Raw genomic sequence first — 130055 nt, 5'->3', positions numbered from 1 at the left:
TGTCAAACTCCAGCCCGCAGGCCGGATGTGTCATGAGCTGGCCATGCCCACACCTGGTTTAGTGAGGGGGAGAGAAGTCCTGATATGTCACGTGACCACCTCTGATCTAATTCTTCTCAGATGTTCCTGAACGTTTTAACAAAAACCAGTAAAACCTTCAAATAGCTTATCACAATGTTCCCCAGAGTAGTGTATGAAGTTGTTAAGAAAAATAATAGCTATATTTTCTGCATAAAGTAACTGCAGAAGATTCATATTTGCAATTCTGAGAGGGTGAACATTTGGGCCTGAAAGTTCCTTAGCCAGTGAGTGTATGCATAGATTAAGAGGAATCTTAAAAAGAAGGCATTCCTGACTAACTCCCTTACATATAGGAATTAGCTTTAGTAGTAATCCCTATGGATCACAACATATTCTGATCCAAGAGTTGTTATGCAGGCTCTGGATAAGAAACAATGATTTCCACTCAGTGCTGAGATTCTTATGTTTCATCCATAGGAGAAACCTTGAAATAAAATTAAAAGCTGATTTAATGGCAGCAAAGGCCTTATAAAGGAAGCTCTGGAAGTTTCCCTATACTTTTCCATAAACTACATAAAAATGGACCACATAAAACAGGAGCACGATCCAGAGTAGACCAGGTAGGCCTAAACTCCACTTGTTTGCAAATGAGGATTTTGCCAATCATTTTGGCAATTTTGCCAAATTATTCTTGCAATTTCCATTCTAAATGTCATGAATAAAGCTTGCTGGTGATGCTCAGCAAGTTAACAAGTTGGTAAATGACAGTATTAGCCGTATCTTTTTAAAAAAGATTAGAATGATTAAGTCCACTTACAAGTCTGGAGACAAGAGGTTATAGCCAGAGTCTTTATGAATCTTGAGGATGTAAGTCAGTGGTGGTATTCAATTTTTTTTACTACCGGTTCTGTGGGCATGGCTTGTTGGGTGTGGTGGGTAAGGATACTGTAAAATCTCAGTCAGAGGTGGTATTTGCCGGTTCTCTGAACTACTCAAAATTTCCGCTACTGGTTCTCCAGAATTGGTCAGAACTTCCTGAATACCACCTCTGATGTAAATAAGTTTTATGACATCAGATACTGGAACTGGTAGCCAGTATGAAATGATCTCATTATTTGAGTGTGGAATCAAAGCTTCCTCTAGGAGAGACTGATATAAATTTTTAAATGAACTAGCCAGACCCCTATGCTGATCAGAGTTGACCGATGGTATAAATTATCATTAACACTCTGCCACTGTGCATCAGGATAGAGTGGGATTTTTCTTTGGGGTTCCAGAATGAGAAAACTGCTGTAGGTTGATGATAACCCCATATTTCAGAAATTTCCAAGGAACAGTACTATTTAATTCTTTCACAAAGTAACCCAAACATATACCTTTCCAAATTTTACTTCTGTAAATTTTATTGGTAAAGCAGAAACTGAAATGTTTATGTCAGCTACCATGATTGAACTCCTTTCCCTCATGATCAGTAAATACAGAACTCTTCCTATAGTTTGCATGTGTAGAATATATTGTCAATTTTGCCTGTTTTAAATGTAACCACGTACTTCTTAGTTTGCAATTGTTTTTGTGTTATTGATCCACTGGAGGAATGAAACTCTGGCAGCTCAATTTCCTTTCAATATTCTCCAGTGACATGATTAATTTTGGTTTTCTCTCTCTGTCTTTTCTCTCTCCCTCTGCTGCTTTAATGCCATCAGTACTGCCGGATAATGTATGTTGTTCCACCTGCTTTTCCTTACTCTGTCTTCAGTAATTGGTAGCTTTTATCCATATGCATTTGGCATTTAATGTATCCTCACACTGAGCCTAATTGTCTGTACCAATCACTTTGTATTTTTAACAGAAAGGCCCAGACCCTCTAATTAACAGCCTTGACCATTAAATTGAAAAAAAGCAAAACAAGTTAGCAGTCAATTTAAAACAAGATAAATGATTTGGTGTGGGGCTTTAAAACTTCTAAATATATTAAGACCAATAGGGAAATATTTCCCAGAATCTTATATTATTGTTGTATATGCAATGTAGTGATGGGTAAGTACTTTTCATACCAAAAAGCAAATTTCTTGATTTTTCTTTTCTTCTTGTGAAAGGAAGCTATAATTTTAAAAAATGATTTTCAGATTCAGTTCAAATGCCTATCAAATCAGATTATATAACTGAATTGGAGGCAATATATTTGATTTAGATGTTTTTGCACAGGCACTAATTGCAAATCAATTCAGAAATCCAAAATGGATAAATTTTCTGAAATGGTTCAAACTATTGAACTGGGTGGACTTCCCTGAACTGGTTTGATTTTGCAAAGTGAATTTTGCCAGAATTCTACTGATCTAGGAGTTTGCAAATTTCAGAAAGGTGGGTTAAAACAAAAGTTGATAAATGAGGGCTACAGTTCAAACCAGCTTATGTTTAGCAGTTTATAATCAAAAATAAAACAAAAATAATTGAACATTATAGAACAACAGAATAGGCAGATGCCTTGAAAGAGTATGAATATGAATAGAGTAGAAAAAAAAGTTATTTGTCTTATAAATGACTGCATACTAAAATGAATGGCAGAACAAACTGAATGCTACTGAATGCTACTGTTGAAGTCTTGTCATTAGGTTTCAGGAAGAATAGATGGTTATTCATGGATGTGGATGTGTGTATATCATGCACATATGCACTCGTGTATTAGCATTAATGAGCCAGATGGTACAATATTTTTTATTCACTCAATTATTTATATTTACTTCACCAAGTCGTTTAACCTAAAGCAAAAGTCAAAGAAGAGGGAGTCAGTGCTCAGGCTATCCAGTGGCACTCATGAGTCCTCATATGCACAGGAATGTGGGGGTTGGCATCTCCATTTCCTTCAATAGAATCTGTAAGGCCTCCTTTCAGTCTAGTGTTGGAATTCCCACAATTTGGGAGGGCATTTTTTTTTAATAATCTGCCATCACTTTTTCATCTGGGAACAAGTCCAACCCGTCCCCCCCTTAAGTGACTTTAGAGGAGAAAATGAACATTCATCTGCTTTTGTCTCCCTTTTTATAATACCAAAACTCCAAATATTTCAGGCTACTTGCCTGACAAAGCTAACAAATAAAAATAATGAAAAAATGCAGTTGCTACCCATATTTTCCCGGAAATAAGACCCAGTCTTATTTTCTTTTGGGCTTTAGAATAAGCACTAGGGCTTATTTTCGGGGATGTCTTATTTTTACCCCATGTACGGGAGGCTCACTTTTTCTGCTTGCTCATGGCAAGGCAGGAGGTCACACGGAGTGCTAGTGCTGCCACCATGAGGTGGAGGGATGGAACTGCATCACTGCTCCATACTGGCTTACCTCAGAGCACCCACAGCCAGGCCACCCACACTCCGACACCTGCCTCATCTCATGGTGATTCCAGCAGCCCCATCCAGCAAGACCCTGCCTGGCCACTGGCCAACTTTTATGCTTGCTCGCAGCCACAATGGAGCAGGAGGCCATGCAACACACTGATACTGCAGCATAAGGCAGTTGTCAGGGCATAGAAGTCCTGGCTATAGGGACCCTAAGCCGTTGAGGAGTGCATGGGGCAGTTCCTCTCCCTCATCTTGTATCAGCAGCACTGCGAGCAACCAGACGGAATGGACAGACAGCCGGCTGCGCAGGCACTTAGGTAAAGCTTATTTTGGAGTATGGCTTATATTAAGCACATGCATAAAAACATGCTAGGACTTATTTTTGTGATAGATCTTATTTTGGGGGAAACAGGCTGGTAGAACATAAATTAACAGCTAAGAACTTATTTGGGCATTAAAAGGATTCTTCCTAGGTGCAAGGAGTCTATACAGAGAATAAAATAAGCATTGAAAAGACTGAGAGAACAGTTCAGATTAATCCATAGTATAAATTAACAAAATAATCATAATGATGAAAAATAAAGAATATGACAATATGGACCTCCCTCTTTCCTTTAAAAACTCATCAAAGGGAACCAGAAAAGATCCTGTACAAAATTGTTTGCTTAGACTTTGCATTTCTTAAGCTTTGCTGGACTTTGCACACTAAAGCGAGAGAACTCTTTATGTCTGAATCCATGGGAATACTTTCTCACCACTTTAAATTTATTCAGTCATTTATGTTTATATTTACATCACCAATATCAGGTTCTAGCCCAGAATAAAAGTGATGTGAAAGATTAGAAGAGGGATTGTTACACAAGTTGCCCAATGGATGTACAGGCAGAGTCTTCTGAATTAGGTGGGTTAGCTTCCGATGTGAGGATTTCAGTTTGGAAAGATATCATTGTATTCTAGCCTGTTATCTATGCCTATCTTCATAGTTCAAGCTGCTTTTTTTGTTGCTAGGAGTGAAGCAGGACAACTGATTTCAGGAAACCATCAGTTCATGTAAGGATACTTTATCTGGAAAACATTGTGTTTTGTGCATGAGAAGCCCGATGCAAGGGAAGTCTCAAAAGTCTGGGAAAGAAAACACAGGTGTTGAGCAAATGGACATTCACCATTTAACTCTAAAGTGAAGCATCAGTCCATCTTTTTTGGAAATTGTGCAAGAGAAGGGTATTTTATTTTTTTCTGTGGGTGGGGATGCCTTTGAGTCAGTCTTAATATTAACCTGACACAACCAATTCCTGAAGTTTTCTTGGAAAGATCTCAGAAATTGTGTTTCCATTGTTTCCTTCCTAGGCTGAGAATGACTGATGCAAAATGAACTATTTGATTTCATGCTAAAGACTAGAGCTCATGGTTTTCTTGTCTTATGCCTGAATCACCACCAAACTGACTTTCTGTTACGCTTTAAGATGCTCATTAATAAATGAAGATTGAATATAATTTCCTTTCAAGATTCTCCTGCCTAACTCATTTATCCTAAAATGAAAACCGCTTCATGTAAATGAATGACAGTAGTGGAGTAGTCTGAAGAATGGTATGTTGTAGGTAAAATAACTTATTCCAAAAGCTTTCTTGCATTTCTAAAACTATTCTATTGTCCGCCATTGTTTTACTTATATTGGTGTGTGTGTGTGTGTGTGTGTGTGTGTGTGAGAGAGAGACTTCACTTTTATCATAAACTGGCAGCAGATAAAGAGTTCTTGTTTGACTCTTTTAACCTGTAAAAGCCCCTTTAACTCTGTTGGTAGTTGTCAGGACTATAAACCGGGAATTGTTGCATGTTGCATCTATTCTGCCATTGAACACAAGCTAACTGTGTATTGTGAGATTTTAAAAAAAAGAGCAACTGATATATGATCTTAATATAGGAGAATGAAAATAATCTCATTTACTGTTTCTGTTTCACATACATCTTTATACAATCCCACTATCACTTCATAAACATTACTTTGTGCTCAGTATTTCTTCTCTTCTTGATATTTGCAGACAAGCCTAATTTTCATAAATGTATAACTTATTTTGAACTGCAAATGTATATCTACGTTCCTACTTAAATGCCCATGTGACAAAATGTTTGCTTCTTTTCCAGTTCTTTCCACAAGGGCAGTATTAGTAGAAACCATGTTATTGTACAAGTGTATGTAAGGTCATTTGGAACTTAGTTTTCCTGAAACCATTGGTACAATTTTTGTGTACTCTTCTTTGTTAAGCTGTCCATCTTCCTACTGTTCCTTCTGCCACCCAGCCTCATTGGATATGAAATGGGCAGCAAATAAATTTCATAAATAAATAGATAAATATTTTAATTCTACTCTTTTCAGACATTTTTGTGTGTGTGCATTGATTTTTGATTTTTTTTTGTTCATTCACAATAAGCTGTCATTTTTTTTAATTCAAAGTTTGCAATAGTACTTTTGTTATGCATTTTAAAGACATATCCTGCATTTTGAGCAACTTTTCCCATTAATTTCCCATCAATTTCATTGGGCATAGAAACGTACAGATTAAATCATTGCTCTAAGCTTAGTTAAAACTCTTCTGAACTCAATGACATGCATTCAACTGCAAGTTTCTCATACCTACACTTTATTGATTAAGCCTCCTTATTGCTCAGTATCAAGTTAAGGATAGCTGATCCTCTTGTGCCTTTCCACTCTGAAGGAGAAATTACCATCCTGAGAAGTAAGGATTCGTCTTCCAGCAGATGTCAGCGTAATTAAAGTCACTCATCACTGCTACTTCATGCATCCCTGAGTAATTTGCAGTTTCCTTTGGAACATATCACCCACACCTTTTCTTTGGTTGACTGAATGATAGCAGACACCATCAAGAGAATTGCTTTTATTCATTACTATACATAGTTTAATCCACATGCCCTCTATAGCACTGTCGGATTTGTTCAATTTCTTCTCCCTTAACATCGCTTTGGTTCCTTTTAAGGAAACATTAGTGGTTACATTCCACTAATGGAAGTAATTTCATCAGTTTTCTGTAACATCTTTAAATTACATTTGTTTTCCTATACTAAAAGTCCAAGATAATTTTATTTCCATATTAAACATTGGTACATATACATCAAATAACAATGCATTTATGAGCCAATAATCCTCATAGCTGAAGTGTAATATTACTATTATATATAATATCAGTATCACATCTTTCCACTTTTTCTGGAGTCTGTTGCACTTTCTGTCTCCAGTCCCCAAAAGATTCAGTTTTAATGCCATTCTGATTAAGTTGGCATGAAAAACCTGCTGTTCACCTACAAATATCTTGGCCTTCTAGAAACATTGCTTTTGATTCTTATAAATGGGATTCTGCTCTCCTTACAAGAGATCCATGACATGGATTTTTTTCCTGGATTTATGGCAGAAGATTTCTGCTTGAAGTTAAAGAAGACTGTCAAGTTTTAATTGGTGTGAGAATTAAGGCCCTACCAGGAAGAAGGCTTGGTAACAGTAGCCATGCCCTTATCAACAGGAATGTGCTGTGTTGAGCCCTTTGAATATGACTAAGATACAACTAGTCAGGGATACAGTGGGTAGACTGCTGATGAATAGAACTTCTTACTGTAGTATAACTAGTAGTTGGTACTTTGGCAGCAGCAATTTAGATGTCTGGGTATCACCCATAAAACACCACTCAGAGACACAGGTACATATTAGTGACTGCCTTTTTCGCAATGAATGTTCTCTGAGATTGTCTAGAGAGGGGACTACATAAGTTCTTGTCCTCAAGAGATGAAAATGGACCAGGAGACAATCTGCACCAACAGGCTGAAGAACAGTTTCTACCCGTGGGACATTGTTTTCATTGGACCTCCTGGCTTCCCCTCACTTCTGGACTTCTGAAAGACTTAGATTTAAAATAACAGAGTTGAAAGGGACCTTGTAAGTCATCTAGTCCAACCATCTGCTCAAGCAGGAGACCCTGTATCATTTCTGACAAGTGGTTTTCCAGTCTCTTCTTCAAAGCCTTTACTGATGAAGCATCACCACCTCTGAAGGCAAACTATTCCATTGGTTGATTGTTCTTACTGCCAGAAAATTTCTCATTTCTAGATTAAATCTCTCCTTAATCAGTTTTCATCCATTGTTCCTTGTATGGCCATCAGATTCTTTGGAAAATAGTTTTCAATATGCTTCTTTTTCGTGGCCATTAGATTGGGACTGGCTGATGGTTTGGGATTTGACTATATTTTATTTGAAAGATTTGAATTTTGATTTATGAAGAACCCTATTTTTTATTATGGTCAGCCAAATGTTCAGACTTGATTTGGCATTTTTATCTATCAAGCCCTTCCAAAGACCTGGGATACAGTGGGATAGGCAGATGTTATTGTTTGATAGATGAAAGCTGTTCCAAGTAAAGCTACCCTTTGCAATTGACTGATTTTGTCAATGCCAGAGGTGTTCAAATAGTGCTCCAAATGTTTTGGGATTATAGCCAAGGTGCCTATTAGTATTGGTAGTATCTTTGTTTTCTTTTGCCTCAGAAATTCTACTTCTATTTGCAAATTTTTGCATTGTTATTTTTTCCTGTTCTTTTCGATTCTGCAAACTCCAGGAGCTACTGTTTCCACTATCTAGATATTTTTTGTCTTTTTTAAAAAAGTTATATTTGGGGTGTTATTTAGTAGACACTTTTCTGTTTGAATTCTAAGGTTCTAGAGCACTTTAGCTACTTGATTTTCTATTACATTATCTCTTTGATGGTCCCATCAGTTCTTGCTTGCAAGCAAATAGTATTTCTTGCAGATATTCCAACTCACCATTTTTACTAATTTGTTATACCAGTTTTGTGATCAGTCTGTACACTCTTCTTGTAGCAGCTAACTAGGTGTTTCACTGTTTCTTCAGTTCTTTGCAGTGACAGCATTTTCTGTTTGTTGCTGCATTATCAGTTATGGTTTTACAGTATATTATTGATTATTGAACACGCTCTACATAGGGCTGCCCTTGAAGAGCATCTGGAAGCTCCAGCTGGTACAAAATGCAGTGGCCCACATGGTTTTGTGCTGACCCCAGTGTGCATGTTTCTCCTCTCCTGCGGGAGCTGCATTTGTTGTCAATTTGCTTCCAGGTTTAATTCAAGGTGCTGGTTGTCACCTTTAAAACCCTTCATGGCTTGGCACCAGGTTATCTGAGGGACCATCTCTTGCCAGTCACATCTACCTGACCCATCAGAGCAGGGAGGCAGGCAATGTTGCGGGTCCCATCCCTGAGGGAGATACACCAGGTGGAACCCAGAAGAAGGGCTTCCTCCATGGTGGCTCCCTCTCTCTGGAACATCATTCCCTCAGGATTAAATGCTCTCCTCTCTAATATTCTTCCGGAAGGCACTGAAGACCTGGTTCTGCCAGCGGGCCTGGGGAACCCAGAGTGAGATTGGCTCATGTGATCTGCTATTGTTGGAGTGCAGGGTGGGAATTGGGAGGTGATTTTTTTTTCAGATTTTGTTCTATTGTACTATTTGATTCTTTTTCTTAGTTTTTAATTTTTTTTATTTTAAATATGGTTTTACATTCTGTAAGCCGCCTCGAGTCACCATGGGCAAATAGGCAGCAATATAAATTCAATCAATCAATCACTAAATAAATAAATAAAAAATAAAGATGCATTTGTTCTTAAGGTTTGGTCTTAATCAGCCAGATTTAGCTCCTCTGTTCTTTTGTTCCACTTTCCTTATGTTATTATCTATGGCCTATGGAAAAATTAGTCATCAGACTAATATCTTTCAGCACAAATGTTCTATGTTTATAATTATTTAATCCACTGACTAGTTTCTACATGTTTAGATGTGTATATTTGACCTATTAAGACTTCTTAGCAGCTATGACAGCTATCATTCTGTCAGATTTTCAAAACAATCTTTCCTGTCCGATTATTTTTTTCCTAATTGATCTGGAACCAATCCAGTAAAATATAATCTCCCCCAAAATACTGGTAAAATCAATCAGATTTAAGGGCAAGGTTTATGACTGGTGGGTCACTCCAGTGACAGGGGATTTATTCAATTTTTCTCTAGAAAAATGTAGAGAAGATATCCTTCTCTTTGCTATCCTCTCCCTTGTCTGCACTTTCCAAATGGAAAAGGTAGTATATTAAAATCCCCTAGACAGGGAAAAGTGTTAAGTACTGAATTGTCTAAAATCACACCGGTAGGTTGGTTAATAAAGGTTATTTATTTTCGATTGCTTGCATTAGTAAAGTTTCTATACTTGCCTGTCTTGCAATCACCGCCACACAAATGTTTAAAAAACTATGAGCAAATAAGAAAAATGTTCTGTTAAACTTTAAAATTGAAAGTTACAAGATTTGTTTTTTTGAAGTACTTAAATAGATTTAAGCTTTCCTAGATTAAGAATATTCAACATTTTCTCTTTCAGCAGAATTATGTTTTGCCAAACCTCATACTTATTCATAATTTTGAAAATAATGAAAGTATTCCTGTAAAACAATTGATATTTCTTGCTAATTTAATGGGAAAAAGAAAGAAAATGACAAGACTAGAGGGGAATTAGAATATTAGAATGTTGAATGTAAATTCAGAAACAAAATTCTGGCTTAAATTTGGAATTCCTATCCTGTTGTTTTTAATTATTATTGGCCAAAAATGCAACTTATATGGAACCAATTTTACTGGACTTTGAATTTAAAGAATGGTCTAAAATGAATATTTTTTTCTGACGGTGAAATATTAAATTAACAAGCAATTTAAATAAAATGTTGTTTCCTTGTAACATTGAAATAATAAGCATGCAGAAATGGTTGAGCCATGTTCATAGTCCGGAAAGTTAATTTTATCTTAATATATTGGAGAATACGGTTTTGAATAAAGATGTGGGATAAAAAAATAACAATAAAACTTGGAACTCAAGTTCTACCTGTGATGTTCTTCAGGCTTAATAATGAAAGAACAGAATAAAAACAAAACAAAAAAAATAAAACAAGTATCTCACAATTAACTGTTAAATTCTGCCTTTAAATATTTTAATTTCATAAATTATATAAGAGACAGGTATAAATTAAGACAAATAAAATGCATGAAGGTGTTTCATTTGGCACACATCAAAATATCTGAAAAAAAAGCTGAAGATTCATGCCACCATAATATCTGAAAAATTATTTTATACACAAATAATATATTTGAACTGAAATGTCACACGGGAATGGGAAAACATACTTCACTTTTATTGTCTTTCAGGCATTAACGGCAACAATTAATTTGTACTGTAGATTTCTGTAACAAATTCTGAATTCTGAACAGTAGAGCAGGCACCCCCCCCCCCCAAATAACAGTGATAAGTAGAATTTAGAAATGTGAGAGTTTTAGTCCTTTCTCATGGTGACACTGGATGCAGAATGTAAGTAAGCTCTTCCACTTTTTTCTCTTGCAGTTTCATTACAAGCATGGTCAAGCAGTTGTGTGAATAATTTTATTTATTAATAGAGCAAAGAATACCTCCTTTCCTAAATGGAAATACTTTTTGTATTTATTTTTATATTTCATATTATCCAAGGCCAAGATATAGCACTTTAAATCTCCCTCCCTCTTTCTTATCTTCATAATAGTTGAATTTTCTCTTATAGGTAGTGATTACTTCACATCAGAACAAATTATATATAATCTTTTTTGCATGTGTTCACATTTTATTTTGGAAAACAGGTGCTTAAAAATTTTAGAATCATTGTAAACAAATTCTAAAAAAAGAAAAGGAGAAAAAAAATCACAGTATTTACATAGATTTCATAAATGGCTTAGCCATATAGAACACAAGACTTTGGTTTTATCCCCTTTTAACTTTGGTTTAACATTTATCAAGATTTGTTGTTGTTACATTGCCCAATAAAGCCTTAACCAGTGCAGAGAGGACTTTTTACATGATCTTCTATAATATTTGTATACACAATTGAATTTCTAGAACATTTCATGTATTTAATCCATGCCAATACATTATAGAAAGGTTTTATTTAAGATATTAGACACTACTGCCCAAACATTTAACATTTTACAAATTCACAACAGTTTTTCCCTCTCCTATGTGGCAAAATGCATTTCCTAATTTCCACCTCCATTTCTTTTCTAAGCAACTTTCCAATAAGCTAGAGACTCATCCTTTTCCTAGATTCATAACCATATGCTTATTCTAATTCTACCTTCCTGCTGATAAAAAAAAAGTCATTATGTACTCCCAAATGCTAGTCTTCTGCTAAAAGAGGAAACATTTCTAAACACTATTTGTCCTGATCTATCCAAATGTTTCTTTTTATGCTAATTTTCTAAAAAAATTCTCAAGCATAAAACAGGTCTACAAAGTTACAGTCTTGGGTGTAACTAAAGATACATAGATTTCATTTTATTGTTACAATTTCTGTACTTTTGATAAATTATGTACCAGTTAAAAACACTAAAATCATCTCAAGGTGCAATATTTGTAGTGTTAACAAAAACACACACATACACACAAAAATATATATATTCTATTTTGTGGAAAAATGCAGCTTAAGTATGACTACTTAAAAAAAGAAAGGAAAAAAAATCCTCCAATTATTTTTTTTCCTTTTTGAAATTTAAAAAACAAAGGTAATTTTAAGGCAGTGGATAACAAAAAAATTCTGAGCTAATCCTTAATTCCAGTCATTCATACTATATATCATGTAATTGAAAAAACAATTGTTTTTCAGAATGCTATCAATAAAAAGATTTTACTGTCTAAAAAAGACTTCATAATTGACATTGGTATACACAATAACATGAATCTTGAATAATACCTGATTACCCTTTGACAATTATGTACATGTTATTAATAGTTTAGCAGGTTTTTATTATATTATAAAGTGGTTAGTTTAATTTTTTTCTATTTTTCCCTTAGATTTTTTAAAATATTTTTTCTTACAGTGATTTTTGAAAAACAGAAAGAAATGTTTCCTTTTTCCATAAGGCAGTTTCATAAATTAAATACTCACTGTGCAAAGTAGGAGATTTACTGATAGCAGTCAGAATTAGAAATGTACCTCTTTAAACGGTGCAAAAAACGATGAAAATAAAAACACTATACATCAGATTACCAGCAACTCCCAGAAGAAAGCCTTACAGTGTATAAAAATAGCTACGTAAAAAATTTACATAAAGGCAAACCAAAAGTAATCTTCAGTGCAGACATTTACAAAAAAATAATATATATATTCAAACTGAACACAATTTTTGACCTATTATTACGGCTGTTGCCAAAATTAGTTTTGCTGAAATTTTGTAAGCTTGAGAAAACTGGATATATATTTTTTTGAAAAATTGAAACAATTATCTGTATAATACTTGAACCATGAAAAGCCGTCACATCTTCTTATATATCTTAAACATAATCCATGTTCATGCTTCAGTTGATCTATGTTTATTTTCTAAAAACAGAACAAAGGCAGTAAATAAAGAAGATCCAGTACAAAGATGGCATAAATGGCACAGAAGGATATGATTGAAATTTTATTTTTTAATGTAACCAGCAATTAGTAAAGAAAGTTGCTCCATAACTGCTCATAATACTAGAAAGTTCTTGCTGATATATTATTTAAATTGAAAACTATAAGAGAAAGTAGGCAGCAAACATGAATAACTGAATAATGATAGTAGTGTGGAAATTAACAGCAAAAGCAAGATACTACATATCATATCTTGTTAGGATAACAATAGCTTCCAGAAATAGTTGGCCATGTAGTGTTTACCACTGTTTTTAAGAGTTTTTGAGAAACTAGTTGAGAACATCCATACTGAACTCTCTTTAACTTATATATTGCTTTGTGCTTATAAAGCAGATAACTAATGAAAATTCTTCTGAGGTTTAGTGAGGGAAACAAGACTGTGAGGAAAATTAATAGCCGTCTTCCAGTATTTGAAGTTTTGCCTTGAAGAAGATGAAGCAGAACAGTTAAGAACTTCCAGAAGTCAGGACAAGAAAATACAGATTTACATTACAAGGAAACAGGTTGTGATGTGACATCAAGAAAAAAAATCCTATTGGTAAGAATTGTATAAGAATAGAATAGACCATTTTGTGAAGTCATGTTTGTGATTGGTTGTAGTATCTGCAATCACACGAACACAATTTTTTGTTGATTTTTGACAAAAAACACCCATTGGGAAAGCTGGATTCAGTTAACAACCACATGATTTGCTCAACAACAATGCGATTGAGATTCACTTAATGACTGCTATAAAACTTGTCATAGAGTTGGGTCTGGCTCAACTTATAATTAGGGAAATTCCTGTCCCAATTGTTGTTTTAAGTCAAGGATCACCCATATATACAGTCAATTTGGTGTCAGTTTTCAATAAAAACAGATTTTTCTCTAAGAGGATCTGTTTCCAACCTACTTCTTCAGGAACTCTAATTGATAGCATGATATAAATCCTGATTAACAGGTAAGTTTCCAGGCCATTTGGACTCATTCTATATGTATAAAGACTATTTACGCATAAAGACTGGCCAAGAAATTGTGCATCTCTAAAACAGGGAGGCATCTTCTCTTCCATAATAGGACCATTTTAATTAATATTTTAATAGCTATTACTTCTGCCTAAAAATTATAAGCCATGTTACACAATAGTCACAATGTGAAATGACAGAAAATGTAACTAACTGGCATCCACACTGTAATGTAAGAGAATTATCCATAAAATCAATAAAACTTTCACAGTGAACCTTGAAGTTTCTGTGATCAAATGTATTATTTCAGAAATGAACCTTTTCTATGAAATGGCACAAAATTAGCGCATTGGAATGAACCAAATTGTTGATCTAGTCTTCCTCACTGCCAACATAGATAATTAATATTTCCTCCTGGTGGTATATTTGAAACTTGGAATGAGTTGAATCAACCACTTGCAAGGCGTTCTTAGTTCATTCAGTGGGTATAAATCAGAAGTACTTTTATTGTGACAGCTACAGTAACAAAATGTTGTAGTCTGAATGTGCTTTCACTCTCTCTTTTTATTTATATGTGAACTAGAGAGAGGCTTGTCTGAGACATTTTCTCAAATTAGTTTCTTAGCCTGGATGAAACCCTGCTTAATTAACTGTTGACAGGATAGTAACTTTTCCTCCTTTTTTTCAAGGGTACTCCTTATGCCTTCTAAAGGATTGTCTAAGACAGAAATGGTTGAATTGGCTAGAAAGTGTAACTTATAGTACATTTTAGAGCATCTAAATGGGGGAAAATGAGAGCAAACTATTGCTATGGAAGGCACTTTAAATTTTGAATGGCTAGACTTGGATTTCTCTTGATATAAATACATATAAGAAATTCCTCATCCTATAATTTCATTAGTGTAAGGATTAAATTATATCAAGAGGAGATAATACATTATAAAATTGTTAAAACATACCTGGAATGGCCAAATAGTTTGGTGTTTCAAGCTTCCAATTTATGATTGTTTTCTTCTAACTTTTTATTTTCTTCTATATTTCCAAGATCTTTAGCTACATGTTTTGAAGCTGATCTGAAACAGAAATAAAAATACTAATGTTTCATCTTGCTGTTATTATTATATCCAATTACTGGATAGATGCACATTATTTTGACTTCTGCAACATAAAATTGTTCTTACTACCAACACAGGAATCTGATTTTATTGGCAAATGAAAGACTCTAAAATAGTGAATCCTGGAATAATGTACACATAGTGATAACTTTCAAATTCCATTTTGCTCTCATTTATAGATATATACATTAACTTTTTTTAGCTGGAGAAACTATTAGCAGGATTTAATTTATGTTTCCTTCAAATAATATGCATATTAAGACTGAAATATTATAAACACATTTTATCATTAAAATACTCCATTTATATTGATTGTGATACCTGCTTTGCTGAAATCTAACCTGAAGGATAATTAAAATCTAAAAAACATATCTTTCTAACTGCCTTTTTTTGTGAAAAATTGATTTAGCAGGATTTCAATTAATTATGAGCAAGTTCTATAAAATAAAAATAAAATTATTGCTTATCTCACTCATAGCATCCCATAATTCTGATACTATTTTTCCCCTCAAACATGTAAGTTTTATTTCATTCTAATGCTTATATTTTAGAATAAAAATGCAAATTTATTTACTAAGAATTTACTTATGCTATCTTTAGAAAATGTATTTTGTAATGTAACACAGGCTGCACAACCCCGTAGATGTTTAAGAGAGGTAAAGCAAAAGTGAAGAATGACTAATACATTTTTATTTATAAATTCATGTTTTAATTGACTGGGGCTTGAATAATTTAATCCACTTTAAAGCTTTTATTACATAGAGAAAACTTTCACAGTTAAAAGGTGAGAGGCATCTATAGCAATGTGATAACATTTTAAACAGATTGAGGTATATGGCCAAACACACATAGGTGCTACAAATGAATTCTCTTTGGGGATCCTATGGCTACCACCTCTTCTAAAAAAAATATTAGTGAGCTCATGTCTATGCTCAATATGGATTTTGAGCAAAAGATATCAAGGAAGTTCAAGTGCAGAGTGAAGGGAAACAAGGGTGTAGAAATCCTGCAAAGACATATTATTGGAGGAGCCATATCAAACTTGATGGTTTATTGGGTTAGAAACTGCTGCAGATGTTTTGGAAAAAGAAATTTAATTCATAAATAATATGAAGGCATGTAACAGAGAAACCATGTTATAGCTATAAATAACACGTAATATAGAAAAATTAGGTCACAGCTATAGGTAAAACTTGGTAAGTCTCGGATACCATATCAGTACTCTGGTATAGCTAAGCCTCTAATTAGATCCCAGTTATTTTTGTGAATTTTTTTTGTTCTTAGTGGAAAATGTATGACATTTTGATGAATAACTACAAATCTAAAATCACCTTTTACAATGCCAGTCTTGTCAAAGGGGTGGCAGGGATTATATTAAAACACACAGACCAAAAACACAGAGATATAATTTTCATAGAGGTGATGTGAATAACTGATCAGAAATGCCTGAGAAGGATGACTGATAAGAATACTAAAATTAATGAGTGGATTGTGCATTAGAGAAGATTTTAAAAATAGAAAGTACTTCCACCTCCTGGGCAGCTGTTTTTATTGAATCTTATTTTGCTAAATATGTTGTCACTGTTTTCATCAAAGCAGCAACAATTATTTTACTATGGCACACATGCACGCTCAAAATAGATTACCTGTAATAATCTTTCAAGTGATTAGGTTTATTCTAAAATGATAGGTATGGTAATTATCTATAATTTAGCAACATTCAGTTCCATCATAATCTCTGTTAATTCCATTATTGGCTTTAAATAAACTGATAATAAGCCAATTGGCCCTCTTCATAAATTAATGTGAACTACTGACAACACATTTATATTATTATTGCAGGTAATAAAACAAGTTCAGCACTAGTTTTGCAAATCCAGCAAAGAAATAATAAAGGACGATTTGCTGATTGATCATTTTGATACATTTAAAGAAATAAATGTGAAAAAGGAAAAAGGAAATAAACTGTATGGATGGCAATAGAAGTAATAGCTAAATAAGAGCAGTGTATGGATAGTGTCATGACATAAAAACATAAAATTAATCCTAGGCTTCTGTATGTAATAAAAGTGCCAGACCAAATTTTTAAGCAAGACTGAAAGCATTTGAAACCTAAGTGCTAACTGATAGTGAGATGTGGCATAATAATTTCTATACAATATACCATTAAAATATGTTTGATATTTCTTAGTATTACTTTTTCATTTTTTTAAGATAACAGCCAATGAAAGTGAATGGAAATGAAATTGTGATGTAATGTGACATTTTTATTTGTTTATGTGTAGAATTATACACTATTACAGTATTAGAACAAATGCAATATATTATATTTTAAGTTATAATATTAGTTAATTAAATTTCAAAGGTATTTCAAACTATGTAAAATAAATACATATAGTTAGTTTTGCCTGAATTGGTAACTTTATACCTTGTTTTAGATGGCCTACCTGATTGCTACTGATAGAATAGGCAGAAGAAATCAGGAAGAAATTTTAAGGAAAAAAAAAGGCCACAATGCAAGGCTACTTATTTAGTTTAGCTTTGGGAAGTAACTTCACTCATTGTAATTAAACTACCGTATTTATCGGCGTATAACACGCACAGGCGTATAACACGCATCTTCATTTTAAGAGGGAAATTTCAGGAAAGCGCCCGTTTCACCCCCACTCCCACCCCGCGCGCTTCAATCCACAGTGTCCCATTCTGCCTGCCTGCCTGCCTGCCTTAGTTTCTGGTTGTTGGGAGCAGCTTCGGCTGAGAATAATAACTATTCGCCTCTTTTACTCAGCCGAAGCTGTTCCGATTCAACCATTAACGAAGGCAGGCAGGCAGGCAGAACAGAGCACTGCGGGCGGGCGGGCGGGCGGGCGGGCGGGGTGGGGGTGGGGAGAAACGGGCGCTTCAGGAAGCCCCCGCTTCTTTGAAGCAGTTTCTTCCTGTGCTGGTGGAGGAGCGAGAGAGCGACTGACAGAGCTGACCCAGAGAGAAGGACAGGCTTCGGTTGCTTCCTCCCTCCCTTCTTTCATTTGCGTCCTTGATCCCCGATCCCAGCAGCATTCACCGAAGGCTTCTTAACATTATATCGGCGTATAACACGCATACATCATTTGCCCCCTATTTTCAGGGGTAAAAAAGTGCGTGTTATACGCCGATAAATACGGTAATTCAGGCCTTGTGCAGAAGTAGAACTGAACCCAGAAATGAATAGCTGGTCTTCTCTATAAAGATGTGCTGTGATTTCAGGCAGCCAATATTCCATGGGACTAGCATGTTATCACATAGCCCAAGGCTTTCTACACAGCAGACAACTTTCATGTATGCAAATGACCTGAAATACAAATGACCTGAAACTTTGCAGTATTGGATTTATATCAGTAGCCCTTTTATGGCTGTTGGTTTCCCGATCTACTGTAGTTATAAGAATCACTATGAGTGGATAGAAATAAAGTCAAAAACTACCAGGCATATGTTTTTCCTACCTTCTGACCTGATATACAGTAAGTAAGCATATCAACTCCCACATTTAAAGGAGTCCCAGTTTACTTCAACTCATAGGGAATAACTGTGGAAAATAACTTGCAGGTTAATGAGTTCTTCGAAGCAAAAAAACAAAACAAAAACTTTTTCGACAAAAACTTGATAAGAGATATCCAAAGCCAAGGGCAAAATAAAGTATAGGAAAGAGTAATTTTTATTTCATCTTCTTATAATGAAAAATCAAATCTTGTTTATTTCAAACATGCTCAAACATTCATATCCCTTAATAGAACAGTTATGGATATTTTAAACATTAATTGAAAACAAATTTGTAGTAAAGAAGGCTACTTTTCAAATATCAACACTGAACTGGCAAAGATCTTACTTTACAAATAAGCAAATAGATGGACTATATTTTGAATTTTTAGAGTATCATGACACATCAGATAGTTAAGAAATCATGATGCGGATGTCAAACTTCAGTTGTATAAAACACTATTTTATATATAAAGTAGTTTTTTCAAACAAAGGAAAAATGCATAAACCACACCACAGGTGGTTTTTTTTCATATTTTAAACTTTTTAGCATGTCATAAAAGAATGACTTCGTAGGCTACACATGGAACTTTGTGCTTCAGTTAACATGTATTAAGGCATCCCAAGAATTATACACATAGCAGTTAACTTCAGGCCATAGAGAATATTTACTGATAACTACTACTTTGACAATATGATTCCCTATTTTATCTTATTAAAGGTCCAAGTGAACTAATTACAGTTACAGCATATCCACTTCTAGGAAGAGACTATAATTAACATGAGTGAAAAGTAATGGCTATGGTTATTTTTTTCTATCTAACAACTGCTTCTTGAGACAACATAGTATTTGCTTATTTTTAAACAATTTTGTTGATTGGTTACAACATTCAAATTTATAATCCTATTAGGTAACCATTTAATAAGTGGCTAGGGAAAGGACTAGTCTTATAATGATGTACTTCTATTTTTAGTTGATGTACTTTTCTCATTATAAATATAAAAATTGCAATTTTGTCTATTAAGAAAAATGCAGCTTTGGAAAAAATGCTCCAGTTTTTGAACTATTTACATAAAATTTTATGTGCTTTCAAACAGTGAAGTGCTTCCCTGCTAAATGATCTCAGTCTAATTTCTATAATTTTAATATTTTTCTGGTAACTGTGGCTAGTGTCTTCAGAGGCAAAGTGATCTGCTCCATAGCGCATAGAAGTCCTTAACTTACAAGTGGTGGCTTTATGTTCTTTCAAAATTATGATGGCTTTAGAATGAGTATTGTAAAATATTCTCTCAACCCCTGTGGTCATGTGACTGTACTTTGGTTGCTTGGCAACTGAGTCACATTTATGACTGGTTGTAGAAACCCATAAACATGTGGCCACAATCTGCAACTGATTTCTGTCAATTCAAAAGAATGGGTTCGCTTAACAACTGTGCTGTTCACTTAATGACAACATGATTTGCTTATTCACTACTATGAAAAATGTCAGAAAAAATGGGTTCAGTCACATGGATACCTCAACTAATCACAATGACTTATGAGTGGATATTAGGTTAGGAGTATTTCTCAGCAACTCTGAACAGGCACTGACTGGGCTCTTGTGTTTGTGATTAAGTAATCTAGTTTCTGACTGTCTAAAATGCAGGGGGTGTGGAAGATCACTGTTGACGAAAGAGGATTTCTGTCATCCATAAGTGATTGAATAATTATTTGGATTTACCTAATTGATTTGTACATTGTTTTTTAGGCAGTATTTCTATAATAATTTTGTTATTATTCAGTTCAATCTGTACTTTCCCCCCCGGGGATGTTTTAACTATATCTGTCTATCTCCATTTCTATCTGTCTTTTGTTGAATTGAAAATCACTGCCTCTGCAGATGCCAGCCACAGTTTCCAATGAAATGTCAGGATATCAGAGATTTGGCCCATAGCCATTTAGCCTAGATGCTCATCACCTTTTAATTGACACCAGCTGTGAAAGTAGACTTTTTGTGCTATCTCATTATTTCTTTTTGTGCTTGATACATTCATACATTTTTAAAAACCTGCAAACTGCCATGGAATTATTTTGATAAAAGGAGAAGAAAAATGTTAGATAAATAAACACAAAAACATATTTTGCCTGTTTTTACAAAATACTATAGAAAGCAGATTTGGTGAGATAACATTTTATTTCTATAAAATACTAAGAATGTCAGTGAAGACTTACTTTGATTTCTTCATGTATAACCAATAAGCAACACCTGCAACCGTTGCTGCTAGAAGAAGACCAACCACGATTCCCACTATTAATTTTGCCTGATCATTAATATTTTCCCTATTATCATCTAAAACAAAAGGAAAAAAGGGATGATGGAGTGTCTTGAAAAAATAAAATATGGAACACTCACTATAGGTTATAATATTCAGAAGTATTTTTAAATTCAAAAGCTTATGTAAAACCAGTAGCAAGAATAAGCTATCATTATGAGAGCATACACATTTACAGTACAAAGATATATTGGCTGGAATCCTTAAACCATTTGCATTACAAACATTTTGATGTTGTCCATATTTCACAAGGATGGTACAGATATTCTGAGATTGTACAAATGAGATTTTTGCAGTCTGAGAACTGTCTGAAAAATCTACCTTTGATTCATTAGAAGTAGGCAGAGCAATCCTATGCCCAATCAAGTTTTGCTAAACAAGATAAGAAATTTATCTCCAACTGTCAGCAGTGGAAGGAAGGAATACATTTAGTTTAGCTATTTTCCTATTGTTTGAAGTCTGGGAGGGGGGTTCTTTTTTTAGTTTAATCCTTCTTGACTCATTCCTAGCAGACCTTCACAAATTTCCTTTAAAAGCCTTTTGAGCTTGATATTTTCTAGTTCTGGGTGGAAAAGAGAAGGAAAAACAGAACAATCACACAAACCGCCAAATATGTTCTACTTCACATTAAATCTCAATGCAGATTTGGCATCATTGCCTCTCATCAAGGCTTCTTTTATGCACACACTTTCAATGAGTATAAATGCTGTTGGATCCTGCTTAAAAGCTGTGTTTTTGGTTATCTAGTCAGTTTGATCAGTTGTCACAACTGCACTTATCTGGGTCCTTCAATTTTTGACAGTGCCAAAACACTTGAGCCTTTATTCTGGGTGAGAAACTAAGATAAATGGTTTCAGCTTCTTATTCCTGTACAATAAAATTTCTATCTGCACTTTTTCCTACAAAATTAAAAAAAGGTTCTTAGTTAAGTCTATATAATAAAATATACAAAAATCATAAATAAATAGATAGCTAGATAGTTTCCCCCAAAATAAGACCTGGTCTTATTTTCTTTTCAGGCTCCAAATAAGCACCACGTCTTATTTTCGGGGGATGCCTTACCCATTTATGTTAGGACCACCCAGCCACGCTTCCCACACCCTAATACCTGTCGCATTGCTGTCCAAGTTATGTGGCTGCTCATGGCTGTGAGTGGCCAGATACCATGTGGTTTGTTGTGTCGGTGCTGCCACTTTAAGTTTGTCATGCCGATGCCACTGCTCACAGGAGGAGGCTGTGTGGCATGTTGTATTGTTGCACGCATGAGTAGTGGCACCAGTGCAATGTGCCATGTGGCGTCCAGCTGCGAGAGGCTGCAGAAGTCAGGCAGCAGCACAAAAAAGGTGTTGGAGTGTGGGAGGCCTGGCTGCAGCAGTCATAAGGTAAGTGGGTACGGGGATAACTTGATTTTTACACCTGCACCTCACCCCAATTTTACACCTGCACCTCACCCTAACCAGATGGTGGGTGGGGTTTAACTAAGGCTTATTTTTTGGGAAGGGCTTATATTATGCACAGGCATGAAAATTGGACTAGGGCTTGTTTTTCGGGTAGGTCATATTTTATGGGAAAGAAAATAGATAAGGTACTACAGAATTAGGAGTTATGTATTGGAGTAAATGATCTAAGGATTACAGCCTTCTTTATTAAATACTATATATTAAATCATATTAAGAAATATTAAATACAGTGGTACCTCGGTACTCATTGTTAATTGGTTCCGGGAGCCATGATAAGTACTAAAAATGAGTACCAAACATTTCCCATATAGAATAATGTAGTGAGTCACAAGGCAGTCAAAATCAACAAGTTCTAGTTTTTACATTGAGTACCAAACAAACAATGAGTACTGGGACCATATTTTCATGTCAAAATGTGTTAAGCATTAAAATTGATGAGTTTCAAAGGAGTACCAGGATACCACGGTATCAAATACTCATTTTAGTTCCATGTGAGCAGCAATTTGTCAAAAATAGTTTTTTTCCCCTCAAAAGTACAACTCTTACTATCCTTGTGTGCATAGGTAAGATTTAGATTTAGGCAAATGTTGACTTTTCTGAAATCAGTTAAGACTTGGGACATTATTACTGTTTCCAATGAAAATAGCATGATGATGTTTGAATTAAACTTTTATTTTACATAGTTATATATTAGTATCAGTACTATTTTGATTGCATAGCAGTAAAACCTAGCATTTAAAATTACTTCTATTTATTTTCCTTTTTAGAACTCTACCTTTAATCCAAAAAAATAAGTATAACAGTTTTGAATTAATAGTATTAAATGTGGAATATTTTTATGTTCTTACCACTTTTTTCTTCTGGTTCATCAGATTCTGGAATACTTACTGAAACAAAGGAACAACAACAACAAAATAAAGCTGCTGATATCTAAGTCACCTTCAAAATTTCCACCTTTAAAGATATTTAATAATCTATATTTCAGCTGAGCCCAAATATACTTAATGCAGCATCAGCTACAAAACAAAATGATTAATCTTATTTTTAAGGCAGCAATCTTTACTTTGTATCTATAATGCATCATGTGAAAATGGTTTATTCTAAAAAATGACAAGTTTAATCTTACAAATGCCTAGTCAGAAGAAGTATTTATGTGTTGTTCTGTCCTGCATTTTGACTTTTTGTCACTTTATTACTGTAGACAGAGAGTTGATTAAACTTTAGCACCCTTGAATGAATTTAGAAGTCAACCTTTGATTAACTCTTCTAGAGACCCTGCACAGAATGAGAAGAGCCATCAAACATTCATGGGAATTGTCCTGGATAGCTCACTGAAAATTCCATAATATAGACTGCATAACTGAGAATAATATTAATTTATACATTTCAGGAATTTAAAAATGGTACAGAAGTGTTCTCTATATAGAAGTAAATTTTTACAATAGGATTACTTTGAATAGTTAATAATTTGTCTACCTATATAATTGTTTATTGTGCAAAAACAATGCACTTATTTGTTATGCTAAGTCTTCACATGTTCTTGTATATTTCTGGAGACAGCACATTAATCATAATTCAAAATTGGAACATAAGAAATAGATAATTTAACAGCATTAATTACTGTTATAATTTCTTCATATGGGTACATAATTGTGTGTTAAAGACAATTACTGAATAATTTGCATAATTAGTGACAATGGTTATAATTTCTCATCATGACCACACTGAGTTCATATATAATGCACATTCATCCATTAGTTTCCACAAAGTTTGTTTTCCATACTTATGGCAAGAAATTGTGCACCGTTGGTCCTTAAGGAAAAGGACTGGTTTAGGATAGGGCTGTCAAACTTGCGGCCCATGGGCAGGATGCATCAGTCGCTGACCACACCCACTCCCGGTTTAACAAAGAGAAAAAAAAGTCGTGATACGTCACATGATGACGATGTGACAACGTGAGTTCGTTACCTCTGGTTTAGGAGCATGATTCAAAGTGTATTGATAATATAAAATTTTCAATGGAATGCCATTAAAACTACTGCTAAATTGTATATTCAGTAATAGCCGATTTCCCATTAGTGCTATGCTGATTAGAAGAATGAGAAACTCAAAAACTACATGCACTGAACAACTCTGTTGACTATCATTAATGGCTCTCAACTCTGACAACATCCTAAACAGTATTTAAAAATGAAAACAGAAGTTTCTCAATGTAATTGTCATAACCATTAATTATGAAGACATTATATAGTCCAGGTAGCATTGTTTAATTTAAAACTGGTAACCTGTTGTCACCTTAACAATAGTCTACCATAGCATACCATCTCAATAAATTCAGTGGACTGTATCTCTTGGTTAATTAATAATTAGCCATTAATAAACTAACCTATTTATTGAACAATCAAGGGGAAGAATATGTCCGTATAGATGGAAAGAAAAACTTTTACCCTGTTCACCCTGCCATTTCTTTACCCTGTTACTATGATGCAAACAAGGTCTGGATTAAGTGGTTCTTCTGCCTTTAGGTATTAACCCACCTATAGGATTGCTCTTTTAAAAAGAAAACAGGTAGTTCTCAGATTACAAGAATTTTTTCAAAACAATGACAACAACGAAACAATGAAATATATAAAAACCAAGAGATGATGAACACTTATTATGGGATTTGATAGTGTGGAGACTTATCAGCTAGCAGCGTATAAGTACAATCAAATTCATTTGCATTTCTGCAGATATTCTAGAAAAACAACAAATAACAGAAATTAGCATGGTGACACAAATCTAAGAAATAAGATGCTAATATACATGTCTTTTGTTAATGGGAGGACAATGAAGTAACTCATAACAAAATTCTAACCTGGAGTCACCTCCATGTGAGCAAGAATACTAAGAACAGTTTATGTAAAGGTAAATGAATAAGGAAATATGATCACCTTTCGTCATTTCCTCATCTTTCTTCTTTAATATATTAAAAATAAATAAACATACTTACTAGCAGATACATTCAAAGAGGTGACAGCTCTTTCTAGTAGATTTTCAGCAATGCAGGTTAATGTAATATTCTCTTCAGGAGCAATTTTGATTTTACTAATAAATTTTCCATTGATATATTTAGTCTCTTCTGTCTGGAAATAAGTTTTCAAAACAGTTATGTCAAAGTTGAAAGAATCCGTAGGGGTAGGTTTGTATGTGTGTGTGCCTGTCCACTCTCTTTGGCTAACTATTTATACTGATGACACACATGCATGAACCTGAGTACATAGTGCCCTGACTTATCCTGCAAATTTATTTTCATCTGTTTGTTTGTTTGTTTGTTAGTTTATTTCATTTATTTGCCACCCACCTCTCTGAAAAGGCAACTCTTTAATAAGTATATATGTCACTTATATCTACTGCTGTAGCCTCTATTTTCTATACTACTAAGATGGAATACTAAGAAGATCACCTGAATCGTGCTCCTGGTTCCTGTAGTCTGCAATTTTTCTTCCGGCAATCCATTCCAACTCCCATACCATTCAAAGGGTGTTCATCCCAAATTGTAGGAATGGATATCTAGAGGAAAAATTGCAGACTACAGGAACCAGGAGCATGACTCAGGTGACCTTGAGGACACAGATAAACCTCCAAGTTCTTCAGTGACCCTATAAAAGGATGCAAATTACCAGCTGTCTGCAAGGAATATAAATCCTTCCATTCCCCATTATCTTGTTAGAGCTGAAGAAGCTTCTTGGATGAGAAGCAAAATGTCTTCAAAAGAAAAAAACAAGAAAATCCAATTGTCTCCTGAAAAAGCATGTTTGGGACAACCATGACCTGGATGACTGAGAATCTCTACAGACTTTTAGCTATATAATTTGGGATGAACACCCTTTGAATTGTATGGGAATATGAATATATTTCCAGAGGAAAAATTGTAGACTACAGGAACCAGGGCCACTACACAGGTGACCTTGACGACAGAGATAAGCCTCCAAGTGCTTCAGCTACTCTCTAAAAGGATGCAAATTACCAGCTGTCTGCAAGTCCAGTTGCCCCCTGAAAAAGGATGTTTGGTACATGGACTGGTCCATACATTTTTTTCTTAGCAATACTTTGGAAGTAATTTGCCATTGCCATCTTCCTAAGATGAGAAGGAATTATTGACCCAAAGTCAACTCAACTGATTTCATGCCAAAGACAAGACTAGAACTCAGCTCTCTAATTTCTAGTCTGATATCTTAAGTCACTGTCTCTCTTATTATTGGTTATTCATATATATTTAATTTGCAAAATTTATTATCCAGTTAATTGCATGCTATGCAATTAACATGCAATTATGTGTGTAAATAAAGTAAATTTACCTTGTAAGAAAACCAGTGCAGTTCTGGGATTTGATTTTATATTGGTGTAACAATATTATATACACTAGGAACTGTTGAAAACCGGTTCCCTACACTTGACTGTGAGTATGATTGTACTTTATTACATTATTTTTATATTATTGTTTAATTCAGTTTTTGTTTGTTTTTATTTTTTATGTATACCACACAAATTATGATGGACTGTTTTTTAAATTCTTTAAATAAATACATAATTAACTATTATTTGAAATTGTACTTGAAACAGAGGTACCATATCTTCATTTTGTTTTGTATATTAATGTATATTATGTATTATACATTATCAATATACAATTTACTCAATGGTAAATTGCTTCAGTAAATTGCATGTTGATAATGTACAGATCACAATGCATACAAAATTCCAAAGAATACTGGACAGCAAAAAAACCCTTCATTCCAGTAAACAGCAACCCAGTACAGAAACTAGACAACCTGATCAAGTGAACCATGAAAGTCCTAATAAGAATGGTGAAATCACAAAAGAAAAACAATGGATAATAAAAAAAAACCAATGGTGGATAAAAAGCGGTATACCTGTTCTCCTATACCTACCTTCTGTGCCTCCAAATACACAACCCCGACATATCTCTTTGTGCAATTGTATCATGTACAATTGCAATGTCCTGTACCAGGATTTCAACATACAACATAGCTAAAGGATTTACAAAAAAGCTTCACAAAGGAGAAAAAATATTCTATTTTTTATTCCTGCCTTCATCTGTGAGAAAATATTCTATCTATTCTCCACTAAACTGGCTCCAGAAAAACAAAGATCTAATAATACGATAAGAGGTTATGATTTCAGTTGGTATCACAATAATTTACACCCAGGGGCCAGGACTAGCAAAATAATCAATGGCAGGTGTGCAACACAATACACCCAACCAAACCAAATATGTTAAGATCCAAATCATGGAATTCATCAATCTCTCCTTAACTACCTGCTTTCAGTTTGATGGACAGATATACCAACAAATCAGAGAAACACCCATGAGATCACCACTCTCAGAAAGCAGATACTTTAATGCAGCATGTAGAAACTATAGCACTCCCAACATACAACGAAAAGTATGGATCTGATATGTAGATGACATCTTTGTCATAATAAAGGAACAACTAGAGAAAACACATGAAATAATCAACAGCATCTTCAAGGAATAAAATTCACAAGGAAATAAGAAAATAACACACTATCCTTCCTATACATCCTCATCAGCAGAAGAAATGTAGCAAATTAGAAGCAGAAGCCCATTGAAAAACCACTCACATTTACTAAAGCTCCATTATCAAAGTAATAACCCAACCTGCCACAAGAGCTCCTGTGTAACAACATTATTCAGATGAACACAAACTCACCTCAGCAGCGCAGAACACCAGAAAAAAGGAAGCAGACCATTTTTTGGAATTTAGTCTGATAATGAGATAACCAAATTCAGAGAGCAGCAAGAAGTTCACAATACTGTATTTACTGTAGTTGAAATAAACATGCAAACATAATGAGAAAATTACTTGCTTTATTTATGACACCTCCACTGCTAGTCCACTGTACTGCAGGTTTGGGAAATCCTTCTACGTGACAGGCTATAGTTTTATAAGATCCATCTGTGCTGGTTCTCTTTGACATTTTGATCTGAGGCTTTCCTTAAAATGCAAAAGAATTTTTTAAATTGTTTATTTATTTATCGCTATATTCATAGTACTGAATCACTATGGGATTCAAGACCAATTAAAATATCACTATTAAACAGTGCAAATTTGAAACCAATTAATCTAGATTTTGATGCACACACACATACACACAGACAAAGCTGAATCATGTAAATACTTTTATTTCTAAAAATCTAGCCAAGCACTTTTAATGTTATTTCTACTACAGTGTTAGAATTAGGTATTTTATGGCTGGTGAGCATTTCATAATTATATTGCAACATACAAACTAAACACAACACTATTGAATTTAAGAATCTACATTACCTTGTACTATCAGTGTCAGAATTTGACTTTTCTTTAAGCCTTCAACTTCTTGTAAAATTGTTTCACAGACGTAATTTCCTGCATCTTGGTACTGCAAACTTGAAAAAGAAGGACTTGACCTCATTCTGTTATTATCCTATTAAAAAAAAAAAGCCCGTATGCTTAGGAACCTATTTTACCTTCAAGGAAAAAAAGTAACAAAGTTCTTCAACACAAGTAGTTTGAACTAACCACTTTGGATAGGACTACTAAACAATTTTTATTGATTCTCCAATTAAACTGTATTTAATACTAAATAAAAAAAATCTACTTACATTGTTATCTGCCCTATAAAATCTGATTTTTATGTTTTAATAAACAAATATCTTGACCCTTATTATTGTATTGATCAATAAGAATATTTATATCTACTTCTCAGTTTGTCATGGGAACATTCAACAAGTTATGCACTGGAATTTCCTCTTCTAAAATAAACCAGAGCTGGTAATTGCTTTCAATAAATTTAAAGCCAACAGATGGCTATTAGTCTCTGCTTGAAGTGTCCAGGAAAGACCAGCTATTGTAGGAATTAGTAATTACTTTTGGCCTTTTGTAGTAATTAGTTTTGGCCTGAATAAAATGACTTAAATTTACTTCAATGAAGAAGCACACAATACAGAAACAACCTGATTTTTCTACTCAAACTGAAGAAGCAATTGCAAATGCTTCATCTGGCATTTAAAAAAATATTTCAAATGACTCTTGTATGGACTTTGGATTTTACAGAAATTTCTGAGAGGACTACTCAGCATTCTTCAGAATTTACCAAAGCCAGAAGAGGTCTCTGTGCAGATGTTATGCTAAGGAGTAGCTACACAAACAGAAACAAAATACTTGTTTTGTTTCACTGCTTAAAGTGAAAAAGACATATTGCTTCATGAAGTAATTTTATGGAAGATTCTCACTCAAATCTTCAGAAAAATAAAAGACCTGTTTGAGGATTTAAGTTTTAACTGGTTCTGGGTCAAGCAGCTTTAATAGTTAGATAGCTTTTTCCAAGTTTAAATTAAAGTTAACAATACATTAAATGCAGATATTATTTTGCCCATGTTTGATAATTTCCTCCTTCTGAATATTAAACATTACACTCTAAGAAACAATTTTGGAAGAATTCTAATATCTGTGCATAATACTTTAGAGGGCTGCATTGGGTCTTAGAATATGCACCCCATACCATATAGGTTCTTATGAACTTTAAAGTATCGCCATTCCAGATACAGTAATGGATTAAGAACAGCCAAGTTAAAAATATGTACCTTCAGCCAGAACACAGTAGCATTTCTACTAGAAGAAATTGTACAAGATACAGGCAATGCTTCTCCAATCTGTTTAATAACTTCTCCACTGGGAGTAAGTGACAAATCCAAATCTATGTTGAAGAAATTCAGGATTGTTATTCATATTCACAAACATCGCTTACTTAGGAAGTTTAAATAAAGCAAAACAAAAACAACGAATTATTTGGTAATTTCAGTTACAGCTGCAATTTCTCAAAGTCTCAGTCAATTACTTTTCACAAAAGGACTGAAAATAAACTTCAGAAGAAGATAGCAGAAATATTTGCATGTACCATGTGTGTGTATGTACTGCATGTGTGTGTGTATGAGAGAGAATGAACACACACACACACACAAACGTACATATATGTGTAATCAGTAGATAGCATAAAATGAAACACTTCAATTTTTTCTTTAAGGAATTTTGGGCTAAAGAAAAATATGTGACATGAGAAAATGGTAAGAAATACTTTTATTTGTATATATATGGCTTATATATATACTATATATCTTTCAAGAAACGATGTTTAGAAGAGTAAGAGGCATTTCCATACAACTACTTTTTCTTTCAGCCTTGCTTCTATGATAAATAATTTAACACAGTGAAGTTCACAATACAAACACTCAACCAAGGTATTCTTAGCATGTACCTAAGATACAGAGATAAATAAAATGTAATGTATTCATAATTTGATTAGAAATTGAAACTGAATCCTTTTCTAAGAAAAAAACTAAAACGTTAAACAGTAACATCAAAATACAGTAAGATTAAAATTAGCTACATTTTCCTATGTTTGTTTTTTTAGTTACTTTTGAATGCATTACACAATTTTATTTATCTTTTATCTTCATCTTCTTAATCATACATAACAACTTGAGATTTTCATTTATTTTCCTATGATAAATCTACTTCCAAATTAATATTAACTTCATGTAAAATAGAGCTGCAGTTTTGAATTAAGTGGCACCACAATAAGCAGAAATCTATGTTGGTGTCTGTGTCAGGCATATAGATGGGGCCCAAGGACTGCACGTAGCCCCTGAAAGCCTTTAGAGCAGGGGTCCTCAACCGCTCCGCGGACCGATACCGGTCCGCGAACAAGTCTTACCGGGCCGCTGGAGTTGGCGCCGCCATCTTTTAAAAGTGCTTCCGGTGAGCTTTTCCGGTAGAAAGCTCACCGAAGCACTTTTCATCAAAGATGATGCGGCGCTCAGCGCTCGTGAGCTTTTCCGGGTAGAAAGCCATTTCACCCGAAAAGCTCACTGGAAGCGCTGGCGCCGCTTATCTTTTTTTTGACAAAAAGTGCTTCCAGTGAGGTCACCGGAAGCACTTTTTCGTCAAAAAAGATGGTGGCGCCCAGTTGATGCCGGTACCGGGTCGCGGCGCCCAGCTGATACCGGTACCGGGCCGCGGCATCAAAAAGGTTGGGGATCCCTGCTTTAGAGAACTCTCAAAATACAAAATAATGACTTTTGATAGGACAGAAGAAGAAAATTATTAAATTTATGACCAAACATTAAACATTTTATATTTATTGTTCCATTAAGGTTGTCCTGCTCCACCCATTATTTTTGGGGTGTGACCAAAAGCCATTTGTAAATCCTGGCCAGGAAAACATACAAAATACATGTGATAAGTGTAAAGAAGCACAACTCCTTACAGAGATATTATTTATTTTATATTTTGAAACCTCTATTAAGAATGTGCCTAAATTGAAACAAGGATGTACATACTAAAATAGGATTTCCCTCCTTTCTGAAGCACGCTTTTATTGTTGAGCATACTGACAGATTTATTAATAAATCAACAAATCCTATGATTAAGCAACTACGATGTCTATCTGAGATAAAACCTAGGGGTATATCAGCACAAACAGAAATAAATCTTTGCCACATTCTGATTTGACTCTAGATGAGGTGAAGAAGTGAGAGTTTTTATGTGCATTATTTTTTGTAAACCCAAAGCCCTCATGACAATTTTTGATAGTGTATTTTATTAAGTTGGCCCTGGATTTTTTTTCTGTAACCAGACATTCCTTCTATTCATCTATTTATCCAATGATAAAGGAATGTAAATAGAAAAAATGGAATTATATTCATAAGTAACTGCATCTATATCAATATTTTCTGACATGCAGAAACATTAAAATGCAGAAAAATAATAACTGAAGGAAGCCCCTCTCAATGGACTATCCTAGCCATATATTTTATGTGACAGACAATTTCAGTCTCTATACCTTAATTTTGAGATCACTCTCTCTTCTCACTCCCTCCTCTCCAATAACAAGATCAACACTTCATAACTGTGGAATAATGCAATGTTCTATTTTTTTAATGCTTTTAACAGGTCCAAATGTTAAAGATAAGAAAATATATTCCACATGAAATTTGAGTATCAATTAAAAACAAAACCAGAACTTTAGAGGCAAAAGAAAGAAAAAGATGAATGAAAAAAAAATCTCTGAACTTTTAAAATAAGCCTCAGACATGAATTTTTTTAAAAAAAAATTTTTGGGCCTAACTCTGACAAAAACATCCATGCGTAATTTAATCAAAACACAAAACATGTGGCAAAAGCCTTGGCATATATTACAAAATGATATATGACTATAAGAAGGAATAAAAAAATAATACTTACAATGTACTGTAACTGTTGTGGAATCTATCAAACTTTCATCAGTCAGAGAACATCTGTATTCGCCTGTTGCATTTCTTCTTACATCAGTCAACTCATGAAAACTGGAACTTCGAATTGGTCCAGGCTCTCCCTTTAAAAAAAGGTTAAACAAAAGTTTGCAATACAGTAAAATAAGATGTTTATGTTTTGTGTATAACTTCTACACAACTTCTAGTTGACTTATGTTTTCAGGGTTTTTATGTTATTGTTTCTTGCTCCAGCCTTCTTGATAAATTTTATGTAAAATTATGATACAGATTTAGTGAATTAATGTATAGTGTTGTCGTGTACACATTTTAAAAATAAAACTGAATGAAATTTATAGAAAAACAAAAAATAACTGGGAAGGTAGGAATGGAAAGATATGAGACCGATTAAGAGAATAGTGTGAAAAAGACACCTTCCTGCCTAAACCAAATTGTGGCTTCCCCAAATTTAAAAGGTTGTACAGATAGGCGATACTTACAGGGATGAAAAATAAGAACTCCTGAGGTGGAGGATTACCATTTCCTGAACATTTTAGGGTAATGTTATCACCTTCCTTAATTGTTTTTCTTCGTGAAAGAATCTCAATCTGAACCTTTTCTGTGGGATCTGTAAAGCAACATAAACTGGTTAATAATCTGACTCTCCCAAATATCTAAGAGAGTAAAATAAATCTGTATCAAGCAAGGGCAATGATGCTGTATGCATCAAGAACTTTATGCAAAATAAAAGTTATTGGGCTCACCCTGCAAATATTGGTGGCAAATCACCAGTTTGATAATCTTGATCCAGAGCTTCTACTCTTTCTCTCCAAATGGTGCTCTCAAAACTTGTGTTAACACCCCATTTAGTAACTACATCAGCATATAGAAATAGCGCTTAGATTTATATACCATTCTATAGTGCTTTAGAGGACTTTCTGGGTGATTTACAAATGTCAGCATATTGCTTCCAACAATCTGGGTCTTCATTTTATCAACCTCAGAAGAATGTAAGGCTGAATCAACCTGGAGTTGGTCAGGACTGAACTCCTGGCTGTGGGTAGAGCTAGCCTACAATACTGCATTTTAACCACTGACCACCACTGCTCATATATGTGAAACATCACTGTAAAAAAGGTCTCCAAACGTGGGAACTTCATGATTTATAGACCTATAGATCAGATGTGTCAAACACACAGCCCACATGCTGGGATCTAGTCTGTGATAGGCCATGGAGTTGGCGAGAAGGGGCGTTGGTACTTACCTGATACGCCCGTTCTCAGTGAGCTGCGACGAGCATCCAGAGAATGGGGAGGTGCTTAGTCTCTGCTCGGATAGGCTGGGCTTAATTGTTAGGATGCTCTTACTCCTCCCTGACTCCTCCCTAGCGTCCCCAGTTTTGGCGAAGACGAGGTGATGCAACCCCCGCCCTCTTCTTTGTTATGTTTGTTTGTTTGTTTGTTTTACAAATTTCCAGATTTCGTTGGCTGGAACAGGATCCCACCAGACGGATATTGCGTGGGGCTGGATGCTCGTCAGAGCTCACTGAGAACGGGCATATCAGGTAAGTAACAACGCCCCTTCTCCATTGAGCTGCTCCGAGCATCCAGAAAGTGGGACATACCAAAGCTTGGCTTGCCCTACGGAAGGGTCTCCGTCTGGGTTGGAGCCCCCCCACTGTCCGAGTGGACCTGTTGTAACACCCTCCTCCCAAAGGAGGCCTCAGCAGAAGCAAATACATCAATTTTGTAATGCTGAATTAAAGGTGATGGAGAGAGCCATGTTGCTGCTCTACATATTTCTGCTATAGGAGCTTGCGTGGCCCAGGCTGCTGAAGTTGTCACGCTCCTTGTTGAATGCGCCGTGATGCCCCTAGGCACGGGTAATGATTGAATCTCGTACGCCTTGGCTATCGTGGCTTTCAGCCACCTGCCTATAGTTGAAGGTGAGACCTTATGCCCCTGAGTAGTTGGATGAAAAAATATGAAAAGGGCTTCAGTCTTCCTGAAAGGAGCCATTCGATGTAAGTACGTATGGAGATCTCTGCGGACATCAAGTCAGTGCCATTGATGCTCTAGGCCCTGAGAAGGCTTGGGGTAAAAATTTGGGAGCACAAGTTCTTGTGCCCTGTGGAAGGCAGAATTGACTTTTGGTATGAATGTGGGGTCTGGTCGAAGAACCACTCTGTCAGTATGGAAGGTCCTTTCAGGCCGATAGAGCCGCTATTTCCGAGATACGTCATGCTGATGTTATAGCTACGAGGAAAACTACCTTGTATGTGAGAAAATGGAGACTAGTAGTTTTCAGTGGTTCAAATGGACCCTTCGTGAGTGCTGTGAGTACCTTGTTAATTAAGGTCCCAGGTCGGGTAACGATGTACCACTGGTGGACATAAATTTGTGGCGTCCCAAAGAAAACTCTTTATCCATCAGTGGTGGGAGATGGATGTTAGACCTTCCCAGGTCACCACCAAGGCAATAGCCGTCTTAAAAGTGTTTGGAGAGAGACCCCTGTCGAGACCATCTTGAAGAAACTCCAAAACTTGTGTCACTGATGGCGAAAATGGGTCCACCTTGGATTTGGTGCACCATTTATAAAAGATAATCCATGTGGCATTATATATACGGCTCGTAGAGGGTCCCTGGGTGAGCAGAATTTTGTGCAGTGGAATTTTCCACAGTTCTTCTGTGGACAGACCTCTGAGATCTGCGAACCACGGCCTCCTGGGCCAGTATGGTGCCACCAAGATCGCTTTCTCGTCCAGCAGCTTTTGGATCACCTTGAGTATCAGCGGGAGAGGGGGGAAAGCATAGAGGAGTCCCTGGGGCCACCAGCAACAGTTGATGTTCTCTGCCCCCTGGGATGGGTATCTCGAAATGAATCTCGGGAGCTGCGCATTCAGGGGAGAAGCGAACAGATCTATAACTGGAAGACCGAATCTCTGAACTGCCTCCTGAAACAGATCCGGGTGCAGGCGCCACTCTGACTGGTCGACTGTGGTCCTGCTCAGCCAGTCTGCCTATGTATTTGTGAGCCCGGAAATATGCTCCGTTGTGATGGAGCTCAAGTTCCTTTCTGCCCAAGGCACAGTCTCTCTGCTTCGCACATGAGTTGTTTTGAGTGGATACCCCCTTGTCGTTTATATGTGCTTTTGTTGTGACATTGTCTGTTAGTATGAGGATGTTTCTCATTCGAATATGAGGAAGGGAACTGCGAAGGGCCAGGTGGACTGCCCTGAGCTCCAACCAATTCATGCTGTTCAATCGGTCTGCTTCTGACCAACGTTCTTGAGCCGAGAGGGACTGGAAATGTGCTCCCCATCCAAACAGGCTGGCATCTGTAGTGATGGTGAGTCTGTGGGGCTCTTTCAGTGGGCAACCCTTGTTGATGGTCGAAGCGGTCCACCAGTGCAGAGAGAGCAGGACTTTTGTTGGAACAAATACTTGGGTCTTGGGAGTTGTTTCATCCTGATCTTTGGTATGGAAACAAGTACCACTGGAGCGATCTAGCATGGAACCGGGCCCAAGGGATGATAGAAATACAGGAGATCAGTAATTTGGACAAATCAGCTAGAGGAACCCGTTTGAGGGTTCTGATAGTCTGAGCTAAGTTTTTGATGCTCTCCTGCCTCTCAGGGGATAGAAACACTCTTCCCTTAACTGTGTCTATTACTGAACCCAGGTGAGATAAACAAGCCAAGGGAGGTAAATGACTCTTTGCCCAATTAATGGAAAAACCGTGTTGTTGAAGGGTTCGCAATGTGATTTGAGTATCCAATTCTGCCTGCCTGGATAAGGAAGATAAAATTAAAATGTCATCCAGGTAGCACTGCAGTCTTACAGGTGTGCCCCTAAGATGGGTGGCCAGAGCTGCTAAGACCTTTGTAAATGTTCTTGGGGCGAATGACAACCCAAAGGGTAGGGCGACATATTCAAAGTGTTGGTTGTTATAACAAAATCTGAGAAATTTGCTGAGTGAAGGTCTAATTGGTATGTGTAAATAGGCTTCTGTTAAATCCATGGAAGTTAAAAAGTCACCTTTTCTTATGCTAAGCAGAATGGATTGCAAGTTACTCATTTTAAATTTATGATAAACGAGGGAACAGTTGAGTCGTTTTAAATCTAAAATTGCCCTCCATCCCCCTGAACTCTTAGGGACTATGAAGAGTAGTGAGTAGAACCCTTGCCCTTGCTGATCCTGGGCTACGGGTTGGATAGCCCTGATTTCCAGTAAGTGACTGATCACTGTCTCCATCAGATTCCTTTTAAGAGGGTTCTTGGAGAGAGGGCATGTCATAAAAAAGTTCGGGGGTGTGGAGTGGAATTCTAGAGCCAGACCAAATCTAATGGTGTCTCAAACCCAGGAATCCGAAGTAGAAGTATCCCAACGGTCTGCAAAGAGCCTTAATCAACCTCCAATGGGGGCATAATCTCTGGATCTATTTTGGACGTCGGAAACCTCTGTTTCCTGCCCCCCTAAATGGTCTTTTTCCCTGTCCCCCCCTACGATTTCTGTTTGAAAAGTCCACTCTATCAGAGTGCTGGCTGCTCCTAAATCCCGATACTCTCTGAAATATAGGGGAGAAATGTCCCTGATAGTAGGGATGAAAGGAGCCTCTCCGAAAGGGCTGATAATTTCTGTTGTCTGAGCGACAAAAAGGGGAGGGGAGAATCTTCTTTTTACTGCTGGTCTCAATCAGAAGTGGATCCAGAGCAGCGCTAACTCCATCCATGCCTTCATTGTTTCTGGAACCTCATCTGGAAGGAACTCCTCCTGGCGTAGGCCGGCTGCCGTTGGCATGAAGGTTGCCTCAGGGGCACGTCTCGAAACCTGTAAACCTGATGTTATGGCCAAGATGGCATGGACAAATCTAAGGATATAGGGGTGCACTGAATCTGAGGCTGGGGAGTTGGAGTAGGGGGCTGGGAATTCCTCGCAGCCTCCCTTGCGCACCTTTCAATTTGCCTTTCAAACGCTTTTTGGCATTGGGTGGCATTTTTCTCTGCGGCCTTTGAAGGACTCTTATCTCTTTTAGATTTGTCTTGGGTCCGTGCCTTAGCTCCACCTCTACTTGCCACTGCAATTCTTCAAGCTACCTCAGACCTACGAGGTAACTGTATCAATGTAAATATGTAAATAGAGATTACACACACACACACACACACACACACACACACACACACACGGTATTCAGCTTTGTTCGGGTATTTTCCCACATCATTATAGTTGTGCTTTTAAAGTTGTAGCAACGTTTCAGCAGAATCTCATCTGCCATCACGAGGCTTCTGTATTGTGTTCGTCTGTGAGTCAGACTTTCACAGCCGTTTCTGTTTTAAATTTGGTGCTAGCCTACTGCTGTGCCAGAAATGTTTTTTTCTTCATCCTGATTCAATTCATCATATATATATATATATATATATATATATATATATATATATATATATATGGATCTTTGGTTATTCGGGTTTTCTCCCGCGTAAAATTTGGAGTATCTAGGTGACGTTTTGATGAAGTCTCATTCATCATCTTCAGGCTTGTGTCTTCGGCTTTGTGCTTCTCGGAGGAATGTGAGCTTGCAGCTGCTTCTTCCTTTTAACTGCTAGTGGGGGTGTGACTTGATTGGGTGGGGGCTTGGCTGTGTTCTGATTGGGTGGGGGTGTGTTCTCATTGGTTGGGGGTTTGGCTGTGTTCTGATTGGCTGTGGGTGTGTTCTGTTCAGGTGGGGGCTTGGTTGTGCTCAGGTTGGTCTTAGTTGCCGGGGGATTTGAATAAGATTCAATACATCATACACACACACACACACACACACACCATATATATATATATATATATATATATATATATAGTCAAAAAGCTGGAACACACTTCCTCACTAGTCCAACACATGGAAGCCACAGGTCATAGCATCAACTTCAATGGCACCAAAACCCTAGCCACTCTAGAAAACCCCAGCCACAGAATCATCAGAGAAGCCATAGAGATTGAAAAAGACCAGAAAGCATGAACAGAAGAGATGATTCCACCAGACTGTCAATCATTTGGAAGCCTGCACTCACAAACAAAAAATCTCCACACCACAAGCCAGGCAAACACCTGGGCACAAACAGATCCCCCCTGATACCTCCAGCTCAAACACACCCCAACCAGGCACCCAGATGAAACCTAGCTTCCTAACTAATGATAGCCATCCATTTACCCGGAGCCAAGCTGCACTAAAGGCCTCCAATAAAGTAACACAATGTTGCCAGCCAATCAAGATACAAAAAGAGCCAAAAAAACAGACAGAAGATATTAGAAACACCAATCAAGCAGAACACAGCAAACTCCAAGACCAATAAACACAGACCAAGACTTTCAACCAATCAGGGTGAAGAAAAAACCATTCTGGCACAGCAATAGGCTGCCCCAAATTCAAAGCTGAAACCACTGTAAAAGCCTGACTCACAGATGAACACTATACAGAAGCCTGATGATGGCAGATGAGATTCTGCCGAAACGTCAAGACAACTTTAAAAGCACAACTACTATGACGTGGGAAAATACCCGAACAAAGCTGAATGCCATACATGTAAGTACCACGAAAACTTAAGAATATATATATATATATATATATATATATATATATATATATATATATATATATATATATATATATATATATATATATATAGTGTATTGAATAAAAGATTCAATGCCTCAATATTCTGATAAATATCCACTATGCCAAATTTGAGAACTCTCAACGATAGGGCAATTCATTTGCAATTAATAGGCCTCAACAGCTATCTGCACAGGCTTCAGGCCTTGGTGCTGGCTGTTGATGCTATGGTTCTCCTTATATATATATTATGCAAACTGTGAGGGCAGCCAACAAGTACAAATGGTTTAATCTCCCAAACCAGAGCTAAAGGGAGTAGAATTTTTCTTTCCACTGGCTCTATGGCTAGAGCTTGGAGGAGGTTGAAGCCTCTCAACAGCAGAGACCAAACGATGCAAACCCAGCAGAGACCACACGATGCAACGTGATAATGGCCCCTGAGAATGTGCGCTAAAATGGTGGATGGTCCTCTGTTCAAAATGAAGCGGCCGTATTTTGGGAGCCAAACACAGCAGTACCTTCGCCACCCAACCAATTTTACCAGTGGCTACCTCGCAATTGAGCGGCGGGAATGGGAGAATCAGGGCTCCAATGCCCCCACCCCTGCGTTCTCCATGGGGAGGATGAAGGTATGAGAAGAAAATGCACGCTTTTTAAAAATGGTGTAGAACGTTCGAAATGCAATGGCAAGGGGACTAGCTTTTGGCACCGAGGATCGTTTGTGCGAAGGAAGGGAAATCACATCCTTTGAAGAAGTGCGATGCCTGTAATGGTAGGGTTCAAAGTCTCAGCCCTTATGGGCGCGATGCAGGCATGATGCAGGCAGAACACCGATGGCAATCTGTGATCATTCCGACTGCTTCCTATCTCTAATTGCAGTCAGATCTTGCCACTGAGAGCAATTTAGGGATTCTAGAAAAAACAGAGTTTTTGAAAACTATCCAAACCTCAAAGTTGTTCCTGCTCCGGCCAAGGAAAGCTGCCTATCGAACCAAAGGCTGAGCTAAAACTGGGGGACGCTAGGGAGGAGTAAGGGAGGAGTAAGAGCATCCTAACAATTAAGCCCAGCCTATCCGAGCAGAGACTAAGCACCTCCCCACTCTCTGTATGCTCGGAGCTCAATGGAGAATCCAGCCCTTACCACCCCGAGCCCCGCCATGCCCACCCAGTCAGCCACAATGACCACTCTCACCCAGGGCCCCCATGGGCAAACAAACTTCTGATATGACCTGCGACAGGATCAAGTTTGAGTTTATTCAAGAAGCTTCTTCGGTTCTTCAACTTCTAGAATTTCCTAGCCAGCATGGTTTGCTGAGGAATTCTGGGAGTGGAAGTTCACAAATGTTAAAATTGCCAAGTTTGAAGACTTCTACTTGCAAAACCTTACTGCAGTACAATATTTTGGAATGAAAGACTTAAATAGTGTATGTGTGCATGTGTTTGTGTGTGTGCATGCTTGAGTAAGTGTTCACTCCTGGCAACTGCTTAAACATGCTCTTACAGTTTCTTTGACAAATTTTTTAGAAGTGGTTTATCATTGCCTCCTGCCAAGGGATGAGATAGAAATGACTGGACCAAGATTACTCACTTGGCTTCATGTCTAAGGCAGGGTTAATACTCAAAGTCTTCTGGTTTCTAACTATGTGCCTTAACCATTAGATTAAACACACTGAAGCTAAATATATATAAAAAAATAATTATATATATATATATATATATATATATATATATATATATATATATATATATATATATATATATATATATATATATATATATATATATATATATATATATAGACGGACACAGAAGCCTGATGATGGCAGATGAGATTCTGCTGAAACGTTGCTACAACTTTAAAAGAACTACAATGACGTGGGAAAATACCCGAACCAAGCCGAACACCATACATGTAAGTACCATGAAACTTAAGAAAACATATATATATATATATATATATATATATTGAAAAACCATCCTGAGCATGTTTTGCCTGAAGGTAGAGCTTCAAAAAAAAAAAAAAAAAAAAAACCAAAACAAATCATGTTATAAATTAATCTTCTCTTTAACATGTTTTTAAATTCAATAGGTATTTGGTGGCAACCTAATTTTCTTTTAGTCAATTTTAGAATGTGTTACATAAATGAACAAAACCTAGAATAGGATAAATTATACATAGTCTTTGTCTCAGGTTTTTCCAGCCATCATGAACATTGCTGAGAATTTTCAGAACTGCAGTTATATATTCATAGAATACCCATTTGGGGAATAGCTACTCAGATGCTAATAGATATAGGAGAAAATTCCACTGCATTGTATAAGTAGTCAAATATTAGGAAGCACAAGTTACAGCAGATTTCACTCTTACTTCTTAACTTACTTCCCTTTCTCAAAAGGGAAGGGCAAGACATGACAAACAACTGCACGTACATGAATATGTTATGCTTGTCTGATTTTTGGAAATGCATCATTTATGTAAAATCTATGTTAGGGAAATTAACTATGACAATAAACTTACAGTAAATGTTAGGGACTTCTGATTCTGATCGTATTATCTCTGGTCCAGTTGGTCCAAAATATGTCACTGTGCAGGTGAACTGTGCACCAGTGTCATCCTTTGTTGGTTTATATTTTAGGGAAGATTTGATGGTATAGAGTCCGCTGGTTTTATCTGCATCTATTTGTTCATCTATGACAACAGCTTTTAAAAGAAAAAGAATGATTTACACAAAGTTATTTGTAAATAAAAAGTGCAAATTCTAGTGATTCTACTTAGGATATCCAAGTGGAAGTAATACTAAATTTGTGTATATCTATAGTCCTAAATTTATTAATTTAAATGGAATAACCGAATAACAATAATAGAGTTGGAAGAAACCTTGGATGTCTTCTAGCCCAAACCCCTCCTCAAGCAAGAGACCCTCTTGTCACTGATGCACACAAGCAGATTGAACCTCTAGGATAGGTTTGCATGCAGTTTAATTTGCCTTCCATTTCCATTGTCATTTTTCAAAAGGTTATAGCGCCCAGCCTCTTTGATGAGGAAAACAAAAGAAGCTTCACTGACTAAATAAGGCAAGACGATGAGAGATATATGTGGAAGACAGAGACTTCAGTCAACAGAGAAGAAAGTAATAAATGTAAAATATTTTCCCATTTCTCACATAGAAAATAATACTTAATATATATTGCAATGGGTCTAAATATGCCAGGCTGAATAATTTTGGTTTAAAATCTATTGGTCTTTTCAGACAATGGTCTGGATTCAAAGTTTTCAAATTTGTGCCACTCAAATCAGATCTGTTAAGATTCAGTCCTTTTGATTTCATGAGGACAAATCTATTTCAAAGTCTATCCTAAACACAGTCAACTTTACTTCCAGCCTGACTTTAGAAAGCAAACAGCAGACTATTAAGCTGCTCACAATGTTGAGGTGCTTAGTGGCGTTTCTATAACAAGAGACAATCCACATCCAAAGACCCATGTCTTCCGTGGAAAAAAATGACTGATAGGCAGCTGTAGTGATTAGTTTGGTAGCTTTCTAGAGAGATTTGTGTGACATGTAGATGTGTAGGTCATAAAAAGTACAGAAGCAGGTGAACTTTGATAGGAGGATAAGGGAGGCGGGTCATCTCCTTGGGAATTGAATGGCTTTATGACTTCATCCCAGCAGGTTAAAGGGTCAGTTATTGTCAGTTATCAAAGTGAAGATGCCTTCCAAGAGATAAGCTGCTCTTCAGTAGGGCTCCTGGACTTTGGGAAAGTTTCCCTCTTTCTGTAGACAACTCATAGAGAGGTAAGTGAGGATGAGTGTTTGGATTAGGTTTAGGGTGGAAGTGACGGCGAGAGGGTGAGGGTTAGGGTGAGGATGAGAATAAGAGTGAAAGAGTGAGGGACAGGCTAAGAGTCAGGGTGAGGCTGAGTCAGGGTTAAGATTAGGTGGAGGGGGATAGGGAGGGGAATGGGTATGGGTAATGACAGGAACCTAAGTCAAAAAGCGGAGGAGAGGGGACGATCAAGGAAAAGAGATGAGGAAGGGCAAAAAGAGATGGAGTAAGATGGGTAGGAGAGGGGAGGGGGACAGGACAAAGAGGAGAGGGAAGGGAAGGGAGGATGATAAAGAAGGGGAAGAAGGAGTGGACCTGGTAGGAAAGAAGGATAGGGAGGCAAGACGGAGGAGAAGGAGGAGGAGAAGGAGGAGGGAGGGAGGAATTCTAATGCCTTTATGACTTCATCAAGGCAGATTATTGCCAGACCTAAGGGAGAGGGAGGGAGGGAGAGGATAGGGGAGGGGAAGACAGGGGGAAAGGGATAGGGAAGAGGAAGCAGTGGAGGGCAAAGAGGTACAATGGACCAGGGTGGAGTAGCAGGGGGAGAGGAGTAGGGGGATGGGACAGGGAGGAGAATTAGAATTTGAATAGAATTAGAATAGAATACAAATAAAATATATCCATAATAGAATTAAAAAGCATAGATTAGAATCAGAATCACTTTAATGATTTGGAATTGGAACTATAGAATAAATAAAAGTATATATAAATCTATCATCTCTCTCTCTCTCTCCACATATGTATGTATGTATGTATGTATGTATGTATGCAGGTCTTGGCATGTTCGGGTCATTTCCCGTGCAAGATTGAGAGCATCTTGGCAATGTTTCGACGAGGTCCCACTCACTGTCTTCAGGCTGGTGCTTTTGGCTTTGTACTTGTGCGAGCAAAGCGTGATTGGAGCTGCCATCTCCCTATATATACTGGTGGGGACGTTGGCTGTGTTGTCATTTCTTGATTGGTTGATGGAGTTGATGTTTGCAGATTGGCTGGCTTTTTCGTAAGAACATGTGTGGCTGATGTATTGGCTGTGTGTCTATCAGCCTCCTGTGTTGTAATGACCTGGGTAATGGGCTGTGTGATGACCTTCTGAGTTCTATTGTTGTGACATCCTGGGTCTTGTGCTGTAATCTCCTGGGTCGTTGGCTGTGTTGCAACATCCTGAGGTTTTGTGGTGTAACCTCCTGAGTTCTGTGATGTGATATCCTGAGCGGGTGGCTGTGATGTGACGTTCCGGGTTTTGGTTTGGCTCCGAGTTTGAAGCCTGGATATGTGTTCATGGCATGTGTCCGTTTGCTTGGTTTGCGGGTCAGGGTGTGTGACAGCTGGTGATGCAGCCATGGTCTGGTTTCTGGACGGTGGTTGTCTTTCGTCTATGGGATGGGTTTGGGTTTGAGTCTGGTGAGGGAGAATGGTGGTAGTGTCATGTGTTGTTTTGGGTCCGGTGTTGGTTTTCAAGGCTGGGACTCGTTTGTTGGTGAGGGCTAGTTTCCAGATGTCTGGTAGGTGGGAGGCATCGTCCCGTTTATTCATGTTATGGGGGTGTTTCTCTATTTTGATGGCTTCCCTGATTATTCTCTTGTTGAAGTGTTCAGTATTGGAGATTAATTTGGTTCCCTCAAAATTAATTTCATGTCCTGTGGCTTTAAGGTGCTGGAAAAGGGAGGAAGTATTTTCTTTTTTTCTGACTGCGTTCTTGTGTTCTGCGATGCGTGCATTTATTCTCTGTTGGTTTGTCCAATGTATGTGGCTGGGCAATTGTTGCATGGTATTTCATAAACTCCTTGGTTTTCTAGCTGGATCCTATCTTTGGGGTTTCTTAGGATGTTGGCTATTTTTTGGTCAGTGCCAAAGACTGTCCTGATATTGTGTTTGTGGAGAATTTTGCTGATTTTATCTGTGGTGCCTTTGATGTAGGGGAGGAGGGTGATACCATTGTCCTGTTCTGTGTCTCGGTTTCCGGGAGGTGTCTCCCTTAGGATTAGGTTGGTAATTGTGCTTCTTTGGAAACCATTGGAAATTAATACGTTTGTGAGGGTGTGTAATTCTGTTCTCAGATGGTCTGTCGGCTAGGCGTTTGGTTCTGGAGATGAGGGTCTTGGCTACGGAGTTGATCTGTGCAGGGTGGTGATGGGATTGTGCATTTAAGTAGCGGTTGGTGTGTGTTTTCTTCCGGTGGATGGTGTGTCCTAGGGAGCCATTGGCTTTTTTGTAAATTAGGACATCCAGGAAGGGAAGATACCTCAGCCACACATGTTCTTACAAAAAAGCCAGACAATCTGCAAACATCAACTCGATCAACCAATCAAGAAATGACAACACAGCCAACCTCTCCACCAGTATATATAGGGAGATGGCAGCTCCGATCACGCTTTGTTTGCACAAGCACAAAGCCGAAAGCCCCAGCCTGAAGATGGCGAGTGGGACCTCATCGAAACATTGCCAAGATGCTCTCAATCTTACACAGGAAAAGACCCAAACACGCCAAGACCTGCATACCTGTACCCGTGAAAATCTATGAAAACACACACACACACACACACACACACACATTGCTTCAGGATCAATTTGAGTTTTACACTGCACTTATTTTTTATACTGCTTTATTTATGAATGCATGATTCAATAATAATATGGCTTATCAACTGGTTTATCACAAGAATCTGAAGCTGGTTTGGACTGAGAGGAAGTGATTGGTCCCAAATCAGCCTGTTAGCTTTGGGCCTAAGGAGGACTAAAACTTAAGGTTTCTCATATAGCAATTATAACATGCTAGCTCTTAGATAACATTTTTAAATAACTACTTTAAATTGTAGCAATAATTGTTATTTTAAAAAATGTCAAAAATACAACAAAACTCAGCCAACATTGTTTACTATGAGCCAGCAGTGTGCAGCAGCAGCCCAAAAAGCTAATGCAATCCTAAATTGTATTAACAGAGGGATACAATCAAGATCAAGGGAAGTACTAATACCACTCTATAAAGCCTTAGTAAGACCACACCTGGAATACTGCATCCAGTTTTGTTCACCACATTATAAAAAAAGATGTTGAGACTCTAGAAAAAGTACAGAGAAGAGCAACCAGGATGATTAGGGGACTGGAGGCTAAAACATACAATGAACGGTTGCAGGAACTGGGCTTGGCTAGTCTAGTAAAGAGAAGGACCAGGGGAGACATGATAGCGGTCTTCCAATATTTGAGGGGCTGCCACAGGGAGGAAGAGGTCAAGCTATTTTCTAAAGCGCCTGTAGGCCAGACAAGGAATAATGGATGGAAAGTTAATTGCAGCACTGTTAACAAGGCTAATGATTTCCATGCTTAAAATAACTTACTCTAAGCTGACTGAAGATAAAGAAACATGCATGCAGTAACATCTAGAAACAAAATCCTACCTTCTTCAGCATGCTGCAAAATAGCTCCATTCTTAAACCATGTTATGTTTCCTGCAGGATAACCATCTCTTGTAATACATTCCCCAAGCTAAGAATTCAAATACACGATTTGGTTATGGACATTGCATATTCTTTTGTTCATAATAGATAGCCTTTACTTAATGAACATTTGTTCAGTGACCGTTCAAAGTTACGATAGCGGTGAACTATTTGTAGTTCAGGTAGTTCAAGGACATCACGTCCTTGAAATTATGACCACGGAGTGCCTCCAAGGCCATGTGATCAAAATTAGAGTCACCATCTACACTGACAACAGAAGGATGTGGTTCAATTTTACCTCACCCACCTTATCTGTTCATCTCTGCCCTGCGTTCTGCTGCTCTTGCTGCTGAGGGCAAGCCCAGGTCCATCTTAGCAGCAACAGGTGGAAAAAGACACCAAAGATTTATTGGTGGCAGGTGACATATTGAGGGATATTGAGTGGCAGGAGCAGCAAATACTGGGGGTAGCAGAGAGCAGGACATTTGGGGCAGCGAGGCAGTGGAATTCAGAGTGAACAAAAAAGCGGAGATGGGTGAGCGTTATAGGCAGGTGTGGGGAGTGGCTTAAAGTAAACATGGATGGGCAGGAGAAGTGTGAGGTCCTAGTGTAATGACTGCAGTGACGACTACTGAAATTGCCATCCATTTTGTTAATGGAAATTCTGCTCCCAGTTAGCTCATCAAGTAAGGACTACCAGCATACTTAAAGTTATTATTTTCAACACATCTATTCCTGTATACTTTTATTTAAAAAAAGCTTTCCTCATAATGATGGATGATAGTAATTGTGCTGCAGATGATGTGCTTTCTTTGCAGTTACAATACCAATATACTAATATGGGATTCACACTAAATCGCTCTACTGTGCCTTATATATAGGAAGTCTCAAGACTTTCCTGTTACATTTTGTCTTGCAAGTCTTCATTTCATTAAGCCTTTAATTCAATTGTTGTATACCCCAGATCTCATATAATAGATAGATCACATATATGTATAAATCAAGGGCAGGGCTTTGAATTCCAGCTCTAATTCACTCTAAGTAGCATGATTAATCATTAGAGATTATGAGAATTTCAACATTTGGAGGGCCACGTTTTCGTCAGTCCTCACATATTCTCTATTCATTTTTTAGTCCTAGTGTAGTTACTGGAACATGGATATACTATGAAAGAAATATAGGAAATTAGAAGATTTTAGATATAAGGATAAATTACTTGAAATTATCAAATAACTGGAGATATTGGTCTATAAAGAAAATCCTGCATGAAATTAAAAATAAATTACACACGTAAGATATCTATTAAACCATAATATAGGGAGTCCTTGACTTACAACCACCATTGGGACTGGAATTTTGATCCTTAAGTAATGTGGTCATTTAATGATTCATCATATGACTAGATCCAATTTTATGTTCACTTTTATTGTAGTTGATAGGCAAATCACCATGGTGGTTAAGTAAATCACATAGTCGTTATACAAGTCCCGCTTTCCCAATTGACTGTGTTTGTTGGAAGCTGGCTGGGTAGGTTGAAAATTTTGACCACAAAAAACTGCAACCATTTTAAATAACAGCCAGTTGCCAAGTGCCAAAATTGTGATCATGTAACTAGGCTGATGGTGTGATGATTGTAACTTTGGAGATGGATCATAGGTCACTTTTTCCAAGGCTTCTGAAATTTTGAACTGTCATTAAATGAATGACCATAAATTGAGGACTACCTATTATTATACCTAAGAAGGGAAGGTGATGATAGTGACTGAATGAATAAATTCCACAGATTTATTCCATGAATAAATTCCACAGATAAAGCTATGGAATCTTTATATATGTTTAGATTGCAAAATGTAGAAAATAATTCTGCTTGAAATGTTTTCCTAATCCTCTTTACAGACCAGGGCTACATTATCTTTAGCAGCAATTTATTCCATAAACAGGTTTCAATATGCAGATAGCTGTATTTACATGCAATCTGTAAAATGTAGCCAATAGATGTAGTCTACCTTTAAGTCTTTTTTATTATAAAATAGCTTCTTTTTTATAATTACATTATTTCCTGTTTGCTGCCCAATATGCTACATAGCATGGGAGGAGCTAGTGACAATGATAATGCTTTTTTAAGTCCTAAAATAAGGCTTTCTTTTGACATACTAAATTCATGTAAAAAAATAGCAAAATAAGACAGTGGTTAGCAAGCTCAAGAAACAAGACAGTGAGGCTGGCAAGCTCAAGAAACAAGGACAACCTGGATTTCTGTAACAGAATTTTGACAGCCCATAGAAGCAATTCTCCCGCTTAACGTACAGCTAGTATAATTAGTGGAGTTGCTCTGTATCTTCCCTACAAGGAAGATTCAACAAATCCCTTTTGTGGATTTAAGTGTCCCTTTTGCCACAGTCCCTTTTCTATTCTGTTTTCCAATACATTTTATAACAGATCAGCTTAAAGGTAATTTAGCAGGAAAAAATTGTTCACTTACCAGCTTCAGCTCTTCTGTTTCTAGAAATTCTGCTTGATTTACAATTTCAGGCTGTGATGGCTGCTCTGTTGTTGTTGTTGTTGTTGTTGTTGTTTAGTGAAAGAAAATGATAAAAATCTGAGTTATATTTCAACTTTCAGATATTTGGGACTGAGTCACATACAGGGAGTCCTGAATGCATGACTGCCTGGCACCATTCAAAGTTACAACAGCACTGAGAAAGTAATTTTACAGTCCTCCTTGCACTTATTGTGATCACAGCATCCCTAAGGTCCTGTAATTGAAATCGAGCACTTCTCAACAAGTGGGTATTTGCAACCTTGGAAGTGTCCCAGAGTCACGGCCATTTGCACACTTTGCAGCTGACTTCCAACAAATAACAATCAATGGAGAAGCCAGTAATAAAATCACAAATCACACTCAGATGATATCTCAATTAATGACAGCTGGTGATTTCTTAATAACATCACACAAGTGAGGTCATTAAGTCAGTTGCAGCCATGCCATATCTTGCTTATTAATAACTTAGTGACAGAGTTGGCAGGCCCAACTGTAGTCATTACGTGAGGACTACCTGCATGCAGATTTCTCAACATGGATGGAATCAAATCATGTGAGAAACTGAAAACTTTATTGTAACAGAATTATATTTTTGTATTATTTATACAAAGAATTCAAATAATAGTAACAATATTGATAGATCTAAGCCATCTGCTCTGTTAGGGTTTGAGGATTAACCCCTAGCAGAGTATTTCAGCAGTAGTCAAGCCAGGCAACCAAAGGAGAGCGGAAGGGCCCCAGAGTATACACACACTGAACACAAACACTGTTTGTAGTTTAAATAGTTTTTAATCCAGTTAGAGTTTAAGCATTGTCATTCAGTCCATTAAGTCATTCACAGTATTTCCATCCAGTAAGACTCACTAGTATAGTCCAAGTTTAAGAGTCTCTTGCAATATCTTTATCAGCCGATAAAGATATCTTTTCCTCCTCCGGTTTCACTTTCCAGAGAAACAAACGCTGGATATTCAGTAAACAGTAGCAAACAAGAACAGTTCAGTCACAGGCACTCACAGTCAGTAATCACAGTTAGTCGCAGCAGCACACAGTTACAGTAGCACACAGTTACAGCCAGACAGTAAGCTTTCCAGCTTCTAATGCTTCCTTATATTGTAACTTCTAACCGCACCCTTAATCGGCTAATTGCCTGCTGCATTGTGCTTAAAGTGATAAGCACTTAAACCATGATATCTAAGTTTTATATATTTATTCACCCAAACCATATTTGGTATCAATGTTATACCTAACATACTCCCCTTTGGGTGATATAAATATATAATACCTTTACAATCTTATCCCATATTTTTCACAACTCTCTTGGTGCTTACTGGCACCTTGGGCTTTAGTAAAATTATCAGCTAAATTGTCCTCCGACATACAGTATTCTAGCTGAATCATCTTACTTCTTACAGATTGTCTCACGTTTAGGTATCTTAGATCTGTATGCTTGCTCCTTGTTTTTACTCCAATATTTGTGGCCATTTGAATTGCTGCCTGATTATCTTCATGTATAATTATAGGATAATCTACAGTTATACCTATATCAATTAACATTTGTTTATACATTATTAATTCTGTACATAACAATGATAAACAGGAGAATTCTGCCTCCATAGTAGACAAACTTATATGCTGTTGTCTTATTGACTTCCAGCCTATTAATGTATTACCCAGCATTATGGCTGTTCCTGAAGTCGACTTTCTAGTGTCTCTTTCTGATGCAAAGCTAGCATCTGCATAAGCACACAAAATTAAATCACCCTTTGGTTCTAAATACAATGAATAATTCATTGTCTTTTTAAGATATCTTAATATCCTCTTAGCTGCAATCCAGTGTCTTTCACATGGTGCAGAATTGAATCTAGCCAATTGATTCACACAGTACGATATATCTGGTCTAGACCAATTACTAATATAACTCAAACTACCAATTAAAGATTGATAAATCACCTTATCAAACTCCGGGCTTTGTACATCAGTGTTGCTAAACTCCTGACTCATTGGAGTCTTAGCTGGCTTACAAAGCTCCATCTTGTAATCTTTTAACAATTTGCTTATCTTATCTTCCTGAGATATCTTAAAACCTTTCCGTGTTTTCTTTATATTCAAACCGAGATACTTTTTATCTCCCCTAATTGCTTGATCTTTATTCTCTTTCCTAATGATGCTATTATTTTATTTGCCTCATCATTAGTTTCCGTTATCAATGCAATGTCATCTGTGAATAGTAATAATAATGATACTTTCCCATTTGTCTCCCTCTTAAACAGACATGGATCGGCTAAACCAGCTTTAAATCCTATATTGTCTAGTTCCTTTACAATATACTGGTTCCATTCATAGCCTGATTGTTTAAGACCATAGAGACTTTTCTTTAACAACCAACAATCATTATTATCCTTATTTTCACTTTTAATACCAACAGGTTTTTTCATATAAATAATATGTTTTAATGGGGCGTGCAAGTAAGCAGTTTCCACATCTAAATGGTTAACTATATAGTTTTTACTAGCTGCCCACACTAAAGCTGCCCTCAAGGTTGCTGCTTTAAGACTAGGTGCAAACACCTCATCGTAGTCATTAGCATTCTGCCTAAAACCTTGAGCTACTAACCTTGCCTTATGGATTAAATTACCATCTTTATCTATTTTTACCTTAAATATCCATTTGCAGCCAATGGATTTCTTACCTGCAGGTAATTTGGCATTTTCATACACCTTCATATCTCTTAATGAATTCAGTTCCTTATTCATTGCTGCATACCATTTTTCTTTTTCCTTATTAGGATACTTTTAATTTCTTCAACAGAATTAGGAACTTGATTAATCTGGCACACTGTGTTAGCCTGGTACCTATCAGGCGGTCTAGATATACGTGTAGTTCTTCTGGGAATTACTGGGCTTACAGGAGGACTTTGTTGAACTTCTACCTGTTCATCTTCCTCATCCTGTTCAGCTATTGAATCTGTTTCTTCCTTTATGGGCACTATTTCATCCTGTATTTGTCTCTTTACTTTATTTTTAAAGTTACAGGGATAACTAATGGGATTTCTATAGGATTCAATAATTACATCTTTATTGGCATCCTGTTCTAATTTCTCCCATCCTTCATGTTCTAGAAATTGGGCACTAGCACTACATAACACTTTAGATGTGCCTTTCTCCCAAAATCTATATGCCCTATGGTTTGCCTGATAACCAACGAATAAAAATCTTTAGCTCTATGTTGCCCTTTTTTCTGAGTTGTGCAGGAATATGCACCCATGCTGGTGCACCAAATGTGTGCAGGTAACTTAGATCAGGTTTCCTGCCATGCCATCTGGTAAATGGTATTTCACCTGTTGTTGTATTAACAACGTTGTTCAATATGTTATTAGCACACATTGTAGCCTCCCCCACAAAGAATCAGGTAACCCAGAATCATTTAACATTGTTCTAACCATTGCCTGTAGTGTTTGGCCTCTTCTTTCAATAAAAGCGTTATGTTCTGGCCTGTATGGAGCAGACTTCTTATGCTCTATTCCAGCTACCTTAAGTCTGTTCTGGAATTTGTTATTAATAAATTCCGTGCCATTATCTGTCACCAGGGTTATCAGTTGTCGTTTAGACTTTCTTTCAGCAAACCTAAGCCAATTGAAAAAATGTTGATATGTTTCAGTTTTGCTTTTCATTAAATAGCAAAACCCATATCTAGAATAATGGTCCATAATGCTCAGTATATATCTAGCACCCCCATACTGGGTTTCTTTGGACCTATTATGTCTGCAAATACTACTTCTAAAGGTTCTTTTGTTTTGAAACCATTTAGCCTATTTGCAGGCAATACTTTGCTCTTATCTTCACAGCAAACATTACAACGCAAATATTTATCACAAGGTTTTAACCTTATTCCTTCAGATAACTCAACTGTACGTTTTAGCATTTTAAAATTTACATGCCCCAAACGCCTATGCAATAAATGGATACATTCATCATGAGGCTTTATATTATTAAATACAGTTTGTGCCTCCCCTTTCTTACTATTATCTAAGACATATAATGTTCCATTTAAAGCTGCAGTAACCCTTTTGTTATCTTTTTCAATTATGCAATTATTATCTTTAAAAGTAATTACATAACCTAATTTATCTAATACCCTTACTGAAAGCAAATTAAACTTTAGTTGCGGTACATACAACATTTTTATATCCTGGTTTATGTACGGACAATGTGCAAAACCTTGACCTTTCGCGTTAAGATTCCAGCCGTTTGCAAGTGATATATGTTGAGAACTTGTAGACATTTTTATAAATTTTGTCTTATCTCTTGTGATGCAGTGGGATGCGCCACTGTCAACCACCCATAAATTATTCTTCACATCAGAGTTGCTAAACGTGGCTAGTTCAAATGCTTTCTTTGGCTTTTTTACATTCTGGCTTTTTCTCTTTTTGCAGAATCTTGCCAAATGTCCTCTGCCTCCACAATTAAAACACTTTTTAATTGTGTATGCCGTTGAAGATAAATTCTCTTCTTCCAGGTGCTTTACTTTGCTTTGCTGGTTTCTTTCAAGCTTTGAAGATAATTTCTCTTCTTTCTTATCTTCTCTCAGCTCGTCACGCTCACGCCTTCTTCTGGCTTCTTCTAGTAGCCTGCCTGTAATCTCGGTTAATGAGAGGCTTTCTTTTGGCAATACCTCTAACGAAGTCACATAGTCATCATAGCTTTGATCTAATGAAGATAATATTATGTAGACTTGTTGCAGTTCATTAAATATAAGCTCTTTTTCTTGCAAATCTTGAAAAATGCTCTTCATACAGTTTAAATGAACTAACATATCTCCATTCCTCTGAAGATGCGTTCGAAAAAGCTTCCGTGTAAGATTTATATGTGCTCCTACACTGTCCCGAACATAAATCTTCCTGAGGTTCTCCCAGCAGTTTGCAGCATTTTCTTCTCCACGAATATGGACAAGCTGCTGATCACAGAGAGTCAGTCCTATGATGCATAAAGCCTGCTCATTCTTCAGTTTAAAGTCTTGTAACTTTTCGTTATCATCATCATTAGCAGGATCCCAGCTACTCACATCTGGTGGGTTTGCTATAATGTCCCACAAACCTTCTCTGCGTGAGAAGTAAACTACATTTCATTGACCATGAAACATAGTTTGTTCCATCCAGCCTGGATATCATGGACAGTTGTGACAAATTTACTTGTGCCATTACTCTTCAGATATTTTGACTATTTTAAACTAATTAAAACAGTTTGTTTTTACAGTAATGTGCAACTCACACCAACTCTCTCTGCTATATCCTGGTTAGTTAGACTATGCTGCTGGGCCCATAACCAATGTTAGGGTTTGAGGATTAACCCTAGCAGAGTATTTCAGCAGTAGTCAAGCCAGGCAACCAAAGGAGAGCGGAAGGGCCCCAGAGTATACACACACTGAACACAAACACTGTTTGTAGTTTAAATAGTTTTTAATCCAGTTAGAGTTTAAGCATTGTCATTCAGTCCATTAAGTCATTCACAGTATTTCCATCCAGTAAGACTCACTAGTATAGTCCAAGTTTAAGAGTCCTTGCAATATCTTTATCAGCCGATAAAGATATCTTTCCTCCTCCGGTTTCACTTTCCAGAGAAACAAACGCTGGATATTCAGTAAACAGTAGCAAACAAGAACAGTTCAGTCACAGGCACTCACAGTCAGTAATCACAGTTAGTCGCAGCAGCACACAGTTACAGTAGCACACAGTTACAGCCAGACAGTAAGCTTTCCAGCTTCTAATGCTTCCTTATATTGTAACTTCTAACCGCACCCTTAATCGGCTAATTGCCTGCTGCATTGTGCTTAAAGTGATAAGCACTTAAACCATGATATCTAAGTTTTATATATTTATTCACCCAAACCATATTTGGTATCAATGTTATACCTAACATGCTCCTAACCAGAAAAAGTATAAGTTGTAAATATCAAAAAATATGTTGATTCAATTGACAACTGAGAGAAAAAAAAGCAAATTCAGCTTTAGAAATCAAGCAAAGACTTAAAATAAAATTGTCAATATTATAATTCATTTATACAAACCTAGTAAGACTGCATGTGAGATATTGCACAATTCTAATTACCACATTTCTAAAAGGATATAATAGATTTATAGAAAGGGTAACAAAAATTAACTGAGAAATCAAATAACATCCTTATAAGAATAAGCTACGTTTGGTTCTTTTAGGCTTGGAAGAAAGGTAGTGAGAGAATGGGGGAAGGGATTGGTGGTATGATTAAGGTATGAGCTATATGAATTTGTGCACAACTCCAAAAGTAGTTTTTCTCCTTTTTTTGAAAATACTAGGCCCATGGGCCATCCAAAGAAACTGACTGGAAGGAGATTTTGAATAGAGAAAGGAAATACTTTTTGCTTGCAGTACATTATTAACCTGTGAAATTCATTACCACAGCACAAGATGATATCCACTGATTTGCATGACATTAAAAAGGCATTGAATAAATTAATGGAGGATAGTTTTATCAACTCTCTTGAACAGTCAATGTTATCTCTGAGTAGAGGCAGCATGTCCGCAATACCAGATGAAAGAAAATAATATGAGAGACAGAGTTCCATTTCCTGATTGTGAAAATCTGTTTGGCAAATTTTGAAAAAAAATGCTCAATTAAAATTGGCAGGACTATTCTTATATTCTCATGGTAAATTAACCTCACAAAAACTAAAAATAGGTTGGAGATTAATGGAACAATTATAACACTATATCTATTCTCTCTCCCATTAAATTGACAGCAAGATTTATTCCTTAAAAATTTTCTCCTAGTAATCCTCCCCAATTTGCTTCATAGATCAGAGATTTTAGTTTTTCAATGCTATAAGAAAGAAGTGCTCCTTCTTTCACCCAGCATGGAAATAGAGCAAAAAATATATGAAGCCATTATTGTTTCACATTAGTTTTTAAAGAAAAACTTTTTGAAGAGTGAATACAAAAACAATCTCTATATTACTCTTGATGCATATATATTCCCATGCAAGTTCCACTGGAATTATTTATTACAGTACATAAGATATAGATAAATATTTGCTTTCTAATGTTGAGTTTTAAATATTTAAAAGTGTTTTTAAATGTATAAAAGTTTCCACAACTGGATTTCAATTTGAGGGAATAAAAATTTGTTCTGGCAGATATGCCAGAAGTGGTATTCAGCAGGTTCTGACCAGTTCTGTAGAACCGGTAGCAGAAATTTTGAGTAGTTTGGAGAACCGACAAATACCACCTCTGACTGGAGATTTTACAGTATCCTTCCATGCCCACAGAACTGGTAATAAAAAAATTTGAATCCCACCACTGAGATATGCTGAATCTTTTCAAATTATTGCTCAAAAAGTGAATGCTTAATGACAAAGATTATGTTACAGAAGTGATTGTTTTCAGTTTGTGTACTTTTCTCCTCAGCTCTGTTAATTTTAATTAATGAATATTTAGAGCAATGTTTCTCAATTTTGGCAACTTTAAGATATATGAGCATCAATTCTGGGAGCTGAAGTCCATGTGTCTTAAAATTGCCAAGGTTGAGAAACATTGCATTAGATTATCCTTTCCCAGGTTGATGTTCTCCAGATGGGAAGTACTAAAAATTTCAGAATTGCAATTCACCATTTTTCAGGGAGTGTTCAACCCCTTACTTTGGAAGGCACCATTCTGGACAAGCATGACAATTACAGGAAAAATGTTCCATGAACTGAGTACTGAGAATTGCAGTTCAATAATATCACAGGCTAGAACAAAGTAGCAGGGATAAAAGTTCAATTTGATTTAAAATTAACTTAAATGCAATCACTAGGATTATTTTTCATTTAATTTTTAATTTATGTCACAGGAGAAATTACAATTCATTGGTAATTATTGAAGAGAGCTCTTGAAGGCTTTCAGTGACCCTGACGTCATATCCTTCTGTTAGAGGAATTAAGCAGTACTTACTGAAAACTTTGACGAGTGTAGCCTGTTCAAAGACATTGTCTTCAGTTACAAACATGCATACAAATTTCTTTTCATCTCCAATTCTTGCATTATTAATGGACAGGGTATAATTTTCAGAAAGACTTATTCGGTCTTTGTATTCTGGTACATTGTCATATTGGGCACTTGGCTTTTTTGCAGATCGCAACGCAATAGACTCTGAAGCCTTGTTTGCAATTTCCTAGAAGGGGGAAAATATTTTATCAAATTTATATGGCTGCTTATCTCACATCAGATGACTCTCTTATCTCTCTCTCAAATGTTTTATGCCACTTCAATAATTCAGAGCTCTTCATAACACTTATTTTATATTTACACAATACATATTATGAACAATTAAAATACATTCAGTTTTTAAAGGCTTCTGAATTCAATTTTTTATTTAAATGTATCACAACCCTGGGAAATTATTGAAAGCAGAATATAAAGATTTGGCCATTGAGGAACCAGTTTTTTCCAATCTGATAACTGGCCAATTTCCAGATTTCTCAGCAATAGCCCACACTGGCTTAGATTGTAGACTAACTTCACAAAGCTTTTGAGTTTGTGAGGCATTGACAATACAGCATGTCATTCAAAAGATTTTTAAAAAAATCTGTGGAGCACAATAAATCAATAGTTGTTAAACAGTTTGACCCAGTTAACCCTTTCCCCAGTCTTGAATAATATCTACTTTGGTATGTTGTGCCTGATTACTTCTCATTACAGAATAGAGTTTTATTTATTTATTTATTTATTTGATTTCTAGAAATATAGTAAAATAAATTTTCTCAATTCCTATTTAAAATATCAGAGTTTACTTTTCCTACTCTAGAAGAAAATAATTCCAAGTTTTCACAACTTTTTTTAATCTTTCAGCATTCCTATGTAGAAGTATGTCAGCACATCACAAGTAGAATAAAACTCAGTACATTTATGTATGTGTGTGTGTGTTCACCTTTGTGTGTAAGTTTATACTGTTTATAGGTAGGTCAGGCCAGAGATTATACTTCAGCAGATGATTTGGGAAAAAAGCAGAAATATATGAACATCAAATCACAAATTAACTCTGCAGTATTACCTCCACAAAATAAGCTCATATACCAAGTTGGATCGAGAGAACCAAGCACAATTCCAGAGATTAATTACATACTAAATATGATACTACCTGCAGCATCAAAAGCAAATTGTTGCTTAGTATTTGTTAGGAAAACATAAGTGAAGAAAGTTAAACAACTCATATTTTTCTCATAGCTCCCACAATATTTTGTTCAACACTACTGTAAGAAAATATTTGATTCAACAGATTTGTTCATATGCAGCCAAAAATTATCAGGAAGTATCCAATTCTGAAGAAATAAAAGTCACTAAGCATCTGAAGAAGCCTTTAATTTGATGACCTTGAGATGTACTTATCTAATTAGCTTATTTCTAGTAAAGCCCACCGAGATTATATTACCTTATGCAATGAGTTACTGTACTACTGAATCTGTGCTATCCAATTTTTTTTCTTGTTTTGTTGTATAGTTGACAATATTGTTAAAATAGCTGAAAAGTACTAAGAAGAAATATTCAAAGCTTGTAAAAACCCAAGTTTTGCAGAAGAACAAATAATGTTTAAAACAAAAAAAGGAAGTTTAGTCACCTTTATTCTCCTTCCCTGAAATAATTCAATCAGAACATTTATAACCAATCACCTAGAATTTGACATATTTCCATTCTGCAAACAAGAGACCATTAGGTGGTAATTGCACAAAAGATATGTACATGCACCTTCAGATAGCAGAGTCTGGAAGAAGGTTGAAGAATTGATAGGAATGCTCATGAGGAGTTTGTTTCAGGTCACATTTGTCAGTATATTTATTGAAGTCTTATCTCTTGACATTCCAGCACTTTCTTGTACTATTAAGTAAAGATGGAGCTTTTTCCCCCAAGCCTCTAGTAGTGTACACAGACTTGCTACATCAACTCAGATAAACACGCATTCACTGAATAATTCAACTCAGAACATTTCCTTGCCAAAACAAAAGGCAAATAAAGAAAAAAAATCACAAAACCTAGAAAGCCCTTTCTTTCTTTGTTAGAAAGCTACAACTGGATTATTGGTTGTTGTAAGAATGGGCTATTTATTCTATAGTGCTTTCAAAATGTTATGAGAAGCGGGAACAACTGCAACAATTTTTATTAGCATTCTGCTGGACCTGTATTTGGTCTCCTTTATGCAGGCAGTGCACTTTCAGACACAATATGACACACAACTATTGATTCTATGAACTTGCTTCATGTTGCTATAGTGAGGATGAAAAACAGTGTGTATAAAACAATGTGAGCGTAATAAAAACATAGCAATAGGCTTTTTACCACAGTGAAACATTGGTCTAACAACTATGCAATTTGTTTCAAAAGGAGTGAACAAATTATTATGGATCTTTTATCCTAATGAACTCTAAGAGAAGTGGCATATTGCTAATAAGCTTCTGCATAAAAACACCAAAAGACTTATTTATACCACACATTTAACACAAAGTTTAAAAACCTGCTTTTGCATAATATGTTAATTAGTTCCACAAATTTTCTCCTACATTGCAATAACAGAAATAATTTAAGATAATTTATACTTACATATTTCCACTTTGCAAACAAAAGACCATTAGGAACTTCTAAATGGCAAGGCAAAACAATGGTATCTCCATATACTGTGTTTACTGTATATAATCCAAGTCCTGTTAAAAACAATAAGAAACAGCTATTAATTATAAAATATTATAAAATATTTTATTATTATAAAATAAAACATTGGAATTTTCTAAGTCTTAGCTAAAATATATGATTTTCAAAATTCAATAAATAATTTAATTAATTGGTTAAAAATAGTTTACACTGCATTAAATATTTGTTGTCTTTAATTCATCACAATTCAAAATGAAGCTAGCAACGTTGGCAAAGCTCCGTGACAGCAATTTTAGAAGAACATTGAGTTTCCTACTTTGTGGAACATCCAATATAAGTCTGTAATTTGCAGTATTTGCATATTTATATATTCATATACATTTTGTATTTCGTGATTTGCCCCATCTTTTTCCACAGCGCACATGAATGCCTCCATAGCCACTACAGAGCACACTACATCTAGCTGAATGATATGCTGTGGTAGTGCGCAATTCTTTCTTATTAGTCACTGGAACAATAAATTGTTCTAAAGTATTCTTATTCTATATTATTTGTGAATTAGATAATTTCCAAAGACGATAAAAAGTTTCAACGCTAGCATATAAAATTTCCCGGTGAATTCTGGATTCCTTGGAACTGCAGCATTACCAGTGATCTATCTTAATCCCAGTGGTGTGGTAGGATCTTGAAAGTTTGGAAAATATTAGCTTGGATTCTCAAAAGGGATTGTGAGATATGAGAGGAAGTGAAGCTAAAATGCTCTTTCAGTGCTTGCATAGGCAGGCTTGCATAGACAGGCTAATTCCCCAAGGCCAGGCTCAGTTTACCCCCTTCTCCAAAATAGGCCATGGAAGTTTACAGCTTTGGAAACTTTGAGAGGAGATGGGAACCACATGCTGGTGTTTTCAGGAATCTGTCAATGTTCATAAACAGTTTTACCCCACTTATGTCCTTAGTCTACAAAGCTAACACAGCATAGGTGTGGCTAGGTAAGAGAAAAGGTGATAAGAAGATAGCAAGCAGATGAGAAGGTAGAGGTAATATCTGGTAATTACAATTATTACAGGAAAGCAAGTGGGCTGTCAATCAACTGCCAGGATCACATTATCATGTGGTGTGATTCCTGCCTGGAGCTTGACTTGGAAGCTCAGCTGGAGTGCTGAAAAGCAACACTGCTTAAAAGTGTAAAAGCCTGGAGTTTGGTAGCAACAAAGTAAGAACAACCACACTCAGGCAATACCTAATCCCAACAATTACAAGAACTTTTGGAGGGACTCAAAGGGTGTATGTAAATTTTAAGATATTTACCTATTGGAAGGATAAAGCATCAAAGAGTTATTTATGGCTACATCAACTCGCAATGACTAGGAGGATGGAATTAACCCAGGGCACTCATCTATTGTTGGGGAAGATATGTGACACAAATAAGCATTTCATACAGTTATCTTCTACAATGCAGTGTGTCAAAACAAGAACCCTTACAAGGCTATAAAATATTTTGATAGTTTTGAAAACTAGGTTTTTGCATCTAAGATTAATCATATCAATTATTTTCTTTAATTACAACTAAATTTGAATCCAATATTTTATCCCGAGAGCCAAATTGTGACTAATAATAATAACAACAACAATAACAACAACAGCAACCATATCCTTACTCAGCCTAAGAAGTAACTCCAAACTCTTTCATACTATAATTTACTTTCTGGTACAGCATATGATACACAATCTGTTCATTTAAAATAGATACCATACAATAGCTTGATTAGTTTGTATTCAAAACAAATGATCATGAATTGTTTCAGGGAGATTAGTCATTTATCAGTATTTAACAACTTTTTAAAACAGTTTGATCTTCTATCTAAAGCTGACTACAAGATCAAGTATTTGATCATATGGAGATTTTATCTCTGCATGATGCTACAGTTTAACGTGACATTTTAAATGTTTTTCAGATCATGCAAAAACATGTGAATAAGACCAAATCTTGAAGTTTCTTAATAAGAATGATTATGCAGACAGGCTGCAAAGTTCAATAAATATTAGACTAATAACATGTGGCATAGTACTGCAATAATTACATACTGTGGAAATGTCTTCATAACAGGTACTCTATGGATGTCTTTCATTATAGAATTACGTAATTATGCTAACGGTTGTACAATAGAGCTGGAAGCAATGGCCTGGGAAGGCTGGTTGGAAGTATATGAAGACCCTAGTAAATCATTTAGCAACAGCATACTTTCCAAATGTACATGCCTATTTGGTGCAATTCTGTTTTCATGTACAATTAGCTTGTTTTATTTGATCTTCGTTTTCCTTTGCTTGGAGCTTTTTGCCCTAATGCAAACATGCTTTCTGACCCTCCATTCCTGAAACATCATTTATGTCTCACATCAGTTTTGAACTGCTAAAAAGTGCTGCTAATAGTGGAGACTGGAATGCTAAAGTTGGAATATTGAGGAAGATATAATTGGACTGTTTAGTCTAGAAACTGAAATGAAGCAAGAGATTGATCTCTTTTTGCCAATCCAATTATCTTTTAATCAATGACAGTCTTCCAATAGCCAAAACAATTCCAATTTGCATGAGCATTATCAGATTGAATACACAGAAATATAGTATAGGTACTTAAAGAACCAGCTCATCCCACTGAAATTGGCTCATCCCACCAGAGGAGGTATGCTATGGGTGTCACTGGATATTTTGCCTGCCCTGTGGAACATTTTGCCTCACAGAGTGAGCCTCCAACCCTCTTGACCAGGGGTCGCCAACCTTTTGGACCTCAGGGACAACCAAACTCATAAAATCCCGGGGACCATTAATATGAATTTTGACTGATGGTAGCTTGCTGATATTGGTGGGGGGGGGGGAGAGGGGGGGATTCAAATTTCTTAACAACCGGTTCTGTTGGCATGGCCTAATTTGTGGGTGTGGCTTGGTGGTCATGTGACTGGCTGGGCATGGCTTGTATGTAAATATTATAAATATTTATGTAAATATTGAATTTTTTATAAAAAAGAGCAACTTTTACCCAAAATAAGGCAAAGCAGGCAGGCAGATTGAGTTGCTCACAGAATCACAGATTCACTTAGAGATCTATGATTCTACAATCGGCTACCTGAGTCTGTCACATAAAATTTGCTAGCAAACTCAAAATGTATGTAAATATTGAATTTTTTATTAAAAAAAAACAACTTTTACCCATAGTCAGGCAAAGCAGGCAGATTGAGTTGCTCACAGAATCACAGATTAATTCAGAGATCTATCTTTCTGCCATCAGCTACCTACACTGAATAACAGAAGCTTCAGTCCTAAGGAAGGTAAAGATTAGCTAGAAAGCAAGAAATCTAACAATTTCCTGCTTTTTAGCTAATCTAAATCTCCTGGCACAGCAGAACAGCTGATCGGTCGGGGGGAAAAAAAGGAAAAATAGCAACTTAGCAGGCAAGTTTGCCAGGTAAGGAGTGAGTGGGCAGGGAGGGTTTCCACGGACCATGTGGGCAGCGCAACCTTGTGTTCCCACGCAGCCTGGATTAATTGCTTTGGAGGGTGCTCTGGGGGTGACATTTCTCTGCAGACCACCAAAATTTTCTTGTGGACCACCAGTGGGCCGTGGCCCACCGGTTGGCGACCACTGCTCTTGACCTTTTGTAAGTACTTAAAGACCTGGCTCTACCACTTGGCTGGGGCTCCAATGGGGAAGCATCACAGTGGAGGTGATTAACAGCAGATGCCACTTTCCATCTTTTACTTGGATTGCGTATTTAGCTGTGTTTAGTATTTTATTTATGCTTTTATACTTTTAGTTTTTATACACACACACACACATAAAAGCTCACAATGGAGATTGAAAATAGTAAAACAACCTGGTTCTAAGTTGGAAAAAGAATCAATGGCTGTATACGCTATCATTATTTATCATTTATACAACTTATATGAAGAATATATATTGAAGGAGATGAGTACAGTTTTAAAATGAGTGGAAGTGACATCAGGGACCTGATCTACTCTGATAACACTACAGTGGTACCTTGGTTCTCTAATGTTTCAAAACTCATTGAATTTGGTATTCAACACATTTTGACATGAAAATGCTGTCCTGATGCTCATTGCTTTTTTGATACTCGATGCACTGTGATAGGAACAGAGAGCTGCAGAGAATGGACAGGAAGTCAGCCATGCCAGGAAGGTCTCTGATATAGGAAAAAGAAGTCCTTCCTGGACAAAACAAAGGGTCACATGATAAGACACATGGTTTTGTACTTGTCATTTTTAGTGCTCATTGTGTCTTCCAGAACTAATTAACAATGAGTATTAAGGTACCATGATACTTTAATAGCCAGAAATGCAACTGATTTACACTGGCCTGAAAGTGAAGGAGCACAAAAAATGAAACTACGATTAAATGTAAAGACCGAACTAATGATAATAAGTGTAGTCACTAGTCTTAGAATTGACAATGAAGATACTGAAGTGATAGCAATAGCACTTATATTTATATACTGCTTCATAGTGTTTTTACAGTCCTCTCTAAGTGGTTTACAGAGTCAGCATTTTGCCCCCAACAATATAGATCCCCATTTTACTGACCTCAGAAGGATGGAAGGCTGAGTCAATTTTGAGCCGGTCAGGATCAACTGCTAGCAGTCAGTAGAGTTAGCCTGCAATACTGCATTCTAACCACTGCACCACTATGGCTCCTAAGTGATGGGTAGTTTCTGCCTTTTAGAATCTATTATCAATGTTAAGGAATGAGCAATCAGGAAATAAACCGCATACTAGCACTTAGAAAAGTAGCAAAAACCTTGGAGAAGATATTCAGGTACTAGGATATGTTTGTACTTTCTAAGATCAAAATTATGCAAGTTATAGTTTTTCCTTTGATACTCTATTCAAGTAATTGTAAACACAGAAGTGACCGTTTACAATTTTGTTTTTAGTGTTACAGAAGACTCCTGGGAATACCATGAAATAAAATAAGTAATTAAAACAGAACAAATAATTCCAGAGTTGTCTGGAGGGAAGGAAATGTAGAAGAAAGAGAAATAGACAATGAAAAAGTTGGTAAGATGAATAAGCTGAATTACACAGTGCTTCACTGGAAAACCTTAAGAACCAGATAGGGGTCTGATCATTCTGAAGAAAAACTATTTATATTGTTTCTAAAAATTGACAGGACTTGATGGCACACAATCATCAAGCATCTTAAATCATTATAAGGCATGAGTTCAGAGCTGCACCTGGCTATTATTTGTGTTGTAAATAATTTCTTCTTATTGCCGGTTGCAGCGACACAGCTTGGCTCTGGTTTGTGGCCCAACGAACTCTCTGTGCAATGAAGACGCACATGACCAAGTGTCCTGAACTGTTTTTGTTCTCAGAACTGTGCTGCTAGCTCTCTCACTTCGAGGAACTCCTTGAGGTGTGTGTACATGTTAGACCCTTGCTTTTGGGCTAACAGTGAAGTGTGGGGATTTGGGGAAAGGCTGGTTCAATAAAAAGGGGATTACATCCTTCACATCGCCACTATTGCTTACATGCTCCGCCAGGGTCATAACAGGATATCCAAAGATACAACAGCCAAGAAAAAAACTACAGTGTACTACATTGTTATAAGATTTGTTATTATACTTTACATAAATATGAACTAAGGGCACTCTTTTTGTAACCACTACTCCATATTTCCACCATTTTAAAAAAAATTGTGACTTGCATACATTACTCCAAAATCAAAATAAGGAATATATCTATCCAGAGTGTACAAATGTTAAATACGTTGTCTTATAACTTGTCCACCACTATCAGATTCACTGATAAAGGTAATGGTAGACAGGTAATCCTTGACTTATGAGCACAATTGAGCCCAGAATTAACATTTTTAAGCCAGACAGTTGTTGAGTGAGTTTTGCATCATTTTACTACCTTTCTTGCTACAGTTGTTAAGTGAATCTTGCTCCCCCACTTATTTTGCTTGTCAGAAAATTGCAAAAGCTGATCACATGATCATGGGACACTGCAATCATCATAACACATGCCAGTTACTAAGCATCCCGATTCTGATCATGTGACTACAGGGAAGCTGCAATGGCTGTAAAAGTGAAAAAATGGTCATAAGTCACATTTTGGACTCCATTGGAACTTTAAACGCTCACTGAACCAATGGTTGTAAATCAAGGACTACCTATACTCAGTTGTTATAACATTTCTAAACATGGGCTCCTTGAATAACAAAAAGAAAAAGAAAAGTCTATTACAGAGTAAATTACAGCAATATAGAGAAGAAATGCAATCTTTTGATGTATTTAACCCCAATGAGTAGCAATCTTTTGTTCAAAATATACAGTTCATCTTTACATTATTTATGTGCAAACATTTGATAGAAAATAATACAGAAACTAAAAAATAATGTTACAGTATAAACCTACATCTTACCCACATTAGTACAGCCTAAAACGATTGATAAGCACTTTTATCTAGCAGATGAACAGTGACGTATGCTTCTATAATATTTTGTTTCATTCTCTAAATTAAACTTGGTCAATCCCATCTAGAGCCCAAGCTGAAAACAGCTGTTTTATCACTGAATTTAATGAATATAGCAGACTGACCGCTAGATGGTGCTAAGGAAATATAAACTTTTTTGGATTGCTTAATATATGTGCTAACATTTATAGATTAATGACAAATATAAATTCACAAAGAAACCCACCCATAACCTAAACACAAAATTAGTCAGTTAAAGAATGAAAGGCCACCTTTTATCTGCAATCTATGAGTTGTGTCAGAACACGGAAGAAATTTGACATTTTTCTCTAGGATGAATTGAGACCACAGACAGAGCCTATTTTTGCATCTGATAAAAAGGAGGATAAGTATTTGCTTTCCTGCTTAAGTACACTAAATGTCATTATAAAAGAATGTTCTTGTGTGAGTTTCATTGTTGATCTTTTCTCTTTACTTTAAAACAATGCTTTTTAACCCTTCCAAGTTGCTATAGTAACAAATGCACAGTATCAGTCAACACATACCTTTGGCTGTGTAAATAGAATTGCTGGGCTTGGGTGGATGGTGGAGTCCAGGGCTGACAACACAGTCTACAACATCATTCGCAAAAATAAGAGTTTTCTTTGGATTATTGCTATGCATACAAACATATTAAAATATGGCAGAGCAAAAGTGAATCCAAGTAAAGTAAATAGTTCGCAACTCCATTTTACATTAAAAATAGCCATCATGCTAAGGCCCTGCAAAGATATATATTGAAATAAAAAAAATAGAGTCCTGTGGATCTTTAAGAAAATATTTAAATTAACCTTTGCTAAACTATCATGATAGTTTAAAATGTGTCCATATAATTTTTTTAAAAAAACTAAATAAAAAATAAACACTTTAGAATAAAAAAGCTTAATGCTTCTTTAAAAGAAAGACCCAAAATATGTTATTATTAATGTGCTTTTCAAAAGATCTAGTAATATATCACACAATTCTCACATGTGAATCTATCTATCTATCTATCTATCTATCTATCTATCTATCTATCTATCTATCTATCTATCTAATTTCCTCCCCACTACCTCTAAAACAACATATCAGTGATGCTGTAATTCAAAATTCCCTATAACAAACAACAATCTGAAACAATAAAAACTACAGAAATAATTCCCTCTGACCTTTTAACATCAATGGCATCATGTCACATACAAATCATATAATATCATACACAAATGTAACTGCAACCATAGTTTATTGACTAATTCCTCAGATAATTTCAGATATACCCAATTGAGACATTATAATCATCCCAGATAAAAAGATGCTTTCTGAAAAACATCGTTTGAGAGAAGCTGTTGTAGGTGCTACCTTTTGAAAATGCATGCCAACAGAATCCATAGATATAAAAAAAGGGACAAGGCAAGGCTGTCCATTATTGCCTCTGCTGTTTGTGTTAACATTGGAAGTGTTGAACAGGAATATCAGAGAAGAAAAAGAAATGAAAGGAATGAAAATTAAAAAGGAGGAGTATAAATTGCAAGCTTTTGCAGATGACCTGGTATTTATAGTAGAAGACCCAATGGAAACAACACCCAAATTAATAGAAAAAATAGAAGAATATGGAAAAGTAGCAGGTTTGAGAATAAATAAAGACAAAACAAAGATATTAACAAAGAATGTGTTAGCAAGACGAAAGAAAGAGTTGGAAGAAATTTTAAAAATACAGGTCACGAACAAGGTTAAATATTTAACAAAGTTAAATATTTAGGGATACATATTATGCCAAGATGCAGTACACTGAAGGAAGATAACTATGTTAAACCCAAACAGCAGATTGCGACAGACTTGATGAAATGGGAAAAATTGCAACTATCATTGATTGGGAGAATATCCACAATTAAGATGAATATATTGCCTAGAGTTTTATATTTATTCCAGACAATTCCTATTCGATTAGGGAAAGAGTTTTTTGAAGATTTAAATAGAATGTGTTGAAATATATTTGGCAGGGTAAAAAAGCAAGAATAAAATTAAAGCTGTTACAAGATGCAAGAATAAGAGGAGGATTTGCCTTGCCCAATTGGGGGCTGTATTACCAGGCGACAAGTTTGATGTGGGTAAAGGAATGGATAACACTAAGGAACAGTAGATTATTGATTTTAGAAGGTCATGACTTGCTGTTGGGATGGCATGCCTTTCTCTGGTATAAGGGAACTAAAACACATGGGTATTTTAGAAGACATTATATTCTTGAGGCATTGCTTTTGAGTTGGGAGAAGATTAAAAGACAATATTACTTTAAAATTCCAACATGGATATCAACTATTGAAGCTTTTTCTTATCCAATAATATATAAAAAGGAACAAACAGTTGGATATGGGGAGATATTGAATGAAAAGGGTGAACTTAAATCTATGCAAACATTGCAAGAACAAGATGTAAAAATGAATTTGTTTTCTTATTTGCACATACAATCTAGGTTTTTGATAAAGACTCCAAGGCAGAAGGTATTTATGATAAGTTGACTGACTTAGATAAAATTTTGATGGGTACTGATGAAAAGGTAATTAAAAAACTTTATGGACATCTATTAGAATTTAAATTGGAGGAGGAGCAAGTTAAAGAAACAATGATTGCTGGGGGAAAATTTTTTGGATATGGGATTGATTTGGAAAAATGGCAAAAGTTGTGGCCTCAAAATTATAAAATGATAATGTCAACTGCATATAAAGAAAATTTGTATAAGATGTTTTGCAGGTGGCATCTACCCCCGATGAGACTTGCGAGAATGTTTAAGAATACATCGGATAAATGCTGGAAATGTCATCAGATACCTGGTTCATATTACCATATGTAGTGGACATGTTCAGACACAAAGAAATATTGGACTAAAATCCACACATGGTTGGAAAAAATGATAAAACAACATATAGACTTTAAACCAGAAATCTTTTTATTGGGAGACATACCAGACATATACAATAAAGAACTGAAATATTTGATTGTAAATGTTTTAACAGCGGCTAGAATTGTATTTGCGAAGAACTGGAAAAATGACAAAATACCTATGCAGGAGGAAGTTATCAAAAAAATTATGGACTGTGCTGAAATGAGTAAACTGACATTTGAAATTAGAGAACAAGAAGATAAGCAATTTTAGATGATATGGGATTTGTTTTATCAATGGTTGGATAAAAAGGCATGGTAATATAATAGACTAGATAATTTTGTGATAAAAATCTAATAGATTGATATAAAACATAGTATAGATATATACTGTATAACCACTGGTTGAAAGTATAACATAAATTTTAAGATAAAACTTGGAACATCTCATATAAAATGATGGAATAAATAGTTTAGTCATGGATGATTAATAACTGATAAATATATAAACATGTTAGTTTGACAATGTGAAGACTGATATAAATTGTGAATAAATGGCTACAAAAGTATAGCACAAAAGATACGTAACCAACTGACACACTGTATGTATATAAAATGGAAGAGGATTTTATGTTTTTGTTTTTGTAAGTGTATGTGTTTAAAAATAAAAAACTTTATTTAAAAAAGAAAAAGAAAATGCATGCCATAAAATGTTAAGCAACTGAAGTGTAATATATTACACTGAGAGTCTTTGTTATTCTTAACACAACTAACCTGAATTCAGTATGAAAAAGAAAAATATTACATTATGCTATTAAAAGTCCACAATTCACAGGAATCTATTATTTTTACAGAAAATAATTTTACAAAAAGAGTATAAATAGCCCATCACAGTTGTGCCCCATTCCTACACAAATAAACATTTGTTACTTTGTTTCATTATTGAGTGAAAAAAATATTGCAATATTGTGAAGACATAACCTAAGGAGAGTGGATCAGCCACTAACACTCCTGTTTACACTACAGTTGTATAATGATTGAACATGTTTACTTGGAACAACGTACAATCTTTTAATACTGTATATTATTAAACAACAGGTTCTTGTGAAGGACTGGGAAAAACTTGATCTAGATTTATACTTTCTGGACTTCTACTGGTGGCTATTTATCTATGTGCCTGTCTCTAAATGTGCTATGGCTATTTCTAAGAATTTTTATCGATGTATATTATGAATTTTAAATTATTTTATCTTCCCCCTCATCTTTACAGTGAGTTGAACTGCTTAACCCTGTGTAAAGAAACGGGTTTATTTAGAGAACTTAGCTGGCTCCTTGCCCAGCTATGGATTGTGGAGGAAACCTAAAAATGGACATCTCTTAGAGCTACCGATTAGTCATCTTAGATTGAATTGGCTTTCTTGCTGGCTGGCCTTTTAGTATTTTCAGCCAAGAACTGGTTGAGGCATCCTGAATTATTGCAGAGACTCATACTTTTTGACTAGGAAAAGAAGTTTGTTACCAGGTGCCAGCTGGCTGCTGGACTCTGTCCCTTTTCTCAGCTTTTGGCTGTTGGGCACCTGATTTCTGCACAGCTTTACCCATGCCGCCAATCACCTGCTACATGCTGCACCAAGTTGTTTTTGCTATGGTGCGTTTCCTCCTCTTTCACTTGTAACCTTTTTTCTTGCTCTTCCACATGATTGCAATCTCCCCTTCTCAACATATCCCCCTCACAGAAGCCCTGAAGGTGACATTCTCTTATAGTTGGAAACTAGATGTCTCACACTGCCTTAAAATCTGATGCGAGGGGGAGGGAAGAGAAAGTACATATTTTCATTCACATCTGTGAAGCTGTCCCTCCACCTTTATTTCAATTTTGATATTTACTAAAAAAAGAACAAAACAAAAAGCTGTAAGACAATTTTCCTTCCTTTTTCCTTGCCTGCTGATTTGTCTTCCTGCAGGATTTTTTTTTTACCAATCATTCTGTGAAATGCTGATGACAGGATGCATAGTTTGTATACCTACTTGATCAAATGATCTTTCTTAAAAATACAAATTTCAGCCCAAAACACTTTTTCTTAACTGCATAGTAGTTTTTAGCATTGTTATATTACATTTCAAATTCTAAAGAATAGTTCAGTATAGACAACAGCTATCTGGATAGTTCTTATACGTGTCCTCCAATATTTTAAATGTTTAATATTAAATATTATTTAAATAGTTTTCTGGCAGCAACATATTCTCTTGAGGCCAAGTTAAGGTCAATAAACTATTTAATATACAGTAGTTGTCTGGACCTAATATGGCATAACAGTGACTACTTTGAAAAGCTTTTATTGTAAAAGTCACTATCTATAATATATATCATACATCATTTAAGATGTGTTTGCATGTGCGTCTAAAAATGTGCAAGTGACAGACATACAGAAGTGGCATTGGCTAAAATGAGCTGTATAAAATTATGACTTGTCTTATACAGTAAAAACTTTCAAAATGTTGTCAATAAAAAAAATCAAAGCATTTACATTTCTGGGTTTCTTAAAAATCTTTTAAAAATATCAGTACTATTTAAAACTAGAATTTACTCTAATAAGCCAATTATTAGTGATAATATATGAAAAATGATGAAAATTTGATTTAGCCATAGAATTCACTAGGTGTTTTGATTATTTATAAATATATATGTTTTCTGCTTCTTTCACTGTTAGGATGCAATTACTGTATATAGGTGAAACTCGAAAAATTAGAATATCAAGCAAAAGTTCATTTATGCAACTTAAAAGGTGAAACTAATATATGAGAGACTCATTACATGCAAAGCAAGATAATTCAAGCTGTGATTTGTCATAATTGAGATGATTATGGCTTACAGCTCATGAAAACCCCAAATCCACAATCTCAGAAAATTAGAATATTACATGAAATCAATAAAACAAGGATTGTACATAGAACAATATCGGACCTCTGAAAAGTATAAGCATGCATATGTAAGGTTTGGCCCCTTTTGCAGCAATTACTGCCTCAATGCGCATGGCATGGAAGCTATCAGCCTGCGGCACTGCTGAGATGTTATGGAAGACCAGGATGCTCCAATAGCGGCCTTCAGGTCTTCGGCATTGTTCGGTCTCATGTCTCTCATCTTTCTCTTGGCAATACCCCATAGATTCTCTATGGGGTTCAAGTCAGGCGAGTTTGCTGACCAATCAAGCACAGTAATCCCACGGTCATTGAACCAGGTTTTGGTGCTTTTGGCAGTGTGGGCAGGTGCCAAGTCCTGCTGGAAAATGAAGTCAGCAACCCCATAAAGCTCGTCTGCAGAAGGAAGCATGAAGTGCTCCAAAATCTCCTGGTAGACAGCTGCGTTGACACTGGACTTAATGAAGCACAGTGGACGAACACCAGCAGATGACATGGCTCCCCAAATCAACACAGACTGTGGAAACTTCACACTGGACTTCAAGCATCTTGCAGTGTGTGCCTCTCCATTCTTCCTCCAGACTCTGGGCCCTTCGTTTCCAAATGAGATGCAAAAGTTGCTCTCATCAGAACAGAGGACTTTGGGCCACTGAGCAACAGACCAGTTCTGTTTTTCTTTAGCCCACGTAAGATGCTTCTGACGTTGTTTGTTGTTCAGGAGCGGCTTGACAAGAGGAATACGACATTTTAAGCCCATGTCCAGGATCCGTGTGTGTGTGGTGGCTCTTGATGCACTAACTCCAACCTCAGTCCACTCCTTGTGAAAGTCCCCAACACTTTTGAATGGCCTTTTCCTGACAATCCTCTCCAGGCTGCGGTCATCCCTGCTGCTTGTGCACCTTTTTCTTCCACACTTTTCCCTTCCACATAACGTTCTATTAATGTGCTTTGATGCAGCACTTTGGGAACATCCAACTTCTTTTGCAATTGCCTTTTGAGGCTTTCCCTCCTTATGGAGGGTGTCAATGATGGTTTTCTACACAACTTTTAGGTCAGCAGTCTTTCCCATGATTGTGATTCCTACTGAACCAGATTGAGAGACCATTTAAAGACTCAAGAACCCTTTGCAGGTGTCATGGCTTAATGAGCTGATTAGAGTGGGACACTTTGAGCCTAAAATATTGAACCTTTTCACAATATTCTAATTTCCTGAGATTGTGGATTCGGGGTTTTCATGAGCTGTAAGCCATAATCATCTCAATTATGACAGATCACGGCTTGAACTATCTTGCTTTGCATGTAATGAGTCTATCTCATATATTAGTTTCACCTTTTAAGTTGCATTACTGAAATAAATGAACTTTTGCACGATATTCTAATTTTTTGAGTTTCACCTGTATTATCATTATGACAAAATAATCAACTCTTCTGAAGAAGTGATACCATTTTTCAAGAAAACTGAAAAAGTTGAATTGTTTAAAAGGGATCAAGTTAGGCTTGAATCTAATCTGCACTTATTCAGATAGATGGGTGGGTGGGTGGGTGGACACAATAATGAAATAATTCCATAAAAGTGACATTTCCAGGTAGATGGGTCCTGCCATGAAGTTTGACAAAATACACAAATGATATTTTTCTACTTAATTAGAATCATCACCAGGTCTCAGCTGCTTAGAGACAAAACCTATCATTTCACTAAAAGTAAAATAATACAGGTAAAAGAAAAAGAAAGAGACTAGTTTTAAAGTACAATGTTGTGAGTCAGATTGGAATCCTTTGGATTTATGCCTCACAAATTAGCAACTCTTCCTCTGAGTCTTTTTTATGGTTAACCAATTCCTCACTGATCTATGAAGCTGGCAAGGCAAGTATCTTGCTTCTTGAATGGCAATGACCTGAAACATACATTATAAGGAAGAAAAATCAAAGCTTCTGTTATTACTGCGTAACAATTAGAAGAAACCAAAAAGGAAATACATCAAAACTCAGACCAGTATGAATGCCTCCACTGAATTGTTTCCCTATAATACGTATGTTTTACCATGAAAAATATTTGGAAGAATACAGTCATGTAATTTCTATTACCAAAATTTCATGAGCACTATCTACAGATTGCCTGAGTCAAAAGCAACAAAAACATTAACCAAGATACTACAGTCTGCTTGATACAGATAACAGATAATAAGAGTTGGAAGGGACCTAGGTCATCCTGTCCAAGTAGGAGACCCTACACCATTTCTGACAGATGGGAGTCCAATCTCTTCTTGAAAGTCTTAAGTGATGGCACTCTCACAACCTCCAAGGGCAAGCTGTTCTATTGGTTGATTGTTCTCAGTGTCAGAAAGTTTCTCCTTATTTCCAGATTAAATCTCTCCTTGTTCAGTTTCCATCCATTATTCCTTGTATGGCCTTCGGGTGCTTTAGAAAATAGCTTGATCCCTTTCTCTTTGTGGGAGCCCCTCAAATATTGGAACACTGCTATCATGTCTCCCCTGGTCCTTCTCTTCACTAGACTAGCCATGCCCAGTTACTGTAACCATTCTTCATATGTTTTAGTCTTCAGTCCCCTAGTCATCCTGGTTGCTCTTTGTACTTTTTCTAGAGTCTCAACATCTTTTTAATAGTGTGGTGACCAAAACTGGATGAAGTAATCTAAGTGTGGTCTTACTAAGGCTTTATAGAGTGGTATTAGTACCTTACTTGATCTTGATTGTATCCCTCTGTTAAATATGCTTAATTTCATTGAATTGAACTAACCTCAAGGTAAATCAATAGACTACCATCCCACCACCAAATGGTCAACTTTTAAATAGATTAAAAAGGTGGCTATACCTAGTAGATTTTAGAAGCATACGAATCAGGCATGATTAGTACTAGAATAATAGTAGATTACACCAAGCAATTGAGAACTTAAAATGAAGCAGTGACAAACCATTACCATACTATTGCAATAAAAAGATATAGATATTCTCATAATCACTACGAGATAAGGTCAGCTCAGATTCTATTGGGTTGCTAAGGCTACAAGCATACCTACTTATGTCTTAAAATATTCCTTCACATAATGATATAATGAAGCTGTATTTCATTTCAATAATAACACTATGGTGCCCTCATTAACACAGCTTTTACAATCTATATTGACACATGGTGTTCCTTTGAAGATTTTAGAATAGATCAACTGTAATAAATGCAGCCATAGCTTGAATTTCATTGCTTTTAGTAAAATATGATACCGTTCATTTATTTCTGTACTATAAAACATTAAAAGATGTTAAAGTCCTATTGCCAGAATAAATGAAGAATATACATTTTGTGAAGCATTATCTTTACCTAGTTCATTTACTAAGCAATTTTCTACAGTCTGAACATTTATAACAGAAGTCCCAGACAGTAGAGAAGATGAGGTGCCAAATTACACAGGTGTCATGTAGAATTTTTTAAAAAGTGGAGATGCTAGAGCAGGGGATCAAACTCAATTTCATTGAGGGCTGCATCAGAGCTGTGTTTGACCTCAGAGGGTCAGGTGGGTGGGGGCTAGGCATGGCCATGGTAGGCACCTCCACACACATGGTTTTATACACTTATAAAAATAGAGAGGCATACATTTCTGTGATTTGTTTTTTTTAATACTTACTTGATCTACTTGATCACCTTATGAGAGAGAGAGAGAGAGAGAGAGAGAGAGAGACCAAATTAAGAAATTGACTCCATTGGAGAACTAGAACTATAAATTATTGATACAGGCTATAGTAACAGAATCCTGCAAGCCTGAAAGGTAAAATATTTTACCTTTCCTCCCTTTTATAACCTTCTGAGTCAAGGATGGTCTCCTACAGCACTCTGGAGGCCCTGTTTTGGGCCTGGAAGGCCGCCTGAAGTGCGCCCCGTTTTGGGCCAGGAGCACCCCAAAGGCCCCATTTTGGGTCTAGAAGGCCTCCTGCAGCCAAAACTGGTTGCAGGGGAGCTGCACGTGACCCCCCACATCCCATTTTTGCTAGCAGAGGCACTATAGGCTATTTCCAGGCCAGCCCTGTGGGTCAGATCTAAGCACCCCGTGGGCCGGATATGGCCTGGAGACCTTGAGTTTGACACTCCTGTGCTAGACAGTCATTTAACGGGAAGGAGGGATTCTTATGGATACTGATTTCTTTGGTAGCTGTTTTCATGTGGTGAATTCACCCTGGGAAATAAGCCACCCTTCACCCTGGGAAATAAACCATCCTTCACCCTGGGAAATAAACCATGATGCCTCAACAGTAAATGGGGTTACAGGAATATGTTGAACTAGAATAATCAGACATCTTCATGTGTTTGAGATGTGGGTTTCTGGAGGGCAGAAGGAAACAGATTCTTTGCTCAACAAGTAATATACAAATCAGGAGAAACGTTTCAAGTATCATGTTTCCAGTCATCTCCGAATAACAATGTATTTGAGGATAGTCATCTTTTCACTGACTTTACTATAGTTCATTTATTTACTTCATTTGTCACTTTGGAATTCTACCTCAAGTCCCTCTTCTGTGACATGCAAAATTAAACAAACATCAAAACAACATAGGAACATACAAGACTTTAAATCTACATCATAAAATCATGACTTAGTAAATGACAAAGAAACAAATTCAAAATCGAACAAAAATGAAAGTGAAAATGAAAGTACAAAGAATAGAAGAATAGATGTGCTTTTTAAACTACATTCCACAGATATTTTTGATTCATTATTTTCATAGTATTCAATTGCATGTTTGATGCAACTGGATTCTTTGAATGGCATTTTCCATTTCTAAACATTTGTCCTAAAGGCTACACTAACAAGGTTAGATTGTACAAGATTAAAATGCATCCATTCATTATGACTTTGTAAGGAAATATAAATATACAACAGTAAAACATACAAATGTTTGATGTCTAAAGGGGCATGTATTGTCCTATCTATTTTCTTTCTCAGTTATGTGAATGTTGTACTTATGAATAAAGACAGATATTGTTTATTTTTAGGCAAATTCTGAATCTGAGTTTTGAGTTAAAATGTATCATCTGTTCTAAACTGTTCTAAAATTTTTCAAGAGCTGCAAGAAGCTATCACACCAATCAAGCATGCATGTCAAGACATTACTGATCATTGTAAGAGTCACTACATCTTATTTGAAACATATATTATCAATTGTCATTGTAATGTGGCTGAGGCATTCTACAAAGCTCAATACTCTGATTTACCTAAAAAGCCCATAGCAGTTTTGTGCAAACAATATACAATGGAAGTAATTTCATGATTAAGGAAAACACTGTTTTTAATACTAAGATTGAGAGCCTAATTTTAATTTACTGTTGTCCTCATAGTTTCACATATTTGGTATTTAATCATAACTTACATAAGAGTCATTTTATAACATCTGCCCATTCTTATAAACAAATATGTTTTAAGAATACTTTTATACATATTTTAAATGTAGACAGAATTAATATTCTTTAGCAAATATTCTTTAGCAAACTATGAAGTTGGTAGTCTGAAGGATGTTATGTATCATTGAGAATATATGAAAAATTGTATAATCCAAACTTACTCATAAACTCCAAAGATTATCACTTATTATTTTTATATTACGGTTTAGTTATTTACAACTATTAGACATACAACAGTATATAGGATGCATATAGATAGTCTTGAATTTCCATCACAAATTGATATGGTCACAAGATGAAATGTCATGTGACCACACTGCTTAGCAACTGCAATATTGGGAATCTCTACTGCCATTACTAAACAAGAATCGTGGTTTGTTAAACAAGTACCCACCTCAACCCAAGCCATTCCAGGTTTCCTCCTTCCTAACCCTGAGCTTTAGTAAGGTAGTTACTAAGTAAGACCAACTCCCTTACCTTACCTGCCAATTCCCCCCTTATCTCTGCCTTTTTGGCCACCCTGTACCCAGCCTTCAGTAATATCATCAGGTAACCAAATCCATTCAGTTATTAACATTGCAATATTATTTTGTTTATTACTCAAAACAAATGATAATATAATCAGTCTAAAAAAAACCCAATTGTTACATATTTAAATGGAATAAATAATGCCATTTAATCAAATACATTAACATCTATAATATAAATGGCACCTACACATGGAATGTACATTTTAATATAAATAAATATTATGAAAAGAAATGGAAAACATTGGAAAATATTGCCAGAAATAGTGCTTGTTGATTTACATTTGAAGACAGAAAAATTCAATATGACTATACTGAGTATAAAGATGATGTTACAAAGGCAACATCTTGACACACAACTAGAATTCAGAATAACTCTTTTTTATTTTGAATGTGAATGTATCTTTACAAATTTTATCATTATTTAGATGGAGCGATAGTAAATGGCATCATGTTGGCTTCCCTAATTTATAATCTGAAACACAGTTGGGGGAATGAGAAGCTCTCTGCATGTTGCTGAATTACAATCCCAAGAGTCCAAAGCAACATGGTATGTTGAAAGTTATTCTTCTGTGACTAAAGAACCATAAATTCCCCAAATTGATCTTAATTATTTATTAGTAACATTCAGAAGCAGTAAATTCAACTTTGGCAATTCTAATTTAGGGAAAAAATGGAACAGAAGATGAAATTATAATGAAATGTTGATATAATTTTAAAAAAGAAACATAATGATGCACGTGATGAACAAGCAACATGGTGTTGGAGAAAGCAATGAAAATTAAAATATATCTTGCAAAATATTCTATTCTCTCCCAAAAGTTGGGGAAAATCTAATAAAAAATTATTCAACTCTTGATTATTTAATTATTAATTAATTATTTAAGCATTATTATCATCAATATAAATTGCTGGTATTGCTGAATTCTGGGATTTTTTTCCCTTTGCTTTCTACCATCCTGGGATTTTGACTACTCGGTTCACTAAATGGTCCCTACACTCACAAGCTCTGCCCCTTCTTTGATTTTCAGTTTTATTTAAAGCCTTGTAGCTTGGGCAAAGCAATCTGGGCTGAGCAATTAACAAAACTATTGGATAGATGGCATACTATATATCCAGTTATAATTTTATTATAAAGTAGCAATAATCATACAGTAATTGTTTTTGATTATCAACAGCTTTGTGGGTGCAATTCAAACTGTTAACCTACAGTATAAAGCTCTATATTGTTGACACTGAATTACTTACAAGACCACCTTTTCCGCATACAAAGGGCCCATTATTTCCCTCCCACCTCTGAAATTTAGATTAACACCTTTGCTGTTAGCTTGTTGGAAACTGTGAAAGAAACGGTTATTGGGGATTACGCTTATTGTTTTTCTTTTATCTTTTGATTCACTTTTATGTTTTATTCTTTTTTGTAAACTTATCAGGAGTCATTTTTGTTGAATGAGTATATTAGCTCATTAAGTAAATATATAAATGACAATAATTTTTCATTTGGGATATGTTTGGGATATGGTAATATTAAGATCACAATTTTTTTCTTCAATATAAAATTAATATGTTAGCATAATCCAGATACATATATTAAAAAGAAACTCCAAATTTTCTTAGATGAGATTTTTACAGAATATTGTATGACTTAAATATTTTATTCTATCTGTAAATAAATTACAAATTCATATGATTTTCATATGTTTTTTACTTGTAACAGAAGAAGCTTCACATTCAAATCTGCTACTATTTAGCCCAGATATATAGGGTGAGAGACCTCAATATATACTTAAGTTTTCAAAAGGAAAGAGCTCAGCTTTAAATATGATTATGTAAAATTATCTGACACATATATTGTAGCACATATAAATATTGAAGATTTCAGTGTCAATGGTCAGTCAACTGTATTAAAACCCCTTGAAAAATTTTTATTGAATACTTCTACACTGCATATTGTAATACATTTTTGAAGTAATCCAAAAATAAGCTTGTATAAAATCTTATATGAGGATTTGTACAATGCAAATATCTATGTTTTATGTACTATTATTCTGCTCAGAAATTGCTTATCCATGAAAAGTGCCTTTTTCTAGCAAAAGGAAAAGTTAGAAGGCCATCAAAGGATAAAAAAAATATTCTGACTTTAAGCATCTGACAAGTTCTATATCTAATTTACAGCCGGTGGAATTTACTCAAAAAAGTCTCAGTAACTATGTGGAAACCTAAATGATGTCATTCTCATTTTAGTATAATCTGAACCTTATCTGAAACACCAAAGTTTATAAAGCTATTTTCTGAAGTCTTAGTCTAGACTATTATGATATTATCTAAAAACCTTTTGTACAATTTATTGTGTGATTAAAAATACAATCTGAATTTGGGAAGATTAGACTTTATGACTAGTAAAGAGAATGTTTATGACGCTTCCTGTGCTGTTTGTTTTTTAATCAAAGACTCAGACATATAAAAACAGATGCGGTTTATAAGCTTTATTATTCACTTTCTACAACGAAAGGTCTGTGGTCATTCACACACCATATATAACTGGTAAAATTCTAGCTACCAGGCTAAGGGTGTGTTCCAAAGGAATTGAGGTGAGATGTCCAATGTGCATGAATCAACACTGACTACTCAAAATGACTACAGTTCCAATACACTTTTAAAATGACCAACAAAGCTTGTCTTGAGTACACTTGATATACAATACCTCCTGCTACCTTTCTATTGGACTGATGTCACTTTCTCCAATTTATGGGAGAATCATCTTTCATTTGTAAGAATATTACCTTGTTATGTCTTCTGACTCATTACTCTCCACAACTGAAAAATTTCCAAATATACATTTTGGCTTTTATAACTTTGAGTGGGTTTTATATATTCTCTTTTTCCTACATCACCAATGCATAAATACATAACAAAAAGCTATTTCTCACTTGATTATATAATAAGAACAACAAATCTCCCTATTCCCCATCCTTAGGAATGATTTGGTATGTGGATAAAATGTCAAATCTAGACTAAAATCTGGCATATATGTTTTATTCTCCCATATATGAAAGCCATTGTAATAAACAAAACTCTGATCCAAGACATTATCTTAAAACATGATGCATAACAATATTAAACACCCCATAGAACTGGTAGTTCAGTTAAAATATGTAATATAACTATTTTTAAATATTTGGATTTGGGGGAAGAGATTTTCAACTGAGTAACCCAGGAAAGGTCTGAAAGTGAGAAAATCCTTTACTCAGATCTTGTGGCAACATAAAAGACATTTTTGTTGTAGATCAAGGGGAAATAGCTTTGTCATATCAATGCAAAGAATCTTTCCACGTGAAAGAGCTACTGAACTTGCGGAGTTAAAAATAAGTACTTTTTGGTACAAGACCTTTTCTATCATGATCATCTGCTATATAACTAATAGTTAAGGGGAAAGCTAATTTAGTGCAATAATTCCTTTCCATAAGGTCTTGAAGCTTCAGTATCTCCAGACTGATAACTCTAAACTCTGCAGCAGAATACAATTCACTTGGATATATAGCCTAGCTACTATCCCAAAGTGTAAAGTATTCAGAAGTTAGCAGATAATCCATCAAAGTAAGCACAGAAGCAATTTTGTTTCATTTCTTTTCCAGACCTATAAATCCAAGAATTATATCTAGTGTTATTAAATTAGATGTGATTCTCCTACAATCATATTACTAGAATGAAATTTACATATTCAATATAGTTCACTAAATGACATTACAAAATAAATGAATATAAACACATTTAATTGTTGATCATAGGGCTTTTTTAAAAAAGAATTTGTCTTAATTTAATCAATTTTATTTTTGTCAAAAAACATAGACGAGTTTTCACAATTAAAAAAAGCATACAAATTGTGATTTTACAGAAAAATTCTGTAACAATTCTGCAAACAATTCAATCTTCATATGATACTGACAATTTCAATGATTCCCAGTTTGTAGTTTTCTTCAGCTTTGGCCACCATTGTGTGAGTAAAAAAAAAAAGTTTAATTAAACTATTAAAGAAATAGAATGAGGGAACTAAGGAAAGAATAAACAAAGTTAATCCAGTGTGGCTAAATGATTTATCAAGTGGTATTTATAATTAAGAGATTAACTGATTATTTATGTAACTTTTTTATTTATTTATTTATTTATCAATCAATCATATGGCATATCATACATGGACCAGCAATATTCACTAGCAATATAAATTAACATTTCATAACAGTCCTTTATGCATATTTTCCTATACATTTCTCCTTAGATATATTTTATACAGACTTTTTAATAATTGGTTTTGGAATTGTCTACAAAGTTCAAAAATATGAGATACCTGAAATGCAACTGCATTCTGGTTTATAAATTGGAAAGAATTAAGTATTCAAATTTAGATTAAGTTTAAATTAAATGGAAATGAAATAAAAGTCACCTTTTATATTAATATGCAAAAAAAGAAACTCATCTATTCACTCTTCAACAATTAATGAATGATTTAAACATCAAATTTATCAGCACCTGTATATATCAGCACCATACCTATCACTCTTATTGCCACTGGGCATTCCTGAGTTCTCTTCCTGAATTTTGCTATCCAAAATTTATTACCTTGCTTACCCTCTTTTTCCACTTGAAAAAAAAAAACACCCCTTAGACAAGTGACTTCTATTGATCTAGGTTGCCATATTACCAAACTACTAGCTTTTCCCCCCTGAAACTCTGATAAATATTCTTTTGGTTAAAAAAATGTTTCCAAATAAAAGTTTCTTTCTCCCAGGAGAATCCAGACAGCAGCACAGAGAGCACAGGAAACAGCATTGTAGGAAGATCTGATGCTGGATAAGAAGCCAAATATGAAAATAACAAAAAAAAGGTGGGGGGAATCAGAATTAGTATTTTTTTAAAAACAGCTGGGGGATGAAGAATAAAAATAATTGGTGGGAAGGGGAAAGAGAAGAAAATGTGTTACTTGTCATGCCAAAAGAGATAAGGCAGAGTGTTATTTTTGATATTTGGTGATAGGCTCTGCCTTTTGCAATAGTTAATTATTAATAGGATTCAGGATACATTTTCAACCTTAGAATACATAGCAAGTAGTTTTTTGTGATCTGTGTTAATACACTATGGGTACAATTCATCCAAGCAACTATTCCCACCTTCTAAAGTTTTATTTCAGCCAGGCTTCCTTTGGCTGCTTAGTCTATTTTGAGACACTCATTGGCAGCAGTTATGGCTAATTCTTGCTACAATCTGATCCTCTAGTGGATAGTTGGTTTTTCTTTCTTTCTGCGGGAAAATTCGATTGCTACTACATGAACTGAAAATAGTATTAAAAACTGAGGGGGACAAACATTAAAGCAAAACTAGTAAAGGCTAACTCAGAAGATGCCATTCCAAAGATAATGACCTGCATAAAGCAAAGATTAAAGCATTTTTTCCTTTCTCACCATGATAATATTTCTCTGAACTGAATATATGCTAAAACTGTAATCTTAACCTTCATGAAGCACTTGAAGCAATGATTGATTTCAGCTTCCAAAGGGAGAAATTACTATTGTAGCATGACTGAAGAAGGCCCTTTCAATCAATCCTACCTGTCAACACTTTCTTTGGAAGCTAATAGGAAGTACTGAGAAATATAGTTTAGAAAAGTGTAAATTAATTAGCAATGTTCTTGAAACATTAAGGCTACAGCTAGAATTAGTCAAGGCACAATGTTTTGAGTGCATATGATCAGATAAGGCATTAGGGTATACTTAATTTTCAGAAAACAAAAAGATTGCGCAAGGCCCACTTAGAATTCATATGAGACAGTACTAAACAGAGAGAAAGTGGAGAGGAGGGAGGAAGAGAGAGAGAGATTAGGTTGTTTATTTACTTTAAAACCACCCTTATACCTATCATAATTTATGTTTATGTTTCATGATGAAAAATGTTACAACAAAAAAAATCCAGTTTTTATTTTCTATTGACTGCCTGCAAGTCACACTATTTAGTAACTGCAATTTGCCCATTTATTGTAATATATTACCTATTGGTCTTAAGTAAAGCCAGTGGTGGGATTCAAATTTTTTTTACTACCGGTTCTGTGGGTGTGGCTTGGTGGGTGTGGCAGGGGAAGGATACTGTAAAATCTCCAGTCAGAGATGGAATTTGCTGGTCCTCTGAACTACTTAAAATTTCCGCTACCGGTTTTCCAGAACTGATCAGAACCTGCTGAATACCACCTCTGAGTAAAGCTAATACATATTCAAAATTATTCTTCATGTCAAACAACAACAAAAAAACCCTTAATCATTTTTAGTTCAATAAGCTGTTGTAAAGTTCAGGAAAAAAGAGACAAGATAATCATAATAGTCACAAGATACGCAAATGACTTTCCAAAAAATGTTATGGAGTAGAAATATTCTACATTCCAAAAACATTATGGTTTCCAAATGTATTTAATACAGAATCTCTGAATATTACATATTCCAGAATACACTATGTTCAGGCACTATGTTCTTTGATTGATTAAAATTATATGGTTGACCATGTCATCGTCATGAACCTAGGCAAAAATAATGGTCCACCAGTACGCAAGTGTTATCAACATTAATGAGAACAAGTTGACTTGTCATAAGAAATGGACACATGATTCAGAAGATCATCTCAGATACTGGACAGGTCAACTAGTTCATGGTTTAAAACGGTCTTGATTTGTAAAAGTCGTGTTGTTTTAAACAACTTAGCTTCTACCAGACTACAAGTTTCTCAGGGTATTTGCAAGGTACACAATCACTAACTTTATACATGTAGTTTTTCCCTTAATTTCATGAAATTGATAAAAACAATAGATTATAATTTCATTATAGCCAATTATAAGCATATTAAATGTATTGACCCAAATACGGCCACCCCATGTCACTTGCAACTTCAGACATCCTTTGGACTCTACCAGTATCAGGAGACTCTACCTATTTAGTCTTCTTGATATTGCGACACAAACCAAATTGACTAAGTCAACTCATTCTATGTCTGGACACAGAAGCTGCAATTCTTCTCTTCCCAAGCAGGACATTGTCAGTGTAGACAATGGGCATTGTGATACAGGTTTAGCATGACATATCCATGACATGAATGAACAGCAATAATGCCAATCCTTAGTGCATGCCAACTTTCATAGGAAAACTGTCAAGAAAGTCCAGAATCAACAATGACTTGATGGCACATAATAGCCAATATGAAAACAATTCTATCATTTTAAAAATGTCCTTTCTTACTTTGTTGAAAAAAAGGCTTTTTGCGTAATTTCCAAATAAAGTAATTTTTTTATATCTGATATATTATTTACTGAAAGTTTCTAGTGAAAATGCTGATAGAAAAGTATTGCCAGGGTCAATCAAGATAATTTCTAATGCTATACAGGAAATGGAGAAATCCTCTGCCAAACTATTTAAAGAATCACTGTTCAACAAACTACTTAGCATTGCTAAGGCATTCAACTGATTTGTTTTTCCCCAGTATCAGCAAATATTTTTCAGACACCAAGTGCAACAAATAGAGTGGATATGGTTATTACCAACTTGTAATTCTACAGCAAAATCAGGATATTTTAAAATGACTGTACATTATTTCTAAACTGTAACCCTAGTACTTTCCTACTGTCTTAAATATCTGCACAAATTTAGAAAATAAAAGAAGAATATTCAACTTCAAACTAATCCATGTGTTTGTACTATTTTAGATGCAATATATTTAGTGTGAATTTTTTTTCTAATTTTTCTAATATCCAAAGTTCTCATAATAATAATTCTTAATTTTCACATTTATTTTGAGAATTTTAACATAATAGAATACAAGATGATATATAACAGAATTATAATATAAGCTCAAACCAAATATTAAAAATAAAACTACTTTTTTTGTAATCAAATATTCACCAAATACTTAACCTTTCCATTCATTCTTCAGTGAATTTCCTCTTTCATTTCTCTCATGGATTTATGTTACCTAGCTGAACAAACTTTTTCAGTACACATATTTATTTATAACATTGCTTAACTCTCCCACAAACACACCTTTGCTTCTTCTGTTATCTCAATTTACTTAAGTTAACGTGACCAGCAATAACATTATTCCTACTTTCATAGATATCCACAACAACCTAGATAGCACCAATTCATATGACATATATAACATGGAATGACATAGAGCAGGTGTGCCAAACTCTTGTCATCATGGTGGCGTCACATGACGTATCATGATTTTTTTTCCTTTTTGCTAAACTGGGAACAGGCATGGCCAGCTTGTGACGCATTCAGCCCGCAGGCCATCAATTTGACAGCCCTGACATAGAAAATAGGTTTTAGTCCTTCAATTGATAATTAAAGCTACACCTTCATTTACTTGGATGTATTCATCACTTTCATTCTAAAATATTAGACTACATTTGTTCCTCTTTCTTTCAGTTTTCAGACAGAATGTAGCTATTTTTCTTGCCCCATCCATTTCTTCATTAATTAAGGCTTTCATATTCAGTTTCAGTAAGATTAAAAAATGATAGACTAGGTTAGTAGCCTTAATCATACCTGTGTCTCATGTAGCATTCCTAGTTCATAAGGTAAGTACTGGTCAATTTGGGAACGCTTTGATAAGTGGGCCATAATTAGAGTGAATTCTCAGTTTTAGCTGAAGGACGTTTATGCTATTTTATGCAACATAAGATTGCTATCTAGAGATTATCTTGCAAGCTAACATACCCATACCTTGTCGAAATAGAAAGTATAAGCAGTATACAGATATGCTGTTCAGAATGGTTGATCAGCTGTTTTGGAATAAATTTTTATAACAGACTAGGTTTGAATGTAACAAAGTTCTGTTTTATGAACTAGAAGCAGATTTACATGACATTGCATCAAAATATTCTTCCAAAGAAACAGACTTGCTTAAAATAATTTTCTTTATTTACCTGATGAAATTTATATAGGATACATATATAATGAAGTTTTGCAGTGAAATATACATTTTCATGAAAAGTAAGTATTTTATTATCTCAGAATATTATTTCCTCCACAGTACATTTATCTCCTATTATCGGTAATTCCACATTTTTTATCACTTCAGATCAACTTCAGAGTATGGCTGAAATCAGAAAAATAAAACCTATGTAAGTCATAAAACATTTATGAATCATATAATAATCAAATAATTATGTTTCTTGTTATAACTACTTAATTAGTTAGGTCCAGAAAAAGAGAACTTAAAAAAAACTTTCAGTGTAACTCTTCACAATTGCTTAATTAATCTACATTGGGTAAACCTGTCTTTCTGATAAGATAGGAGGCAATTCAGCCATTTAAAAAGCTTTAAGTCAAAGTCAAGTGAAGGTTGAAATAATCTGCCTCCCTCTTTTTCCCCTCCATTTATAAGACTAATAAAATCAATCAGCATTACAAGTTTTAATTCAAGTTTAATGTACTATATTAAGTCAAGAAAAAGGAAAGGGCTTCACAGTTGATATAAGAACTTCATCCGCCACATTCTCCAGTGGCTCTTTTCCTCTCTCACATTTTTTTAAATAACACAGAAATCAAATTATTCAGCAGATATATTTCACCTATGATCCTTGAAAAATAAAAAGCCATCTTAAAGCTGCAGCTGTGTTCTGTGATGTTTAATATAAATTTTAAGAATTAAAAACAAATACATGCATCACGTGAAGGCCATGCCCACACCAGCTCCGCAAAGGGAAAAATGTCACATCATGTGACGGCGATGTGATGTGGCAAGTTTGATACCCGTGTGTTAAGGTATCATTTCAGAGATATTTTCTTACTTACACCAAAAACACAGAATGACCATAGCAGGCTAGCTAAATAAATAAACAATAAACAAATAAACAAACAAACAAGCAGGGGACACAGGAATGACTTGAGACTCCCTGCCAGCTTAAGTGTTGGAAATCTTTCTTTCCTTGCTCCCTTCCTCCCTAGAACTCCTGCCAGTTTCCCCTTTTGGTTGGCTTGTGAGAAGTTTGCAGGAAGAACGACAGTGGGGAAAAGCCAGCAAGAAGTTGCAAGTCCAAGGCCAGCTGGCAAGTAACTGCTACCTCTGAAAGTTTAGCTGAACACATCATTTTGTATGAGTTTTAGAATAAGTGTACGGGTAAGAAATTGCTATACTGCATTAAGATGGATATGTGATTCACTTTGTAAGTAGGGCAAGAATGTTTAGTCCTATTTATTTATTTAGTCCCCCATAATTTTACTGGCTAGAAATCTAAAAGAAGGGCAGAATATATATCTCACTGATGTAAGTGGCATGGTGTAGCCACTTTCTGCTTATGTTCTCTGTGAGAAAACAGCTGATACAGTACCACATGATATAACAGACAGCTGCTACTGTAGTACTTCACTAGTTGCAACTGTCCAATCTTTATTTGAACTCTTAAAATGGCTTGTCCACATTTTCTGCAGGATACAAGAAATCTACCTATACCAAATGATCACCACTACAAAGCAAAATTTATTATTATATTACAAGCAGAATGTATTATACTGTATATAAAATATATAGAAATATTCAGTATATAAATATTTAGGCAAAAAAATATCATTTCAATTAATTATATATTATATAATTAATATATAATTATATAAATATATCATAATTCTTTTATATATAATATAAAATATATTATAATTCTTGCAATTTACCCATGTAGCTATAATGATTTTTCCCCCAGAGAATGACTTGGGCAATTACTGAGCTCTTGTAAGGAATGAACTCTACTTGGTACTGATTGACTGATAGAACAATTACCCTACCAACTCCCATTTCTACTGTAGAGTGCTGGGTAACTCATTCAAAATATCTGCATTTTATTGGTACATGAAGAGCTTGATTGAAAAATATAGTGCTCATTACAGTAAAAATTATTCTGTTCAGAAATGTTTGAGGAGTAATTGCAAAAACTATCTGTGCATTATTGTTTTGATCTATGCATAATTTGCCTCAAATTAATCATGAAAATTTTGCTCAATTAATGTGAAAGCAGCTACACTAAGCATTTTATGACTAGATCCAATGCTATGTTGATGCCATACTCTGATTTATAAGATGTTATGGAAAACATTTGGGTCTATATGGCCATGGTTTTTGTATTCACAGAATCCAATATTTTTAATTAACCACTTAGATTTTGTCTGACTCAAAAGGGGCCTGGAAATTAAAATATAACTATTCATTGATCTCAGAGAATATAAGAACAGAATGGGTCTCTTAGGGTTTGACATCAAGTCCACATGCACATTAATTCATATACTTAGTAGTGTAAGAGTAGTTCATTTTCAATTTCAATTATCCCAATGACAAATAACATTTTCCTCTTTGTTTTATATAAAGGTTCCCCTCGCACATACATGCTAGTCGTTTATGGCTCTAGGGGGAGGTACTCATCTCTGTTACAAAGCTGAAGAGCCAGCGCTGTCCGAAGACATCTTCCATGGGCATGTGGCTGGCATGACTAAATGCTGAAGGTGCATGGAACACTGTTACCTTCCCACCAAAGTGGTCCCTATTTTTCTACTTGCATTTTTACATGTTTTTGAAGCTGGGATAAGTAACGGGAGCTCACTCTATTATGCGGTGCTAGGGATTCGAATTGTCGAACTGCCGACCTTTCTGAACGACAAGCTCAGCATCTTAGCCACTACATTCCTTAAATGAACAGTGTTACAAGTCCTACAATGTCCTACCACTTCACTTTATTTACAGCTTACAATTATCACTGAGGGATATTTATAACGTATTTTACACACTTGACCAAATGATATTAACCTCAAAGTACTGAATCTATACTACAATAGATCTGTCATTGTAGGGTTCTACAGCAGTGTTTATTTTTTTATCCTCTCTGCCTAACTGTGAAAAAGCAGGCATGGAAGGGGTTCCAGAATGTTCTTTACAGTTTGAAGTAAAGCAGAATAACAAAACACCAAAGCCTGTTCTTTATGTTGTATCTTAGAGTAAACAAAATCAAAGTAGGATTGTTTTGAATTTCTTTCTCATGCTTTCCACTTTCTCAGGACTCTTTAATCCTTTATGAAAATTCCCCTTAAGAGTTTGCTCATACTTCCCATTCCTGATACCAAGTCTTCAAATTCTCTCACAGAAATACTGGGTACTATATTATGCTGTCTGTATTTGAATGTCTTTAGGAATAATTCTCAGCTAATACTGCAGCAACCTAACAATGTGTTCCTTTGTTAAAACTATATGAGTATATTTTGATAAAAAAGCATAGGTATGTCATATTTCATTTTCTCCTTCATTCTTTCAAACTTATTCATTTATTCAAGTTTGAGTTTCTCTTGTTCTTTGTTGATTTTAATGGCACAACAGAACAAATTGTTACAGCATACAATCAAACTGAATCAAGGAAGCATACAGAATAAGATATTTTAGAGATTAGTTATTAAAAAGCAACTCATACCTCCAGACAAGAAGAAACATGAAGATTCTGATACTTTGCACAGTTATGTCCGATACAGTAGTTTAGTAAAACGTAAGTTTTAGGGGGGAAATGCCAAATTTAAAAATTAAACTAAATGATATTTGTTTAACTGTTACCTATTGAAATGTTCCCTTCTCTTAAAGCAGGGGTGTCCAACCTTGGCAACTTTAAAACTTGTGGACTTCAACTCCCAGAATTCTGGGAGTTGAAGTCCACAAGTCTTAAAGTTGGCAAGGTTGGACACCCCTGTCTTAAAGGTTACCTAGTGTAAATAAATATTTGAAAGTAAACATTATATAAAGTATGTAAATGCCAGTTGGATATGAGGGTTAAGGTGCTGATAAAAAAACCAGGAGTCTGTGAGTTCTAGCCTTCCTTTGGCATAAAAACCAGCTGGTCAATCTCTCTCTCTCTCTCTCTCTCAACCTCACCCATTTCACAAGATTATTATAGGGAAAGTAAGAAGCAAGAGTATTTGTTACACACACATACATATACATGTATGCATGCACGTTGCTTCCAAATGAAAGAAAAATATTCATGAAAAACAAGTGGAAACCAACTGCTGCTCAGTTCTGGGATTCAATAAAATAGCGGAGTATATTGCAATTCAGTGTTTTCTTACTGAATCCATACTGCAATATCATATGATGAATCCAGAAATATATTCATAAAATATGTCAAATAAAGTTTGAGTTTGAATTCTCAAACTATCTACCTTTTGGATGATTTAGGCATTCTATCAACTATAAATTGCTACTAATTAATAAAGAGGCTTATTTAAAGCTGGAGAAACAAAACCAGTCCATAATTAGAAGTAACTACCAACTAATTAATTTTTCTTACAGAATAGCATAACAAAAAGAAACAAGCCCTCTTTCCATAAACGTGAACCTAACCTGGCAAAAGTCAAGATATTTGAAGTATTAATGGTTAACAATATGTGTAATATTCCTATTCCAAGGCTAAGTTCTATTTTTTATGAATTGGAAAGGCATTGAGTAATAGAACGAATATGCTAGGAATAAATGGTCAAAAGGATTTGCCTTAGAACTGAGTTTTTTTAACATATTCATAAGTTAACTGGCATGAAGATATAAAACTGACAATTTTTATGTCAACACTTAGGATAGTTGAAATAAAAAGGGGCAATAAAAACTCAAAAGTATGTTTCTCAAGCTAGTTATTTACTTACATTTTTGTTACAAAAAAAAAAGCCTAATTCTGGTGTACTGTGGAATATGTATAACCTCCAAAACACTAAAAATGTTTAAAATTTTAAAGCAATGTAGACACAGCCTGAATTATAATAATAATAACAGTAACAAGAAACACAAATGACTTCCCAAAAAACATAAACACCTGCCCAAAAATGGGAATTTAAGTGGTAAATTCAACTTATTTAAACAAGCATGACACTACACAAACAGAAGCAATTAGAGGCAAACAGAGTCTGTGAATGGGAACAGCAATTTCCCTGTCAACGGAAGCATATTTGAATAGTATTTCAGGTTAACAGTGGGGAAAGGCTCTTCACTTTTCCAGCATCTATTTTTTTTTATAAAAAAGAAGAAATAGGATTTTTCATATAAATGCTATTTTCTACTTTAAAAAAGCATTTTAAATGGTGGACATTAGCTGTTAATATAGTGATATGATTATCAAATGCTAGAACACTGTCAGTGAAAGCAAATCCAGTCAGGCTTCAATTTTCACTGCAAAATAATGGTGCATTTTCCCCCTAATAGTCTTTTAGAGGCCTTTTTAATGCAAACACAAGCTCATTACTGTTTTGTTTCTAGCTCTCACAGCAATTACCATTGCTAAGAAAATAGCATAATTTCATATATGTACTTGCATCAGGCTGCCTGAAAAGTAGTTCTTATGGTAATACTTATTTGGTGGTCTTACATAAACATTCTTTTAAGAAGACATCAAATGAAAATTACCAGACTTTTTTTTCCAGCATTCAAGAAATCGCCTGTTAAAAAGTTTTTGCTAGGTTAACTTACAAAGAGGAGAAGGCACTTTCTGTAAGCAGATTGTTGTTTTTTAATCTAGTCAATTTGCAGTTACATTCCGGAAACAATGTTTTTAGAAGATTTTTTCTTCAAAATACAGAATGTATTTTGCAAAGAGAAAAAGCAAAAAGGAGGAAATAGGACAGTTATATTGGTAAAATGCAGAGCAAAAAGCTTCTAATAAGCTAAGCAATGCACAATGCTAAGCAATATCTGTACAAAATAATGTCCCACTAGGTAAAGTATCAGTTTCCAGTACCATAGGGATATTTCCCCCATTTTCTTATTTTGTAATATTGATTTCCCCAAAATTGTTAGTATCATTGGCTGGTTGGAGAATCACAATTGCTGAAGTCCGATGCATATAAATGCTACTAGTGGCACAAGGTTGTATAACAACACATGTTCAATTACTTCCTGAATAAAAAACCTCTGAATATGTATTTAAGACACATGCCTTTTTTCTTAAGTTTTGAAACAGGACTTTGAAATATCAGCACATATTTCCCAAAGTGTAATGTACCTAAAATTTCCAGCAACCCTCACCACCGACCATGTTTCCTACAGATGCTTGTTTCATCTTGTTGTGTCTATCTTTTCTCCTAAGGACCAAGGCAGAGGATACTGGTTTGTTTGGACCAAGTACTGTAATTAAAGGCACTATCTAGCTCTTCATTGAGGGCTGCATCACCTCGGGGGGGCTGGGTGGGTGTGGCTGACTTGGTGAGCGTGGTCAGCTTGACGCCACTCCCAAACTGTTGGCGTGTTTCCTCTTCGCACTGGGTAGACTGGTCTGAAACCATGCTGGTCTGATGTTTCCTCTTTGCATTGGGTAGACTGAGACAAAGTGATGTGGGACAGCCCCTTACATTTTCCAGAACGGCCCTGCAGGCCTTGTGTTTGACACCCCTGATTTAGACAGTCACATATAAACACTAGACTATATCCATCTGGAAAATTATGAGAGTTTCATGTATGATAGATTGCAGAAGTCAGTTCTAAATCTGAAGTATAGATAATTGCCTGAAATCACTTAATTAGGCGCTTCAATTTTGGTTTCCTTAAAATATTCCAGCAGTGGCTGTAGCTCTTGTAAGAACTTTCCAATAATGTATTTGATTTTATCTTAGGTGATTTAATCACTTAATGATGTATCACATGAAGAAGAAGACATCAGCATCTGGTTATTAACTGCCAAAACTAACCAGATTCAAAAACACTCAACAAAAAGAACCAGCAAAAGAGACAATGCCAGGAATTTATAAGTTAATAACATGCTTGCCTTCAATGCTTAAGTTACTCACAAGTATAACAGTGGAAAACATCCAAGATTATTTAGAAGAAAATAACATACTTCCAATAAAAGAATCAGTTTGATTTAGTGATTAAGACATCAGGCTAGAAAACAAGAGACCTGTTCTGACCAAGGCTTCCGAAGTACAAAGTCCACACAGAGCTTCAAGGTTTAATCCAAACAGAGTGGACGACTTTGCTTCCTGCAAAGGTTTGTCTACCTTTGCATTTCCTTTATATCTTATGGGAGGAGCAATCACCTCCAAGCCTTACTCCTGAGTCACCCCTTTTGTCTTAGCTGCTCTTGCCTTCGAGCAGCTCTGCGTACAAGCACACTGGGAAAAGGCTCCCCTTGTTCCTCTGCTTCACTGCTGCCAGACTCTGGAGGCTCCAGAATCAGCACACAACTCCCAGATGGTCCTGGCCCCATCTCTGCATCAGACACAGGACCCTCGTCAGAGTCCTTCCCAGACTCCCGGACTGGTCCCTGTTCTTCCCCACTGTCGTTCCACTGCCGTCTACACAGGGTGCTGGCGAACCACAACAAGACCCTGAGTTTAAGTCCCACCTTAGCCATGAAAGCTAGCTAGCTGGCCTTGAGCCAGCCACTCTCTCTCAGCCCAACCACACTCACAGGTGGATTGTGGGGGAAATAAGAGGAAGATGTGTTGGATATGTTTGCTGTCTTGAGTTATTGATAAAAATAATAAAGGTGGGGTATAAATAAATAAAAAAGAATAGAAAGGAAATAAAAGGAAGAGCTGAGGTACAATAGATCAACTTCTAATTGATAAAATGATCTGGAGAACTGCAAATACTGAAAAAACAATTTACCTATGATGTGGATTGGTTATAAAAAAGTGTTTGACTCATTATTCCATAGTTGAATCATCAAATGTTTGGAGACAAGTGATGTCAATAGACACAGAATGTTTATAGAATAAGTAATGGAGCATTGGAGAACAAAACTGATTATTAGAAATGAAAACCATGGGCTTGTCAACATTAGAAGAGGCATCTTCCAGGGTAACTCATTTTCACCCTTACTATTCGTCATTGCTATGATCCTACTCTCCGTGATTTTGAAGAAAATAAATCTTGGCTACAAAACAGCAAAAAATGTTACAAAAATTTCAAAATTTGCTTTATATGGATGATCTTAAGTTTTTTTTTTTTTTTGAAACAAATTTTATTAATTTTTAAAGACTAACAAAACATAAACCTTGTAGACATTAAACCTCTTTCCCTTGTAAATTTTTACAAGGCAGATAATACATTATTTTATACAGTGTGATTTTAATATATCCCATTTCTCCTTAAATATCTTTTAACACTCTCATTTCTTCTCTTTAAATTTAGTCATCCTATTCATATTTCCCTCTGTCTTGTTTGCAATTATTCTCCTCCCGCTTTCCTCCAAGGTTTTATTAAATCTCAGATAAACATACACACACAAAACACATAAAGTAAAACTTCTTTTTCAAAAAGTAGCTTGGCACCGGATTACCTCTCTTTGTATGGACTTCAATTAAATTCATATTCATCTTATATGCCATTACCTATCTTAATTACCATTCTGTGTCTTCTTTATAACTTCTCCCCGCTTTCCACTCTTCTTAATTCTATTTTGTTTATTATCTTAATTTAAATCATTATATTTCTATCCTTTGTCCATTCTTTTCCAATTGTCTATTTATCTCATTCCCCATAATAAAATAAAAGAATTTCTCCTGAAATCACGAATCAAAGTATGATGCCTTTCCATCACATCTCTAAATTAACATTTAAGGTAACACCAAGTTCCCTATCTGATTCTGCTTAGTACATACTACTTACAAAAAGAAAATAGTAAATCCATAACATAACTAAATATATAATTAAACATTAAATCTCATAACATTCCAATTATCTATTTCAAAAACAAATATTACAATAATATATTCATACTAACATCCACACAATAGTCAATTAAAATCTATATTTAAACTAAGTATTTTAAACCTTCCTTTTAATATTTTATTAAATCTTAAATTCTACCATTATTAAACCTTTAATATTTTAGTCTTTACTCAAGTCTTATAAAATTATAATTTTCTATCTCTAATACAAATACTACAATACTATCTTATGTACCTTGCAGAATCCTTTTAAAACAAAATTATATTACCCTTTGTCCCTAAAAAACAATTTCTTTTTCGGATGTTGTTTCATACCCTTGTGCCCTTTTTCCCCCTTCTTCCTCCCTGTCTTATCCCATCTGGTCTTTTTACCCCCCTTAACTTCCCCTCTCTGTTGTATTTCTCTTTCCATTTGCTTTCTAGCCTTGTATTGATTTTGCATCTTATTTTTCACTTTCTTAGATATTTTTTTAACTCTTATATCCTTTTCCCCCCCTCTCTTTCTCCTTCCTTTCTTAATCAACTCTGTGGGTTCGTTAAAGATGGCTTCTTCTTCTTCTTCCATCAACTGTTGTATTTGCTGATAAGTAGCAAGCGCCATTTCTAAAAAGCAAAAAATTTCTCCCACATCGTCTTTCTTTATTTTGCCATATTCCTCTCTCAGTTCATCAGCAGATAAAGTCATTGTAAATCCTCTCTTTTTTTCCCCCCCTTCTTCTTCTTCTTCTTAAAACAGCCAAAGATATTTCCAAGCTTAAAACAATTCCCAAAGTCCCAAAGTCATCAAACAATCCAAACAAGGCACAAAGTTCTTCCCTTCTTCCTGGGTAATATCAGTTGCAAAGGGAGAAAAAAAAGCCAATCTGTATTTTAAATTCTTATTACAGTAACTTCCAATCTCCAAAATCTTCCAGGCATCTCCTTCAACAAAACCTTAATATAAATTTTCCTTTTGTCCTCTCCCTTCCCATTTATAACAAGAAGCTTTAAATTTTTACCTTTTGTAAAATAGTAGGATTTTCAGTATTCATTTGTTAATTCCATGTGGAAGGAGAGTAAACTTTCACTTTAAACACTTTCACTCGCCGCTTGCAAATCTCTTCTGGAAACAAAGTATCTTTCAAAAAAAACACCCAAATCTTAGATTTCAGGGTATTAAATGTATCTTCTAATCCCAGTTCACCCAAAAAAACTTTCGCTTCAAAACTTTCTCCTTCTTCCTCCAGCACGATCTTGTTCGGCTGCTGGCTTCTTTGTGGCGGCCATTGCTGACCGCCGCTGGACCGACTTGAGAAAAGGAGGTTATGCCGGGTAGGGAAGGGGTCTGCGAACACCCCAACCCCCTGTCCGGATCCTCCCTGTCTTCGGTTGCCTCTACGGGGCAACCTTATCCTCCAGACCCATCTGGGTCGGAGGAACCAAGAACGGCTAGCGCGGCGGGGATCGCAGAGATCGCGAAACCCCACCGCCTCCGAAGCCTGGCGAAACCGGACGATGATCTTAAGTTTAATGGCAAATGAAAAATTGAAATCCAGTTAATGACCAATATTATAAGAACTTCTAGCACAGATATAGCAATGGAATTTGGCTGAGAGAAAATGCTTACAGTAGTAATAAATTGGAGTAAAATCACAAACAGTAATAGCGTTTAAATGCCGAATGGCAAAATCATCAGATGCTATCAGGATAAAGCCTAAAAAATGTGGACCTTTCCAATTGGATAACATCAAACATGAACAAGTTAAAAATATTAGTAAAGAATACATCCAAAGAGTGAGAAAAATGCTAAAGATAACGGTGAAAACACCATCAAGGCCATCAATACATGGGTCCTAACTGTGATATAATACATTCCTAGAATTATTAACTGGACACAAGCTGGTCTCCCAGTTAAGATTAAAAAACAGAAAGCTAATTACTACTCAGTTTCATTATATCTGTTTAGTGCTATTGATATATTATACCTGTTTTGCATAAATGAAGACAGAAGTACATTTCAAGTCAAACTGTTGAAGAAAAAAAAGGATGCATTGAGTAATTTACCTGACAGCCAAGAAGAATAACATGTTCACGTTGAAACTTCCTGATTGTGCAGGAAACAAAACATTAATACTTAGAGCCTTGGTTGGGACTTGAATTATTATTATGTTTCCATCAGTCTTAGACTGTGAATCCAATTGTAGATTACCCACACTTGATAATAACAATCCCCAATGAGGAACTACTTTGACTTCAAATAAGGCATTACCTTGAGGTGATTGGAGGGCTTATGTGCTCTGAGGAAGATGAACTATATCCCAGGTCCATAATGGCGAACCTATGGCACATGTGCCAGAAGTGGCATGCAGAGCCATCTCTCTGGGCATGCCCGCTGCTCTTCCAGGTTCTGGTGCACATGTATGCACATGTGCACCAGAAACTGTAAAACCAGGTGGCCAGAGAGCATATGCATCTTCTGTTTTCTGGTGTGCATACACAGACCAGCTGGCTGGCACGCATGCGTGCATGAAGACCAGCTGGCATGCACGCTGGGGAGCTGCTTTTCCGGTTTCCAGTACTCCCCCCCCCCGCATGCGCTCCAGTTTCTGCACTCGGTGCTGAAAAGGTTTGCCAACACTGTCCTAGGTTCAATCACTTTGGATAGGTCTCTGAAAATTTCAGGAATTCAGTCTTTATGCATGGCTGTATTCTTCTTTGTAAGATGTTAAGCAATCAGTAAATCTGTTTGATAATCTGCACAGTTTCTTGAAACTCTTTGTTACAGGAATATATACTGACAAAAAAAATATATTCTCTGTATACATAGAACTATTAGCACACTATCTGTCTCTTTCTCTTGAAAATGCAAAAGCACATTAATATTGTAGAAGCCAATCTGACTAAACACATCAGGATCAATTTCATCAAAATATGTTTTCGGTTCTTTAAGTGGAGAAAAACCTTTCAAATCAATATAATTCATCACAAGAGGAAAAAACTAAGGCATACAAGAAAAGTTGCACTGTTAATTTTATTTTATAAGACTTGTATGTTCATTTTGGAAATTATAAATGTTATAAAATGTGCATGGGGGGGAACAGCCAACAAGTCTTGATTTCAGTCAATATTTTTTACTTTACCATACCATATACCCTGCATGACAAAATTTTAAGCAAATATTTTAAGCAAATTTAAAGTAACTGATACTATCATAAATATTAGATGAAGCAGGTAGGTTTCTGTTCTATAATCAATCTGGCTGCTGGCATACTGGATACAATAAATGTGTCCAAATGAGACAAAATGCAATTGTAGATGTGAAAGTGTTTAAAGTATAGCTAGTTCACTTTTATTATAAAATAACATTAAATTATTTATAGGATTTGGTTTTCAACTGTGCGAATTCAAAGCAAATCACCAAGTATTAAAAAGGTACCAATAATATATTATTTTAAAGTAACAACTAGCAACAATAAAAACCCAGAACATCAAAATAATAATCATAATAAATAATAGAATACCAAAGTCAAAGGTCTTTTAAACATACTCTATATACTGCTAGTTTCTTACATAGTAGTTACAATATCCTAAAAATCAGGAGATGAAGAAAAGCAAGGATTATTATCATAACACATTTATCCTATTTACTATTATAGATGAAAAAATAGATGAAAAATATTTTTTAATAATAAAGTTGAGTGACCTTTGTTACTCAAGGCTTACTCAAGGACTTGCATTTTAACTAGTTGAAAGCTCCAAGTTACTTTGCAGGATCACTTCCTACTATAGCCAATAGGTCATATCTCACACAGAATTGACCATGTTTATTTAAAGAATAAAATTAAGACAAAATGCAAGTTCATATCATGTTTGAAACATGCTAAACAGTCCTTAACAGTTTTTTTTTTAAATATATAATACTAGACCACAGTTGGAACCAAAATTTAAGTGGCTATGTGAAGAAGATTTTAAGTGAGTCCTTAAATAACTGCTCCCAATTTTACAACCATTTTTACCACTTCATTAAGCAGTTCATCATCACAGTTGTTAAGTGAATCATCCAGTCATTAAATGAATATTGCTTCCTTAATTGTTTGTCAGAAGCTGGCTGGGAAGTCTCAAAAAGATGCTATAATCGTAAATGTGAGCCAGCAGCCAAGTGCCCAAATTGCGATCATGTGACCATAGCAGTTGTGTGGTGATCTTAATTTTGAGGATGGTCATAAACTACGTTATGCCATTTGAATCCCTGAACTGCCATTAAACAAATAATAATAAACTGAAGACTACCTGTACAAAGAGTAAGCCAAAAATGTAATTGTCAGGGTTCCGAGTAATAAATCCATTCCAAGCAAGAACTCCAAAGCAGGTGAATTCCTCAAAGAATACCTTTATTGGAAATATCATATTGGCACATATCTGGTGAAAACCAATTCTGAGGGGCCCCTTGGTTTTCAACCAATTAAAAGTAAAGTTTTTCCCTCAACCCCAATCAGTCAGTCAAAGGGGCCAATCACTGCAGCATGTGCTGGTCTGGTGACATCACTCCTCCTTCTTTTGGCCAGGTGTGAGAATGTCCTTGGTTCCCAGGAGAAAGTATTTTATTTTGACTATACAAGCCGAGCTATCTTTAATCCCATCTCACGATGGTTTCTGCCAGGTCAGCTTCAGGGTTGACAATAATCTTTTAAAAGTTAAAACCTTCTTGTAGGTGGTATATAATAATATTCCTTAAAAAGCTCATCTCCATTCTTTTGTCAGCCAAATTAAAGACAGCTAACCCATTTTTCTTTATGTTCTAAACTTTTCTAAAGAGCAAGGAACAGTATTTATCTTCTCAAATGTCCCATGATGTTGTAACTTGCCTGAAACTGTCCCAGCATGGTTCACTCTATTACATATTAAAAGAAACCACCGCTGATGACTATCTTATGCTTCCAACCCACTCAGCTTTCAGATGATAAGTCCTTACTGTTTAATCTTACACTTATTATAACTCGATTTACAGATTGAATGAAAGTTTAATTCATTCTAAGTCATATCTAGTGTAATAGCAAATGGTAGAGTCTATGGGGGGGTGACCTTGGGTGATCTTCTTAAGTAAGTGAGGTATGGTGAGGTAACCATGGCTACAGCTTCTGGTTGACACTTCACGAGGTAGAAGGCATTGTCCTTGCTGAACATAGTAATTTCTTGAGGCTGAACAGGTCTCCTTCATACAGTAAGAACTGACAGAGCATCTAGTTCAGTCACAAAAAAAATACCTTCACATCCACATCTATCATATGCCAGAGGTCCAAATAAATTCTTCACCTTGCAATCAACAATAAAGAAACAGACAAACCAACAAACCAACTACTGTGCTGTCAAATGTTCATTAAAGGCTCACACTATACTACTAAATCCTGAAACAGGAATAGCTCCTTGCTCCAAAAAGCTGTCACCCTCCCAACCACTCAGATAAACAGAAATATTCCAATTTAACCTTTTCCCAAAGAACATTCAATAACGCACACTTAGCCATGTAAGATCAAATGCATACAATAAATTAACAGTTCCAATATACATGGTGAGAGTAATAGAAAGAAATGACAATACATATTAGAAACAATTGTAACAGACTTAATGTCTGAAACAAATTCTCAAATATTCCATGGCACTTCTCATCTTTTTAAATACCATTTAAAATCATTCTTCTATTCTTGTCAGTCCTTCTGCAATTTTTCATCATTTTCTATAGAGTATTACCAACATACATTTATGAATAAACAGCATAATTTAACTGGATTTAAAATCATTGCAGTCTTGTAACATCTTTGTAACTATCCTTTCATTGCAAGCAATGTGCATTTCTTTGATTTGTACTCAATTTTTATAGCTGCAGAAATATTATTACAGATAGGCTATAGTTCAATTACAGTCACTTATTTTTATCCAAAAATATCTTTTTGAAGTACAGCATCTTCAGTTACAGTCATAAAGGCTGTTGTTTTTCTTAGACAATAAAATTAAACTGGCCTAGATGTTCTGTTACCAATCTATGTAAGATTTATGTTGATATTGTATGTTCACAGTACATGGAAATATTGTGCTGAAGTCAAATGCATTTTTATCCAGACTATATATTTATTGTCAGTAAAAAATATCCACATAGTATTGGTAAAATGCGGACCCAGATTGTTGGGGGTAATATGCTGATACTGTAAACTGTTAAAATATGCTGAAAAGCACTATGGAGCAGTATATAAGTCTATTGCTATCTGATTGTGAAGCTGTTAAGAGCACCAAAGAAAGACATATGATTATGATTTGCAACCGCTATCTAAAGTCTTCCTTTGTGATGTCTCCCTTGGATGACTCCTCTGACTCTTCCTCGGAGGCTGTCTCAAGGGAGAATGAGTTCATTCCTGGCACATCAGGAACAGAGTTAATTACTGACCCTGAATGGCCAGCAGGAAGAGAATTACATGCTTCAGCTGGGGACAGCTTGCAGGTCAGCAAAGGAGGGGGAGGAGTTGCCTGCCTTGGTGGATCTCAGAGCATGCAGGGCAAAGAAACAGAGGTCTGCCAGATTACTCAGGAGAAGGTCCCTCCCCTCCTGATGGGCTACACCAGGAAGCTATTTAGGAAGGTGTTGCTGGGAACAACGTGTGTGGGTCATGTCCATGTGTTTGTTCGTGTTTCCTGCTTGACTTTTGAGACTCTGAACTTCGATAACAAGTGAGCTAATGTGGATGAAGTTTCGATTTTTGCCTGGAGGCTTTGTGTTTGTCTATGGGACTTACTTGTTTGAGCAGCTTGCTATTTGTTTTATGGACTAATTGGCCATTGCCTGGAGGATTAATTTGGGCTTGCTTTTGGTTGACTACGTTTGGAAAAGTTCTAAAGCCAGGTGTAGAGAACTGCTAGGGAGTGGGCATTGGTAAATTTACCTGAGAACACCCTCTCTATAGATGCTGCTAGAGAGCCCAGGATGGGTTAGACTCTTCCTGATGACATCATCAAGCTGGGTCTGTCTTGTATAAAAAGGACTGTCTGTGGGAGTTTCCCCCAGCTTTGGCAAAGGTCCTTGACAGACTGTAGGAAGTGTCTCTGAAAGCAAAACAGAATCTTTAACATTAACATATCTTACCATGGTCCGGACGAAATAAGGGAGTGGCTGGGCTCTCTAGCAGCATCTATAGAAAGGGCGTTCTCAGGTAAATTTACCAACACCCATTCTCCTAAATGCTGCTGCGAGAGCCCAGGATGGGACATACCAAAGCTTGCATGTCCACGGGAGGGTCCTCGTCCGGCAATTCTCTCCGAAGTTGGAACCATTCACTGAAGCATCCGTCTGCCAAAAGCCGTACTCCTCGAGGCATTGGAGGCCAGACGGTAATGTCTGATGAACAGAGTCGGGGAGGCCCATGTAGCCGCTCTGCAAATCTCCACTGTCTGGGTGGCCCAGGCAGCTGAACTTGAGGCACTCCAGAGTGTGTCGTTAGGCCCTGGGGTACTGGAAGGGCTCTGATTAGAAGGCCTGAGCGATGCATGCCGTGATCCACCTACTCAAGGTGGGAGGAGAGGCTTTGTTGCTCCCAATGGGAAGGGGAAAGGACATAAACATGGCCTCAGTTTTGCTAAATGTTGAGGGACATCTGATGTAAATTCTAAGCGCCCTGCTAACATCTAGGGTGTGCCACTTGTGCTCTAAGTTGTGGAGCGGAAGGGGACAGAAATCAGGTAACACTATGTCTTGGGATCTGAGGAACCCAGTATTATCTTAGGTACAAAAGGTAGGGTCTAGATGTCTTTCCTGACAGACAAGGCTGCCAGGACCGAAATCCTTCTAGAAGGGGTGATCGCTACCAGAAATGCCACCTTACAAGACAAAAAACTGCAAGGGAATTGACCTCAGTGTTTCGAATGGAGCCTTAATCAGTGACTGCAGTACTTTAAAGAAGTCCCATGTGGGATCTCGATGAACCACTGGAGGCCTCAGGTTTGTAGCACCCTTCAGAAACCTGCGGACTGTGAGATGTCTAGACAAATATTCCACTCCCCCCAAGGATAGAACAGAGGACAAGGCTGCAACCTGCCTCTGCAGAGTGTTAGGTGAAAGTCCCTCATCTAGGCTCTCTTGAAGGAAGTCCAGCATCTGGCAATTGAGGCCCCGGAAGGGGCAATGTCTTACGACACCAATCGCTGAAAGCCTTCCAGGTTGCATCGTAGATGCAGTTGGTGGAGGATCTCCTGGAGGCTTGGATAGTTCTTATTACTCTGGAGGAATGATAGTTCCAGATCAGGGATCCCCGCTCAATCTCCAGATGGCCAACTGAAGCCACTGGGACTCTGGAAGCAATATTGGCCCCTGTCTGAGCAACACTCTGTCTACCAGAATCCTTCAAGGACTGGTGATGGAACGGTTTACTAAGTCTGCAAACCATGGCCTCCTGGGCCAGAGAGGGGCTACAAGGATAAGTTCTGCTCTTCTGCCCAGTTTCTGGATGACCCCCGGAATCAGGGGCAGAGGAGGAAAGACATACAGGAGTTGCCAAGGGCTGCGTAAAGTGTTCATTCCCTCCACCCCCGGAACCACATACTTGGAGTAGAACCTCGGGAGTTGCGTGTTGTCCTGGGAAGCGAGGAGATCCACTGCTGGCAATCCAAAGTGCTCCGACAGCTCCTGAAATAAATCGGGGTGCAAACACCACTCTGCCTGGTCAGTGGTGGCTCTGCTAAGCCAGTCAGTCTCAACATTGGCCCCACCTGCAATGAGCTCAGCTCTGAGCGATACCTGGTGTCTCTCTGCCCATAAGCAGAGTTGATCTGCCTCTAACATCAGGGGTCCTGAATGTGTCCTGCCTTGGCGGTTAATATGCACCTTGGTTGACACCTTGTCAAGCAAGATCAGGATGTCCCTATCTGAGACAGCATCCTCTAATTGTGTCAGGGCCAAATGGGCCGCTCGAAGCTCTAGCCAATTAATATTATGGGCAAAATTTGCCTGGGACCATTGTTCCTGGACCACCCTGGATTGAAGGTGGGCTCCCCAGCCATACAGACTGGTCAGTCTCAACATTGGCCCCACCTGCAATGAGCTCAGCTCTGAGCGATACCTGGTGTCTCTCTGCCCATAAGCAGAGTTGATCTGCCTCTAACATCAGGGGTCCTGAATGTGTCCTGCCTTGGCGGTTAATATGCACCTTGGTTGACACCTTGTCAAGCAAGATCAGGATGTCCCTATCTGAGACAGCATCCTCTAATTGTGTCAGGGCCAAATGGGCCGCTCGAAGCTCTAGCCAATTAATATTATGGGCAAAATTTGCCTGGGACCATTGTTCCTGGACCACCCTGGATTGAAGGTGGGCTCCCCAGCCATACAGACTGGTCAGCACTAACCTGTCTGGTTCCTTGAACAAGAGTCCCATGGAAAACGCCTCAGATGACCCCCATCGAAAAGATTTAAGGACCAACGGAGTTAATCTGACCTGAAAGAGGAACAACTCCTACCTGTCTTCTGATAAGGTAGAAGAAAACATTGGAGCGACCTGGCATGGAATCTAGCCCAGGGCACTATATTAATGCATGATATCATTTTCCCCCGGAGCTTGGAAAGCATAGCCAGGGGCAGTCTAGGGTTAGATTTTATATGGCCAATTAACTGATGCTCTCCTGACATTCCTGGGACAAGGACACCTTGCAGGAAAAAGTATCTATTACAGCTCCTAGATGGAGTAAGGAATTGGTGGGAGTAAAGTGGCTTTTTGGCCTCTTTGACAGAGAAGCCGTGCTCTTGGAGAACTTGAATGGTGATATCCAAATATTCTGCTGCCCTAGATGGGGAAGATGACTGGACCAGTACATCAACCAGGTAACACTGGACTCTTACTGGGATTGCCTTAATAAGGGCTGGCAAGCCTGCCACCAGCTTAGAAAATGATCTGGGGGCTGAAGAAAGTCCAAGGGGAAAGGTCCTGTATTGGTAGTGTCTCCCATTATAACAGAACCTGAGGAACTGTTGATGGGTCGTAAGTTCAATGGAAGAGAGGAGATAGCCATCCCGAACATGCTCTAGAATAGGGATAAATGCATTCAGAAATGTTCGGTTGAGAATAGCTTGCCAACCTTGGGGACAAAAAAAAAGCCGAGAATAAAACCCACGTCCCCATTGGAGTTCAGGGACTGGTTGAATGGTCGTTATGTAAACCAGGTGTTGAATGGCCGATTCAATAAGGGCCCTTTCTTGAATTGTCCCACGAGATGGGGCAGAGCAGAAATTTTCCTGGGGGTGATGATAGAAATTCTAGTTGTAACCCCGACCTTACTGTATTGAGTACCCAGGCGTCCGTCATTGACTTCTCCCATTTGGATGAGAAGAAATGATCTCTGATGGGAAGAACGAGAGATTATTTAGAGCGACAGAATGAGCGACCCCCTCCCCCACGAAAGGGCCGTTTACCCACAGTTTGTTGCTGTCTGCCTGGTATGTCAAGGCGTTGTTCTTGGCACTGGGAATACGCTCCCGGCGGCCTGGAGAAGCGAGAAGTAATTTTGGGCCTAAATGGAGGTGACAGCTAAGGGGCACGATGGAAGTCTGCCCTCCAGCCTGGCAAGGAAGGAACTTTTCCTTTGACCCTCATTTTGACGATGAATGGATCGAGAACATCATCGAACAGCTTCTCACTAGTGCTGGAGCCCGAAGCCAGCTTCCACTTGCGCCGAGGCTTCGCTTGCCAAATTCATAACCATAGCAGTCTCCTCGCTGCCACAGACGAAGCCATGGCCCTGGAGGAGAACAGGCGGAATTTAGGGTGGCGTCCCCGTGAATTCCACTGCTGCTATAATCTTATTGAGATCTTGATGCGATCTCAAGTCTGATGGAGATATGCGGTCTTGTAGTTGGTGCAGCCAGCGGATAGAGGCCCTTGTGAAAAACGATGCAGCAGTCGAGGCCCAGATAGCCGAAGCAGAGGCCTGATGGTTACATTTTAATGTCTGCTCAGCACATTTGTCCCCTGCCTAAAGTACATCCTTGGGCTCAGTTGGAGTGCCCAAGGAGAAAGAAGCCATGACTGGAGTGTCTACGGAGGGAACTGTAAGAGCAGCAGCGAGAGAAGGGACCATATTGTAGAACCGCCTGTCATATGAAGATGGGTAGGGGCCTGCGGCAAATTAATTCTGATCAGATCCAGAAAAACTGGGTGATGGAAGGACCTTCGAATGGACTATGTTTTTGGAGAAGAGGGAATCCCTGGACCCCGACTGTACCACCTGAGGTTCGTGGGCAGCCTCCCCTGGGGACACTGGGCAGTAACCAGTGCCTTGTGGAGGAGAGGCTTGAATAAAGCCAGTTTGTAGCTGATGGGGGTTGATGGGGTCGCAGATCTTCCTCTTCCTCGGAGAGGTTGGTGTCCCAGATTTCTCCCTCCTCCAGTTCAGAAGCAGGAGAGTGGCTACGTTCCGATGGTTCTGTATAGTCTCCCTGCTCTAGCACTCCCCCCAATTCTGATTGAGCAGAAGGGGCCTTGGGCTCCTGTGGGTGAAGCAGTCCCCTCTGGGGTATCTGGCTTGTAGTAGGCCAGCAAAGGGGGGCTGGGGCTGTTTGAGGGTCGAAATTCATTGCAGCCCTTCTGCTAGGCCCTGTCTGATGGCAATGGAGACTACATCTTGGATGTAGTTGGATCTGCCACCAAATGATGGATCTGAGGGACGAAGGCCTGCAGCGGAGGTGAAGGAAGCCTCGAGTTTAGGTCGAGAACATCTTGGGCCATGGAGAGCCAAGCTGAAGAGAAGTCCCAAGGGGCCTGTTTAAAAATTGGGGCCTGATCTGCTTAGGTCTCGAGGCCCGAATAACAATTCGGCTTTGGAGACCGGGCTTGGGTGTTGTCAAAAAGGGGCTGAAGTGTTTCCCTTGGAAGTACCTGCCTGAACAATTGGAGGGTAAGATGGTTGGGAGGCCTGTTGAAGCTGGCCTCTACCTACCTTTGCACTAACTGAGAGTGCTGTCTTTTTCTCTTCCTCTTGGTTGTTTGAAGACCCTGATTGTCCAGGCCTGAAAGCTATGTTGAATTCTATCTTCCTCCATCATTGGTATGGACAAGCACACTATGTGCTGCCCATGTAGAGGCCTTGATTACGGCCTGCTGTGGCGTGGGGGTAGGCCGTTGATGAGTGTGGCTGCTTAAGATGGTTGCTCACCATGTGCACTGAGGAGAAGATGATCCAAGCTGGCCCCTTGCACAATTGCAGCCTGTGATGGCTGATCCTCGCTCTATAGACAGAAAAAAAATGCCCCGAGCGGCGAAATCGGCAGTAGAAAGGAAACTGTGTTGTTTACAATCAGCTGTGAGGCACTGTTATCTCCTTTCCAATCTTTACGATCGCGGTGGCCGAATTTGCTCAGGGAGAGCTGCAGGGGAGGGCCTATGGCTTCTCCCTTACTTACAGTCTCCCTGGTTTATGGGATGATTCCCTGCGTTGCAAAAGAACGGAAATCCACTCTCCTGAAGGCACAGCTACACCATGTCCCAGGGAGCTGTGCTGAAGGTTTCCAATCGCTGTTCCGAATTTGCTGTTGCTGCTTTGCTAAATTGCTTTCAGAGACACAGCTCGATTGACATCGAAAGAAGCTGAGTCAAAGCTGGGGGAAATTCCCACAGGCAGTCCTTTTTATACAAGACAGGCCCAGATTGATGATGTCATCAGGAGGAGTCTCACCCATCCTGGGCTCATGCAGCAGCATTTAGGAGAATACCAATAAAACTCTCCATTAACCACTGACGTGTATGTATGAGTGAGTGGGGCAGCACATCCTTATGCTTAAACATATTTTAAATTACCTGGAAAAAAAATCACCCTTTCCATATGATGACACATTATGTCCCAAGAATAAACAGCACTTACTATTTCCTTTTCTTTCCCAGAAAAATTTCCTTCAGTAATCACTTTATTTCAATGAGGACCCTCATATTCCTATTTATTTATTGCTATTTATTTTTGCGTACCACAGCACGCAAAAAGCAAACAGAAGCATGTAATGACACTGCAGGAAATTATGTAGTCTCTCTTCACATCTGCATTTATTATCATAAAAGGGAAATGTGGAAATAGTTATGCCTCAGTCAACAATGGCAATCAGCTCCATAGATTTCACTAAAACTAAAGACTTGCTTTTATAGCAATTTACTTCCCATTCTGGATAAAGAAACATGGTCTTAGAGCAGATAATACTACAGGACCTCCAAAAACCTAGGGAGCTGTGTCTTAGAGGTGACTGTGTTTCTCTTTACATGCCATTGGTTTCATAATTCAACAGTCTAATAATCTAAGAACATACGATTTATATTTTTCAAGATTTCAACACAAGCATAGAACACTAGGACTTTTCTGATCCTGATTTCTTTTGTTTTACTAATTTTACATCCGAAACTTCTTTTAAAGTATAATTGGTGTGTGCTATATTTAGAAAGATAAGCTAACTTTTACCATTCTTGTAAGTAGGCAGTTTGTTACAGGAATCAAGAAAACTTAAAGCAACAGAACTAAAACAGCGGTAATCAGATTATTTGGATACTAAGTAAAATTTTAATTCAGTATAGTTCTTGAATCTTATAATAAGTGCAGTAACATTTTTAAAAGCATAGAACAGAACACAACAGAACAGAACACAACAGAACAGGAGTAGAACAGATTGAAAAGTGCACAATGCTGCCTGAAACATTGTAAGATAAAATGAAGGATTTTTAAAAATAAAACTTTTCCCAATGCATGACATTCTTCCTTTAAAAACATGTTCTACACATTTTTCTCAATATAACAATTTCTCAAAACAAAATTTAACTGGCTTTAAATTATCTTTAAAATATGGAAGAAAAATCTGCTGTAATTTTATATTTTAACATCTTCAAGTAACAATGCAAAATGTTTTTTACTTCTAATCTCACAGTTTTCCCATCTTTGTAACCTCTTCAAATAGCACAATTGTTGATTGTTAAACCATCAAGCATTGCCATTCTATTTCTCAGACCCTGAAAGGACAAGAAACTGAGGAAAGCAGACTTTCATTAAAAATGAAAAGGGACTCATTTTGAAAAAGAAGCATAAATTTCCTGACAAGAATTTGAACAATTACGTACCCCTTCTTTCTCAAAAGGTGTGGAAATAGTTCATAAAAATAATTTTCTACTTTTACTAATATTTTTATTAATTAAAATTTTGAAAAAGATGTACAAGCAAACTAATAAAAAATACATGAAATGTGGTAAAATGTAACTCCTGGAGCAGTTAGAATATAGAAAGATCAGTACAGTCTGAGGGAATACATGGTTTAAAAAAGTTTAATAAAAATGTTACAGGTAAAAATTAAAATTCATTTTTAAAAATTTATTTCATTCTGGCATGATTCACTTTTTGGAATCATCATGTTTTATAAAATTGCCACTAAATGTGGAAGAATCAACTGATCTGTTTATTACATTTTCAGTAATATTTGAAATATGATTTATTCATTTTAGCTTCTTTTGTCTGATAAAATAATGTATGCATATACTACAGATATTGAGATGCAATGAATAAGAATTTAAGATTTCAGTAAAATCAAACAATGATGAAAATATTTTCTGACATGTGTTTTCATCAAACGTGTCATCCCACAAACTCAACCACTGATTTCTTACTAACAAGTCCCCATGGAGTCAAATGGCATTCTCTCTAGTTTTGTCAGCAAGAGAAAAAAAAGGATGTACTGTTGGGTACCATTGAGATTTTGCCCCAAAATCTCAACCCAAACAGGTCACTTATACTGAAGTGTGTAATGAAGGGAATGTTAAAGCATCATAACAACTAGCGAGAGCAGATAATCTTCAGGAAACAGGACATGATTGTGTTTTTTTCCCCTGTGGGAAATTATATATTTATCACATCATCAAAATAAGTATTTTTTCCCCTAAAACATGAAGCAAACTTTGTGAAGCTAGTTGGTTCAGCTACCCGAGATCATCAGATCTACATCTTGAGAGGACACACAAGAGTGGGTACTAATAGTGTCAGAAGCTTTGTTATGTCTCCAAAAGTTATTAATAGAAGGAAAAAATCTTAGCATGTAAACAGCAATTATAGTAGTCTATTTCATATATTTAATTTAAAATGCATTTGTATTCAAATAAAAAAAATACTATTTGATAGCTCATGTATCTTATTTGCTTCCTCTTTTGGGACTATGACCCCATACATCACTTGGAAGTTAAATGTACTCTTGCCTGCAAAAAACTGTGAACTGCTGAGGCAAAAGGATAAGACATTTTACAAGCTGCTTCTCTACACTGCATAATAGTTAATCCAAAATATTTAATTACAGTCTGTGGATAAGACACAATGTCTTAATTTACATATTTGTATACAGACTGTGCTATGCAAAAATTGTAAAGCCCATTACAATTATCCTCTGGTGTGCAAGATACCAGATATGGGATTCCATCTCATATAAATATTTCTCCAAATGCTCACATCTTAAAAGAGTAAGATATTTCAATATTCTAGCAAATACTCATAATACTAGGAGATGAATTGCAACAGCTTCAGAAAAAAAAGTACAATGCATTTGAATAGCAATAAAATTGAATTAGATTATGAACTGTAGCCAGAAAAATGAACCAACAAATATAGAAACAAACATCACAGACTCCAATAGCTATGTATTTTAATTAAATATATGCTGATCTCAAAACTAATAAAGATAAGTATCTATAAAGACATGTCTTTCACAAAAGTCTCATTAAAAACTGCCACCAAACCACAAATCTATGTTAAGGGATTTCTTTGTATTTTAATTAAACATAAAACAACTGTGATGAGATAATCGTAGCAATTTGTACAGACTCATTTTCTACCTTTTAGTTACGTTCTCAGCCAAAAACTGTTAATTGCATATTCCTAGCTGAGCTGTTTAAAATACATCCTTCTTCTCTGTGCATATTATGCTCTCTTTCATGTACAAAAGTATCCGAAGCAAATAAACCCTAAATTTTCAGTTACTGTGCTAAATGTCCTATCATGAACTTTCAAGCAAATACCACAAGTCTAGGTAGAAATAGATCAATTTTAGAACAAGTGTCTTGAAAGATAAAATATGCTTGAGTCAGTAAGGAACCAACTGTCAAATTAAAAAGAGACATTAAACTGGAGCAGCACAACTTTTAAGAATGTGAATGTGAATCAGTTATGAAAAAATATTGTAGGAGGAGCCAATGGTGGGTTCATTCCTTTCCTTTTTCTAACTTGTCAGTTTGGTTTGAATAAGATGTGATAGGGAAATGTTATGAACTGCCTATATGCCACACTGGAAGAATACAAATAAAATGAAAATTACTTAAAAAGAAGAAATATATGAGGATAGATTGACACTTTTATATCTACATCAGGATGAAGGAAAAGTCGTGGTTCTTCTAACAGATTCATTCTGATAAGTAATTGCAATGTTGATAATTAACAGCCTTGGCAATTCAAACTATGCCAGGCATTGTCTGGTGATTTTTTAAAACAAGTTTCTGTTTTTAGAGTTGAGGATATACACATAATATTTGCACATTCTGGCCAATCACTGATCACAGTCATATTTCAGATAGTATATTACACCTTGCAGAATGTGGATGTTGGACTGGAGACAAGAGGTAAATTCTTCTTACACCATAGCGTGGTTTTAGCTTCATTAAACAAAAATAATAACTTTTTTCTATAGAAAAAAATAACACAGCTGAACATTTGGAGTATACAATAAATGGGTTGCCTACAACTGCTTTCAGGACATGGTGCATTAACACTGAGGAAAGATAAAATGGATTTTTAAAATTATTTCTCTTAGAATTTAGTTATCTTTTTGTCCTAGAAACTACTTGATCATACTTGATTACACTGTGAGATGATCACATTGTGATATGATCTCTGCTGTGATGCATCTGGACGTCTTAGCAGCCTTCATTCAATATTACTATTGTTCTCAAAAGATTTATCCAAGCTATGTGAGCTGAATTAGCTTTGTGGTAGTTCTGTTCAAACTTCAATGGACATTTTTCAGAAAGCAGTGCTGATGTCTATATGTTAATAGTGACACTTAAGTATTTATTAATCATTCACATAAAATCTACAGTAAATTTGTTAATCATTCACATGAAAGACACAGCAAGAACAAGAAAAATAGTTACATTTAGAGCAAGCATTAGGGAGCTCATACACTGTTAGCATATGGTTAGCATATTATTCTCCTGAGTGGTGTACTCCTGAAGAGGCAGATATATAATAACAAAGAAACACACTCTGTGATTTAAGCAGGACAATGATCCAACTCCTAGTTGCAAAAGGCTGGTTTGAGTTGAAGACATTAGGTACTTTCAGAAAAACAAGAAAGTTAACCATTGAAGATTATCTCTCCAAATGTATGCTACAGAGAATTCTACAGTAAGTATTACTACATTCTGTAGAATTATATTCCATATTTTCTTTAGGAGTGTTTGTATACTTTAGCAAATCCTGATCCAACCTCTGGAGTTAATTTGTAATCTATCTAAAGCAAGGTGGATCTCAAAAAGAAGCTCAAAACAAAATGAACTATTCCTAAACTTTCAGACCAATATCAGATATCTACAGTAAAAAGTTGCTAATAATATGTTTGTACAAATTTATACATTTATCATAACCCCCTCCACTGAAAGAAACTACAGAAAGGGGCATTTAGCAATAAAAAATAACATCTCTCCCCCATCGTAATAAATACAGTTGTGGAAGAAATATAAAACATAAAACTGCACGCATAGTCTTTCAATTTATATGAATTAAACCTGGTCTTAAATTGTAATTGCTAAAATGGCATAATTTATTTGCATAAGCTTATATTGACAGCATTTTCATGGCAAATGACAAAAAATAAATTGGGAAAATGGACTATTTAACATGCATCAAGGTGAAGCCGCTACCGCCATTACCAACCCCGCAAAGCCATCTGTCTGAAACTTGCTAGGATCTCTCTCCTGGAAAGACAAATATGAATTACATTCAATTCTGCTCCCACAAAATGTTTGTTTGCTTAGTTATTTATTTAACATGTTCCTTCACTGTTGCAATCAAAACCTACTCACCCAGGAAAAATATGTAATGTAAAATACCTTATAACAATAAAAATAATGCCTCAAAAATAGAAATAAAATAAAAGATGTTAATGTCACATTAAACCAGAAGTTTCTGAAAGGAAGCTCAGTCTTCCAAGGGCTTGCAAAAAAAAAAAAAAAACCAGCAAAAGAGCAAATCACCGATAATAACATAAGAGTAGCACTTCCCTACCTTAGCCCTTCCCTCCAGCTTCCTGAAAGTGTGATGTGCTGCAGTTTCTCTCAACACAATAGTGCTTAAACGATTGTGAACTCATCTGAATTTTCAATATGCATCAATAGGATCTAAAACATGATCTATTCTCCAGACGTCCAAAAACTAGATGAACAACCCAGTTTAAAAAAATGAGTCAAAACTTTAATGCTAGATATTGCCTCTAACAGGCACGATTTTGTAGCTAATACTAATGGGCTGGAAATGCTTATTTTTAGTATATGATAAAAACATTTTTACTTAAGGAAAAACTGTATCAAATCTGTCGATAATTAAGAAGACTGCAACAGACACTCAAAATAGCAGTGGTCTTGGGGTTTAATGTACAAAATCTGCTGAATTCCCAGGATTGCCACAACTGATCGCGCCTAGTTTCCAATTTGTTGCTCCCCTCTGCCCCTATCTGTGCTTCCTTTGGGTTCTGGAAAAGCCCAGTGTGTCTGGCTGGGTGATTACTCTGGCTCCAGTGTTCTTAGATTCTGATCCTTAGCCTCGTTTGGCTGGGGCCCATTTTTAGTATCACCATTTGTGGCTGTCAGGCTCAAATGCCTGTAACTTGTTATGCATGTTGCTTTTCTCAGCTCATTTCCTTCTTCCTTCCCTTCATACTTACTTGGGGGGGGGGTGTTAGCTCAAAAGTCCCATTCCATATTTGATACTCAGTGAAACCCCTTTCCCCAACAGTCCATTATATTTAGGCTTTAATCTTTCATTTTATCTAGCATTTCAAACAGCCTACTTTCTTTAAAAAAAATACAAAGTGAAGGGTAACAATTCCAGTACAGTAGCAACTCAAATAGTTTATAGGGAACCTAGATACTGTTTTTAAAAGCTTTTTCTATATAATTCAAAATCTTATTTTCAATCCTGCAAACATTACTGCAAAAAATATTTCCATAGATCTATTTACTATCTGAATGTAAACCTGTCATTATCTATGTTTATGTAAATGCCATTAGCTTTAAATGTAACATATTTGCACATAATGGAAAGCAAATTATAGCTTAAAAATCTGACTTCCACATCTTAACATATCAGATTCTTTAAACGATAAGGCCATCAATTTCAGTTCCTGAAATATAATTATGAACACTCTTCTTGAATAGATCATATTGCAATCCTAGGAGCTTTCAAGGTCTAAGTGTAGCATATTTATGTTTAGCTATATCAAAAACTTTAATTAATATTGAAGCTTTTCAAGTGTTTCACTGAAATAATTTATACTGCCTACCTCATACATTTTTAATATTGGAACTAGAATATATTTAATATTAGTATGATTGTTCAAGCAATTAAATAACAGTATTAATTATTAAGACTACTAAGAGTATTTACTAATATTCATAGAAATTAATTTAATAGTAAATAAGTATTAATTATTTTGTAAGTAATTAAGAGTATTAAATATAAGTTATCTATTTAAGAACGCTAAGGTTTTCATTGCACTTAAATGGCAAATAAATGAAAAGCATGAGTATACTGCTGGGTAAAATATCTTAACTACCCTCTGCTATTCTTCTATTTAAATGTCTGAGTTATTGCTAGCTTATAGTTTTAATTCTTTTTTAAATTGTAACTAAGAGGCAACTCTCTGAAAATCAACATAGACAATAATAATAGTAACAATAATAAAAATATACGGATAATCGGTGTAGAGGTACCTAGAGATACCACAATAGAAGAGAGAAAAACTGGAGAAAAATCACAAAATACAAAAATCTGCAAATAGAAGTAGAATGATTGGCAAATGGAAGCAAAGATACTAACAACAATAATACCGGTCTGGTAGGTACCTTGGATGCAATCCCAAAATATCTAGAGCACTGCTTGACTACCTTCAGGATAGAGAAAACCAACATCAATTGCAAAAGGTAGCTTAGTTGGAACAGTTCACATTCTGCCATGATACCTTTAACACTATCAAGCAACACCTGCCTATTCCATTCCATATGGAATGGCTGGCTGTATGACCAACCATAACAATAATTAGAGTCTTCAAATCTTGGCACATGACACACCACAGATTTAATTGTGGTTGGAAAAAAACAAGAAAGTGTAGATAACTGATGTGACAATATCTAAGAATAGGAGAATGGAAGGCAGGAAATTGGAGAAGATCATAAAGTATTAAGATCTGAAAAACAAATTTGAAAGATTATGGCATAAACCAACTATGGTAGTACACAGTGGTTATCAGCATACTGCATGCCATACCAAAAAGTCCAGGATGACACAGAAAATCTATGCATTTTATCTACTGATAAAATTCCTGTCAAAACAAAAGGCCACACTGCTTGAATCTGCACATATACTCTGCCAATACATTATAACATTCAAGGTTCTTGGGAAGAACTCAGTGAAAATGAAGGCGAACACTAGCTAAAAAATGGACAGTTGTAATTTCACATTGTTGTATATATAATAATTTGATTGCCTAATATCTGAACATAGCAGGTATATCAATCTCACATACAGATTTTTTTTTACTTATATAAATTAATTAAAAAGAACTGGCTTAAATTGCATCCACTTCTATTTAAAATGGTTGGAGCATCTTTACACATTTTCAAAATGTTGATGCTCTCAAAGTAAGTAAAATAGTTTCATTGTTAATATTGGCAGTAATATTATATTTTACACTACTGTTTCCCATTGCTAGTATTTTATGACCTTTACAAATGCAAAATCTATTCTCTCCATGCTATAATAAAAATGCAGTCAGAGTATACAAGGCCAATGTTTTTTGTAATCAATGGTAAGGAAATTGTATACACAGAACAGCACTAAGGAGAAAACAGGAAAAAGCTGAACATTTCTGTTATCAAATAATTAGACGATAACAATCCAACTGATATATATGACAAGTTGACACATATACCATGTGTCAGAAACAGTAAACAAATCTTTCTATAAAAATAACATTGGTTTTCAAGCAATATTTATTGCTTGAACGGCTTACGTCTAGGAATTAAACACAAATACCTTTTATTTTGATCCTAAACATATTAATGTGGTAAAAATATACCATTACCAAATGAATTTCAGGTCTAAGGCTCTGTTTTTAAGATATACTGATTGCTTAAATTTCTGTTTTTGAAAGCTACTACATGTTTTCCAAAAGGATAGTGTTATTCTCAAGTTATAGTACTAGGTTGACAATAATATCAACAATAATAGTAAAATCACCATGGCAATCTTTAATACCGAGATTAAATCACAAAGACTTAAATGATATTTGAATTTGAGTCTTCTTATATTTATCCTGACACAACCTATATATGACTAACTTTCCATAAAGTAATGTTTCCTCATTCTTCTATATAACAAGGGTGGGGGTGGGAACTGTGGAAAACCTTTGAAGCGTTCCTTTATACACACAGTATAGGGAAGTTCTGAATAAAATTTCTTGTTTATACCTGTTTTACTTTAAAAAATCTAGCATACCAGACAATATAAAACCATAAAATTATCATAGGCCAAACCATATAAAGGTTTGACTTAAAAGGCTTAATTAAAAATGAAATGTTTTCTTATATAAATATTAGAAACGCATAGACGTCTCCATACATGTAGGGCCGAACCCAAGCAGTTAGGACAAATATCTTTAAACAATATTAATCTAACCCCCATTAGCTTATTCATAAGAAGCTCAGCTGCAGCATCTTGAATACAATAGACATTTCCTAATTTCTTCTGTTATAATAATCAAATGTTATCTTTTATTGAAATTAAAAAAATACTTTAGTCACAACAGGAAGTTCACAATCTGCATTATATTAACATGTTTAACTTGTCTAGATTTTGTAGAGATCCCTCATTTAGACCAATACTAACATCATAATCAGCTGAGAATATCCATAGTTTATTTGGGATTGTTGGACAATATGGGATATATTCAGAATTTTAATAATACTGTGTACCCAAACTTCAAATGCTTAACATGGAATACATAAAGCAGCCTAAAAAATTTATAAATCAAACTTTATTTTTGGACTATTATTCCCATAATCTCTTGCCTTTGGCTGAATTTATTAATGCTGATAGTAGCTGAAGGCTAAAACATCTGGAGGCAGATTATCTACACTTGCCATAGCTGATAGTACTGAAGATTATTGAGTGGTCCAGATGGTGAGCTTCATATGGCAAGAATTTATCCCTGAGCAGCACAAGCATAAAAGTACTCACCACACACAACAGTAATCAAAGTCACATGTCTCATTTCTAAATTGTGTCTAATACAAACTACATTAATTAAACTAACTATGGAATGTGCCTGTACATTCTTCACCTAAATATTTTCTTGAAAATAACTAAGAATTATGAGGATTTGATCAATGCATTGGAAAGTGATCAATTTAATGAAAATTAGATTAAATAACAAGATGAGAACATGCTATAGAACTGAAATCAAGATTAAATAAAAAAAGAAGCAATAATTTAAAAGGACAGAATAAAATAAGTATATCATTTTTGACAACTAGTTGGGGAACACTATAGTTTCTTTATTTTGGGCGCTTTTAAGTAAACACTGGAGGACCATTCCAAACATGAGTTAGGCTCTTTTAATTATACCCTGAAATTTTCCTTTCTCTTTTGACTATTTCATCACTTTTAATAAAAATAAGGAGGGAGTATATTTCTTATACATGAAAAAATACTAAGCTACTGATGCTTTGTAAAAACATGTAAATACACAAAGAAAATGAAATGAATCATAAACTAAGTAGACATCCAACAGAGAACTTTTCTGTTAGAATATTAGATTAACAGCTATGAGAATAAGTGTGAATAGAAATCACACATTGCTCAGTTAAAGGACTAACAGTGTGCACGAAAATCCATCAACAATCTAGATGGATATCATCCTACTTAACTATTATAAGTTTCATAGTTTGTTTCTTTTGGAACAACTATAAAATATCCTGTCATAAAAGTTGGAATTTAAATGATGAATCCCAGACATTGGCTGATACATATTAAATTCACTCATTCACAAACTCATTCACATTTCTCATAATAAGTCAAAGATGCAAAAAAAAATGTGAATAAAACATTAGTCCGTCATTGAGAAATGAAAACTTTCCCTACTTACCAAAATATATGTTTTCTAATACTCTTAGAAAAGAAAATATTTTAAATGAACTGAAGATAAAGCCTGAGAGTGAGATATTGTCTAGGTGCACTGTAATCTGCCTACCAAAGTTTGATATACAGTATTGGATAAAAAATGTACAGTAATAATTTACATGGCAATCATTGACTTTCCAGTTGCTCCTGAACAAGAAATATTCCCTCTAAATGGAGAAAAGTAATCCTATTTGCAAAAAGATTAAAAAGTACAAAAATCCACAAATCTGTAATGTGCTTATTTCTTTAATTTTGTTATATACATGATATATTGATGGTGCCTTCAAGTTAATCATGACTCTAACTGAATGAACAAGTTCATGCAATGTTCATGGTTTGAAGGCAGTTTGCAATTGCTATTTTCTAGGTCTGAGAGAGTTAAAGATAGACAAGTTCCTTTAATCACTAAACTAAACTAGCTCCCTCTATAAAATCATACCTAAAATAGAACATTTACATGGTATTGTACGACAATCTAGATGAAAATATGTCACAGCAACTACATGTATAAGATTATTAATTTCTGAATAAATAATCAGCGTATTTTTTTACATAGAGAACTATTACTCACAGCTTTCCTATAACAGCTATATAAATTTAATGAATCAAATCAATCAATTGGGCATAATAATTGTACAGCCACAAGTTTGCTATCTTTAACTTAAAAGGTCTACTGATTGATTTACTGACTTTCATGTTCATGCTCTTCAATTTATTGTTTCTAATTTCACATTTATTAAAATAGTGGTCAATATATCTAAGTGATATTATGATAGTGATACATTATTTACATAGATTTATACACACACACACCTATTTACAATACACTTACACACATCATTTAAGCACTTAAACATTTAGGCATTTAGTCACATAAAATATTTAGCAACTCATATAATTAAGGACAGAAAAATATTTTGATTTAGTGTTAAGAAATGGACATCTTAGTTATGGGAAATAAACAAGGAATAAGCATTTAAGTAATTAACTATTAAATGGTAGGCCTTACAAAACTATGCTTAGCTATGCTAAGCTCAACCAAGATCATTAAATCCTTCAAAAGGATCTGAGAGATAACCAATACCCACAAGCATGATCCCAGAAAATAACATTAAAAGATCTTCTGCCAACATTTCTATACACATTAGGTGTAATTACATCTAGTTTCATTAATAATCTAAAAGTTCATGAGTTTGTACATACAGTATTGTCCTATTCTGAGAAAATTAATATCCAATTCCACCAGAAAAACATTACATTTGTACTGGCTTCCTCCCTCTTTGGGTCAGGCAAGTATTTTGACAATTTTAATATGCTTCTGTTATATTTTTCTTCTTTCTGAACTACTCTCCCACTCCCACTCTATGTCCACTTTAATAATTGTGCCCTGCGCTTTCCAGTTCTACAGTAGTCTTCAAGGTGTAAACTTGGGACAGTAAACATCAGTATGGGTGCACAGCTTTATGTAAAATTCTTACAATATTGGTCATTTTAATGCTTTTTCTAATGATTTACAGTACTGTATTTCTACAGCAGCTTATGTTTTCACTGGGCTAATCCACCACCGCTTCAAAATGTCTTCGCTGGCCAACTGTCATTAACTTAGACTTCAATGGCATATACTGTATATATATCATCAGAAAAAGGAAGGACTCAGTTCCAAAATTATATTTTTGAAAGGAAAAACCTATTTCAACTATTATGCTTATAGTTATCACAAATAATCATGTGTCTATCGGCATCCACATAGCAACACTGGCCTCAGTCCGCTCATAAAACCCACTGATTTCAATCAACTTACTTTCTAGTAATGGTTTCTATCTCAGCAAATGGCATTTTCAATTCCTTTTGCTTCTTTTGAAGCAAAAACAACTATTAATGATTTCTCCTTGCTTAAGGAAAAAAATTAAAAGCAGAAAGTCCTATGATTCTATGATTCTTTACACTCACAGTAAATGGTTTTGAGATGACACAAAAGTAATTAAGCCAATAAATAGGCATATTTAACATTTTTGGCAACCTTATTCCTTTTATTTTTTTAACACTTTTATTTGGGGACTGCGTAATCTTATATTGCAGCACATTTTTTTTCATTAAATCCCACTGTCTTTAGTGGGGCTTGCTCTCTAACCATCATCAATTAAACTGCATTCTTAATCGAACCCCTGAATTCAGGCTTTCTTAGTCTTTTCATGTTGCACTGCAATTAGTTTTCTTACAAATGCAACCCTACTGCTGCTTAAAGACACAATAATTAAATACTGCATTTAATGAAATTTAACTGAAGCACTGTCCAATTTTATTGCAAGAAAATTTAGTTTCATTAACTGAAATTAGAAATTTAGATGTGTACTAATCAAAACACCACCAGTTGGAATGAATGTGCTTAAACATGCACATACTTAAAAGTTACTTTCTGTATCCACAGTAAAAAGCTGGCCTTTATATAGTTAATAAGGGGGTTCTCCAAATGTGAAAACACTAAATCCACTACAAAGGTTTTGTATTCATTCAAAGGCCGACACACAAAGCTTCTCTCTTCAAGTAATACAAAATGTTGCCACAGGCTGACGCTCTTTCTACAAGAATAATGAGAGGCTGCACAGTGTAGGAAGAGTACAGTTTGCTTCTCTTCTTCCAGTACTGGTTAATACACATATAGATTCTGAGAGAAAACTGGAAACAGAACTAACTATACAGGCTATTTCAGTAACCCTGTTTACCTCATTCCTGAAAAGCTTAAGAAATAATAGGAACCAAGCCAAAATTTCAGTGGAAAATCACACACATGAGGAATTCTACCAAGTAAATTTGCTCCAAAGTGGAGCTGATCAATGCAGAACTCCTGCTATTAGAACTGGAAGAGCCTTGTTTTCAAGATCCTAATTGATCTTACAACACCAAGAAGAATATTCCAGGTGGATCTCACACTTCTTTGCCTGAAGACTTTCCAAGTATCTGCAAGCCAAGAACTGACTTAATCTTTCAATATCACAATCTGTCATTCGTAAAGACTCAACCATCCGTAACAGGACTATATATTTTTGTCTCTAAAATTCTGAAAACAGTACAACAATGAATTGGACAGCATCCACGAAGGTGGTGTGTACATGTATATACAACACAGGCAGAGAAGCGAAGTCCATAAAGAATTATATAGGTGTGAAATAGAAACAGCAGAAAAGTGTTCCAGCCTAAGAAGCCATTTATTGTACTGTTATCTAAGTATGTAGTAATTTTTATCTAGAGGGCTTCCTGTAATGATGTTTAATGCTTTAAAATCAGTCTGATAGGAAGTACAAATCTGCTCTGAACTTTCAACTAGACTTGGTTTGAATCTTTCACTCAACCCTACCCCCACAGCCTATTTTTTTTCTGCTACAGACATAGTACTTGCGGTTCTTTGAGCTAAAGGACATGGTTGTTGGTGTTTCGTGTGTGGGTATATCTGTAGAGCAGATGAAGTCACCTTGCTTTGCTCTCTCTTGCACAACCAGTAAGTCAACTTTTAAAACGGGCAGAAGAAACCTATCAAAGATAAAGGCTGTTCTGTCCCTGACAAATGTTGTTCAGCTTCCCAGAGAACTAAAAAGGGAGTTGGCAGGCACATTTTGTTTCCTTTTATAACAAAACCCAAGCAAATAAGGAAAATAAATGAACAACTTTTTTTGTCATTTGTACAATACAAGAAAAAAAAGGGCTAACGATCTTTTCATTTGAATTTAAAACAGGGCAGTCCCATCTATCAAAGGCTCAATGTTTAATGGTCCATTAGGTCAGACATGAAGCTGGCCAAGATCAACAGGCTTCTCTCCCCAAACGAATACACGAGAGTGGAACCTTCAACGTGATTTAAGCCAGGAAAAGGGGGGGGGGAACCAACCCCCCCCCCAAAAGAAATATTCATTTTAAAAGAGAGGGAATAATTTTCAAAGGTTCTTAGGATGCATCGGGTCCACTCGGGATGACGGTCTCCACTTTCCTACAAAAGTCTCAATGACTTTAATAAGTGAGGGATGGCAGTCATGCGTCCGTGCTGCAGCATACGTGAACGGGGGGGGGGGGTCGTAATCTAATCCACACGCGTTATTTTAGCTTGATCGGTTCTGATCAATCCGCCCCCCTCCCGCTTTCCTACGCCCCGCACAAGCTAAGGCGCTCGGTTTCTAAATCACACAAACGCCGAGGTTCGTCCGGAGTCTGGAAGGAGGTTTCCGAAGGGGGGAAGCATCGCGATTAAACGACCAGATACCAGCCAGAGCGCGCGACACAGAGCCACCTGCAGCCGCAATCCGGCTCGCCCTCCCTAAAGTTCCAGGCAGCCGAGAAAGAGCAAAGGGAAACGGAAGACCAAGAGGCCGAAGAGCCGGAACGCTTCAAAACAGCTTTCCCCTCCGCGGTTAACACGGTCCCCCAAGGCGCGCCTGTCCCCGGCCAGCCGCAAGTTGAGCTCCGCTCCAATCGCTCACTTACCTGGCCGCAGGGAAAGGGCAGAAAGCAGCAATCCCAGGAGAAAGAAGAGCGGCGTCTGCCGCTGCAGCCGGCAAGGAAAGCAGGAGGCGACGGCGGAGGGCATCTCCATTCCGCCTCCCCGCCAGGCGAACGGCGACTTCGGCCGCTGCTCCTCCCGATGAAAGATATGAAGGACGAGGGCTTTTTTTTTTTTTTTTACCACCCACCCCACCCACCCCCTCAGAGAGCAGCGGCGGCAGCTACGGCTTTCTTTCTCTCCGAAGAGGAACCGCAGCGGAGGGTCCGCAACTTTCCAGCCAACGGGGTCCAACGAAAAAGGGGGAAGCGTGGAGGGTGATGGAAGGAGAAGTTGGAGGCTTCGCAGAAGCGGCCGCTCACAGGCTTCCGCGACCGAGGAGGGGGAGGCACGAACGAGCGAGGCGCCAATCGCGACCTCTCCGAAGCAGGTGGCTCTTTCCTCTGGCAGCCTAGCGGCGCTCCAAGACCGAAAGCTGAAGGAAAGAGGTGGGGCCGAGTCAGGGAGGACACGCCCCCCCTGCGCTCTCTCAAAGTGCCCGCTCTTTCGCCGAGAGCCGTTTTCCAAGCCTTCCTCTATCTAAGTAGCCAAGTGAGGGAAGAGAGAAAGCGGCTGCCGGGCGGAGAAAGGGGACGCCCGCGTTTTGGGGCAGGGCGCATTGAAATTAACGAGAGCGGGGCGGGGAGGCAGAAGAAAATGCGGTATGGAAGCCCGAGGCGCCTCTTGATCGGCAAGAGGTTGGCGGGCTGGAATGCAAAGCCCTCGGGAAAGATTGGGCAGGGAAGTCACCAAAAAGGCAGCGTTAGGGGTCGCTGAGTGGGAGGCGATGGCAGCAGGTCAGGCGAAATTCTGGGGCATCTTTCGCCGCGATCCTAGGCGTGTTTATTGGCACTAAGTTCCCACTGTTTGCAAGGGAGTTTCCTCCCAGGGAAGGATGCAGTCCTGGATGCTCCGAATCCGGCTGAAGGGCGCCTTATTCCGGAGAGAAAGGACGAGGTGGGGAGGGGAAAAAAAGAGGGGGAGACTTTGATCATCCCCGAGATGGAAATTGCCTTGTATAGTTGATCCCTAGGAAAAGAAATAAATAAATCCGCGGCTCCTGAGACTCTGAGGCCATCATGCGATCTCTTGTCAGAAGCGTGTGATGCGGGCAGAAGGCAGCACTTGCTACCTCGAAGTAAGCGCCAGCTTGCAGGAAATGCCGAGAAAAGAGCTGTGATCCTAGGTGCAGCCAACTGAGCATAGATCATTGTGGCTAGGTTTCCAGGGACGGGTCTCAGTGAGACTTTTAAGCAAACAGGTACAAAGAGATGCAGCGAGGACAAGGGTTTTCTCTTCGTTTGGGCCAATATAATTGGTTTTCAGGGCTTCGTCCCAAAGGACTGCAATGACTTTATGGCGAATACAGTGTTTAAATTGGTGGATGCAGTGTTTAAATTCTTAAGTAGACGTTTCCCCAGGAGATTCTGTGGAAATCTCAGATGTTGTCAGATACTGCCAAAGGCTTTGGTTAAATCGGTAGGTGATAGATGGAAGGGTGAATTGGATCTGATTGGGGGACTGCTGCATTCTTAACTCTGCAACTGCCTAGCCCTTGCTTGCTTTTTTTAAAATATAATTGTCCTGTTGATCTTAAACAAGCTAAGCAAAGAAATAGGTTCAAAGGAATCGTATGTGCCTTTCTGGGATTGCTTTCATCTTCTTCCTTTGCCTCAAAGGGGTTTACAGTGTCTCAAAAAAATCTCTATGATAGTTTACCCTAGTGCATTTGAACTTGCATACGCAGGAAAATACTTATATTAATAATTATTGCATACTAATTTACAAGTAGACTTTTCTCTGCCTTTTTTTAAATTAAGGGAACAGTTCCAAAAGATATTTATGAACCTGAAGGGCAAATCAGCATCTTCCAAGTAATACTCTTGTGATAATTTGTTCTGCAGTTATTTAAATCATTTTTAATTTGTATGAAACAAGCCTCACTTGTGACATGAGTTCTCATATATGTATATATATAAAACTGTGCACCATAGTTTCTAGAGTAAAACCTAGAAAACCCAAGACAGAAATAAATTGAAAACAAAGTGGGCTCTTCCAAAGCATCATATATATTGAAATTATATAATTTCCTTTGCTCCCTATCCCATCTGTGTAGTTAATAATATAGATGTGAAATTGCTCACTCTGGGGTTTAAATAGTAGATTTGTCTTTATCCAATCACGTATTAGTTTGGCACTCTAGTACAATTAGTCCATTAAAAATGCTGACTGCTGAAATATTGGAGCCGGGATACATAAAACAGTTCTTTTAGAACATAGATTAAAAGTGCTTGGCTGTAAGGATATATTTATCTTCGATGGTATATAAGACAGTTGGGGGAGGTAAATTGAAATTTTAAAAAAATATTGCACATTTTTGCCTCTAATTTTATTCACTTGAACCACAATTTTCTGTTGAATATCTATTTCAAAGAAGACAAAAAGGCAGGTTAGCCAAGTAATTGGGTATAAGGGTAGAGGTAGGTCTGAGCTTCATATAACCTTTCATATTTCCCACCATTTATTTCACAGAAGACATTGAAGGCAAACTGGAATGTTCCTCTCCTACTAATTTAAAAGCACATGCACACACACACAGAGGGCATATAACCATTAAGCTTTATAGAATCATGATTAAAACGTTCAAATTCAGATGGCCGTTTTAAGGGCCTTCAATTCTACATGGGTATGCATATTCAGAAAGCACTTCTTGGAAATAGATTGGCAAAGGAAACAATTGCCTTTGATGCTTCAATTGAGAACCTCAGTGAAGGTACCTTGCTTTTTCAGGATAACTTGAATCAAATTGCCAATTTTAGAGCTGCTTTGTACAGGCATAATTCCCAGATTTAAAAGCAAAAGCAGAAAAAAAAAGTTGTTCCTGCTGTGCATGCATGCACCAACACAGAAAAAGGAAATAGATTTTATAAACAAGCTAACACATGTCACAATATAACAGATACTTTTTAAGTCTATCTTATTTTTTTCCTGATGAAACCAACCTACTATGTTAAAACACTTTTATACTTTCTACCAATGCTTATTGCTTCCTTAGGATCCCTTTTAAACTGTCAAGATATTGCCTCCAACCCACTCCCTCCCTCCCTCCCTCCTTCTCCCTCTCTCTCAATCTTTCTCTGATAGAGTGTTTTCAAATAAAAGCCTGTTTCAAGCAGCTAGCTATGTTTCAATAAAAATTACCATAGGAATTCTTGAAAATGAAAATGAGGCTGGGCTTTGTTTTGCAACATGCTGGTCTCTGGGTTGAAAAAAACAACAACAATTTATACTCTACCAAATTAGGAGAAATGCGGAATTTGGTAGCAATCAAGAGAGATCTGCAGATATACTGCAGTCTGCAGGCACTGGTGAATATTGGAGGGGGAATAGGAATCAGAGTATGTAAGGAGCTGTGATAGACTAATTATTTTGGACCTCTGCCCTATTATTTTCAAATGATGTTTCCATATCCCATGCCTCCTGCAGGTCAATGAATCAATTTAACCTTCATTTAGCTGAGTGAAGTTTCTGGATTTTCTTTAAAAATGCTCATGTACTTGAACATTTTCTTGCATATTTCAAAACAATTGCTTTACTGATTTTTCTATTTACTTGATACGGATTTAGCAAACTTATGTAAGAAGGAAAAAAAAACCTTCTTACACAGTAGGAATGCTACCATTCAGAATTAAAGTTGACCTGGAAGAAGAGACTCATAACATTATTTGGCTTTTAACGAATAAAAATAGAGAAATTTCAAGAGAATGTGATGGAAAATCCCTAATGGAAATTGTCTGTTTTAGTCCTTAGACAGCATAGAGCGTCCTGGAGAAAGAGAAGAACAAGGGGATTATTAATACATCAATCCTAAAATGTCCTCTGCACTTGTGAAAACTTCTAGCACTTGTCTGTAGGTGGCCCCATTTTTCTACCCAGCTGATAAATAGACTAATCATGTCCACTATTAAGAATAGAAAAACAGGGAATTTGGCAACAACATCAAATTTCCTTGTATTAAAGATAGCAGACTCTGCTCTATGGGAACAAAAAGTGATCTGCTGTATAATGCTTTCAGGTTCAGGCAGGTTAGAGGTGATAATTGTTTTATCAAAAGAGAGAATGAGGGGATATTAAGACTTCACTGATCACTGCATGTCTTGTAAGACAACCTGAACCAATGCCATAAATGTGACATATTTTCTTGATAAATACTCTTCACATACTCATTTCTAAAACATAAATTCAGTTTTCATGCTTGCATAATGAATGAAAAGTGTGGAAGGAGAAAGGAATATTTTTCAGGATTATGGAAACTTACTATATTTCTATCATTCATTCATTCCGTTTCTATTGCTGCCCATCTCAGCAAGTGATTCTGGACAGCTTACAATACTAAAACTATGTAACAGTTAGAACAATTAAACATCCAAACAATAAATGCATTAAGCAGGTTATAGACTAGTTAAACTTCTAACAGTAAAGCCAAAAAGGGCTCCTTAATATATTACATGCCCTAGGTCCAGATACAAAGCCAAGTTTTTAGGGGGGGAAATTGCAGTATAATGACAACGCTAATGCAAACAAATGGTTTCCTTTTGACTTTTTTTAAGCATCTCAGAAAGGAGAAGATAACAATACAATTACAGGCCATATAGTGGAAACAGCATTTGAAAAGTATTGTAGGGCAAGAATATGTATATTCTCACAATATATGGCAAATAGGAGCAACAGAAGTGTTGTGGTCAGTTGATTGTGATCTTGGCAATTGGCAACTGGTTCACACTTAGAATCGGTTGCAGCACCACATGATCATGTGATCAACATTTGCAATCTTCTGGCTTCCCCAGAAAGTCAATGGAGTTGCCAGTAGATTTAGATTTAGCCTCTATAAATCACCTATGGGGACTAAGTCTTCCCCATCTGTGCACTAACCTCAAGCTCCTCTGTACTTGTGTCACCCTGGCTACACATGTACCCACTTGCACTCTTTCACTTTCCCCCAGCCATATTGTACCTCTTGCATCTTATCACATTGCTCACCCCCATATGCCCTCTCAATTTCCCCTTGCAGTGTCTCGCAGCCTCACACTGTCCTCAACTTACACCATACCTCTCTCACATTCCCCTCACAACCTTGCACATCCCCACACATCTCAATCCCTCCCCAACCTGGCAACAGCCATTTACTTGCCTGCTGATGTGGAACTTGCAACTTCGTGCTGGCTTCCCCACTGACTTGTTGTGGGAAATCAGTAAGACATTGCCTCACCACGTGACTGTAGGATTTGGTCAACAGCCAGAAATGCAGAGGTTGCTGTGGCTAAGCAATGTGGTTGCGTTTTACAACTGCATCACTTAGTGATCAAAATTCCAATCTCAATTGCTATAGTAAGTCAAGAACTATCTGTAAAGAATGATCTGTTTTCTATGATTCCTGCTCAGTTTTTAAAATTGAGCAGTGTTGGCATGCTCCAAGTCCCATCCATTAGAGAGTGTATCTTGATGGGATTTAAGAAGACCTACTTTAGTGCAGTACTTATTCACTGGAATACTATCTCCCCGGAGATACATCTCAGCCCCTCCATGAATATGTTCGAAAGAGCTTTGAAAAACTTGCTCTTTCACAAACTTTGAATTAGAATCAGTGAGGAGATCTGAATATTGTCCTTTAATGGTTGTTCTCCATTTGGATTTTTTTTTTAAATTGTAAGATTGCTTTTAGTATAAGCTATTCAGACTCATTGTAAATTTGGACTGCCTTACAAGTTTATAAAATAAATACAAAATTAATAATTTTACTCAGTGGTAAGTAGCACAGATGTCTACTTTCTAAGATTATGTAAAATTCTGCCAAATGAATTTCTACAAAAAGTTAGCTTTCTTGATTGTTAGTTTTTAATGGGCGTTTTACACACCCTTTTGAACTCTTACAGGTTGGGCCTTGATTACCCACCAAGGACTAAATGAATTAAAAACCACCACCTTGAATTAGCCTCAGAAATCTATTGGTAACATGATCACAAAATGAATGTTTATTTGCCATAACTGCTCTTATCTGCAAAAACTCCGGCCATCACATTTTGTACTAATTGTAGTTCCCTGATTAATCTTCAAAGGCAGGTCCATAGTTCTTGTGGTAGTATGTATATGATTTCATTATATCAAATTGAAATTAGCTTTCCTAAAATGACTGATTTGATTTTTAATTCAAACTGGGCCTGAATCAGTTTATGTTAAGAGAAAACCCAGATAAACCTTGTGCTGAATAATAATTATATATCTTGTAGTGCCTGATGAGATACAAGTGGTATGAATATAGTTGAATAGTTATACAATTATATCTGTTTCTCCTCCTTTTATTACAAACAATTTTACCAGAGAAATACTTCCTTGCAGAGGAATTCCTGAACACTGTAGTCTGGAATTGCTTAGGAAATAGCTGCCTGGCTAAGGTTCATTCAGTGAATATTATTTGAGAGTTGACATACATAGGATAAGATTACATTGCAG

The 130055-nt window shown here is 36.3% G+C and overlaps 1 protein-coding gene across 2 annotated transcripts; it reads right to left on the bottom strand.

Annotated features, from left to right (window-relative positions):
• Positions 1–14794: 14794 nt before the first annotated feature.
• On the bottom strand, positions 14795–123951 carry ALCAM (activated leukocyte cell adhesion molecule). Of its 2 annotated transcripts, XM_087966494.1 has the most exons (15): positions 123491–123951; positions 59557–59657; positions 56917–57136; positions 48896–48960; positions 46375–46462; positions 41668–41850; positions 33052–33179; positions 32547–32676; positions 29888–30000; positions 28593–28728; positions 28128–28259; positions 25229–25357; positions 23085–23123; positions 20676–20793; positions 14795–14908 (listed from the first exon to the last, which is right to left on the bottom strand). In XM_087966494.1, exons 1-15 carry the CDS (start codon positions 123597–123599, stop codon positions 14821–14823), a joined length of 1779 nt encoding a protein of 592 aa, XP_087822620.1. In that variant the 5' UTR covers positions 123600–123951; the 3' UTR covers positions 14795–14820. The 2 variants fall into 2 exon arrangements, with proteins under 2 accessions (XP_087822620.1, XP_087822621.1); XM_087966495.1 differs by lacking the exon at positions 23085–23123.
• Between the last annotated feature and the right edge of the window lie 6104 nt (positions 123952–130055).

The sequence above is a fragment of the Notechis scutatus genome, chromosome 5 (assembly GCF_049901735.1).
Source record: "Notechis scutatus isolate UNSWTSFEM ecotype Mainland chromosome 5, rNotScu1.2, whole genome shotgun sequence".
Lineage (NCBI taxonomy): Eukaryota > Metazoa > Chordata > Lepidosauria > Squamata > Elapidae > Notechis > Notechis scutatus.
Note: the sequence above shows the minus strand (reverse complement) of the source record. Positions and strands in the feature narration are given on the sequence as shown.

Excerpts from the sequence above, each read along its gene's own strand:
- ALCAM (XM_087966494.1), bottom strand. The coding sequence starts at position 123,599 with ATGGAGATGCCCTCCGCCGTCGCCTCCTGCTTTCCTTGCCGGCTGCAG. Across the intron at positions 59,658-123,490 it reads TGCCCTTTCCCTGCGGCCAG|GACTTGGATTATATACAGTA; the intron begins GTAAGTGAGCGA and ends TGTTTTTAACAG. Across the intron at positions 48,961-56,916 it reads TACACTCGTCAAAGTTTTCA|AGCAGCCATCACAGCCTGAA; the intron begins GTAAGTACTGCT and ends CAACAACAACAG.